The sequence below is a fragment of the Micromys minutus genome, assembly GCF_963924665.1.
Source record: "Micromys minutus genome assembly, chromosome: 2".
Taxonomy (NCBI): Eukaryota; Metazoa; Chordata; class Mammalia; order Rodentia; family Muridae; genus Micromys; species Micromys minutus.
The window spans coordinates 13,758,488-13,862,331 of NC_137971.1; the positions used below are offsets into that span (position 1 = coordinate 13,758,488).

Genomic DNA, 103,844 nt, shown 5'->3' on the forward strand with positions numbered 1-103,844 from the left:
AATAAGACAAAATGGTAACCAACAGATTGAGAAAAGATCTTTACCTATCTGATAGAGGGCTAATATTTAATATATACAAAGAACTCAAAAAATTAGACCCAAGAGAATCAAATAACCCCATTTAAAAGTGGGGGACAGAGCTAGACAAAGAATTCTCTACTGAAGAATATCGAATGGCTGAGAAGCACCTAAAGAAATGTTCAGCATCCTTAGTCATCAGGGAAATGCAAATCAAAACAACCCTGAGATTCCACCTCACACCAGTCAGAATGGCTAAGATCAAAAACTCAGATGACAGCAGATGCTGGTGAGGATGTAGAGAAAGAGGAACACCCCTCCACTGTTGGTGGGGTTGTAAACTGATACAACCACTCTGGAAATCAGTCTGGCGGTTCCTCAGAAAATTGGACATAATACTTCCTGAGGACCCAGCTATACCACTCCTGGGCATGTACCCAAAAGATGCACCAGCATATAACAGAGACACATGTTCCACCATGATCATAGCAGCCTTATTTATAATAGCCAGAAACTGGAAAGAACCCAGATGTCCTCCAACAGAGGAATAGATACAGAAAATGTGGTACATTTACACAATGGAGTACTACTCAGCTATTAAAAACACTGACTTTATGAAATTCTTAGGCAAATGAATGGAACTAGAAAATATCATCCTGAGTAAGGTAACCCAATTACAAACACACACAGTATGCACTCACTGTTAAGTGGATATTAGCCCAAAAGTTCGGATTACCCATGATACAATCCACAGACCACATGAAGCTCAAAAAGTTGGAAGACCAAAGAGTGGATGCTTTAGTCCTTCTTAAAGGGGTGAACAAAATATTCCCAGAGGAAATACAGAGACAAAGTTTGGAGCAGAGACTTAAGGAAAGGCAATCCAGAGACAACAGGGTTATAGCTGTCTCCTGAGAGGCTCTGCCAGATCCTGAGAAATACAGAGTCAGATGCTTTCAACCAACCATTAGACTGAAAATGGGATCTCCAATGGAGGAGTTAGTAAAAGGACTGAAGAAACTGAAGGGGGTTTCAACCCCACAGGAAGAACAACAATATCAACCAACCAGATCCCCCCCCAGAGCTCCCAGGGACTAAGCCACTATCCAGAAGAGTACACATGGAGGGGCCCATGGTTCCAGCAACGTATGTAGCAGAGGATGGCCTTATTAGGCATCAGGGAGAGGAGAGGCCCTTGTCCCTGTGGAGGCTCAGTGCCCCAGTGTAGAGGAATGCCAGGGTGGGGAGGTGGGAGGGAGTAGGGGAACACTCTCATAGAGGCAGGGGGGGGATGTGTTAGGAGGATTTCAGAGGGGAAACCAGGAAAGGGGATGACATATGAATTGTAAGTAAAGAAAATATCCAATAAAAAAGAAAAAGAAAAGAACAAAAGATAAAAGCTAATGATATATTTTCCAAGCATCTTCCAATGGCAAGTTAATACGTCCTCACAAAGTATTTAAAAGAAAATTTTTTCTAGTCATCGTTAAAAAGAAAAGATGGACTTTAAGGTTCTCCCTTGGGAGCTGGAGAGATGGCTGAGTAGTTAGAGTTCTTCCTGTTCTTTCTGAGGGCTAGAGTTTGTCTTCTAGGCTCAAATGTTGGGTGACTCAAAGTCACCAGGCTGGCCTCAAACACACAAAAATCCACCTGCCTCTGCCTCACAAGTGCTGGGATTAAAGGTGCGCATTACTGCCCCAGGCTTAAAAACACAGGTGCTCGATTGTTTGTTTGAATTTATAGCCATCCCCTTACCCCAAGATGTTATTGTCTCCTTAACTTGTGGTAGGCATACTTCTTGCCTTCTTCTTAGCTGAAATATTTCCCAGTAAATACATGTGGTCACAGTCATCTTTCTGCCATACACTGTGGGGTCCCAGCACCTCCACTGACCTGGAACCACCTCATCTTAGTCCAAGATAGACCTTGACCCAGCTGTTCCCAAACCATCCTCTTGGAGTGCTGTTCACTCTCTGCTAGAGAGTTCCGAGGCTAGAAAAAGGATGAGGGCCCTAAGGCCACCCCACCCTGCAGATTTGAATGCACAAGGGGGCTCATTACCCTCCAGAAAGTTCTCTTTGTGACTCCCAGGTTGTGAGCTAGGACATCTCTTTTTCTGACCACAACCAAACAGTTAACTAAGGTTAAAGGCATAGGTTAAAAGCTCCCAGCCTTTTCCCTGACCTTGTCCCACCAGGCAGTGATCTCAAGTCGGACACCCAGGCTTTTTGAGGTTACTCTGGAAAACGTGGTATGCATTGGGCCAGTTGGTAAAGATGTTTTCTCTGTAGGCTGACAACCTGAGTTTAGCCCCCAGAACCCACATTGGAAGGAGAGAACCAACTGCCCAAAGATATCCCATCATTTCTACATGCATGACATAGCATGAATTCAGAATTATTTTTAATTTTATGTGGGTGCATACTTTTGTATGTGTATATGTATGTTAGTTCTTTTAATGTGGCAGATGGTGCCCTGGGTTACATTAGAAGACAATTCCTCTGGTCTGGCTCCAAATACCAGCCCTTTGTTTAATGTTATTCTGGCTGGCCTCCAAGGCCCCACATGGACCTTTTCCCCAAAAGCTAATTCTGTCTCAGAGGGGCAGGAGCATCCTGTGCAAAATAACCACACCTAAGCATGGCAGTGCACTCCTGCGGTCCCAGCACTCAAGAGGTGAAGGGAGGGGGACTTCTATGGATTTCGGACCATCCTGGGCTACCAATGAAACCCAGTCTCAGAAAAGCAAAAACAGGCCCTGGAGAGATAATGACTCGGCAGCTAAGAGCACCTTGCAGAGGACCCAGGTTTGGTTGTCAGCACCCACACAGAAGCTCACAACTGTCTGTTAGTCCCATTCCAGAAGACCTGAACCTTCTTCAGGCCCCTTTACAAATACAAATATAGGCTAAACACCCATCACATTTCTAAAGCAATAATTTAAAAATGAGGCCCACATTTTCTTGGTTAATGTATAAATAGTTATTAAATTTACAGTGCATATTTGGACTTCTCTGTCTCAAACTTCAGGCTAAAATGACATCAGAATTCCTTTTGCAGATCTGTGTGATCCCTCACACAACAGGGCAGGGTGTCCAGGATGTTAGGAGAGAGCAATAGGAGGTATTAGCCCTGAGAGAGGGGAGGAGGGGGACAAGGAGGGAGAGGGGGGGAGGGGGGAGGGAAAGGGAGGGGGAGAGAGAGAGAAGACAAAGGAGGAGGAGGAGGAAGAAGAAGAAGAAGAGGAAGAGGAACAAGAACAAGAGAGAAACAGAGACACAGACAGAGAGAGACACACCCACACACAGAACAGTAGAGTTGGGGAGATGGAAGAAAAGAATAGGTAACAGAGACGAACAAGGGAGGAAGCAGAGATGGAGAGAAACTGAAGCAGGACCTACAACCTGCTCAGTGCTTCCAGATGAAGGTGAGTGAGTACCAGTCAGGCTTCAGGAAGAACAAAGCTAGAGATGAGCTAAAGGGGATCAGAGCATCGGTGTCATGAGAACAAGCTGTAGTTTCTCTTACTCTGTGCTCATCAGTAACACAGATGCTAACAGAAGCGCAGTGCAGCCCGGGTCCTGCTGCTGGGTGTGTGTTTGCCTGGTTGGGAGATCCACCCCACATCTAGCAAAGGCTACCAATAGGCAAAGGTGAGTCAGACATTGCAAGGGCTGGGTGGGAGGTAAGGCTCCGCAGGTCACCACAGTGGCTGGGACAGAGAGCCAAGTGTGAGCTCCCGGGAAAGCAGATGAGACAGAGGGGTAAGTGGACTCGGGGTGAAGGTGGTGTCAGTAGAGTGTAGAAGGTGGGCAGTCACTGGAAGTTAGGAGAGCCTTGAATACCAAGCTCAGAGGCTCTGAGGCATGGCCACACTAGAGCAGGATACTGTGGTGGTGGAAGGTGTGTTAGGCAGTCCTGGGTCACTCAGTAGCCAGACTTCCACAGCAACAGAATAAAATGGGGGAGGAGCTCACCCTGTCTGGCCATCTAGTTACTCTGTGCGGCCCTTTTAGCTTTTACTGTCAACACAGCCTAGAGCACTTGAGAATAGAGTCTCAACTGAGGAACTGTCCTGGTCATACTGGCCTGTGAGCACATTTGCGGGAGATTGTTTTGATGGTTAATTGTAAGAGAGCCCAGTCCACCATGGGTGGCACCATCACCTAGGCAGACGGTCCTGAGTTGTATAAGATAGTTAGTTCCACATAAACCTCTGCAAACCAAGAAAAGGTTTCCCTTCATGTTTTTTGCTGTACTTCTTTGACTTTGATGTGCATTTCTTGGTCAGAAGTAACACTGTGTGGAATTGCAAGCAGGCCTACCTTCAAGTCCTCTCTCTCTTGAGTTCCTACCCTGACTTTCCCTCAAGGATGGACTGTAACTTACTAGCTGAAATAAAACCTGTCTTTCCACATGATGCTATTGGACGGTGGTCTGTATCACAGCAACAGAATACAAACTAAAACATCATGTGCTATATCTTGTCTTTGCTTACACAGTACCCTCTGTTGAAAGGGCCTTCATCCCCACCCCCAGCCCTTCTGAAAGCAAACCCTGAGATGGGACTCCTGCTCTTCCTCAGCATCCCCTCTTTTAGGAGGCCTCTGAGTAGGAGTCGACACCCCTCCACCTTCCACATAGCCAGAAGCACACAAGAAATCTCCCAGGGCTGGGCTTTCAGGTTTTGGCTCCAGCAGAAAATACAATTTTGCTCCATCCCTGCTCTGTGTCACCACACCCAGAATTTGCCTGTCCCCAGGGAGACTCATCTACTGTCTACTCGAGTATACAAACCTTGAGACAGGCTGTAGAGAGAGTCAAGGGAACAACATAGTGCCCATTTGCCTAGAGATGCTTCGGTCTGGCTGGTCACAGAGCCGCACACCCCACAAAGGAAGGAGTGACAAGCACCTTTAGAGAAAGCCTGCCTCTGCCTTCAGTCTCCAGTGCACCTTAGAGGCTGGGTTGGAGGATGCGTGCTGCCTTTTCTTTTGTCCACTGTGGGTCTAAGAAGAGAGGTGCTCTCCTGTGAACCCCAGGCCCATCCTGGAGTGACCAAGCCTCAGTGTCCCACCCACAGCTGTGTGTCCACCATGGATAGGTTCCGGATGCTCTTCCAACACCTCCAGTCCAGCTCGGAGTCGGTGATGAACGGCATTTGCCTCCTGCTGGCTGCTGTCACAGTCAAGATGTACTCCTCCCTCGACTTCAACTGTCCCTGCCTAGAGCACTACAATGCCCTCTATGGTCTGGGTCTGCTGCTCACACCCCCTCTGGCCCTCTTCCTCTGTGGTCTCTTGGTCAATAGACAGTCTGTGTTGATGGTGGAGGAGTGGCGCCGGCCAGCAGGGCGCCGGAGGAAGGACCTGGGCATCATCAGGTAGGGTCTCACATACCTTTGTGCTACCTAGGACACTTGACACGATCAGATATACTCTTCTTTGCCCCAGCTGCTGACTGACAGCTAAAGATGTTCTCCAGTTCCCATCTGGAAACATGTTTCTGTGTGTGTAGAGGTCAGAGGACAAATTCCAGGAGTTGTCTCCTTCCACAAAATGGAGTCTGGGGACTGAACTCAGGCCATCAACCTTAGCAAATAGCCTTCTGTACCTACTGACCTATCTTGACAGCCCTGGAAAAATTATATTTTTTTGTTCCTATTAGTTTTTATCTTTTCATGGCCACTACTGTAACCATAAAAATGACTCAGTATTTCCAAGAATTACCCAGGTCACGCCAGTCCCACTGAATGCATAGTAGTTGTATGTTTGTTTGTTTGTTGCATGTAGCAAGAGGTAATCTTTATGTAAAGGCTGTGTTTCCTTTCTTGAAAGCTTCCAAAGACAAGCACCTTTTCTGCTGTAGCCCTGTGTCCTCAGAGTCTGGCACAAGTCGGCTGATAAAGCTCAGTCCTAACTGGTATTAATACCTACCTGGGAACAAGGTCCACTCTGCTGAGAGCTTTGTGAGTAAAGCATCTCTAGATTCGCTTTCCTCGGCCCTGGGTCTGCTCCTTCAGCAGACCTGCTTTCCAGAGTGATTCAGCTTTGACACCATTGAGAACTTCAGCCAAGCTCTGAGGACGCTGATCAGTTGGTGAAGTGTTTGGCTAGTACACATGGTGACCTGGGTTGGACCCCAGCACTGCGTCCTCCAGATGGGATGGCACACTCCTGTATCCCAGCACTCAGGAAGAGGAAGCAGGAGGATCAGAAGCTAAAGGTCATCCTCATCTACCACACAGAGAGCTAAAGGCCAAACTGGAATGTCTAAGGCCATGCTGGTGTGTGACCATGTGTGTGTACATGTGTATTACATGTGTGTATGTGTCTGTGTGTAAGTGTCTGTGTGTTTCTATGTGTGTCTGTGTATATGTCTGTCTATGTGTGGCTGTGTATGTTTCTGTCTGTCTCTGTGTGTGTTTCTCTCTGTGAGTGTGTATGTGTGTGTGTGTATCTGTGTGTTTCTATGTATGTCTGTGTATGTATCTGTCTCTGTGTGTGTGTATGTGTATTTCTATGTGTGTCTGTGTATGTCTCTATGTATATCTGTGTGTGTCTGTGTGTATGTCTGTCTTTGTGTGTCTGTCTGTCTTCTCTATGTGTGCGTCAGTCTGTATGTCTATCTCTGTGTCTGTCTGTCTCTGTGTGTCTGTATTCTGTGTGTGTGTATGTTTATATGTGTCTGTCTCTGTATGTATGTGTTCTGTGCATGCCTGTGCATGTCTCTGTGTGTATCTGTCTATGTGTCTGTTTGTGTCTGTCTGTCTCACTGTGTGTGCCTGTTTCTGTGCATTTTCTCTCTCTCTTTCTCTGTGTGTGTACGTTCGAGTGTGTGTGTGTGTGTCTGTGTGTGAGAGAGAGAAAGAGACAGAGAGACAGAGAGACAGAGACAGAAGAAATCCTGGCGAAGCTCCCTCAGCTAGGAGGTGGCCACAACACAAGCACAGTTCTCCCTGATGTAGCTGCTGAAGGTTGCCCCTTGACACCTCCTTTCTTTGCTTTTAGGTACATGTGTTCCTCTGTGCTACAGCGAGCTCTAGCAGCACCCCTGGTCTGGATCTTACTGGCTCTCCTTGACGGGAAGTGTTTTGTGTGTGCCTTCAGCAACTCTGTTGACCCTGAGAACTTTCTGGATTTTGCTAATATGACCCCCAGCCAGGTGCAGCTCTTCCTCGCCAAGGTGCCCTGCAAGGAGGATGAGCTGGTGAAAGACAACCCTGCTCGCAAGGCCGTGTCTCGGTACCTCCGATGCCTGTCACAGGTACGTGCCTCATAGATCCTGTGCTGCCTAGTTTCATGTCAGAAGCTAGAGTCATCTGAGAGGAGAGCGTCTTGATTAAGAAAATACCTCCAGAAAAATGGGGTTGTAGGCAAGCATGCCAGACATTTTTTAAGATTAATTAATTAATTAATTAATTTAATGTATGTAAGTGCTCTGTCTGCATGTATACCTGTACACCAGAAGAGGACATCAGATCCCATTACAGATGGTTGTGAGCCACCATGTGGTTGCTGGGAATTGAACACAGGACCTCTGGAAGGGCAGCCAGTGCTCTTAACCACTGAGCCATCTCTCCAGCCTATGTCAGGCATTTTCTTAATTAATGATTGATATGGGAAGGCACAGACCATTGTGGGTGGGACCATCTCTGGACTGGTGGTCCTGAGTTCTGTAAGAAAACAGGTTGAGCAAGCCATGAGGAGCAAGCCAGTAAGCAGCACCCCTCTATGGCATCTGCATCCACTCCTGCCTCCAGGTTCCTGTCCTGTTTGAGTTCCTGTCCTGGTTTTCTTCAATGCAGGACTACAACACAGAAGTATAAGCCAAATAATCTCTTTCCTCCCCACATTGCTTTGGTCATGGTGTTTCATCACAGCAATAGTAACCCTGGCTGAGGTTAACCAAGAGTAGTAGGTGTAAGGGGATTGGTACTGCTATCCTTGAGGGGTGAGCCCCGGGCTGTTGATACCAACTTACCCAGAACAGGTCCCAGGTGCCCACCCTCCTGAAAGTCCCCCGAGCTGGATGGCAGAAGAGTGGAGCTGGCAATGTAGTGCAACACCTGCCTCCCCCCACCCAGACACGGACCCTCTTGAATTTCATATAATTGCTGCTCACCGAATACTTCCACACCAGGTGCTGTGTTAAGCATTCTCTGTGCGACCCTTTGTTCAATTCTTGGACCAACTCTTTGAGACGGAGGCAGTTCTTAACATCCCATGTTTCAGATGGGGTAACGAGGCTCAGAGAGTTTTAGTTCACAAGGCCGAAGTCACACAACTGGTAACAGGCAAGGCAAGCTCTGGATACCCGTCTTTCTAACTACATCCTAATACTGGAGCATCCACAGCCCCTCTCCAGCCAGGCTCCCAATTCCACCACCACCAATGCCTGTGCCAGTCTGTGTCAATCACAGAGCTCATTACACACGGAGCATCTCCGGGGCTCCAGAGCCCTATACTCAGGTGTGAAGAACCTCAGGGAAACACTAATACTCAACTCGTTTGTTGAGGAGCCTGGGTGTGACCAAAAGGACAACTGTAAATGGTGGGAAACTCGCCTACATGTGATAAGGATTTTCACTGTTTGTGAGTCTGGGGAAAACCTGCATCTTTGGAAGACAGACAGGAGGAGTTGGGCAGGTGTGGGCTCCAGCATTAGAGAATGGCTCCCAGTCTCCCTCACAGCTGGCCTTTGTCCCTACTTTGTCCCCTTTGTCCCTACACTCAGCTTAGTAGCTCGAAAAACATAGCATCGTTGGAAGAATGGATGGGAAATGTAGGCAAGGATGGGGGAAGAGCTAAAATGAGGTGAGCAGGCCACAAGCAGAAGGAAGAATATGGATGTTACAGTAAGTTCAGCTACCTGGTCTGACTCCTGGTGGGTCTCACTCATGTGCACCAGGCAGGAGCCATCTGGATTCGCAAATGAAAGACACACACACACACACACACACACACACACACACACGACAGTTAATTTTAATATGTCTTGACCAGCTCAAAGGCTGGGCAGTGCTAATCCTCCACCTAGCTAGCATACATTTCCTGCTGATACTCCTGGCTCAATCAATACCTTTTAAATCTACGGTTTATCTTTGTTACCTACATTTCGGATGAATTTTTGCAGTTCTGATCCGTCTCCCTCCGAGACATGGCGATCTCTTCCTTTCTCTTCCAGTTCCTAGCCCGTGCAAATCTCCAAGTCCTGCCTCAGTCTACCTGTCCAGGCATTTGCTGTTGGCTCTTTATTGATCCATAAACTGGGGACAAGGACCTTTAGCATTTAAACAGGCAGATTCCCGATTTTCGGGGGGGAGATGGATTAATTCAAAACATTAGAACCAATTCCCAACATCTGGAGGCACGAATGGATGGGAAGATAGGTGGATGGCTGGAAGGAAGAAAAGCCGGTAGGTGGGAAAATGATGGACACACAGAGGAGATGAGGGACGATTGGATGAATGGAAGATGTGGGTAGACGGATGAATCTGGAGGATGCCTGGCGGGATGCTGACTGAATGTGAAATGTATGACTGTGGTAAAGGATGGGGAGAAAACAAAAAGAAGCACACAACGTGTGCAGCACCAGCACCAGAGCCCTACCGCATCTCGCTAAAGCCTTCTCATCCTCCAGGCCATCGGCTGGAGTATAACCTTGCTGGTGATAGTGGTGGCCTTCCTAGCCCGCTGTCTGAGGCCCTGCTTCGACCAGACCGTCTTCCTACAGCGCAGATACTGGAGCAACTATATGGACCTGGAACAGAAGCTCTTCGATGAGACATGCTGTGAGCATGCGCGGGACTTCGCACACCGCTGCGTGCTGCATTTCTTCGCAAGCATGCAGAGCGAGCTGCGCGCTCTGGGGTTGCATCGGGACCCAGCCGGTGGAATCCCAAAGTTACAGGATCCCCCAAAGCCCCCGGAGCCCCCGGAGTCCCCGGAGGATCCGGATAGTGGAAGCGGAAAGGCCCATCTGCGTGCAATCTCCAGTCGGGAGCAGGTGGATCACCTCCTAAGTACCTGGTACTCCAGGAAACCGCCGCTTGATCTCGCAGCATCCCCAAGGCTCTGGGGGCCTGGCCTCAGTCACCGTGCCCCTATAGCTGCTCCAGGCACCAAACTGTGCCACCAGGTCGATGTATAGGGATCTTGCAAGGCTCCAAGAGCAGCAGTTTTCCCGTGTCAAATTCCCATACTGGCACGGGTCTGGAAGCCAGCCTCCCCTGTTAGCCTCCATCCCAGAGAGCCCAGTGTCTATCCAGTTTCTGGGTATGTTCCCTGTGGACACCGTTCCCTCCGGGCCCTGATCAAATTCAGATTCTTATTCAGTGCATTCAGACAGAGTTCCTGAGTCTATCCTTTCCTTCCATTCCTTCTTCCTTCCTTCCTTCTCTCTCCTTTCCTTCCTTTTTCCCTTGCCCGTTCCTTCTCTCCTCACCCCGCCCCATCTCTTCTGAAGATGGGGCGTCTAGCTGAAGATGACCTTGAACTCCAGGCCTGAGATGCATGACTAGCATCCTGACGCGGGCTTCCTTAGTGTTAGGATTACAGGTATGAGCTCAGCTTCCAGACTGTCGTCTCTAACAAGCCCCGACATAATACCGGCTCTTCTAGTCAGTGGATCAAACTTTGAGTAGCCACAGTCTGAATAAATCTGTTGTAGATGTGGGTCATAGACATTGACTCCACATTTAAAAACAAAAAATTATCATAATAGAGTTACAGGCCTGATATTTATTCATTTGATCGTGTAGTCTAGTGAAGGGATGATTATTTGCACCCTCACTTTAAATTTGAATTATATTTTTATGTATTTCTTTATGTATTTAGTGGGGGAGTTGCGCGCATGCGCCACCACCCCTCCGCGCCCCCCCCCTCCGTGCGCTTGCATGCACATGCGCCTTGGTGTGTGTGTAGAGAATTAGAGGACAACTTGTAGGAGTCCTCTCTCTTGTTCTACTATGTCTGTCTCAGAGATGAAACTCAGGCCATCAGGCTTGGCAACAAGTGCTGTTACCTGCTGAGCCATCTCGCCGCCCTTTCGCCTGTGTTTAGGATTTATTATATTCTATGTGTACGGGGATGCTGCGGGTATGAGCACGTGACTGGCCACAGACACCAGAGGAGTGGGATTCCCTGGAGCTGGAGTTATAGGCAGTTGTGAGTTGCTTGCTGTGGGTGCTGGGAACCAAGCTTGGGTACTTTGCAAGAACAATATGGAGTCGTAACCACTGAACCATCTCTCCAGCCTCGCCCCCACCCCATTTGAAAACCTTACTCTGTAGCCTTAGCTGGCCTGGAGCTTGTAGTGATCCTCCTGGTTCAGCTTTGTGAGTCCTGGGGCCCAACTTTCTGTCTAGCTGAAGATGACCTTGGACTTCTGACCTCCCTGCCTGCACTTCCCCAGTTCTGGAATTACAGATGTGCCCCAGATGTACCTAGTTTCGGAGCACACACTAAGTAAGCCCTTTGTCACCTAAGTATCACATCATTGTTTGCAAAAGAAAACTAAACCAAAAGGGTGTTGACATTGCCCAAGGTCACCAGTGTAGGGGCTAGCTTTGAGTGTCAGGATACCTGGCTCTGGGTTCTGTTCTGAGCTATGATACCAGTTTACTCTCTAGACCTTTTTATTATCCTTCAATGCCCTTGTTGGGTTTCTTGCTTGCTTCTATCCAGGTTCTCATAGTAGGTTCTAGCAAGCTCTGCTTGGTAATTCCTCATGAAAACCTTGGGCACTAACTCACAATGTCCATTCCAGATAGTTTGTGTTTTCCAGATTGGAGAGATGGCTCAACTGGTAGGATGTTGGCCCAGCATGACTGAGGGTCCTTGTGGAAACTGGATGTGGTACACACTTGTATCCAGCACTCAGGATATGGAAGCAGGACCATCAGATGTTTGAGGTCATCTTCAGATGCAAAATGAATTCAAGGCCAGCCTGGGCTACATAAGACCACGTCTTAAAAATAAACAGATGGGGCTTGTGAGATAGCTCTGGGAGTAAAGGCACCAGCTGACAACCCTACAGACCCGACCTCAGTCCCCAGAACCCACTGGATAGCAGAGAAGCTATCCTTGCAAGTTGTCTGCGACTTTCCACACATGCCCCGGGCAGACACACACCACTCTCTCAACACACAGTAAATAACTATTAAAAAAAATCTCAAAAATAAATAAGAAAGAAGGTTGCTTAAAAATAGCTTATACGTTCCTGTGGAATACCAGTTTCCAGCAGTTCTGTTTGTGTCTGGCCAAAGCTAAGCCTGGCCCGCGGCTCATTTAAGCCAGTCATCTGCCCTCTGGCTGGCGGGGCTGCCTCTCTAGCTTTTCTACCACCATCTCTGCTGCCTGCTGCCTAAATTCCTAGTCAGTAGCATCCCCTTCTCAGGTGGCCTCTTCCCCACAGTTCTAGCTGTGCCCCCAGCTTGGTCAGGATGTCTCCAGGACCAGACAGGGGTGGGCAGCTTGGGGACAAAGCCTGAGAAACAGCACTGGTGGATCTTCTAGAAAAGCCATGACTTAGTCTCCAGCAGCGCAAACAGGAAGATCAAGCCCGCGGCTTCCTCTGACCTGCATGACTCATTTGTTCCCAGATGCAAAGCTGGGTTCTGCTTCCTCTGGGCCCTAGGCAGTATTGATGCCCCTGGATGACCCTCCTGGAACCTGGATCCCTCCTTGAAGCTATTTCTACACCCTGGGTTCTTGCTAAAGGGCCTGGTAAAACCAGAAAATCGCTGCAGCCCAGTTCCCCCCAACTTCCTGACTGTGGTCAAGCCATGCAAATGTCTGCAGTAGCATGGGGCACAGGACATGATTTAGGCAAATGGTTAGCGGCAACTGTGGCAGAGAGTGGAAAGAGAGCTTAATGTTGGGCCGCTTCCCGTGGGTGAGCTCGTACCCTGGGAAAGGAGGCTGGGGCATGGCCACCTTGGACTCTCTGCAGCAGCAACACAGACACTGTTAAAAAAAGCCACCAACCGTAAACACCACTCCTTCCTTCTTACTCAGAGCATTTATAGGACACCTCCTGCATAAGGCACTGTAACAGGAAATATAGAAGAGACGCTTCATAGGTGACGTCAAGCAGATCACTGTTGAGGGGGACAGAGATGGGTTTAGAAATGCTGATGATCTAAAGCAAACAGGGCAACATAACCTGGAAGCTTTGGGGGAACAACGAAGCTCTAGACTGAAGGACAGTGACGGTATCATGTGACTTGGTCTTAAAGGATGGGACGGTTTTTGACAATTGGAAAGCAAAACGAGGAGGAAACAGAAAAGGCACATCTATGGAGTCAGCAAAGGGCCCGCTGCATTTGCTCGTGAAGCAGATACAAGTGAGAGAGTGGGAGGTAGGGACAGGATGAATGAGGTCACAACCCAATGGAGGGGTGCGCGTGCAACCTGACACAAGGAAAGGAAATGTCAGAGCCTGAGAAGTTTGCCAGGTAATGGCCCCTGAGCCCAAGGACACCTTCTCTGGACCCTCTGGCCTCACCATGGGAGGTCCTGCACCCTCTTTAGGCCCCAGTTGGTAATGCTGCTGTGGTGGTTTGCATATGCTCAGCCCAGGGAGTAGCACTATTAGGAGGTGTGGCCCTGTTGGAGTAGGTATGTCACTGTGGGTGTGGCTTTAAGACCCTCATCCTAGCTGCCTGGAAGCCAGTCTTCTGCTAGCAGCCTTCTAATGAAGATGTAGAACTCTCCGCTCCTGCACCATGCCTGCCTGGATGCTGCTTTCTGCCTTGATCATAATGCATTGAATCTCTGAACCTGTAAGCCAGCCCCAATTAAATGTTGTTCTTATAAGACTTGCCTTGGTCATGGTGTCTCTTCACAGCAATGGAAACCCTAACTAAGACAGCTACACACCCCCAAACCTCTCTGCCATCATAACCCACACTACGTTTTGCTGACATAATTGCAAGCGTGAGATGCCTCCAGCTCCAGGTGTGCCCCCAACTAAGAGTGGGGGACACAGACTCCTCTGGCTCTTAAAGACCCTTCCTTTCAAAGAGAGTACTATCTTGGGGGCCCAGACACATTCTTCAAGTCTCAGCTAGTCCTGGATTGCGGCCCCCTGACTCTGTCCTATAAGGGAGATACAACATCCGACATGCAAGGTAGACATGTTCTAAAAAGCAGTGGCTCGGGCAATACATGTCTTTCTTATGCAACCTGGGCACTAGCAGACCCCACATCTACTCCAAGAAGGGGAAATATGAGAATCCACAGGGATCATTTTAATACCCTGTACTATATACAGGGGACTGAAGGAGCAAGCAAGTGGCTGATGACAAGATCAAGCAGGAAATGCTAGCTGGGATACGTCTAGGTGAAGTGATGCTGAAAGCTACAGGAATGGTTAGAGCTGTTGAGGAGAGAGAAAGAGAGAGAGAGAGAGAGAGAGAGAGAGAGAGAGAGAAGTTAGAGTGAGCATTTAGGGTATGGAAGAGGATCAGCTAAAGAGAGAAAGGAGCAACCAAGAAGCAGATAGTGCAAAGTAAGGGGGTGCCAAGGGGGAGTATGTAGGACCCATGTGGATGCTCAGGCAACTCTCCCTTCTAGAATTATAAAGGAAGGATAGAGGCTTCAATCCTGTTCCAGTCTCTGGTTCTGATGCAGGGATAACCATGCACTTGCCTGTGTGGGGAAGGTCTGGGACTGAGGACCACACGGGAAGCAGAGGGATCCTAACGGAGAGGCTCTTAGAAAAGGAAGGCTTTCTGATGTGCATCCAGCAGCATCTAACCTCCCTCCTTCCTTGATTCCTGATCTCTGTTGGCAGAGGTGAGAGTAGGGGTTGGGGGTCCTGTCCCAGAAAATCTAGGGAAAGCCAGTGGGAAATGGTCTGGAGTGACAGGCGGTGGCAGAACAGAAGTGACACTGGGCTGCCTGCCAGTAGCAGCTGCCTGGGCAGTTAGCTCTGCACACTCACTGGGCCCTAAGCCCTCCTCTTCTCACAGACCCTCACCAGGAAGGGAAACCTAGAACCATCAAGGCAAGTCTCCTGTTTGGATCTGAGTTCTCACCTCCCTCAAATTTATCCTTTCCTTTGATCTACATTTGGGTATTCACTTGGCACCTATTAACTGATCACCTATATTAAGTTCCAGGCATAGTATAGACTAGTGAATACTGAGGCTGGAATGATGGCTCAGCAGATTAGAGCACTGGCTATTCTTGTAGAGGACCTGGGTTTGGTTCCCAGCACCCACACAACAGCTTACAACTGTTTGTCGTCTGCAACTCCGGTTCCAGGCAGCCCACTGCCCTCTCCCGAGAGCACCAGGTACTGATGTGATGCACATATATATATATATATATTTATAAGCCTGAGCCCCAGACATTACATGAACAGCCTCTCAGCACAGCTATGTTTGAAATAAGGGTGCTGAGGAGACAGCTCAAGGGCTTGGAGAACTTGCTGGTCAAGTTTGAAAACCTGAGTTCAAATCCCCAGCACCTACATAAGAAGTCTCCCTTGGTTATTCATGCCAGGAACCAAGGAAGGCGGTGACAAGCAGATGCTGAGAGATCACTGGCCTGACAGACTCACATAGAAGGTGAGCTTTTGGGTCAGAAAGAGAATCTGTCTCCAGGCATGAGGAGAAAGACAAAGGAAGGAACCCAGTAACATCCTGCTCTGACCTCTACCTCTGCACGGTCATGCGAGGGTGCAGATTGACACAGAGACACAAAAGAGACACAGACACTGAGCTGAGCTGAGAGCTCAAATAGACCCTTCTAAAGAAAATATATATATATACATACATACACACACATATACATACACACATATATACACATATACATATATGCATACACACACACACACACACACACACACATATATATATATATATATATATATGTATATATATATATATATATATATGTTAGCATTCCTTCTAAGCTCCACCACAGTTACCTAGCAACAGCCAGGTGTGCCTGACTCAGTATAAAAGGGGCTATTTACCCCCTCCTCACTCTCTTACTCTCTTACCTTACCTTCCCTCTCTGTTCTTTCTCTCTCCATTCCCCTCTCCCCCCTCTCTCCACATGCTCATGGCTGGCCTCTACTCCTCTCTCTCTCTCTCTCTCTCTCTCTCTCTCTCTCTCTCTCTGCCTTTCTCTGTCTCTACTACCTCCTCAACTCCCCTCCCTATGCCCTAAATAGACTATTCCATACTATATCAATGGAATGGCTGGTACCTCTAAGGAAGGGAGGCCCCAGCATGGGTCCTGCAGAGGCACCCCCTTCCCCAACCCCACACCATACCTCTGGAAGACTACTGTGTCTATAAACACTGCAATGGAGATCCAGGGGCAGACAGACACCTCTTTTTCTGGACCTCCCTCACACTAGTTCCTTCTGACAACTGTCTTCTGGAGGAGTTCCTTAACAATAAGTCTTCCAGGGGCCACCAACCCTGGGACTCCAGTTGTCCCAGAGACACCTAGCCTCATGGCGGAGGGAAGGAATATTCTTCCCTGCCATATGCTATTTGTGACACAGTAGCCTTTCCACTCAATACACAAATTGATCCAGAAAAGAAGTTAAAACAAAAACCAAACAAACACGCCCCCTTACCCTCCCTTTCATCGTCTACTCCCACCCACAAGGGCTAGCCTAGGCTCAAATCCCCCTTCTCCACCTATGACCTGAGTGGCCTTTAGCTAACAGATGATTCTCTCTGAGCCTCAAGCCTCACTTCTGTAAAACGGTAAAGATCCCATCCCACAGGATTGTACAAGGGTTACACAATATACGTGAGGGGTACACAAGTCAGATGAGGCCATGACAGCTCTTGTGAAACATCCAAAGATGCAGTCAGACCACCACTAATGTGGTCACATGTACATTTCTGTACCCAGACAGCAGCCGCCCCAAGTGCATGCACGGTCAAAAACATAAGCTGTTCTTTCTGATGTTCTGCCTCAGTCTCTCCTTGCCCCAGACAAAGAATCATCCCATTGGATCTAGATCTGGTGTGCCTGTCTGAAGGCTACAGGATCAAAGGGAGCCTTCCCCTTGGAAGGATCATGGAACCCCATCACCCTGTGGGCCATGGGTGGGGGTAGAGAGGTAGAAGAAGAAGCCTGGCAAGAGCTTGCCACCCATAACTCACAAATACAGACCCGTCTTCAGATACGCAAACACAAAACAGGCTGAAACCCTAACTTAGGCAACGCGTCCCATCCAACTCTAATACCTGTGTGATGCCATAGCCTTAGCATCCTGGGGTCTCAGACAAGAAAATCAGGAGTTCAATCACCACTGCCTGCCTCAGCCTCTCCCACCCCCAGCATTTCCATATCATCGGATGATCATTGTCTCAACTGATGGAGTTGCTCCCTGGGGTCCCGGCTGAAAGCAGGAGAAGGATACAGAGAGACCACATGCTTCCCCAGAGCCCAGCAGCCTCTCAAATTCCAGCTTGTCTGCGCCTCCTCCTCCCTCCCACACCCAAAGAAAACTGGTCCTCATCTGGTGCAGCTCTGTGGTTCTCTAGGTGGCAGGCAGCTGGAGAGAAGGGGAGGGAAGCCAGAAGGAGGGACACGGTCCTAGCTGTTCCCACAGGATTGGTCACGCTGTGCCTTCTCCGCCAGTACCTGTTTAGAAGGCTCTTGAAAGAATGACCTCATCAAAATACCCTGAGCTTTGCTAGTCCAGCCAGGAGAGCCCAGTCATGAGGTGGGTGCCCGGTGGGCAGGGTGGCCTACTGGAGCTGTGTGAGAGGCCACAGTGAGAAGCGAAGAGGCTGAGGATCCCCACGGGACACAATGGACAAGTTTCGGATGATCTTCCAGTTCTTGCAGTCCAACCAAGAGTCCTTCATGAACGGTATCTGTGGCATCATGGCACTGGCCAGTGCCCAAATGTACTCTGCCTTTGACTTCAACTGCCCCTGCTTGCCAGGCTACAATGTGGTCTACAGCATGGGCATCCTCCTGACGCCTCCCCTGGTGCTCTTCCTGCTTGGCCTGGTCATGAACAACAACATATCCATGCTAGCTGAAGAGTGGAAACGCCCCCCGGGTCGCCGGGCCAAGGACCCAGCCGTGCTACGCTACATGTTCTGTTCCATGGCCCAGCGAGCTCTCATCGCCCCTGTCGTCTGGGTGGCTGTCACACTTTTGGACGGCAAATGCTTTCTCTGTGCTTTCTGCACAGCTGTGCCGGTGGCCACACTAGGCAACGGCAGCCTGGTGCCGGGCCTGCCCGCTCCAGAACTTGCTCGCCTGCTGGCTCGTGTACCCTGCCCCGAGATCTACGATGGGAACTGGCTGCTGGCCCGAGAGGTGGCTGTGCGGTATTTGCGTTGCATCTCTCAGGTGAGGGGGCTGGGTCTCCTCACAGGCCAGGGCCCTTGTGGAAAAGCCCCTTCTCAAAGTGGGGTTCCCCCTCAGATGGCTGTGGGTAGAGGCATGCATTCCCAGCCAAGACTCAAAGCAGAGCCCGGGTCTTCTTCAAACAGGGTCACCTGGAGAGCGTGGATGGTTCGCCTCCATCCTGAGCTCAGACCTGAGAGGCTAAGAGATTTGCATCCATTTCCTCTCCCAGCACAGGCCGTAGTGAGGCTGGTGGGTAGCTAAGCCATTTGGGTACATTTCCCTGGCAAATACTCCCAGCTGGTGCCTGCTTGGTTCAGGAATGAAACCTGACGGTCTGGGGATCTTGAACTGGGGGGCGGGGGGAGCACACGGGTGAGGGAGATGGGTGGTTGGGATGAGATTTAAAGGACCAGCTATCTGAGCACTGTGGGCTCTGGAGCAGGGAACTGTGTGGTATCGGGAGATGGGCAGGAGGCAGTGTCCGCTCCAGTGGGGCTAGAGAAGCAGGCACACCCTGCTCTGGCCAGTTAAGATGGCTGCCTCCCTTCTTGAGAGAGGAACTTCTGCATGCCCTCTGTCACCACCCAGACAGCCTGGAGGATCTCCCACTATGAGTGACAAAGCCACATTCTTTACTTCCTTTCTCATCTGGGGCCCAGGAGTATCTGTCACTCCGTTTGACCTTTAAACTATCATACAGTATGAGCAGGAAGTTCCTGCCCAGAGGCCATGGGCAACCTGATTTATAGACAGATCCTTTGTGACTGGCAGAAATGGAATTTCCAACTCACGTTAGAATTAATTGGCTTTATCTAGAAACCAAAAACTGTCAAAGGGAAAAATCAGATTTCCAGCTTCCCTTGGAACACAAGACAATCTAAGCCCTCTGTAACCACAGCAGCTTAGTGAGCAACATGGAAGGCAGGCCCGACTGGATCAGATGCTCTGTACTTTTCCACCCACCCCCATGGCAGCCTTTGGGTACCATTAACACCACACCCACCCACACCCCCTCCTCTCTGTGCAGAAAGGAGTCTGACCCTCAGACAGGGAGGGGTGCCCTGCTCTGTCTGAGTGTTTGAGTTTAAGGAGTGGAACTCCTTGAGAGTCTGTCTTTCTTTGATTTATTTATTAATTATATGTAGGTCTGTCTTTCTTTGATTTATTTATTAATTATATGTAGGTACACTGTGGCTGTCTTCAGACACACCTGAAGAGGGCATCAGGTCCCATGACAGATGGTTGTGAGCCACCATGTGGTTGCTGGGAATTGAACTCAGGACCTCCGGAAGAGCAGTCAGAGCTCTTAACTGCTGAACCATCTCTCCAGCCCTTGAGAGTCCATCTTAAATGGATGAAAGAAGTGCGGGTGTCAGTTCCAGAAGCTGAAGAAAAAGGCTCAGAGCTTGAAGGAAGAAGGAGATCAGGAAAGGCCTTCTGAAGAGGCACGGCCCCTGAGTGTTACCATTACCAGAGTCTAACAGAGAACGTTATATATGAGCTGCCTTATGGCCATTGCCCCCGTTTAGTGCTTATAAGATCCCTGTGTGGGAGGTGCTACTGCTAGTAGCCCCATCCTGGAGGTAGAGAAACAGACACAGAAAGATGAAGTAGAGAAGAGCCTCACTATGCGATGCAGTGTTAGCTCCTGTCCACTGAGTGCCCTGCCAAAGCTGCACTATGTTCCCAGGATCTGGTTCCTCTGAGGTGGAGTATATGGTTATTTTGATGGGGAGAATAGAGGCCAGGTGGTGGCGCGGCTTGGCCCATGGCTGGCTTCCGTTGGGGATATCTTTAGAGGGTCTAGACAGGTAGGTGTGCTGACAGCCTCCTCTCCCTACAGGCACTGGGCTGGTCCTTCGTGCTGCTGACCACGTTACTGGCTTTTGTGGTACGCTCCGTGAGGCCCTGCTTCACGCAGGTGGCCTTTCTCAAGAGCAAGTACTGGTCCCACTACATTGACATTGAGCGTAAGCTCTTCGATGAGACGTGCACAGAACATGCCAAAGCCTTCGCTAAGGTGTGTATCCAGCAGTTCTTCGAAGCTATGAACCATGACCTGGGACTGGGTCATACCCACGGAGTACTGGCCACGGCTTCAGCCAAAGCCACAGCCACAGAGGCTGCCCAAAGTTCCCCCGACGGGACAGAAGAAGAGAGGGAGAAGCTGAGAGGCATCACTGACCAAGGCACCATGAACCGGCTACTCACGAGCTGGCACAAATGCAAACCACCACTGAGGCTGGGCCAGGAGGCACCGCTGATGAGCAACGGCTGGGCTGGGAGTGAGCCCCAGCCTCCACGAAAGGAAGTGGCCACCTACTTCAGCAAAGTGTGAGCCGTGGCTGAGGCAGGAGGAGAGATCTGAACCTATAGCTTTTTGCCCTTCAAAGTGGACAGAACATTAATTCTGAGGCATAGCCACGGGTCCAGGCGTTCACCTGCCGGTGTGAAAAAGGGAAATTCAGAGCTGAGGGACCTTATGCTTGGCTTCCCTGGGTGGCCAGGAAGCAATGCCATCCTGTGCTTCATCTCTTGCTGTCTCAGTATTATACGTGTTCAGATCTGGCTTATGGGAGCAGAATGCGTGCCTGGTACCCAAGTCCCTTCTCGGGCCTCCTCCCGTTGCTGTTTGTCCCATCCCTGGCTTGCTGAGGCTTAGGCTTCCAAAGTCCATGCCCAGCATTTCCTCTTGCTCTAGACTTTTCTTACACTCAAGAAACTGAGGGCAACCGGCCCTCTCATGGTCATTGCCAGTTTCCTGGATAAAAGGGAATGAATGGGCTTCAGCTGGTGCGACACACCTAAGTGACCCCATGATAAGACCACAGGAGAGGCCAAGTTGTGTGACAACTGTTGAGCTAGACAGCCCCCATGTTTGCTCCCCACCAACCCTCTCACACATATTACGGAAAAGCAGACCATCCATGGGGCTTGAGAGCTGGAAACGGAAGCTGATGAACTCCTGTTTTCCCCAAGGCTCCCCTGGGAAGTCTGCCCTGAGGTGGGAAGATGAGGCTGGGAAGTAGTAAGCCATAAACTGGGATAAGGCTGGGTGAAATTCTGACTCTACTGTTTGCAAAGCATGTCCCTGGGCCTCAGTTTCCTCACTTTCGGAGGAGGGAGAAGGCTGTCTGTCTCACGGGCTCACCATGTGTGAAAACACGTGGCACATCGTGGACACTTGGGCCAGTGTGGTTACGATGTTTGTTCCTTTCTGAATTCATGGCTGCTTGTTCTCCCCTGACCCCAACCAAGGGATTGGACAGGAAGACTTGGCTGCTACCTTGTCCAAGAAAAGGAAATAGGGGTGCAGACAGTTCCTTGCCTCTCAGCCCCATCTTCCAGACCTCTGCCTGCCCATCTCAGAGCCCACGTTGACCTTCATAGGTTCATCGTCCCCCATCCACCCTCCCTCTACACTCAGCTGGGCCCCTGGTGCCAGGATGGCATCGAAGGGGAGGCTGAATTTGACCCCAGCCCCAAATGAAGGGACCAGATGAATACAGACCAAGTGTGCACTTGTGGGGGAAGGGTGGTGTAGGAAGGGGGGACAGGGTCATCCACAGGGGACAGGGTGTCAGAAAATGCTCGGAGGAACAAATGTGAGAGAAAGCTTGAGTGAGATGTAGGTTCTAACATTGGTGGGGAGCTAAGGCAAGTCCCCCAACCTGTAAAGTGCTTCACAGAAAAGCAGGGATATTGGTTTCTCTCTTCATTTATCTCCACTGCACAGACAAGCCATACTGGGGGGGGGGGGGGGGGGGGAGTTGGGGGGCGTGGCTTGTCACTCTGTGAGAATTCCACTGTCCCAGCCCTGGAGAGCTGATGGCCCTCCGGCCTATCTCTCCGGATCTTAGGAGCCACTGAGTTCATCTTGGTACTCTCCCTGTCAGTGGACCTGACTCATGACTTGCTTGTGAGCTCCCAGAGACAACTCCAGGGACAGGCAGTGCAGTTTAGGAAACCTGTTTCCCTTTAATTTCTACCTGTGACCAGCCTCTGCCCTAGGAGGTCCAGATGCCCAGATCCCTTGATTCAGTTGTCAGCTGCACAGAGAATGGGGACAGTACCTGGGAATTAGCTGAAATATTGTGGGAAGATCCTCTTCTGGGGATGGCGGGTACAGACAAAGGTAGGATACAGGAAGAGAGGGGGTATAGAAAACCAGGGTCTTGACCTTTTGCATTCTGGATCACCATCAATCCTGAACACCCACTTCTCCCCTGGCTCTGCTGGGGACTCCTCCAGAAGCTTCTGTCAGGTGGGTATCAAGTGCGGGGGATGTTTTTCAAACTGGCCTGGAGGGCAAGCCTAGGCAAGATCTGGAGGGCTCTGCCTGGCTCCTGCCTAGACCTTCCCAGATGGCCCCCGAGGGGTGCTCAGGGTAGAGTCGAGGCAGGGCCAGTAGGGCCAGCCACAGCGGGCCCAGAGGCGGGCTGGGACAGGACGCAGCATCTGAGACCGCTTCTCCACTTCCTCTGTTTCTGTCTTGCGCCGCCCTCAGCAGCCCTCCCTCCTCTGCTTGGCGCCAGGAGGCTGTTTTTCCATTCTCTGGCTAGAAAGTTCCACGCCACTGTTTCTTTCTCTCTTTTTCTGGAGTTAAATTTGTCGGCAGATGCCTGGACTTCAGCAGTAGACGCCTCCTCCAGTTAAGTTTGTAACTCGGCCCAAAGCTCTGCTGTTTTCAAACGCTGGGCCCGAGCCCCTGGTGCAAAAAAACAAAGCCAGCAGTGAGGCCACTTTGCCTTGCGGGTCAGGAGCACATTTCCAGTGTCTGCGGGAGAACACGCTGCTGTCGCTCCATCAGGAAACCAAGGCCATGGGTGCCTGCAACAAGCCCTAGGTAAGGAGGGGACCCTTCCTGGGGCGTGCAGCTGTTAAAGGAGCCAGCAGCCTCCAGGGACTATCTGGAAGAACCCGGGGATGAACATGGAAGTGTGTTGTTCCCACTCTACTCCCAGCTGCCTGTCTCCTGTCCTTGGAAAGAGCCCCCAGCATGATAATCTCAGAAGACTGGCTTGCTCCCACCTCTGCTCATTCCCTGTGCTATCTGCCAGGCAGGCACCACGTGTCCCACGTTTGGGTGGGTTTAGGTACCCCTGACCACTCCAAAGAGCCAATGAGTGACAAGCAGCCAAAAAGGGAGGAGGGGAGAAGATGGAGTTGCCTGTTAGCCTGTTTATCCCCAGCAACAGGACAGAGTCCTTTCCTTGTGGCATTGTTTAGGATCTCTGAGCTCTGAACTAGGGAGTCTGACATCCCTCCCTACTCCTAGGGCCCACATGGCTCTGCCTGTGCCATATGGCATCCTTGGCAGAGGCAGCACAGGAAAAAGAGAAGTGACTCTAAAACAGAAAGTGGCAGCACAGGCTTCCCTATCTCTCTTCAGAGCCTAACCTCGCTCCACTTCCAGAGTTGTATTTTTGGTTCCACCCCCGTTCTCCTGATGGGGATGGACATAGGGCCACACCCTGACTGTCTCTCTGGCTGTATGGGTGGAGCCTGGGAAAGGAATTGGGGCTAAACTTCCAAAGAGCCTGAGGCCATGGGCACATCTGGCATAGAGCCATCTCGGCTGAGGTCGTGACTCAGGGGAGGGCTGACAGGTAGAGTGGGTCTGAACCCCACTGAGGCTGCCTGTGGCTGCCAGGTATGGCAGCAGCCTAGGCTTCTTGGAGCAGAGATTCTGCATGCTGCTGGATAGGGAAAGCATGAAGGCAGCAAGGCTGGGGGTCAGGAACGGAAGGAGCTAGTAGCTAGTAGACACACTTTGTCGGCTCTCTAAGTATTCTCAAGTCATGGTCAAAATCTCGGCTGGCTCCTCCAGATTTGTCTGACCTCAAGCAAGACCACCCTCTCCCCTATCCCCTTGGTTTGCTAGTCTTTGGCATCAGGAGAATCATCCTCAGTAGAACTGATGGTGTAACACTATCTGACATCATTTATGACCCCTACCATCTCTAGGAAGAGGTCAGGATCACAGTGACTTATCCTTTTTGAGTGCAGAAGTCAGGAGAAAAGACATGAAGTGTGTTAAGAGCCTGAGGTCTCCAAAAATGAAAGGATTTTGTGCACCCAAGGATGCTGGCATCTTGTGCCAGGCTTGTCCCCTGACCTAGGTCCCCACCAGACCCCAGGGCTCCAGTCTATCCTTTGTCCATGAGGACAGCCCCTGCAGCTTTGACACCCATACCCTCCAAATTGTCCAACATCCTTAGCGTATTTGTACCACCTGGAATCCCAGAGGGAAACCATCCCATACGGCCTAACACCACCCGTCATTCTTAATCCTCCCAGGGAGAAGAAGGTAGCAAAAGGGTGTTAAAGTACTCAAAGCAGACAGACCTGGTCTTGAATCTGAGGTCTGTCATTTATTTATTCATGGCCCTGGCCAGGGCCTTACCCTCAGGAAGCTGCATCCTTCACTGCGCATGAGGTAAGGGGTGCACAAAGATGCCAGGGGGACACCAAGGCAACCATACAAAGACTCTCGAGGATGGGCAACATCGACTGAGAGTGTCTGGTACCCGGCAGGAACTCAGGCACCCGTGGCTGTCACCGTTTCTGTCAAGGCCCATGCTCCCCCCCCCCCCCGGGTCTGCTTGACCACAGCAGCACCCCTCAGCCTGTGTTCAGAGGCAAACACTTATCGCTCATCTGTGTTTCAGGAGGCACCAGTACAGCCACTGTAGGAGATAAAATGGCCTAATCATGCTCTGCCGTGGGATGTCCTCTTGCCTGTGTTCCTTGCCAGTCTCACCAGAAGCCATCAATCCTGCCATCTTCTGCCTCCTCCTACGCATCCCATCCCGGGCCAGCCAGTCACTATGGCGGCCTTGATTGCAGAGAACTTCCGCTTCCTGTCTCTCTTCTTCAAGAGCAAGGATGTGATGATTTTCAATGGGCTGGTGGCCCTGGGCACGGTGGGCAGTCAGGAGCTGTTCTCAGTGGTGGCCTTCCACTGTCCCTGTTCCCCTGCTCGGAACTACCTGTATGGGCTGACAGCAATTGGCGTGCCTGCGCTGGCCCTCTTTCTTATTGGAGTCATCCTCAACAACCACACTTGGAACCTAGTCGCTGAATGCCAGTACCGGAGGGCCAAGAACTGCTCCGCTGCCCCCAACTTCCTCCTCCTAAGCTCTATCCTGGGCCGTGCAGCTGTGGCCCCAGTCACCTGGTCTGTCATCTCCCTGCTTCGAGGGGAGGCCTACATCTGCGCCCTCAGTGAGTTTGTGGACCCCTCCTCGCTCACCTCTGGGGATGAAGGCTTCCCTCTCGCCCATGCCACCGAGATCCTAGCCAAGTTCCCTTGTGGAGAGGGCCCTGCCAACCTGTCAGGCTTCCGAGAGGAGGTCAGCCGCAGGCTCAAGTATGAGTCCCAGGTAAGGAGTCGTGTGAAGGGCAGCCTTCTTCCATCCTTCCCAAAGTGACCGCTGATGGGGTGGTGGCACTCAATAGGGTGGCCCAGTGTGAGAGTGAACACGTGTCCAAGGAAGTACTGAATTATCAGTGTCAGGCGTCAGCTGATTAGCCTGTTGGCTTAGTTATGGGAGGGCAAGGGTCAACTCATCACAAGTGTGTCTCCGATCTGCCTTTGGGTACTGAGGATTGAATCCTAGACCACATGAATGTCAAGCATGTCCCTTAGAGATGGTTTTGAGTATTAAGGGAACACCATCTAGAATCTCAGAGAAAACACCCCATAACACCTGGGACCATTTCCAGTCTACCTAGTGAGGTTATCTTTACCCTAGCTTGACTGGGCATGGTCTCTGCAAGCCACCTCACAAACACCTGCTGTGGGCTTTTGAGTTGATGGTGGAGCCTGGTTGACTCCAGGGATGAATACATCCCTGTTCTAGTAACTGAGTCAGCTTTACTCTTTGGGGCAGGCCAGGAAGGGGCAGGCTACTGTTGCTCGGCCTGGCTGCAGTCCTCTTTGCATCCTGTTTGGAGGTCAAGGGTCAAAAGAACAGTTAGAAGCAGCAATCTGAAAGTGAATTCAGAAGCAGAGGAAGGGAAGGCAAGAGGAAGTCCAAGATTCTCTAAAGGGACTCTTCCCTTGAAAGGAGATGGCCCCTGAAGCTGGGCTGCCCTTCACACGGCTCCTTACCTGGGGTCTGGAGAGAGGACTCCTGAGTTCGATTCCCAGCACTCACACAGTAGTGCACAACCATCTGTAACTCCAGTTCCAGGTGGGCGCTAAGCACACACAGTGTACAGACGTGTGTGCAGGCAAAACACTCATATACCTTAACAAAGAAAGAAAGGAAGAAAGAAGGGAGGGAGGAAGTCAGGGAGGGAAGAAGAAAGAAGAAAAGAACAGACTTAAGCTAGCTGCTGGATCCTACCTGTAACCCAGCTTTAGGGGAAGTAAAGGTGGGAGGGTCTGGGGTTCAGGGTTAGCTACACAGTACACTAAAGGCCAGTTTGGATGACTGTCTCATTGAAAAGACGTTAAGACTGAGAGTATTGCTCTCACAGAGGATCCAAGTTCAATTCCCAGCACCGTCAGGTGGCTCACAACTACTTGTTAACTCCAGCCCCAAGAATCCGACGCCCTTTTCTGGACTCTGTGCTCACATATACATTACTGCCCCCCGCCCCCAGGTGTAATACCCCCAACACATGTACAGCTCCCCAATGTATATAAATACCCCTAAAACAGGAAATCTAAACAGATTCTTCAAACAGCAACAACGTAAATGATAGAATTGAGGCTAAGACATAAATAACTCTGTAGAATATCTGCCTAGCACAAACCAGATCCTGAGTTTGAGCCCTAGGGCCGCATAAACTAGGTTCAGTGCTACTGTAAGCCTCGAACTCAGGAGGTGTAGACTAGAGAGTCAGAAACTCAAGACAACCTTTTGATATACAGAGTGTTTGTGGCCAACCTGGGCTACATGAGACCCTTTGGTGGGGTGTGGGGAGGCTGAGAAACAGGGTTGAAGGCAGCATCCAATGGAAGATGGGAAATGCAGAAATACTGATCACTGATTCATAGTTCTATTTACGAGCAATAGGCAGAGAGGGCCCCAAAGGCCCTTGCCCTCAGACTTAAATCCTCCCAATGTGAAACAAGGACACAGACCACCCAAACAGGCAGGGGTGATGCTGTGTAGGGTTGAGGCCTCCAAAGCTAAACGTGTGCCCTGTCACTGAGCTTCACTCCTAGCTCCTGAGCTGAGCTCGGTGGAGTCCAGTGATACTGTACCCGCAGAGCTGGAGAATGAAAAAGAAATGCAGTCTAAGCACAGGAGAGTGTGTGGGCTACAGAGGGTAAGAATAGAAAAAGAGGAAGTCATGCTTGCAGACAACCGCAGAAGCTGCTTCTTTTTCTACTGTTCCCATGGGTAGGCAGAGTCCAGGCAGCTTTCAGGGCCCCCACCCTGAGCCATGCTTTTTCTCTGACCAGCTCTTTGGATGGCTGCTCATTGGTGTGGTGGCCGTCCTGGTGTTCCTGACCAAGTGTTTCAAACATTACTGCTCGCCGCTCAGCTACCGGCAGGAGGCCTACTGGGCACAGTACCGGACCAACGAGGACCAGCTGTTCCAGCGCACAGCAGAGGTGCATTCGAGGGTGCTGGCCGCCAACAACGTGCGGCGTTTCTTTGGCTTTGTGGCTCTCAACAAGGATGATGAAGAGCTGGTCACCAAGTTCCCAGTGGAAGGCACACAACCACGGCCACAGTGGAACGCTATCACTGGGGTCTATCTGTACCGCGAGAACCAGGGCCTCCCACTCTATAGTCGCCTACACAAGTGGGCCCAGGGCCTGACCGGTAATGGCACAGCCCCTGACAATGTAGAGATGGCCCTGCTCACTGCCTAAGAGCCTGCTTCTACACTCTGTAAATGGAACTACTTAAGTCACAAACTAACCCCTCATGGCATGGTCACTCCAGCATCAGGTGACTTTTCTGGTAACTAGTGTCTTGGGCATAGACATAAAACAACTAGTAGTTTGTAAAGATCCTGTGGACCACATGGTTCACAGAAATTGAGGTGGGGTGGGGGTGGGGGTATAGTGTGGGGACTGACCTACCAAATTCATCTCTCCCATGGACACTAGCACACTGTTCACTGCTATCGGAAAAGACTTTCCTAGAGTTAGTTGGTCTGTAGTCTGACAGGGGTGATCTTTGGTGGACCTTGGAGTTGAGAACCATCAGCTGGTGAAGCCTGGTGGTAACCCACGGGGGGGGGGGGGGACCTCATCACCGTATAGTACACTTTGTGCAGTTAATTTGTGTCTAATTGCATAGGGACACCCAGCTCTTGGTGTACTGCTAGGTAACTGCCTCGATTGCATACCTCTGGCCTGACTTTATATATTTAAACTTTTTGTAAAGTTTTTCTTACTTTAAAGGCCTAGACTGGTGTCTGTGCAATTGATAAGGGCATTCAGCCCAATGCAAGAAGATGGCACTAAAGGAGACCACAAAGGGCCCCCTGCCCAAGGGCCGAGTCTCTTGACAATCTGTCTCAGTGACTTAACCTGAGCAGAGGCAGCCTGGCCTTCTGCAGGGGTCAGCTCATTGAAAACGTGTCTGCACCGTGGGCTTCAGCTCTTCCTCCGTCTTGGCATTGCATCGACTAGCTCCATACTCTAAAACCTCATGCTTCTCCTTGTCTGTCCTGGTTCCCGGCATCCAACATTTCCCATAGGAAACTTAAGAGAACATTTTAGGCTGTTAGAGAGAAAGCTTTTAATTTCCCTTAGACTCAAGCCAACAAACAAACATAAAACACACAAAACAAAGTAAAAACAAAAACCTACCAACAATTAGAAGGCTCTGTGCCGGCATCCCAGAAAGCTGGGTTGTGCCAGAGTTGAGTCTGGGGTGAGACCAGGCAGTTTAACCAATGCTTTCAGCTTTCCTTAGCAGCTTCGGTTTCCCATTTACTTTTTCTGGATTCTTCCTCTGTCCTCTTGTTTGAGTCCCCCAGCCTTCAGACAGGGCAGATGGTACAGGCTGGGCTGAGACAATGCTTGGACCCCAAGACCACATGGTGTAGTCTTTCCGGCTACCCACCTCAAGTGTAGACTGAGAGCTTGCCAAGGGACCAAGTGGGAACCTGACCATGAAATCCGCTGGCACATGCCTTTCTGTTTAGACTGCAGCAAACAAACTCTCTTGAAAGAGAAATGCTTATTGTTGTTGTTTCCTAGAAGCTTAAGAGCTTGCTGCCTAAAAACACTGAGCAGCCTCAGGAACAAAACAACAGCACTAGACCTCAAGGGCTAGGGTGTAGTTTAGTGGAAGAACACTTCTTAGCATGTGGAAGGCCTTGACTTAATCTATAGGACTCTAAATTAAAACACACACACACACACACACACACACACACACACACACACACACACACACACAGAGAGAGAGAGAGAGCAAGAAGTGATAGTTTGTGCCTTTAATCCCTTCCAAGTACAAGGCTGGCTGGGTCCACACAGGACCATAGTAAGAACCCTGTCTCAAAAGATTTTAAAACAATCTTTTGAGAGTTGTTTTAAAAAAAAAACTCTTAAAATTCTTTATTCTGACAAGACGAGGAACTGCCGTCACAGCCTATAGACATGCTGCAGAAAAAGCAGCCATTAAACAGTCCCAGGCAATGGCTCCCAGTGTCCAGACATCTGCTGCAGGCTGGGCCGCCGGGGTCCCTAGTCCTCCAGAGCCGAGCTCTTGGCCTCCACGTACTCCAGGGCCTTGGCCTTGACGGCCTGCACGTCCTTCTCGGTGCCGTGCTGCCTCTCATAGTCCAGGTAGCGCTTGAAGAAGAACTTCATCCTCTTAGGGGCCAGGCTCAGATGAATGACCCGCTCAAAGATGTCCCTGTGAGGAAGAGCAGGGAAGCAGTTCCCTTAGGGTCCCTACTACATGACTCCTGGCCAGCCCTCCCCAACTCGCTCTCAGGTACCAGGTCCCTCTAATATCCAGCACTCCAGTTTTCATTTTTATCAGTGTGAACCCCTAAGGACAAGGAGGGCAAACTCCTGAGATGGAACACACAAGGACAGAAGCAAACTCATGACCTGTAGGGATCCTGAGGAACAAAAGTGAGAGCAAGAGGCCGGCACAGAGTGAGCCATGTGGGACCCCAAGTCTCCTGGTTCCGGGTACAGACCAAAGGTGCAAAGGTGAAATCAAGTGGACTGGGGAGCCATGTCAGAGCTTTTTCTCAGTATCCAGTCAGACAGCTGGGAGCTACCAGGGTGTGGCTAAACATCAACATGGCCAAAGGCCCCTCCTACCCCACACTCCAACAGGAGCCGGCTCTGCTCCGTCCCCTCACCTGACTTCTTTCTGGCTGCCGTGCTTAATGGTCATGTCGATGTAGACGGACCAGACATCTGTGCGTTTTGGGTAGGTGCTCAGTGTGTTCTCAAAAATGGCTTTGGCCCGCTCCACATCCCCGAGCTGGAACTCTAGCTGGGCAAACTTGACAATCACATCCACATCTGTGGGGAAAGGACAAGTCAGAGCCAAGACAGTCCAATCACACAGCACAGCCACCAGCTTTTCTAAGTTAGAAGTGACTCCACCTCTTACTAGCTGCCAACCGCCACTCTAAGTGTCAGTCCTGAGTGTGGTTCAGGAACTGGGAAGAACACTCACGCTCCTTGGTGGGCAGGCACTCCAGGGCTCGCTGCAGCACGCGGTGACTGGCCCCAGCCTGACTCCTCCCCAAAACAAAGGCACCATATTTGATCCAGACAGTCTTCTCCTGCCGGAACCGTTTCAGCATCCGGTTGTACAGCTCACCGGCTTCCTGTGGGAAAGACACAGGAAGCTAAGGTGTGTGGCACTTCAGAGGGACAACAGACAGGCTATTTCATGGAAGGCAGACTTGGCTCACTGATCTAGGGGCCTGCGGAGACTGGAAAGATCTTCAGAAGAGCAGTGTAGTGAGAATACTCGGAGCTTCCCTAGTAACCTCCATAGATTCTCACCTCTGTCGGGAAGGGAAAGGGTCTATGAGGCTGAGATGTGATATGAGGAGCCCAGAAGACAGGGTTCTCACAGACGGCTGGCCCTGGCATGCTCAAGAGTCTAGCATCTGGGGCATCTAGGCACAGACTTAAAACCCTACCTTGAACTTCTCAGACTTGGTGTAGATGTCAGCCAGATGCAGGAAAACCTTGAGAGGTTCATTGTACTGCACAGCTCGCTCGAAGACTTTATCCAGGGACTCCTGAGAGCCGTACATGTTTTCCAGGTTCAGCAGTGCCACCCACACGTTCAGCTTTTCCTGCTCCTCTCTGGAGATGAAGTGGGTAGAATATGAGTTCCATCAACTCAGCGCTGGATGCCCATGAAGTATTTCTTTCTCCCAGGCAACAACTCTATCCTCAAGTCCACTTGTAAGTATAGATACTGAGACTCTGTCCCCGTCCTACTGTAAGGGGAACCTGTGCTCCCCTATCTCTTACTGCCAGGTCTGGGGCTCCCCAATCTCTCCCTCCACTCCTGGGAATAAAGCCTGCAGATTACACACTAGGCCTATGTTCAAGCTGAAACAGAATCTTGGGTCTGATTCGCTCCCTCAGTGAAGACAGCAAAGCAATAGACAGTCATTCCTCTACGCTAGGTTTCAGAAAGCTACCTCCGTTCTGCCAAAAACAGAGTAACCCAAGCAACACTGAGTTCTCCCCACTCTGCTTGTGCTACTGGGAATCTTGCTGGCACACAGAGACTAAATGTCGCCATAGCGATTTCATTGAAGAGGACCATAAAATATTAATGAGTGATCTGTTTTAGGTGGCTACACTTAACAAGACTGAGCCCGGAAGACCATGGGCTACTGCTACAGGTTTGAGCAGGAAGAAATAAGCCATGGTAGCTAACTCTGTAAAGAAAATAAAGTGGAAAAGTCTAAGCCCATACCTGAACGAGATGGTCTTCAGAGCCCTCTCAGCCACAGCCCGGGCCTTCTCAATCTCTGTGGCCTGCAGGTGGAAAGCCATGTACTGCAGCCAAAGAATGGAGCTGTTGGGGGAGCTCAGCACCAGCCGGTCAAAGTCATCTGCAGATTCTGGCTGTCTCCCAGGGTCCATGAGTGACTCCTCGATGCGCGACAGCTCCTTCTCTGCCTTCTGCTTCTCCAGCTCCCTTTCCTTCCTGCCCTTCCTCTTCGTCTGTATGGAAGAGGAAAGTGAGTCAGCTGCCCCTTCAAGCACAGAGGGATCTGAGGTATAAGCCATGGGTTCACAGGACAGTCCATGGACCCTACCCAGGAAGACACCTAAGCCAGAAGAGGGCATCAGAGTTGGGAATGAGAAGTCTCTGCAAGAGATGCAATGTCTTGGAAATACAGCACCTTGGCTTGGTGTGGCTGCTCATCCTCCTCGCTGTCTGAGCTCTCTCCTCGGAATGGCAGGGCTGGAGTCAGAGAGTCGAGCCCCACGTCCCAGATGAAGCCTGAAGAGAGCCGCAGCCGGGGCACCTCTGTGGGTTTTGACTGCCTTCCCTGCAGTATCAGAAAATTGAAGGAAGTGCACAGGTCAGGCTGTTTCCTGTGCCCACCTACCGCTACACCAGCAGCCGGCCTCCTTGGTCTCTGTCTGCTGAGGATACAACAGTGACTTGAAAACACTCTAACTCACTTAGACAATGACTTTATGAAATGTAAATACTTGTAAGCAAGCAAGCACATGTGTGCACATGCACACACAGAACAGAAATTCCGATGAGGGTGACAGGGGTTGGCAAAAGTAAAGAAGCCCTGCCCCATGGCTGAGACTTCCAGAGTCTTCTCCATGGCTCCCACTTATGAGGAGCGTGGGCTCATCCAGGCTGTGCCCTCTCTTTATCTGTGCACCTCTTTCATTTAGTTCTTGATAAACATGTTATTAGTGTTAACAGAACCAGTCCTCAAGGAGGTAGACTGGCTGAGGTAACCACGCTTCATCACCCACTGTTTTACAGAAAACTAGGCCAGGGCTGAGACAGCTCTGGGAAGACAAGGAGCTCCTCCCTGAAAGCCTTCCCTCCACTCAGCGGTGAGCCTTACCCTGGGAGGCACCTTCGGCTCCTCCACCTCATCCTCTCCTTCCCGGTAGTACACTTCCACGCCACTGTCATCTTCTTCTGGAGCCCCAGACTTCTTTGGCCTCTTGTTCACTAGTTCCTGAAATGGTAGGGGTGTAGGTGGAAAGTTTCTCCTCCCTCTCCCGGTGCCTACTCAGAGAAGTCTGGGTGGCTGCAGCTCACCTCTCAAATACTTCTTATGGGCGAGGTGAGGCGTGGGAGAGGGGGACTCACCTGCTCGCTCTCAGACTCCTGGCGCCACCGCTTGCCCTGCCCACCCCGCTGTGACTTCTGGGGCTCTTTCTTCTCCTGGCTGGATAACCCGGACTCTTCTTGCCTCTTCTGGTTCTCTTTCCTTTTCTGGCTTCTCTTCTCTTCTCCTTTCAGGCTCTCCTCAATCCCTCCTCTCCTCTCCTCCTGTTTTAGAAGAGGTGGTTCTGGGGAAGCAGAGAAGACATCCGGCTTCCCAGTGTCGCTGGGAAGGAGTGACAGCTCTATCAGGTTCTTCTCGGGGTTCACGCTGAGGCAGAAGAATAGAGGCAGAAAGTGAGGGCAGAGGTGACTGTGCACCACAGGTATACAGACCTTGCCCCGTCAGCACTTAGGCCTTCGTGCCTGTCAGTGAGGTCCCGGCCCTGGCCTGCCTGTCTTAGATGTCCAGTATTCTCAGAGACAGTTTACACATTTCACCTGCTCAGTGGAAAAAGCCAGGGAGCATCTAGAATGGACGTGTTTGATTGACAACAACAGAAACCATGTCTATTCCTAGACTAAGGCTGAGGTCAAAGGCTTCAATCAAAGGTTTCTTACTCATCTGAACACTACATACAAAATTACCCCATGCCTTTGTTCTGAGTTTACCTCAAAACCTCCTCCCAGGACAGGGCTCTCATAGAAATGGGTCTGATTCACAAAGAGAAGGGGACAGGGAGGACAGGGAGAGGAGACACCTACCATAGGATCCTGACAGTGACCAGCTTTCCCTCAGGGAGGCATCTGTTACAAAGCTCTTTCTCAGGTGGGATACACTGAGAGACGTGTGAATACTTGGCCAAACCCAGAACTGAAGGTCCAAGGCTGAAAAGAGACAGACAAGAGCCCCGTGGTATAAACAGAACACAGCCCCACCATACCTAGTGTCCCCACTTTCACAGGCCTCAAACATTGATAGGACATATGACACTAGCTCATGGCATCCAGGAGGATAAACTTGGTTTTGGAAACTGGAAACAAATCATTACACACAATGAAGGTATGAATTCAAATTTTATTTGAAGTACTGAAAATCCAACCAAGGCAAGCTAGGCAAGGGCCCCATCAGTGAACTCTCTAACCCTGGCTGGCCTGGAACTCAGAGACCCACCTGCCTCTGCCTGCAGTTGCTGGGACTAAAGCTATGTGTCTCCACACCCAGCTCCGAGCGCATTCTACCACCGTAATGTCCAGATCACAGACAGACAGAGGGAGGAGACAGGAGAGCAGGGGATGGCAATGCTGGGATTAGGAACACGATGTGTCTCATTAAGACTCGGGAAGCTGGGTGTGGTGGCACACTCAGGTCATATGACAGGTACAAGTGTGAGTTCGAGGCCAGCCTGATCTATTTAGTAAGTTACAGGACAGCCAGAGCTACATAACAAGACCCTGCTTTCAAAATAAATAATAGACAGATAAATAAACAACACAACAAAGAATCATGATCAAATACTAAAATCAGAAGAAATTCAGAATCAGAAACTAAAAATGGCATTCTTTTCCCAAAACACCAAACAGGAAATAATTCAAAACTTTAAAAAAAAAAAAAAGGAATTTAAAACTCTGGGGCTGGAGAGGTGGCTCCAAGCGTAAGAGCACTTGCTGCTCTTCAGGACCCAGGTCTGGCTCTCAGCACCCATATGGTGGCTCACTGGCATCTGGACCTCCAATTCCATGTGATCTGGTGCCCTCTTCAGCCCTCTGCACACACCAGAGCACCAGGAACACACCTGGTGCACATACACTCAAAACACTCAAAAGATAAAAATAAGTATTTAGAACTAAGAATTTTACCAACTGGTAGTACATAAGCTCTCCTCTATTCTTATCAGAGCTAACAGGAGGGCTGAAGGGGGGAGGGGGGCAGCAAGCCCAGGGCCGAGGAGGCAGCTCGGGAAAGCACCTGGCTCTCCGGACTCCATTACTCACCCTATGACCACAGCACTTGTCAGGATAGACTTCACATAGCCACGCAGGAGCTGCCCTTCTTTGACGTCCTCGATGGAGTTGACTTCTGGATCTTCTATTTTACTTTTTGTCTCTCTGTTTGTCCTAAAGGAATATAAGGCTTACAAACAAGGTCTTTAATCACTGCTGCTCCCCCCAGAACCCCTGCAATAATCGTGCTGTGTAAGACTTTGTCTCTGCACCTAGAGAATTGTAATCTGCAGAGTCCAGCCTGTTCATTCCTGTAGTCCTGCCAGGCCAGGGCTCTGTGTCTGACAGCTAGCTATGTAGAAACAAGACAGAGACCACACCCAGTGGAACTCGTCAACCCTTCTACTCCACACTCACCCCTGATCGTGAACCTTGGGACCAGACACCTGCCCCTCACCACTACCAGCTATTCAGTACCTTGAACCCACATTTAGGTAAGCAAACCATTCCCTTCAAGACAAGAGCCTGGATCTTCCAGGAACTCAAATACCCCCAACAACCCACCACATACACTTAAGTAAAAATAGGTTCTGTGTATAGACAGGCGGAGAAGGGAGGAAACTCAGAGTTCTATCACAGGCAAATGTACTACAGCCTAAGTCTTCTGAGTTGTTTCTTCTCCCTTTTCATCCAAACACTCACCTGGATGATCTTAGTGACAGAGCCAGCATGTGGTGTGCTGTGGACAGGACATAACACCTGGAACAGGCAGAAGAGGACACGTTCAACCGTCAATATTAGCAGTCACATGCATGACACTAAGTAAAACAGATCTTCAGTCATCCTACTCTTTAGTCAGGCAGGTGACAAACAGTTCTCTCACGATACGGGGCAGCAAGCTGAGCTCCAGTCAGCCACACGGCCGTGAGGTGAGAGAACGGTACTCTGCCCCGAACTGTGCTCCTACAGGGTTAGCTAGGATGAGGCTCTCAGTGCATTCTCAGCTTCTGCTGTCTTCATCGTAGGAATTTACTGGGACTGTCAGAAGCTGAGATCTGTACTTTGGCGATGAGACCGTCCTCACGGTAATTCTTAACCGTGATCTCCATAGAGACAGAAAAACCACAGAAAACATGACTCCCCTGAGTGGAGAGGAGCCAGACAGCAGCAAAAGACTTGGAAGAGGTAAAGCAGGATTGACTCTCACTAGGTTCCAAAGTAGCTCGGGTAAAACTAATTCATCGTCCTTTATCACTAAGTAGAAACAGAGAGAATTAGAGGAAAAAGACTAACCAACCAAACCTTCTACAGCTCCCAGGGACTAAACCACCCAATGACGACTATCCATGGCTCCAGGTGCCTATGTAGCAGAAGATAGCACTGTCTGGCATCAATGGGAGGAGAGGCCTTTGGTCCAGTGAAGGCTCATTCTCCCAGTGTAGGGGAACGCCAAGACACTGAGGTGGGAGAGGGAGGTTGGGAGAGGGAGCACCTTCATGGAGGCAAGGGTGGAGAATGAGAGTGGGGGAAAAGGAGATAACATTTGAAATGTAAAAAAAAAAAAAAAAGGGGGGGGGGGAGAGACCATGGACACAAGTCAATGCACACCATCCCACAGCAGGCATGTGCTCCTCCCAGGCACCAGAGCCCCTTGCACTGGAAGCAGGCTTCTGGTGCTACCTTGAGGCAAACAATTTCCTACCTACATCTGATAGAAGAAGGGAATTTTAATTGCATACTACCCACAGGTCTGGCTGTCATAAAAGAATTCAAAATGACTATGTTGCCAGATCCACACCCTCATTTTGTAAGCTTCCCGAGGCAAACCAGAGATGACCAATGTGTCTCTAGTACTGACTGAGGATTTGTCTTCTGCCGGGCTCTGGGTATCTTTGTGCTGTTTGATTTGGATAAATTAAATACTTGACAACTTAGGCGGATGTCAGGAGCTGGGATATTGGAGATGGGGTGGGGCCATGACTCTTCTCTAGTCTCTGTCTCCTGGAGGTATGCATTCTACTTGGTCTTGGCTGGTAGAAGGACACACACCATGAAATCTGGCTTTTCAAGGGTACTTTTCTCAGGCTACAAAAATGGTCTTAGAACCTAAGAGTGGGGCTTATGGTGTTAATTGTACTCCTAGAACCTGGAACTCTTAGATCCTCTAAGGAGAATCACAGTCTGAGGCCAGTCCAGACTCTAAGACCCTGTGTCTATGTGCAAAACCAACCAACCAACCACAGATAATTCTGACCCAGGTTTGTTTATGGGTACCTGAAACTGTTTATAAAGTCTGCACCCCCAAGGTTGATGATATCCTTTCACAAAAAAATGTACAAATTATTTTAATTAAAAATATAAATGCTGGGGGCTGCAGAGATGGCTCAGTGGTTAAGAGCACTGGCTGTTCTTCCAGAGGTCCTAAGTTCAATTCCCAGCAACCACATGGTGGCTCACAACCATCTGTGATGAGTCCAATGTCATTTTCTGGTGTGTCTCAAGAGAGCAAGTGTACCCACATATATTAAATAGATGAATGAATCTTTAAAAAAAAATCAAATAAATATGAGCAATTGACTTGGAAAATAAGAGCACAGGGAAAATATGAAGAAACAGTATAAGAAATGCAAATTAACAGGCTGGAGGCGGCTGTTCTTGCAGGGGACCCAGGTGTGGTTCTTAGCACCTAGAGAACAACTGTATAGCTCCAGTTCCAAATCCAATCCTCTTCTAGTCTCCACAGGCAATGCACTGCATGCACATGGTGCATTGACATATACATATAAAATAAATATTTTTAAAAGTCTAACTAAAAAATGAAAATTAAAATGAAAGATCAATTTTTGCCTACTCCATGACTAAAGTAAAAATTAAAAATATCCAGTCTAAGGCTGAAAAAAAAGCTCAGCAGTCAAGATTATTGGCTATCTTTTCAGAGAATTTGGGTTTGATTCCTAGTATTACATGGTGGAACTCCAGTTCTAGGGAATCCAATGTCCTCTTGTGGTTACTGTGGGCACTAGGCATCCACATGGTACACACACATACATATAAAACAAAACAAATTTAGTCTTACAATCCTAACAAGGAAGCAGATGGTGAAGGACAATATATTTTGCAACATATTAAACATGAATTGGTCCATTAAATTTACTTCTATAAATAAATGTATTTCAAAGTTGTACTATAATCCAAACATGCACAAAAGACAGGCATTTCAACATTACTGCCTCTCAATAAAACTGATCAAATAAAGTCATATAAAAGTGGTGAACACAAATAAACAGTAAGGAGAGAGAGTTCGACATGAGCACGTAAGTGTCATAGCTGCTCTGAGACAAAAGCAACTTGCAATATATAAAGTGAGGCTCTATTACTGAATGAAGGAGATTATGCCACATGTTTGTACAAGTCTGGAGAGATTAGAGGTCAAAGAATATGTGGCAAAAGCAGGCAGGAGAAGAAACAGAAACTTATACATATTTATATATTTGAGGTTTTCTTTCCAGTAAAAAAACAAAACAAAAAGCCACAAAACAGGTTTAAATTTAAGATGCTTATCAACAGGTGAATAAAGAAAATGTCACATACACAAAGAGTATAATCTTAATTATAAGGAATAAAATTATATCATTTATAGGAAAATGGGTGAAACTGGGGTTTATCATGATAAAACAGACTTAGAAAGACAGGGTTACACTTCCTCCGCACGCGCGCACGTGCGCGTGAACACACACACACACACACACACACACACACACACGAAATAGAGGGGGTGAGAAGAGGAAAATGATAAGATAGCCCAGTAATTATAAACACTGGCTGAGTAACTGGCTCAATTCCCAGAACCCACATGGCGGCTCTCAAGCACCCACTTACAGGGGATCTAATGTCTTCTCTGGGTACCAGGTATCCACGTGGCTCACAGAGTTACATGTGGGGAAAACACCCATACATATAAAATAAACAAAGTAAAACAAAAGAACAGACAGAAGGACAAAAGGTGGCAATGGGAGGTGGGCAGACGGACAAGGGGGTACACATTTCTATATGCAGAACCTAGATTTAACTGACCCCGTAACATGGAGGGAGAAAGGAGACTATTGGGTGGGGATGTGTCTCAGAACAGCCACGGAAGAGAGATGGAAAAGGTAATGGAAGAATGACTATCAGCAAGATACAATGACCTGATGTATGAAACACCATAATGATATCCATTATTTTGTATACTAACAAAAATCAGTACCACCCCTGGCTCTCGGGCTCCAGCTCAAGAAGAAGACAGGTCAGTACAGAGGATTCTAAGCCATGGTTCCTGAAAAGCTGACTGCTGACAAATTCACACAGGGTAAACTAGCCAGTGAGGACGCTTGCAAGAGTGCAGTGAGGAAAGTGCATCACAGAAACAAGGGCTGGCCACGTGAACTTAGCTGCAACTGAGTCCGCTTCATTTCTTTATTCAGCGGAAGCAAGTGAGACCCATCTGACTGGCTTCTTGCAAGACATCAGCTTGTACACTATCCACATAGAACTTGTGGTGTTTATATCAAAAGATACCCAGTTAGTACTCTATGCATGAAGAATGTGCTTCAGAATCAGCTCTGGGGGCCAGAGAGGTGACTCTGTGGTCTTAAGGGTACACAAGTGAAAGGACTGAGGCCCTAAGACCACAAGATGAGAAGTAGAGACCAATGCCACAAACGTCCTCTGACCCGCACATGTCCTGGATGGAAGCATTCCATCTTCAGTGTTTTCCTCTCTCGTCCTGCCATCAGTAGTTCTAAAGTTTGTGATATTTTCCCCTATGGAGTCAAAAGGTAACTAAGTATGTGACAGCAGAACAGGGTCAGAAATCAGGGATTAGCAGCTTTTCCATTTTCATCTGTGAAATTAATTTTATGTGTGAAATTAATAAACATAGGACGTTTCAGTGAAAAAGCTTTGGTAGTTCAAATTGGTAGCAATTTTAAGTATGTAAACCTGTTAATTTTTCAGGGTGGGGGAGGACTGAATGACACACACACACACACACACACATCACTCATCAATTAAAAGAAAATTCCACCAATTTCATACTTAGGCAATAGAATTCTGGCTTACCTGACAATCTTCTGGGGGCAGAAGTCTTTCAGGGGCTCCTCAGAGTAGGAGTCACTCACATGAAACACACTGACTCTTCCTTTCTTCCCGAAGGGGAAGGAGATGATCAGTCCCTTGTTGGGAATCACCGTTAACACTCTGCCCATGGCTACTTCACCTTCTTCAAGTTTGTAAGGACCTGGTGGGAAGAGGAGACAAGAGAGCAGCTGGTAGTTTGGCCTTCTATAGCCTGCCAACCCAGAGGACTCAGAGGCCACCCAGACTAGAGGAGCCTCATCATAGCTTATAGCCATGTACCCCATAGCCAGGAGACAGATAATCCCTTCCAAAGGACCAGAGATAACCAAGTTTAGAAAAAGGAGACCTGCGACAGAGGTGGAGTCACACAAGCTGGAGAACAAAGCCCAAGAGAACACCAAAACCAGACAAATCAACCCTCTCTTCTCAGAACGCTCTATTCTGGCTTTCTGGCACTGACGGGCTCTACCCTTGGTAACTGAAGCCTCCCCACTAGGCCCTCTCCACCCAGGTACCACTTCTTTACACACCTATGAGTGACAGACATAAGAAAGCCCTGGGAGTGTCTGGGCCGACAACGGTGCCCTTGATGGCCTGCCCAGTCTGGAACTTCTTGTCTGGGTGTTTCAGAACCTGAAAGAATTAAAAAAAACAAAAATGTTCTAATATTCCCATAAAGGTCTGTCATTTATCCAAAAACATAACATTTAATTAAGTCCCTGCCTCCCAAACCACCAAACCCCATACTTAAGCAGGTACCCCATATAACCCATGTAATCTCTTGAATCTTCTCTCCAGACACTGACCTTGAAGCTGAGGGAAGTGAGCAACAAGGGAATTCTCCCTCGGATGTCTGGTTCAACGTCCACTTCAAGCCACTTCTTTGTCACATTGTACTGTGGGGGGACAGGGAGATGTAAGAGCACCCATGGCTGGCCCAGCAATAAGTGTACTCTCTTAGGAACCTCATTTCCCCGAGGGACAGAAATCCATCCTGTGGCCCTGCCCACCTCCTCATCTCATGGGCTTCAACCAATCAATGTGTACACAAATAACTAGAGCTGCACACTAGGAAGTGCTGCTCACTACAGAGATACACTGGCTATCAGCAAGCACAGAAGGTGGGGGATGCTGACCTTCTCTTTAAAAGATTGATTTATTTATTTAATGTATATAAGCGGTTTATCTGCATGTACACTTGCATGCCAGAAGAGGGCATGAGATCTCAGTACAGACAGTTGTGAGCCACCATGTGGTTGCTAGGAAATGAACTCAAGACCTCTAGATGAGCAGATAGTGCTTTTAACTGCTGAGCCATTTCTCCAACCCCTAGATAATGAATCTTAAAAGGGTACTAGGCAGAAGGAAAATAAACAAATCAGGCATAGGAACCAGCATGATAGACAGAAAAAACAAAGATGGTTGTCATGGTAACTCAGATCATGAACAACCATATATGTCCCAGGCAGGGGGTGACAAGAGGGAGCAAACATCATTGACATGCCAGAAAGCTGATTATGGAAGAGACTCTGGGAATGAAAGACTTCATGCCAGGTATGGAGGCACATGCTTTTCTTACTTGCACTTGGGAGGCACAAGCAAGGAGATCTCTAAACTCAAGGCCAGCCTGGTCTCAAAAAAACCAAAACCAAACCAAAATACCCATTATCCGGAGAGGGCTATGAAGCTGAATGGACAGTATCTCAGCATTCCCTGTCTAGTACACAGCATCCACGTCAAAGGGAAACCTTGGAGTGGTTGTAATAATCAGACTTGATATCAAAGGGGAGCCAGCCTCTGAGACAGCTCCTCCTGCTCAGCTAAGGCCACACTTGCTCCATGGAGTAGTCCGGCCCTGCAGCAGCTCTCTGCTGAGGTCTAGCCCTACCATATCCTCGAACAACATGCCCACTTGGTTCTGGACAGTATCAGGTCTGGTGCTGCTCCGTCATGTCTTCCATTAGACAGCTCCAGCTGACCACTAGTGTCTCAACAGTGCTTTAATTTCTCCATCCAAGAGAGCAGAGATCCCCAGAGTCACATCACTCCCATTGACTTAACCACTCAGGCCTGTCTCTAACTCTCTGTATTACATTTTTGGTGTTCTCACTCAGCTGAAACGTTCAGATGAGCACAGGTATCGTCGAGGGTTGGAAAGACACAGCTCGATGGAGAGGGAGCAGAGCCAAGACAGGTACAGAAGGGGGACTAGTGGAGGCATGGCTCACTGCAGAAGGGGGACTAGTGGAGGCATGGCGCACTGGAGAAGGGGGACTAGTGGAGGCATGGCGCACTGGAGAAGGGGGACTAGTGGAGGCATGGCGCACTGGAGAAGGGGGACTAGTGGAGGCATGGCTCACTGCAGAAGGGGGACTAGTGGAGGCATGGCGCACTGCAGAAGGGGGACTAGTGGAGGCATGGCTCACTGCAGAAGGGGGACATGGCAGGAAGGACAGACTCCAGTTTTGCCCACTTTGCTCTAAAGGAAGATCAACCCCGCAATGAGGAGAGCAACGACTCACCTTCTTGAAGAAGCAAGTCACAGTCTGACCAGCCTGGTACTGCTTAATCTTCTCCATGGGGCTCACAGAGTGAGTATTAAGAGCCCTGTAGCCACCCTTCAACTCACTGAAAAAAAATCAAAAGAAGAGTAAGCCAACCGCTGGGTAGATTCTAACTTGAAAGACCTCCCTCAAGTTGGGGTGAGGGGCTCAGATATTTTTATTGTCATGGACAATTTTGCTCTTTAAAGAAAAACTTTTTAATATCAATCTGGGACTAATCATCTCTTTTCTGGGTCATTAATCTATGTATAAGCTAGGGGCAAACTAGTTCACGAGTCTTTCAAAAACATAGTAAATAGAATTATTTTGGCTGGGTGTGGTGGTGCATTGCCTTTAATCCCAGTACTTGAGAGGCAGAGGCAGGAGAAGTTCAAGGCCAGCCTGGCCAACAGAGCAAGTTTCAGGACAGCCAGGGCACAGAGAAACCTTGTTTCAAAAAAACCAAAAACAAACCAAGCAAACAAACAAAATATTATTTTCATTCTTTCCATAGTACTTTAGCTTGCAGAAATGCTCTTATAAACAATCTCGCTGAACTTGACTGTCTGCTGAAGTTAGAGCTTAACTCAAAGCCAGGCCTCTGGCCTCTGCTAAGCTGCCAATATCAACTCACTTTCAGACCTGCAAGAATATGTGATCTGAAAGTTATCAATCCACAAATGACTAAATACAAAAAAATCATACAAAGAAGACTTGCTAACCCAATTTACCCACTCAGATGGTTTCTAAAACAAGACAAGACTCATCCACACACTTGTACATTGGCGCTCTTAAAATTTTTAAATGTGGCTGTATGTACTAGTGAACATAGAAACTATTCTGACTCAGTAATTCCACTTAAGAAAAATGCTTGCACATGAGCACAGGGGAATGAGTTCAATGTTGTTGGCCGTGGCACTGTAAGAGATTTTCTACAATTTTTATGAAGATCAGAAACCAGCCAAATGTAACCCACCCTTTGAGAATGAGTGCAGTCTGGTACTTTCACAGGATTAAATTACTATCGTTTAAACTGACGCCGGTATCCCCCCCAGAACTTCTTTTCAGCAGTCCTAGGCCCTTGCATGCCCTCAGTAAGTAGTTTCCCACTGTGCCACAACCGTCCATTCAAAACATCTTTTTAAAGGCAGCAAACTTTATTTAGCCCAGTCCTGCCACACACAGAAAGCTTACACAGGGCAGAAGCACAGAATACATTAATAAAAGCCAATCTTAAACTAAAGGAAACAGAAAAGTATATTAAGCCAGGCACAACACCTTTAATCCCAGCACTTGGGAGGCAGAAGCAGGCAGATCTCTGAGTTCTTTGTTCAAGAACAGTCTGATCTACGCTGTGAGTTCTATGACAGCTAAAGCTACACAGAGAAACCCTATCTCAAAATACCAAAGGGGGAAAAGGAAGAAGAAAAGGCTGCTAACTAAGATATACCACGTCAAGGTGCAAAGGAAAAGATAGTGCACTAGAACCCCTGACATGAGATGCTGAGCTGGACCTTGTGGGCAAAAGCTCTGAGTCTACAGTCTCCAGAGAAGAAAAGGGCAGATTAGCAACTCCATGGAGACAAACTGAATGTGTCTGGGGAGAGAAATAAGGAGACTCAGACACAGAGAGGCAAAGAAGCCCTAACACAGTAAGCTCAAGAAGAACTCGGGGTTATTGGTTCCAAAGAGCAGTACTCTTTCCTTGAGACCACTGCTAGGTTTTCTCTCACCTTGGCCGAACACTCAGCTCCAGGATGGTCAGAACAAATCTGGGGTGACTTATTGGAAGAAACCTAGAGGGAAAGAATTCAAATCACTTCTAAGTGTTAACATAATGATCTCAGATTTCTTTCTTCTTTCCCACTATAACCCAAATTGATTACCACCCACCTCACACCAACACACTAGGCTGATGAAGGTCCACTGAGGGTCTTTAAGGACTATCGTATCAGGCATTGAGAAGACTTGACTTACTTTAATATGCCATCCATAGGTCAGATTTTGAACTCTTTCTTTTCTTGTTATAATAGGAAATCCAATATGATAACAAGACAAGATTTAGAGTAAGGGGCCATTAAGACAGCTTGTGTGCAAGCCTGCCCACCTAAGGTCAATCCTCAGATCACACAAGGTGGCAGGAGAGAAAAGTTGTCTTCTAACTGCCATGTATGGGTCAAAGCATGTGTGTGCCTGTGAATGCATGTGTGCACATGTGCACACACACAAATAATACAAATAAAAGGTGTGCCGTGAAGGGTGAGAACTGCTGATATGCATGAACAAGAGCACAAGGCAGCAGCCTACTATGCAGGTAGCATATACATTCACTTTGTCAGTTTCCCCATGGGCCTTCCAAGGTAGACTTTATTCTCACCTTACAAATTACAGAAATGACTCAGCAGTTAATCTGAAATTCAAAGCCAAGTCTAAGTTTAAATCCGCCCTTTAATTGCTATATAGCATTTAAAAACATAACCAGGCCAAAGGATTCTGACTGACTACCTTTTAGTTAACTAAGAGGAATTATTATTTACATGCAACACCTGCTTATGTCCCCATCCTTCCTGTGACTGCCAGTCCCCTCAAAGCCAGTCCCATCTCCCCAAACCTCATACTTAGATGTCTTCATATCTCGCCCACCGATCACTCTTGCAGTGACTTTCTTCCCAGCTTTCAGTGTGGTCGTAGGAGAGGTGCCCTCTGGAACATCATCTAGAATTCGGGATGCATGGATACAGCCAACGAAGCCATCATTTAGGGTCACAACAGCATGTGTGGCCTTCACAGACTTAATGGTCCCGGTGACTTTGTCCCCAATAGCCAGGCTATGCCTCTTCTTAGACTTCACAGTCAAGTCCTCCTCTTCCTCTTCCTCCTCCTCCTCCTCCTCCTCTTCCTCCCTTTTGTCATCAACTGTCTCTGAATCCCTCCGATCTAGCATCCTGGTCCTCTTAGAGGCTGGCCCTTCCACGGCCAAAATCAAACCAGTCACTCCTGGTTCTGTGGTCTTGAGGGTGAGGCAGACACCCTGCCCCACATGTAGCTTCTCAGAGTCAAAGTGGAAAGTATCGTTGAGGTGAGAGATCAGAGAGAAAGCCACAAGGTGGCCAGTCTCCACCAAGGAGGCCACAGCAAAGGACTCCTCCAGATGCTGCACGATTCCCTGGTGTCTGCTGCTTTTTCTCAGCTGGAAAAAGGAAAAGTCATATTCAGTCTCTCCACATAGTATGCTTTCCTATCTATGGACCCACATGACAGTATATGGAGAAGCTCCCTGATACCTAGGAAACTGGGCTGTAAGCAACTAGCTTAGCACCAGACACGGCTTTCCATCCCTGAACACTCTGTGCCCATCATCCCCAGAAGCCCCTTGCATTTGTTCTTTTTTTCAGACAGGGTTTTGCTATGTAATCCAGTGGTCTAGAACTCACAAGGTTCCTACCTCAGCCTTCCAAGAGCTGGGATTACAAAGGTATGCTAGCATGCCTGGCTTTGGTTGTTTTGAATTTAAATTCCTAGGTTCCATCCTAGAACTTTAGAGGTTATTCTGGTGAATCAGAGACTACAGCCCTGCACTGCTTGTTCCCCCACGGAGGCAGGAGACTTTACTGATAGCTCTCCATGGACAGCGCTCTGCTCTACTCGTCTCACGGGTCCACAGTGTTCAGACTGCTGTGCCTGAGTTTTACTGGGACGGTGAGGTGGGAGGCTTCCGCTGCAGAGAGCGAGCGAATGCTGACACTTCCTGTACTGCCAGCACCTGGGAGGATGAGGTAAGCAGCCGGAGAGTTCAGGACCACTGGATTTCTAAGCCAGCTTGGACTATGTTGTGAGAAACTGTCTCAAAAACAAAAACAACAACACTTGGGGGATAATGATCAAATGCAGACTAAGCATAACTAACTGAAGAAACTCAAAGCCCATGCTTTTGAGGTCACTGGTACATGAGACCAGGAGTTTTACATTTTTAGGCATTTCAGGTTTCAGATCTTTTGAATTAGGAATACTCAACCAGTAATGTCTGTGTAAATATTCCAAAATTCAAGAGGCTGAGGGTGGGCTGGAGAGATGGCTCACAGGTTAAGAGCACTGACTGCTCTCCCAGAGGTCCTCAATTCAATTCCCAGCAACCACATGGTGGCTCACAACTATCAGTAATGGGATCCAATGCCGTCTTCTGGTGTGTCTGAAGACAGCCACCGTGTACGTATATACATAAAGTAAATAAATCTTTAAAAAAAAAGTCTGAGGTTGCCTAGCATGCTGCTGGCATGCACTCAGGAAATGGAAGACAGCCAGAGTTACAGAAGGAAACTTGGTTCAAATAACAAAACAAATTCAGAAACAAAACCCAGAAATTTTAAAACACTTCGCATCCCAAGCATTTCACTTTAAATACGCAATAGAAATAAGAGAATATCTCTACAGATTTGAGATTTTCCTTAAACCTATCCTTTTTAAGACAGGGTTTCTGTGTGTAGCTGTCTGCCCTGGACCTCTGAGGACCAGGTCAGTCAAGAGATGTGTTTGCCTCTGCTGGGTTAAAGGAGTACACCACCATGCCCAACTCGTACAGAGGCGGCAGGACGGAGTGTGGCCATGCTGCCTGTACATCAGGATGCCCAGACCAGACTGATTGTTTCAGATTTGTTTTTAAAGTTAGTTTAAAACATTTTCAACATGTATTTCTAATAAAAATCTAAATTATGCCTCCTTATATTAAAAAAAAAAAAAAAAAGTACTTGAGAGGCTAAGGCAAGACCGAGTTAAAAGCCAACTTGTCTAGAAAAAAAACCAAAGAGTTAGGGAAGGGTTGGTATGGGGTGGATGACATCATACATTTACCAACATTAGACCCAGAGAGTCCTCTGATCCTCTGATAACAACTGGATGGAGCCAAACAGTCTGTGCCATGTGAGCAAGGCACACATTTGCCAGACTGTCTGGTTCTACCCTCTAACTCTCCCGACCTGTGGTCTTCTCACACATTACGGTGCCTAATTGGCCCTAAAAATAGCTGAATCATAAAATCTACCACCCTAACCAGCATGAAAATCTGTCCCTTTAGCTACACCAAGGCAAGAGTAAAACAGGAAAAACCCTGAACAGAACCAGGCACATGAACACGTTGTCGGTTCTCTGAGCCTGAGAGCAGTGTGGAGGTGGAGATAGAAAGCTTCAAGATGAAACTGGACGTGAGCTCACCTTTCTAGTTTTCCTATTCATCAAGTCCTGGTGAAGGGAAACATGGACCTCCAATTTTAACATGTCCACATGTAGAACCACGACCTTCTTCTTCTGCCCAGGCTCCACCTTCTGCCCTGCAGTGCAGAGCCAAGCACAGCAAATCAGCCTTGTAGAACAGGGGAAGGGAAGACCACCCTCCAGGACCCCTCAGTCCAAAAGGCAAAGACAGAATATGGCTATATCTACATGGCCCAGAGTTAGAGAGAGCAAGATGGTCTACCACACATAGCTAAGCCTGGGCTGGGCCTTAATTTATACATAAAATCCCAACATCACCCAACTAAAATAAAGGTTTTTCTATCTTAGTTTCTTGATACTATAATAAAATACTCGGACAAAAGCAGCTCCTGAGAGAAAGGTTAAGTCCATTGTGATGGGGAAGTCAAGTCAGCAGAAACTGGAAGCACTGATCAAACTGCATGCAGTCAAGAAGCAGAAGCAAAAAGCTCCCCTTCTTTACTTACACAGCCCAGGAGCACAGTCCATGCCATCCCACTGAAATTAACAAACCAAGATGGCCCCACTCCCTATGCACACCCAGGTAATTCTAGGTCCTAGTCAGCTGAGCAGTGATGCTAACCATCACAAGATCCACACACAACATTCACCCTGCTGTCAATGGTCTTGATTTTCATCCACACAAGGTAAGTATGCTCAACTGAACTAACTCATCTGCTACAGAATCTTAGAAATTCTGTATCCAGCAGAGGGAGAAGCACAGGGTCTCACCAACCATCCATGATGAGTAGACTCACCTGCCCGGTGGTATCTGCTGGCTCTCAGGATCAGGTCAGGCACAGCGCCCCCGCCGAACACCACTGAACCATCTTCCAACACCTCTCGTACCATGGCATCAAGGACCATCCCTGGGGTCATGTCAGCCAGCGTCTGGATCAATACAGAGTCTACCAAAGGCCCAAAGAGAGCAGGGAATTAGTGAGGGACACTCTCAGCAACCCTTTCCTCTGGAAATGTGCCAGCAGCATGGAACAGAGAACAATCAAATCACTGACACTGAAGAGTGGGCTCACTGCAGACAAACTATCCAGTGGCAGACCAGGTACAGTGGTGCATGAACTTGGAAGGCAGAGGTAATCAGATCTCTGTCAGCTTGAGGTCAGCCTGGCCTATGCACAGTGAGTTACAGCCACCCACGGCTTAGGAACAAACTGGACACACAAAGACTTCATCCCTCAAACAGTGTGAGCTGTATTAGATTATAGACAGCCCCATTCACCCTAACCACAGGTACAATGAAAGCACACACCGGTGGTGGACCTTAGCCTCTGCTTCCTGCCTCTTCTAAACATGCCCCACCTTGGTTGCTCATGAGGCTCCGAATGCCCTGCAGCTCTTCCAGGCACTGGCACAGGAGGAGGAAGCTGGTGCTGGACGAATCCCCCAGACTGCAGTCTGACAGCCGCAGAGACAGCAACATCCTTTGCTTCGACTCATCCACATTGGTCACCTTAGCAACGACTGTCTGACCCTCCACAAAGTGTTCACTTGGAGTGGTTACAAACTTGTCACTCATGATCTGAAAATGGGAGGGGAAAGTAATTGTCCATTAAGACAGGCAGGACTAAGGACAAAGGGGGCCTGTGTACTTTCCCCAGCTCTCTCTGAGCACAGTTTTATTCCCCTTTCACAAAAATGAGAGGCGCTGGCTGTGCAACCTAGCATTTAGAGATGACACCATCTAGAAGGCACATTACCGGCAAGCCAAAGGGGAGAACATGTTCTTGTCTCAACACCTGGGGCAACACTCTGTCCTTCCCCCTTTCACTGGCAGGGGTGCAATGAGACCCTCCCTTCCAAAATTTTAGAGAACCCGGCCAGAGAATCTGTCTGTTTCTTTAGACAAGTGACAAGTCTCACTAGGTAAGCCAGGCTGGCCTGTCAGAGCTGAGAGTAGGGGTGCACCAGTGTGCCTGGCTGAGGGTGTCTATGAGCCTGGGGCAGGGTCAGCCCTCAGCTGCTTGCTCAGTGTTGTCATACTTTATGTCCTGCACGACTCCACTAAAATATGTCCGGATCTTTTCCCATCTGAAAAGTTTGTAATTCAATGGCACAGAGGAGAGAAAATTCCAGGGATATACTGGTGTCTTCACACCTTTAAAACCACAGGAGGCTTTAAAAATTACATTGGACTATCCAGGAAAATTTACCCTGAACACTCTATAAACACAAGTTCAGTCCTTTTCACACTGGAAACAGTCATCAGTCAAAGCCACTGTCACCTAATACTACTGTGTGAGAGAGACAGAGGCCCCTCCAGGACAGAGCAGGTGGGAGGACCAACCCGCAGGCTGCACTCAGTCTTCCCCAGTGGCCTTCACACCTGGTTCCCTTTGACTCCTTAAAGCATTAAGTCCACTGCTGCTTCTCAGCAGGTCTAGGAACCTGAGATCTCGCCTCAAAGGCCCTTGTGCACAGAACTGAACTTACAGTTTTGGGGGACAGTCCACTAAGACCTGAAGGGAACTGGACAAACACTCCATAGTCCTTGATGCACTTCACAAAACCAATGAGCAGCATTCCAGGATGGATTTCTGAGAGGCTCTTGGGGTCCTGGCCACCTTCTACTGTGGAGACCAAAGCTGGCTTCCTGCAAAGAACCTAGAGGAACCTTATTAAGGAATGTCCCAGAAGACAAACAAAATGTCTATTGCTCCATTTCTTCTTTCTGTTCTACTGACTTGGAGATCACCATGGCTCTCTCCAGACAGAGAACCACAGCAGGAACAACACACTAGATGTTGGAGAGGCCACATTGTTAAGCATTACCTCATGTTTCCAGGGACTTTCTGGGACAGGCCATCAATGTGCTCTTATGGAAGCATTTTTAAGCTCAAGTAGTTGGATTTTTTCCCTCCTAGTTCTAGTCTAGAATTTCCCATCAAGTGCCCAAGTCCTCCCCCATCCCCAGATTCCAGTCAAGGATACAATGTGTCTCTCAGTCTGGCTCAGACACAGAACTCGGTGAAGGGTGTCACCTGTCTGGAGCCAGTGATGCAACAGCGGGCCATTGGCAACATGGTCGGACAAATGAGGCGTGGGAAGGAAAGCAGGGATGTTGTCAGGCAAGATGGCCACCTCCAGCCCAGTTTTGGTCTTCTCCAGAACCTTCACATCCACCAACTGCTCAGAATCAGAAAAGACACCCTTCCTGAGCAAAGAGCTCAGAGGTACCTGATCCCAGTATGCAGGCCACTAGGAGGCTAACAGCAAAGGAACGTTCCTCTAGACCCCACATCTCCACCCGTACCCCTCACCAGGACTCCTCTGCTGACTCCTGGGGGGAAAAGGCAACTGCAGGCTGGCCTTGGCAACCAGAGAAGAGACTGGCAAAGCTGTGCCATAACACTTTTCTCTCCTGCCAGCTGCCATCTGCTAAGGCAGGTAGAAAAAAGGGCCCAGGATCTCAGCCACTGTTCTTTTCTTCCACAGGTTCTAGTACCCCTCCAGTACCACTGTCACTGTAAGACATGAGCACTGTCCAGGTACCTGTCCAATGTTCACGGCTCTTCCTTTCTTCTTACTGTTCTCAACACTCTCATCCTTTGGCACCGAATCACTCAACAGTTTGAAGGACAGGAGCATCCTCTCTTTGGAAGGCTCACAGCTCAGCACTGCCACCTTTACCACCTGGTGAGAAAGCACATGTGTCTGGCATCGACTGCAGCAGCAGGCCTTCAGAACCCAGAGCAAAGTACTCTCCATGAGCTCTGCAGGGGCCTGGAAGATCCACCAAGACTTTGGGACAGATCAAAGGTAGGAAAAAGGTGATGGATAGAGACTATATTAAAAGCCCTATAAGCCAACCTTCTTTAATGAAGACATAACTAACTTCTGGTTATGAGCCTAAAGTTTTAAAAAGTTCTTAAGAGAAACACAAACTCACGGACCAGTACCACTTAACTGGTAGTGGGGCTCTGTCCACTAGATTCCAGAGTCTTTCTGGGTTAACACCCACCCTCTTTGAACTGGCTCGGGCCCACTTTATCTATGCTCCTCCCTCTTCTTCTTAAAAGCAGCTACATGCTTACTGCTCCTTTAAACCTGTGTTCACAGAGTTACTAAGGGCAGGAGGCCTGTACAAGGAAGGATTACCTGGCCAGCGTAAAAGACCTTCTCTGGGTCAGGGATATGCTGGGTACTAAGCTCATGCTTGGGTACTAGCCCCTGCACACCATTGTAGAACTTTATAATGCAGCCATAGTCCTTGACCCTTAGGATAACACCATGCGTCTGTAGGCCGGGTTTGGCATCTTCATAGCAGGTAATGGCAGGTAGTTTGGATGTAACAAGGGTTTTCTTCAGGGTCATTATTAGCTTCTTGGCTTCAGGGTCACACTGCAGAACCTAGGGGAAGGATAGAGGCTATCAACCAGTCAGTTTGTTACTAAGACAGTCACTGACTGGCCTGTTACCCCACAGACCCAAAGGCCAAGTACCCTTTACCTCTAATAATCGCAGCTGTAAATCTTTGTGTTTCCTGCAGGATGGCCATCTAAAGCACAGAAATCTCTCATTCTCTTCAACAGCACCTAGCCTGGAGTTTTGGAAACTTACAGTAGCACACCTCATGCCTAGTGGGTCACCTTATTACACCTATTACACCGTTAGTGCTACTGATTAGTTATAATCTAAGACTGACCAATCCAATTACCTGCTTTTAATTCCTCAACCTTACTACCCAGAAATTTGCACCAATGTGCAACTATGGGCCTTTATGAATCAATAATAATGACGTATAGTACACTAAGAAAGCCCAGCTCTAGCCAGTAGTATGTTTAAATGAAGCATGCTTAGCACACAGGAGGCCCTGAGTTCAACCATCAATACCAGGACAAAACAGAACCAGAAACTCCCTTGCCTGAGCTGTGGGCCCTCAGTATAGCATTGCGTCTTATAACAAGATCCTGAGAGGTTCAAGTGCTTGTTGGAAACCTCTTATGGTTTTATGGCATAATCTGGGCTGTTTTTTTTTTTTTTTAAATTAAATTAATTTATTGTGTGTGTCAAAAGTCTTATGTGTCATGGTACTTGCGTTTGTATGTAGGAGAGTTTGGGGCATGAACATGCCATGGTGCATGTATGTTTGTGGGGTTAGGAGAGGTATGCAGGTACCATGATATAAGTGTATAGAGGTCAGTAGGTGGTTGTCTTGCTTCGCTATGAGGGCTCTGGGAACCCAACTCAGGCTACAGCAAGCACCTTTACCCACTGAGCTGCCTCCCGGTGTCTGGGACACTTCTTAAAGGAGATTTTGATTGGTATACGTATTATATACAATAATAAGTTTTGCTATGACATTTCATGGCTTTTTCTGAGTCTGACATATCCCCCACTCTTCCACAACTTTCCCAACCTTGTCCATTTTTTGAGCTCCACCTTGGTCCAGAAGATATTATTATCACACTGGGCTACATCTGAGAGGTGGTACTGCCATTTACTAGCTGAGGAGCTCTACAGAGACTTAGCTTTTTCTTACCCTGGGAAACAGGAACAATATAGTTACTTCGTAAAGAGATTTTAAGACACAGAACATATAGCATATGGTAGTGATTACTGATAATGATTCTGTAGCTGATTCCTACCCTTCCCCTCTGAGCTCTGAGCATAGCATATAGCCTGTACCAAACCATGTGGCAAAAGGTCACATACCTAGCCTGCTCATTTTCCCTGTACGTCTCTCTTAACTCACAATTCTACTACACAGGCCGGGCCTCACTTTCCTCTTCCCAACGCTAGGTAAAGAACTGGCTACCCTGCAGAGGTTACACACTCATGTCACAGAAAAAGGTAGAAACTTCCACTGAGAACCCCTCTCTCCCCAAAACCCCAACACCAACTCGGTCAGGGACTCACCCTGCACTTGACCTCATCCCCACTGTTGTACTTCTTCTCCGGGTTCTTCATCATGATATCAGCCAGGTGCATGGAGGGTACCAGGCCTTTTATTTGACCACCCACCTTCACCAGAATCCCAAATGGCTTTATGGCCAGGACTGTGCCCTATGGAGTCCAAAGAAAAGACATCATGATTTCACAAGAACATATTTTCTCTTACTAGAGTTACTTAGAGTTGTCCTGTCTGTTTCTGTGCCCACCTTCACCATCTCACATGAATAAGCCACTCCGTGCCACCAACCCAGACTTAGCCAGGCTTATGTTTGAAGCCTTTTATGCTTTCTGCCTAAGTGTACACTCCCTGTCCTTTGTGAAGGAACTCTCTAGAAGGGACTAGATCTCTCAAGGCATGAACTCCACCTAAAAATGAACTGCTCAGTTACTGCTGCACTCGGAGGAGCGGTACCTGGAGTCGTTTCTGACTAACATTACACAACTAGCTTTCAATCTGCTCTAACAATTGCCACCAAATCCCAAACCCCAGGACTTGTTACCCATTGTCTCCATTAGGTGGGGCTAATAAGACTTTACTTTGAAATTAATTATAAGTCACCCAAGGGAAGAGCAGAGATTTCAGTTTTTAGACTGCAGGAACATGTCTTCACATGAAGGTGGAGAAGGACCCACGGAGTATTCAGTTCTTACCTTTATTACTGTTCCTGTTTTGATGTCTTGATATCTAAGAAACGGAGCTGTAATAATTGATCTAGAACAAAAGAAAAATATATGATTACAAAGTCTATGGAAGGGGTTACCTAAAATTCGGAACCTCCACAATCATGCCACCAAGAAAGGATACCCTCATCTAGGTCAGGAGAAAGTAGAAACACATATGCACATGTGTGCTAATGACACTCACTTCCGCAGAGAGAGCAAGGCCAGCTCATCCATTTGGCTGTAGTCAATGATTCTACACTTGTGAGTGCTCCCCGGTTTGAAGGCCTCAGCATTGAATGCTTTCTTAGAATCAGAGAGATGGCTGAGCTACAGAATACCAAATGAGTAAAGGTAAGTCAGAAACATAGCTCTGCACAGTTCAAAACACATTGAGATGACAATACATTTATCATCTACTATAAAGATAGTACTTTGTGAGATGAAGATGGCTCAGTGGTTAAAAGCACTGGCTGCACTTTTATGACCCAGATTTAACTCCCAGCACCCACATGGTGGCTCACGATCTGCACAGATAAAACTTGAAAATCCTTACCCTTTACTAACAGAATTACAGGAAGAAGCCCAGAGCATGAGTCAATAAACTACACTCATATGCCAGTGCCTACCTACTTTTATAAACAAGTCTTACTAGATGGTAACCGAGCCGCTTCAGTCACATGCTGCTGTGGCTGCTTTCATGCAGCATGGCTGAGCTGTTGGCACAAAATGCACAGCCTAAAGTATTCTCCATCTAGCCCTTTAACAAAAAGCTTTGCTCGCACTGGAGGGATGGCTGACTAGGAAAGCGTGTGTACTGCTTTTGCACAAGACCTGGGTCCAGTTCCCAGCACCCACGATGGGTGGCTTGCAACCTCCTTTAACTCTAGTTGCAGAGGATCTGACTTTCTGCTCTAGTCTCCATGGGCACTGTACTTAAATGTACAAGCCCACATATATACAATAATTTAAAAAAATTAGAATCTTAACAATAACAACAAAAAGGCTTTGCTGAGCCCTGGATTGGCTCTCTCATCCCTGTTCTTTCTTCCCACTGGCCAGGAATCACACAAGAAATTATTATCAAGGAATGAAGGAAGCAGAAAAGAACCCATCTTCCCTAAAGTCCTTCCAGTAATGAGATTCTTGACCTAAGAAGCCTCCTTACCCGGGCGTAGGCCAGTACCCCATCCTTCAGCCTGAAGACAGCCCCAGCCTTCTTGAAAAAACCCTGAATAGGAACATTATCCAGAACAGCCCCTAGTTGCTGGTAAGAGATTCGGGTGAGTGGACGCCCAGGATGCAGGAAGATGGGACGCAGGCTCAGTCGCACAACTCTCGTACGAGGATGGACGCAGAGGATGCAGGCTTTTACCTGGACAAAAGAGCAAAATGAGGAGATGGGCAGGAGGTGTCCATGTAATACAACAGACAACAGACCTTCTAAGGGTCTGGAGATCCACGCTAACCAGGTTAGTGTTACAATCTTCAGGAACCACCAATGTCCCAGACGGACTGACTGACGAAGTATCCATCAAAACACCTTGAATATCCATCTGATCAACAAGGTTAAAACATGCAGATTGTGTCAACTCTTTACACAAACATGACTACCATAATCTGCACTAGAAAGTTCACTATGAAATTAACAGCACTGGGCCAAACATGTTTCTCTTTAAGATATAGAAGTATATATGTGTTATTATTATTCTAAAAGTGAAATGGAATCATTGAAGAATTAAAAAATTCTAAGTAACATACATTTTTAAATACTTGTTTCATTGTAGAAAATTTTTGGCATTTAGGTATCTGTAGAAAACCCACCAGGATTACTACTAAATGCAACTATAAAATCAGTGTTTTAATCAAGTAGTTCTTTATTTTGGCATTTTTTAGAAGTAAGATCTAAGCTGGGTGAGATAGCTTGTGTCTATAATGCCAAAACTCTGGACAGAGAAACAGGAGCATCAGAAGCCCAAGGACATACCCAGCTACACAGCAAGTCAGAGACCAGCCTGAGCTAGAAGAGACTCTGCACCACAGACAGAGCCAGCAGTGTGCTTCAGTGGGCACAGGAGGGAACAGCATCTCTCTCCAAGCCTGACAACCTGAATCTGACCCCCAAAGCCTACATGGTGACTGAGAGCTGAGTCCCGCCAGGCTGTCCTTTGACCTCTACACGTGCACTTTTCTTCCCCAACAAACAAGTAAAATGCAATTAAAAAAAAAAACAAAAACTACATTTACAGAATCACAGGGGAAAAGGGGAGAGGGTAGGTCTGGAGAGCTAGTTCATCTGTTAAGAACGTGTACCACATTTGCAGAGGACCCAAGATCATTCCTGGCTCATAAGTGCCTGTAACATCAGCTTTCAGTAATCCAACCACACACATAAATAGTTTTTAAAAATGGAATACTGGAGTAGTGAGTGCTGGAAAACCAAAGCAAGGGCTTCGAGCATGCTAGGTAAGTACTCTAACATGAGTTCTAAGCAGCCTTCATAGATCTTTTTCTCAGCATCAGGGGTAAGGAGTATGTGAGGTGAAGAGCTGGGGAAGGTGGGATACGTGTGTGTGTGTGTGTTCTGACTCTCTTGAACTTGACCAGGCTGAGACCTCAAACCTAAGGTCTATCATCCTGCCTCTATCTCCTGAGTGCATTTAGCACTGTACCTGACCTCATAAACCATTTTAAACCACATTTTTCTACTTGAAAAAAACTGTGTTCTCCTGTACTAATGATTCATCCTTTAAAGTAAAAGCCAAAAGCTGCCTTCTGTGGCTGTTCCTTCTCTCATCTCAGTCCAGCCACTGGCCATTTCTTGCACCTTCCAAAGCACCTTTCCGCTTGTCTCCCTACAAACTATACACCTGCAGTCCTCAGACCTCCCCTGACTAGACAGGGCTAGGAACCAAGAAAAGAACGCTGGAACATTTCTTACTGTTTGCTTTGAAGAATAAGATCCCATTTTCTTGGGCTCCAGGTGCATGAAGTCAACCAGGCCCGTGAAGAACGTAAGGAAATTTAGCTGGAGTCCAAACTGAGTTACCTAGAAGTAAGCATAACAAATTATCTAAATAAATTCTATAGAGGGGCCTAGAATGTGAGAGATAATTCATAACAAACACTGGATTCCACAATGCCCACAATTATGCATGTCTCCTCCCATAGCTAGCCTTATTAATAGGAATCATTTAATTTTTATGAAAAAGCAAAGAGTCATTGATGAATAGACATTTCTCTAAAGAAGCTGCACAAACAGCCAGTGAGCAGCACCTCATTGAGAAGAGTCACTTACTGTTGGGAAAACGCTAATCAAACTCTCCATGAGATCCCACTCACATCCATTAGGAGGATGCTTCCCAAGAGGATAAACAAGTATAAGACACAGGCATGTTCATCCCCAACATCCAAATGAGAGACAGAAAGACCAACCATAACCAGGGCCAGCATGGGAGCATGGGCCTTTAATTTCAGCATTCTAAAGGCTGAGGTAAGTAGATCTTGGAGTTCAAGGCCAAGGGGTTCTACATAGTGAGCTCTAGAAGTCAGGCCCGTATCTTACCTCAAAAAATAAAAGAAAAAAGGACTGACCATGACTATAAAGCCAATCCCAGAGATATTAAGACAAAAGGATCAAGGCTTTGAGTCTAGCTTGATCTATACAGTATCCTGCATCAAACACACAAATTACAAATAACAACATATGTGTTCATAGTAGTATATATAAGCACATTAGTAACATTCCTAAAAGTCTGCATGCTACCAAGCCGTACAACCTTTGATCACTGGAAACTATATGGCTGAAGAGAAAAATCTAAATTCCACCATGGTACATGTGCTTACACACATTCACGCTCAATAGAGTTTTAAAAAAAAATTTTATTTTAGATTAACTTAGTTTATGTGTCTGAGTGCTTTGACTATAGTGTATGTACATGTGCATGTCTGGTGCCTGTGGAGGTCAGGAAGGGAGGTCAGATCACCTGGAAGTAGTACTACAGATAGCTGCAAGGAATCATATGGGCGCTAAAAACTGAGCCCAGGTCACTTGCAATAGCAACAAGCACTCTTAACAAGCATCTCTCTCTAGACCCGTAAATATAATCGCTTTAAAATTAGTAATTTTATTTAAAAAATTTTTGGTATAATAATAACTTATCTAGGGCATAGTGGCACTCTGTTTATCTCAGAACTTGGAAGAGACAGGCAGAAAGATCTGAGTTTGAGGCCAGCCTGGTGTCTAAATAGTAAGTTCCAGCCCTGCCAGAACTATGTGATCTTAAATAAATAAATAAATAACTTTGTCCAAAGTACTCTCATATCAACAATAGCAGCATTCCAAGTACTCAATGACCAGAAAGACAGTAGTTTTGTTATTATGCATATTAACATGTTGTTAAAAATTATACATTACAGGGGATTACATAGGTCAGTCAGTGGTCAAGAGTGCACCACTCTTCCAAAGATCAGAGGGTAGTTTCTAGAACCCACACAGGCAGCTCTCCACCACCTGTAACTTGAGCTCTAGGAAAATGCAGTAGCTCTGGTCACTACAAGCACTGTACAAACACACATACACCCTCACCCCATACACATAATTACAATAAAATACATCATTTTCCAAGACAGGGTTTCTCTGTGTAGCCCTAGCTGTCCTGGAATTCACTCTATAGACCAGGCTGGCCTCAAACTCAAAAAATCTGCCTGCCTCTGCTTCCCAAATACTGGGATTAGAGGTGTACACCACATGTCAAATAAATCTTTTTCTTTTCCAAATATTAGTAACAATGAACAGCTTACCTTCTGCACCTGGGCTTTGACCACCAGCCCTGGTAGTAAGTTATTCAGGTTCCAGCTTTGCTCCTCAGTTGCAAAGGCAGAAGAAACCTCTGAGTGCTCGATAGAGAGACCCACAACTCCTCCATTGCTTTTTACCTCCTCAACCAAACAGGTCAGATACTGGCCGACTTTGAACTTAGCACCTGTAAGCCCAGCCCAGCACCCAAAAGAAAATTATATTTTAATGAGAAGGCTCCTTAACCAAGCAAACATGGACAGAACCACAGCCCACCAATCCTTGAGCAACTGATACTCATAAGCCAGGAGAATGTTAACCTAACTGATGTAGAATTCAACCTTCTCAAAAAATATGAATAAGCCAGCAGTGCCAGTCATAGGTTCTGGGAGTCCAAGTTCAGTAAAATTTCGGAAATGAAAACTGAAGCCAGACCATACAACTTTGTCACTCTCTGGCCCTTCTTGTATCTTCTTACCTATCAGCTGGCATTACTTACTGATGTCCCCAAAACCAACTGGACTTCAGGGTCCCCAGTCTGTCTTTCTACTAATCAAAGGGGCATTGACATACAAACATTTACATATAATCCCATACGCCTGCGCTCACACCCACGCTCCAGCCACTCTCTCTGCCCGACCTCACCTTTGTTCTTTTGTCGAATGTATTCTTGCGCCTTCTGAAGTGACAGAAAAGCTCTGGTCCCACCAACACCAATGTCCACTAGGTAGCCATGGTCTTCCAGGCTTGACACTGTGCCTGTCAGCAGCTGGGGGAAGGGAAAACATCCCCAGAAGTTTCAGGTCAAAGGTCAACGGGGCACCCACAAATTCACTACCATACAAATGGGAATGTTACAAATGTACTGCTCACTAGTCACAACACTCAAGCCTGTGTTCACAGCTCCCTACCGGGGAAAAGAGAAGACATGGCTTTCTCATGGAGATTAAAGGGTTCATTTCCAGAGTGAGCAGTGTGATGTAGATACTTTTATATTATACAAAGAGCGATGGTTTCATGGCTCCAGAGTCACACCCTGAGCCAGGACGACCAGGAGCATCGAAACCATCTTAGCTTCCATTCCTGCTTTTCAACCACTTAAGAAAGAGCATCTTGCCGACATCTTGTCCATTTCAAGACAAGCAGTGCAGCTTTGACATCAGCTGCTCTCTATGAAGTCACTGGGATCTCAAATGGAGAAGGGAGACTGTCTACTGCCTCCCACGTTTGCTGTGAGAACTGAACCACAGTGACTAAAACCAGTCACAGAGCTTGTTAACTTGCTGCAACGTACTTTACTTTTACTCTCTCTGTAGCCACTAAATCCTATCAAACTTTCCAGGGCTTCCCCAAGCCCCATGGCTTCTAAGCAAACACCTCAAGATACATCTGACCCTTAATCAGCAAACACTTGAGTGCAGCTCCCTCTGTCATACCTAGTGGATGTGGGGGCTCTAGCCTGGAATAAGTCTACTTCAGTCTCCACAGAGTTGGGCATTAAGGCAGCTGGTAAGCTGACTGCTCGCTGCCCTTTTCCTGCATTTACTGGCATTTCACACAACAGGGTTCTGGAAAGACTGACTCTGTGAAGAACTGGTGAGTGAGCAGCAGGAGGAACTCTTCCACCACCTCCAAGCCTCCCATGAATGCTCCGTACAGACACTTGACTGTGCTACTAAAGAAACAGACTTTTCCTTCCTCCTTCCACAATAAGAAAATGAGGTTCAGGCTGGAGAGATGGCTCAGTGGTTAAGAGCACTGGCTGCTCTTCTATCGGTCCTGAGTTCAAATTCCAGCAACCACATGGTGCTCATAACCATCTGTAATGAGATCTGATCTCTCTTCTGGTGTGTCTGAAGATAGCTACAATGTATTTATATATAATTAATAAATAAATCTTTAAAAAGAAAATGAGGTTCAAGCCTACATTGTTCACTAAGTACCTAACAGACCACTGCTCCAGAAAGACCCACCTCCTAAACGGCTATTAAGCAGAAAGGAAAAAGGTGGCTCAAAATGCACCCACAGCAGACAGGGCATGACAAGCTCATCTTCCCAGTGGCATCCAGATACATACCATGCCAGGCCTCAGGGCCTCAGCATTCAGCACTTTGTTGACACGTTTCGGGTTCACAGAAAGCTTGACGCTCTTCTTGCCACTCTCTGTGACATCCAGGCTGCTCACCACACACCTCACCAGCATTCCAGGAGAGAAAAGCTCAGGCAAGCGGAGAAGGTCCTGCATAACCAGAGAGAGAGCTCTGATACATATTTCCTCTAAACCAAGAATCAATCCACTGCTCCGCTTCTCATGTTCAAACCCCCAAAGAACCCAAAAGGTAGATGGGGTAAGCATTTGAGAGGAAGCATCTACAGTTCGGTCAAAATTCTGAGCTTAGGCATATGGTCTTAAAATTATTCCATGGAATGGGTAGATGTCAATGACTGACCAAGTGTTGTCTGTATTTATTGTTTATTTCATCTCCTCTTTAGCATCCTATGAAATTCTTCCTCTCAATCTCCTTTACCTGCTAAAACAGTAAGCTCTATAACATTATCTCCAGTCTGGAGTCCTCTTATTTATTGGTCTGTGGACTGAATCCAAAGCTTCACGCATGCCATATAAACACATCTATAACCCTGAGTTAGGCCCCTCACTCACCCATATCAACAGTTAATGGTTTTCTTTTTTATCCTGCTGGCCCCTCCTGCTGATTCTGAGCATTCACTCTAGACTCTCTTTCAGTCTTCCCATTCTAAATCGACCCTTGTAAACACCTTCTTCCCTTCACAACTTCATCTCCACCTACACAAGGCCACACACTCATTTCCAACCAAACTTTCCTCAGACTCAGTAATCATCTGTCCCTGGATCTCTCAAGTGTGCCTCAAATTCAACACAGTAGCCAAAGAATAACCACCTCTCCCATCAAACCACACACAGTGGAAACCTTACAACTGGTCCCCAGTACCTCTCTGCCTCAATCCCCATGTCAAATCACCATCAGGCAATGGCTTTATCCCTTCAATCCTTGGTGAGTCCTGGCCCTAAGCTGCTATGACCCCAGTGCCCATGGTAACAGCAGGAGCCTCCTAACTGATCCAGGAAACTGCTCATGCCATTTTAGTTTACTTGCTTTGCTGCCTATGTTATCCACTCCAGTGAGAGCATTCCTTACAGCATCTGAGGCTAGTACAACTGGCTTCTACACTGTTTCCTCCTACATTGCTCTTCCTCTCACTCTTCCTATGCTAGCAACACTGCCTTCTCGGCTACTGCCTCATTTGTTTGCTCTCCCTTCTTTCTGTTTTTGCAAACATTCATGCTGCAGATCTCAGCTACAACTTAGGGAGGTGTTCTAAGTTCCCTAAGCTGAGTCAAAAATCCCTGTATTATTTTAAAACTGCACCCCTTAAACCAGCACAATGGTCCAGCAGGTAAAGATGCTTGCTGAACAAGCCTGAGAATCTCTGTTGGCTCCCAGGAATTCACATGGTGGAAGGAGAGATCTCAGTTTCACAAGTTGTCCACATGTCCATATGAGCTCCACATGTGTGCTGTGGCATGTGCACACCCGCACAAGATAAATGGGAAAGACTGAAAACCAATGTTCTCATGGCATGTGTTTTCCTTTCTTAGCACCTGGCAAAGTGAGTCTACATCAGTTTGGGTCTATTCTGACTCCAGGAGCCACTTACCTCCAGAGGTTCTTCTTGTGCCACCTGCTCGTTTAACTTCTGAGTGTAGGCGTCACAGATTTCAGTCACTTGCACAAACCCTTGGAGGCCATTGGGAAGACTGACCACCAGCTCCAGCTCATTTACCTCTTTCACACAACCCAAAATCCGCATCCCCTCACATAAGGACTAGGAAGGAAAATATACACAGTAAGGTAGACAGCCATGATGGGAGTTAGGGGCACTGTGGCTGTCTGGTCCCAACAGGGATGCTACAGGAACTTTGTAAAGAAAAGGAAAAGTTATGCACATGTATACATCCAGGCACATTAGCCATCTGGCAGATACCATAAAAGATCTTGGTGAGAAACAGCATACCAGGCTAGGCAGCTTACAGAGGATTCGCCTGCTGTGTCCTAGCAACCCGCATTTAGCACCTGGAAGACTGCATAGTGAATATACGGGCCACTGACCAGGACACAGCTCCTTGAGATCTCAGACACGGGGAAAATGCGCTTTCTGTTGTGGGTACTTTGATCTCACATTTTTACATGAAATCTCTAGTTTTCTAAAGTGCCACCAAGTCAAACAAATTTTTAAAACAAAATATCTCTGCAGGCAAATGAATCTTTACTGTCAGAATAATTTGGTTATTTTTCTATTTTAAAATGAACATATCTACAAAATATAAAAATTTAAGAACCATAAAAACCACACCATTTACCTGAGATCATTTCACATCTACAATAGTGAGATACATACTGAGATCCTGTCTCCAAAAACAATCAAAAAGGAAGGAAGGAAGGGCGGGCAGGAGGGAGGGGAAGGAGAGTGAGGGGGAGGGGGGGGAGAGAGAGAGAGAGAGAGAGAGAGAGAGAGAGGGAAGTAGGATTAGAATTACTGCTAAAGTTACTGTCAGCTGTAACTTCTACTAAAGCCAAGGAAAATCACATATATCTTTAACCATTTCCATGATTTGCTTTGTTCACTGAGATAGTCTTATGTATCTCAAACTCATCTGGAACTCATGGATGTCCTTAAGCTTCTGATCCTGCTAATGCCAGCTCCTAAGTGCTAGGACTGCAGGCATGCACCGCCACTTGTGGTTTATGTGATGCTGAAGTTCAAACTTGGGCAGACAGAGGGTTAGAGTAGGGGAAAACGGAGACAAACGGCTACACACAGCTCACACCTTTAATCCCTGTACTTGGAAGGTGGAGGTCTTCAGCTCCATAAAGAGCCTGGGCAGCAAAAGATCTTATGGGGGGGGACAGAAAAAAGACACCAGGCATTGGTCAACAATCAAAAGGTACCAAAGCTCATTCCTCACTATTTGCACGAGTCTCCATAGACACACACAGAAAACTTATCATTGTGTGTATGTATATACATGCAAAGAAGGAAGAAAGAGGAAAGAACACACACAAACCTAAGGAATATGTTTAGAGAAAAGCAAATGTTAACAAACCTCAAGACTAAGAATTTCAAACTTCTCTTTCATAGAGTTGCTGGATTTTCTCTTTTCAATTTTCAATTTTTTTGTTTTTGCTGGCCCTTTCTGGCTCTTTTTCCTTTTAGTGGAACCTTCTTCTGTGGAAATCTAAACGAGGAAAAAGATTCATAAAGATGCAAAGGAATGAGAAGCCGAAATCTAAGCCTTTATCACACATTTAAGAGCATGTTATTTTGTCCTGTATTTCTAAACTCCCCCAAGCCACTCCCCCAATTCTGTCATGTCTGCTGCACTCCCAAGCCCAGCACCCAGGCACCAGTGATTCCCTTGCCCATGATCTGAGAAGCCTCCTTCATCTTCCCAATGTCTCTTATGTCCTATGTCCTTCCTCTATTGAGCAGGGAAGACACCAGGGTTCCCCAGTTAAGAAGCCATGTGTCACAGTGCACAGAGCTCAAGTAAAAGGCAAAGCTCTCCCACTAGCAGCTTTGTGGTTTCAACTAAATACATTGTTTCCCTGAACCGCCATTCCACATGGAACCATGAAGAGATTCTGTGACACTAAGGCCACACACCCAAGTGGCAGTTTCGTCTCTCTAGCATCTAGACCACAAACTACTCTATGAGGCTGTTTATTTACTAGGATGCCTTTTAAATAAATGCACAAGGATTAAGACTGGAGCAGTGGAGCTCAGAAATAAAGTACTTGCCCAACATGCACAGCATCCTAGGTTTGATCCCCAGCACCAAAAAAAAGCAAAATTCATTCTAAAGTACCCCTCCCCCCATCCTTAACCAACCGGCACAGACTCCCTAAGGACAAGTTACAATAGCATCTTTAACGAGTTCAATTTCTAGAAGTGACATCAAAGAAAAACAAACTGGAAAATAACTTCTGTGAATGAAGCTCAGTCTTCCCCAAAGACACTAGAAAGTTCCTGCTGCAAATGAGGCTCAGTCCTCCCAAAGATGCTAGAAAGTTTCCAGTCTTGACAAAGCAGTATACCACTTACATCAAATAAGTTGTCTTGTTCAACTATCTGCTGGGAAAATTTCTCTGACTTGTGGGTCTTCTGTGTACCCCCTCGGGGGAAGCTTTCTTCCAGGTTTGCCATGTTTGGGTCTCCAGCAGCTGACGGAAAGACAATGGTGAGCTGTAACTGATGGCAGCTTCATAAAGCACATGATTAATGAGCAAGGGAACCTCTAGCAATGAACAAGACTCAAGAGCATGATTAAATAGCTGAAGTGCTGCTGAATGGTGGTGCTTTAATCCCAACACTAGGATGACAGAGGCAAATGGGTCTCTGAGTTCGAGGCCAGCCTGGTCTATAGAGTGAGTTCCAAGACAGCCAGGGATGCATAGAGAAACAATGTAGGGGGGGGGAATGACATGTCAGGCTCCTATTAATCCATTTTTTCCATCTTTCCAATATTGTCTACCATAAAACCATAAACTATACACTGTGCACGGTCTTCTGGAAAAATGGATTCAATGTAGTAAACGTTCATTTAGTATTACTGTAATTATGTCAGGTGAGTGCCTATATATATACACACACATTCTTATATTATTTAAAGACAAAATGGAAATAATTTAAAATACAAATCAGATTATAAAGCATAAACAAAAGAAGTGTCAGGGTTCAGTGAAGACGAACGATTCATAAGAATGATGGTTTTCAGCTGTACGTTAAATAAATAAGGAGCCAGGTCTGGTGGGTCATGCCTTTAACTCCAGCACTTGGGAGGCAGAGGCAGGCCTATCTCTGTGAGTTCTAGACCAACCAAAGCTACATAACAGCTCTCAAAAATAACTAATAATAACAGCAAGAGAAATATGATGGTAGACAATGTGGGAGGGAAAAAAAAAACAAAGAAAAGCTTACTTCTCAAAATATACCAGCCATTTGCCTGTCAGAAAGTTCTTCAAAGGATTTCTAAAAAGCTGAATTATTCAATTAAGCTACAGGGAAAATAAAGCATAACAACTTACATTTTAGAAAACAATCTGACTCTGTGGTGAAAGGTACTTAAAGAAAGAATAATAGTTTGTGTTTACGTGATATTTCAGAGCCTTGGGGAACATGACAAAATAATGGAGAACAACATTCTTCGGTCTACAGATTGGACATAAGAAGAAAAATGAAAGTAAGTGTAAGAATTTAAATGATGTACATCAGGGAAAACATGAGAACCAGGACTAGGTAAAAATGAAGATGCAAGGCAGTCTGTTTGGTTCTGGAATACTTAGGAAGAAAACTTTAGTAACGGAGTGAGATTGTGAAAGAGGCCACGACCGCGCAGAAATGTAAGGTATGTTCTGTATGGGTGCATGCCTCATAGAAACAGTATAGCTCACAAGATCTACTTTGCTGGGAATCCACCTCTTAATTCCCATTTTAGACTTGATAAGACTGAGGCACCAAACAGTCTGGCGATCACGTGCAGAGAGGGCACTTAAGGTACCTGAGTGGACATACATCCTGGCTGAAAGGAACTGCTAGCCCAGAGGGGATTGAAGGATCAGACCTCCCAACCCAACCCAACTGTGCTTAGCAGTAAACTCTGAGACCCAGGCCAGAAAACCGAGGTGACAGTCATGAGGTCTCCTCCCTCCTCGCCGAAGCTCCCGGGTCATCAGCCCCACTGCTCCCACCGCTGCATACCTCACGGGCTGCTTCAAAGCAATCGCACGCGCAGAACTGCGAGCCGACAGTCCCACGCGACTCTTCCACGAGCTCAGAGAAGACCAGCGTCTACTTCCGTTATGACGTCGGGTAAGAAGCCAGCTGAGACAGGAAGTAGAAGGGCGGGATTTGACATTATAGCCAATCCACGCAGAGGGCCGAGTCGCCGCGGCCAGTCGGTCGCGTGCGGGGAGGGGGTGTCTTCCGGTCGGGCCGAGCTAGTCTCTGGGTTTGTTGAAGGACATCGGCTGAGGAGTTTGTGATTCAGACGAGGTGGGTGAGAAAGTGTTCTCGGTTGCTTGGAATGGTAACTGACCTTTGTAGGGCCGACTGGAATCTGGCCGTTTTTCTTACCCCGGAACAGCGAGAGGTTTTCTTTTTGTGGGGAGAGGACGGTGGAAAATGGAAAAGGCTCTGGAGAAAATGAGGGTCGGGGCCCCGAGGCGCACCTAGGAAGCCTCAGCACGGCGAGTTATGTGCGCCCCAGGCCTCGCACGGTTAGCGGAGAGCCTTATATTCCACTTCCCAGTGTGGATTGGGGTTGAGACCCGTCGACAGGGGAGCTCCCCAAGGTCATCCAGTGATAAGAGTGTATGGAGAGAAATATTGGACCTTTGATCCCATCTGTGACTAAATTCATGTGTGTTGGCCTGTTTGGCCATAGCGATTTGGTCGCTCTGAGCTGCCCTCGGGAAACCAGGCCTCCCTTAACTGCGCGGTAGCCTTTTTTTAAAACCAGAGTAAACGTGGAGTGGCCTACGGCTCTCCAGGCCTGGGCGCTGAAAACGGATTAGATTTTTATATTCCAGCGGTTCTGAACCTGCGAGTCGTGACCCTTTGACAAACCTCTATCTCCAAAAATATTTACGTTACGATTCATAGCCGTAGCAGAATTACAGCTGTGAAGGAGCAACGAAATAATTTTATGGTATGGGAGGGGTCCCCACAACAGGAGGAACTGTTTGAAAAGGGTCACAGCATTAGGAAGGTTGAGGATCACTGCTGTATTTGATCAGTGGAATGGCTTCCATATGGTCCCTAAGAGCCTTTGACTTTCCTTTTTCTTATAGTAGTGATAGCACTACTCCAGTTAGGTGTCTATAAGACAAGAGAATAGCTGTATCCAGGAATCTTATTTCGTAGCAAGGGCAACTCCTCCCTCCAAGACTTTAATGAAATGCCCATTTCACGGGGAAAGACTGATTGTATTTAGTAGTAATTATTGGATTACTTAGAATTTTAGCAGGCTGCTGTTTAACAATATTACATTTCTAAAAAAATAGTAAATCACAGGCTTGCAATTATTAGTCTTAGGTGGTTTTTTTTTCGCCACTGTATGGCTCTAAACTTGCATGTGACTTCAAGAAGAGCACATTTCAGTTTATTTATTTCTATTGCCAGTTTCTAATGGTTCCTGCCTTTAGTCTCAACACTTTGCAGAAGATCTCTATGAGTTCAAGGCCATTTCTGTCTATGTAATGAGTACAGGCCATCTGGGGCTACAGATTGAAACCCTGTCTTTAAAAATACAATAAAAATTCCATAAGGTGCATTGTTAACAAAATTTAAGTGTTAAAAGGAAGGGATATTCCTGATCATTGTCCTAAAAACAATATGCAGTTTGATAGAAGATACTTTAGGCCTTAATATCACTTCCGTTTGCCATGTGGTGATGCCACACACCTTTACTCCCAGAACTCAAGAGGCAGAGGTTCAAGGCCATCCAGGTCTACAGAGTAAGTTAGTCCTGTCGTCATCATCATCATCATAATAATGATGATAATAATAATACCAGTGCTCACCTCACCACCAGCATCGCTGTCTGTCCATCTATGCTTCCACACCATTACAGTATCCTGTAGAATGACAGACACTTAAAGCATCTCAATATTGACCAATCATGTAACACTTCCTCCTAAAGGTATCAGGTTTAGGCAAATGATTGGGCAAAAACAAAAAGGGTTAGTTTTCTGTAAGGTTTCTCGAGAGAAACTTCATGCACTTAAAAAAATGTATTACAAAGTAAATGGAGAAGAATGCTCTGGTAGGTGTGGTGAAAGGAAACTTGAAGAACTATTGAAGGTTTTTGTTGTTGTCTTTTAATGGTGATTTTCCTGCTTTGGCTAGATTGGCCAGGATCTGTGAGAGAGATCCAGGGAAATTTAGATTTTCTTCATTGTTCCAGTAACCATTCTGAAAGTGTTCAGAATTAAGGTCTCAAATTTTGTTGCATGAATGCTTCTGAAGTCTTTGACTGGTTATTAGAGGGGTGACAGTTTCCATAGCAGCAATACCCTTGTGTTTTCTCCTACTCCCATTTAGAAGCCAGCCAGTCTACCAATCTTGCCTGGACCTTGACCAGCTAGTCCAAGTTGCTACTGGAATCTGGCTCGGTTGTGGTAGATGGGCCGTCATATACACAAAACTAAATAGTTTTGGATTCTGCCATGACTTTCTGAGTTTGTGTCTGCTGTTTCTTTTGAGTTAACAAACACAACATCATTTTACTGTAGTTTTCATCTTTTTCCCTCTGTCCACTCCACACTACTCCTTATGGTTCCCTACTTTCACCCAAATCCTCAGAATTAGTTCTACTTTTTTGACTTTACACAGGCATACATATATTTAAACCTAGGGTCTGTTCACAAGGAAACAGTGGATATTTGTTCTAAGTCTTATTTCATTGAAAGTAATGATTTCCTGTTGTATCTGTCCCCCTGCCTGCATCATTGTTCAGTTTTCCTTATGACTGAGTAAGGTTCCACTGAAATGTGTGTACCACGTATTCCTTGTCTACTGCTGATAGGCATCTGACATGTTCAATATTTTAGCTACTGTGACTAGCAGTAAGCATGGATATGCAGATATCTTTGTGGTCTGTTGGCTTAGTCTTTCAAGTATATTCCAAGTGGAGTAACTGGGTTGTGTGGTAGTTCTGTTTTTAACTTTTTTGAGAATCCACCACACTGACTTCATAGTGGCTGCCCCAGTTCACACTCCTACCAGCAGTAATGATTCCTCTTTCTCCATAGCTCACTAGAATGTTGTCACTCTTTTGGCGCAATTTCTTACATAAAAGAAATAAAGCCAGGTGGTGGTAGCACACCTTTAATCCCAGTCAGAGGCATCTCTGTGATTCCAAGAACAGCCTGGGCTACAGAATGAGTTCCAGAACACAGAGAAACCCTGTCTCAAAAAAAAATTTTTTTTAATTCTTCAAGGGTTTTCCCCATGTAATTATTGAGGATTAGTTTTTTTTTTTCTAATGTGTGCATATATTAAAATTATTTAGAGGCCTTTTAAGACAAATAACTAACTGGACCAGAGTTTCTAATTCAGTAGGGACCTGAGGATCTGCATTTCTGACAAGTTCCTATTGGTTTTATGCTGCTGGACTTTGAGAACCAGATATGCCCTGTAATTCCCAGACATAGAATTAATTGTTAATATCTAATGTCACTTGGGACTTTCTTCCATGGTGGTACTTATCTACATTAATGCCTTCCAATAGCAATTGTCATCTATTCGTCCCATGTTGGATTTCTAATTTTTCTACTTTTGTGAACAGTGTTCAGTGATGATTTGTGAACCATATATTTCTGCCTTGTGATAATTTCTGTAAAGGTAAATTGTTGAAGAAATGCCTCAGCTAGATAAAAGGGTATATTCATTATATGATATGATAGATACTGTAAATGCTTGCTGTCATTCCCATTTACACCACAGTGTGGCACAGCCTGTCAGCACTGCCAGTTGTAACATGTCTATGCAGGTGTGATAAGTGTTGGTTAGGTTTTTTGAGAATCAGAGTCTCCACTGTTATGCAGCTGGCCTGGAACTTGCCATGTAGAGCCGGCTGGCCTGAAACTAGTAGAAATCAGCCTGCCTCAGCCTCCCCATTGATGAGATTCAGGTCTGTGTCACACCAGGCTGACGATGTTTCTTTCTGGGGTTGACTCTTCTACTTCTTTCCCTTATGTTTCCCTTTCCAAAGACAAGGAAAATAACTTGTCAGTTTTTTGCCAGGAGTTTTTGGCTTACATTCAAAGTCTTTTATCTGTTTGAGTATAAGGAGTAAGGTTCCAGCTTCAGAGACCACCTTGACTGGTATCAATATCATCAGTAGACGATATGCATCCCATGGAATCTTAAGTGATTTACAGGAAGAAAATCTGAGAATATGTGTTTCTCTGTTCTGTTACTATTGAGAACGTTTGAAAAACATTACAAGCTCCAACATTTAGCTGGTCTTAAAAGTGATTTAATTCAGTGTTTACGATAACACAGTATTGATAGAGCCATAAATGAAAACATCAGGCTGTACTGAGACAGGAGAGTTAATGCCAACTCTTTTTCTCTTCCTATACTGAGTGCTTAACTGCTGTGGAATGTTGAGAAAGAGAATAACGGGTGGAGGTGCTACTAACAGTGCTTACCAGCTTTCCCACCAGCTTTCCCACCAGCTCCACTATTGTAATGGCAGCTGAACCACAGATACGAAGAGAGATTTTGAAACTGAACTTTATTTTCTTATAAACTGCACCCAAATCAATTTATTGTCTTATTGTTTTCTTTTTTAGATTGACATCATGGCTGGTCCAGAAAGTGATGCCCAATTCCAGTTCACTGGTATTAAAAAATACTTCAACTCTTATACCCTCACAGGTAGAATGAATGTAAGTATTAAATACATTTTTAAGCAGTTGTATCTTAGAATAACAGAGATATGACAGCTTTCATTTACATCTTCCTTTTGTTCTCAGTGTGTCCTGGCCACATACGGAGGCATTGCATTGTTGGTTTTATACTTCAAGTTAAGGCCTAAAAAAACCCCAGCAGTGAAAGCAACATAAATGGTAAGGAATTGCCACTTAACCATGTAACTCAGTCATTTTGATGGTAGGCTTTTTCTCGCCTTATAAAAAATAAATTGTTGGCACTCTTTGAAATTCATCGTATTCCTGAAAGAAGATATAATGTACACTTGTAAACACAACAGTGAGGGGGACAGAGGCAGAAGGATTCCAAGTTCAAGAACAGCTTGTGCTACATAGCAAGACTTAGTCTCAAAACAGTTGAGTGACCAAGGACCAGGTCGGTGTCTTCTACTGTAACCCCAGCAACATGGGGAGAGTGAAGAAGGAGACGCTGCTCTGACTCAGAACCAAAACAAAACCCAAAGAAAGGTATTATATCAAAATGGTTTTGAACTTGGAGTGTTTTCTCTAGGTTAAGTGCTTTCCCAAAGCTATGGAACACCTAGCTTTGTAAGAGGATATATCTTTAAAAAAGGAGAGAGGATACAAGGATATATTTTACCTCAGCCAGTGTAGACTGATTTTTGCTAAATTGGTGTGTTAAAAATTCTCTTGGGTATTATTGTTGAAATACTTTTTTCTCTTACCATTTGTATTTTTCTTAACACTATTGTGTATCTTTAACAATTAGATAACTTCAATAAAATGACTATGTATTTTTGGGAGCCTATGTCCTTGCACACTCACATGCCAGGACACTGACGTGGAAGCACGTGTACAATTTTGAAGAACTGGTTCTCTTTTCATCTTGTTGAGGCAGGGTCTTCCATGTCTTTCTGCTGTGATACTCCGACAGTGTATTTCCAGCTTGCTGACATGCACATTTACAAGCTGGTTTTCCCGTCCCTGGACATCTCTACATAAAGTACTGGAATTTCACAGATGTGCCACTGCATCTTTACTTCCCTCATAAATTTTTAGGGCCAAACTCAGATCTTCATGGTCTCTCCAGCCCAACTGTAAGCTTATTATGTAATGTAGTTTTGGTTGAGTCTTGTTTGTTTAGGTTGTTTTGAGAGTCTTGCTTATAACCCAACTGGCCTCACAGTTGTGGCAATTCCTTTTCCTCTACCTGCTGAGTTTTGAGATTGCAGGCTTGTACCACCATGCTTGGGGTAGGAGTGGGGATACTAGAGCCTGGAGAAATGGCTCCGGGGTTAAGATCAAGTACTGTACATACTGTAAGAACAGAGGACCCAAGTTCAGATCCCAGCACCCATGCCAGCTGTCTTACTACTGTTAACTTCAGCTCCAGGCAACCTAATGTCCTTTTCTGGACACTTACACATAAACACACAATTCAAAATAAAGTCTTTTAAAGAGAAAAGTGGAATTAGGAGCTTAAGTTGTGGTACTAGGGATCAAACCCAGGACCTTGGTAGATGCTAGACAATCTGCCTCAGTTACAGCCCCAACCCTAACCAACCTTTAGTATATAAAGTTGTAATATTTGCCGGGTTTTTGATAGCTCTACATTTTCATAGACTACTGGATTCTCCCCCTGAATAAGCAAACCCCTTTAAGATTTTCTTATAGTCCCCTTCAAGCCCTTTTATCTATCCAGAAGTCAGGAAATAAGGTGTTGGCAGCAGCTGTGCAGAAAGGCAGAAGACTGGAGAACTAATGCTTTTCTTCACTTCTTTTTGTTCTGCTCTTAGAAGCTTTACCATCTTGAATCATTTAACTTAGGGGGCTGTGAAGTCCTGCCTTATTCCTGGTAAACAGGCAGTACTTTACCAGATTTTTTTACATAAAGTTACTCTTAACTTTGGGAGGGTGGTAGTATCCTCATAAAACTTGTATCTTGAGAACTAAGTAGCAGACATGTAAGATACATTTATGCTATTTGAAAATGTTACAACTAGAAAGATAGCTCAGAGGTTGAGAGCAGCTGTTGCTCTTGTATAAGACTAGAATTCAATTCCTAGCACCTCTGCTGGCTCACAAACATTCAGGGGATCTGATTATCCTCTTCTAATGTCCAAAGGCACCAAGCACACAAGTAGTACATATACACGTGCAGGTGGAACACTCACACATAAAACTAACAAACATTTTAAGTGTTACTTTGTATACTTGATTTTTTTCCAGTAGCTTGCTTTTAAGGCTATACTGAATGGTTGGCAGTTTCAACAATTACTTACATAGTTAAAGCTGGACCAGTCAACTATATCAACTTGAAGGAGATGAGTATATACACAAAAATATATATGCCCTACTGACTCCTGAGAACCTAGTGAATGTATATCTTACTTTGTGGATTTGTGGTAATTATTGATTGTCATTAAAAAAGTAGAACACATTTGTGTCAAACTGTTTTTGCTTTGTTTATAGGATTTTGAAATGTCTGGCCTCATCTGTTAAGTCCCACGCCTGAAGAAGCTGATGTGAACTCATCATGTAATACTCAATTTGTACAATAAATTATGAACCTGGAAAAGCTGGTTGTCTTTATTTACAAGATATCAAAAATATAAAACTGTACAAAATGCAACAAAGGCAAAAACTGGCAGTGACTTGGTCTAAATCTTAGTTTTCCAAAGCAAGGCTCAGTACTGGAGGTAAGCAACTGAAATGTCTGTCTGACTTCAAGTGTACTAGGTCATGTGTAGCCACGTTAGCTGAAGTAGAGTATGGAATCTAACTCTCTAACCCTGTTTTGTAAGTGTTTGACTGCACTCCACACTTAAAAGGTAGGTAGGAATTGAGATGTTGGTGGATGGTTGTACATCTAGATCTTAGGAACTGTAGTCCCCTACCCAGTTACATACAGTCCACTAATCATGGGTGAAGGAAAGCATGTTAGTGGGTCATTTAACACACTGCTTGAGTGCCGTACAATAACTTCACTTACAGCAGACACACACATGCTCATAGAGCTCTTCAGCTACTCAAGATGGTACTATATTTCTTAACTTGAATCTTGAAGCAGAATGAATTGTTTAAATCAAATTGATTTTTTTTCTAAACATAATAAATTAAAATAGCATTTGAAAAAAAAATGCATAGTTTCCACACAATCCAAAGCACCATAAAATGTCCCCTCCACGAACATAATACCTCTTATTCAACTAACGGAAATTAGTTAAATGTGGTTGCTATAGAAACGTGGAACTGTCCTGTTCAGATTTTCCAAGCAGCATACTTCCAGATCCATGTAGACAAAAACATTCTTTGTAGCTTAAATACTAATCACTGAGGTATTTGCTTTTAGTCTCCCTTTTCCAAACAGTAGCTTCCAAAAGGTCTCTAATACCACTGGTTTACTGTGGACTGTAAGCTCCTGCAGCTAGAACCAAGTTTCTTCTTGTAAAGTGTAGGTGAACAACTGGTGTTGACTTGGTCATGTATGTGCCCAATAGTAACTCCTGGGAATTCTCAGGTAGATTTATATGCCCAGTGGCTGTAGTAAAGTCATCAGTCTCTAAGTCTTCAAATGCTTTAATGGCATCCCATAACCGGACTGTATTATCCATTGAACCTAAAAGGATGCAAAAGGAAGCCATTAGTGTACAGCTGTCACATCAAAAGTCTGACTTTTTCCCTATTTTCTATAGATACTTTGTGTTTATGAAGTTTTTTGAAGTTTTTGTTTTTTAACAAAGACAACCTTTACCCCAAAGCCATTAAATACTTTACCTGATGCCAAAATTTCACCATCTCTACTAAACCTAAGTGAACACACTGTATCAGTGTGGCCCTTTAACTCTCCAACCATCAAGCCATGTCCAATATCCCAAAGAAGTACTCTGCCATCTGTTGCTCCTGTAGCCAGGAATCTCCCATTGGGAGAAAATGTCAAGGAATGAATTGGTCCCTAGAAAAGAACAAAGTAGGGTTAAGTACATCTGATAAAACCAAAGTAGAATTTGTAGTTTAATAGTATGACTGTTAATCCTTAAAATGTTTATGCTATGGGTTAAATAATTCAACTTAGAAAGCATCTTAGTGTGCTGGAATGGTGGTGGAAAGTACCTTGTGTCCAGTGAAGATCCTTACACAGTTACCGTTAAGGACATCCCAGAGCCGCACAGTTCTGTCTGCAGAGCCTGTAGCAACATAGTTCGAATTTGGATGAAATCTGGTGCAATTCACATCAGCAAGATGGCCAGCAAATATCCTTAAAGGCTGATAGTGATCTGTAGCCCAAAGCCTGAAAATAAAAATATTAAATAATAAAATTTAATCCAAAATATAGGTATATCCAAGTAAGAGTCAATTCTAAATGGTTCTTCCCTGACATCTAACTAAAAGAAAGATAATAACTGGGACTAACGTTTTCTTTTTTGAGATAATGTCTTGTGTAGCCCAGCTGGCTTTGAACTCACTGTCCTGTCTTCATATCCCAGAGTGCTGGTAGGTTTGGGTTTGTTTTTTGTGTTTATTTTGTTTGAGACATGGTCTCACTTAGTAGCTGTCCTGGAATTCACTATGTAGATCTGTCTAGCCTTAAACTCAGAGATTCCCCCTACCTTACCCATCCAAATGCTAGAACTAAAGACACAGGCCAGCATGCTCAGTTCCTGAATGCTGGGATTACAGGCATGTAAATGAGGTTTGTTTTTGTTTTGTTTTGAAACAGGGTTTTTCTGTGTAGCCCTAGATATCCTGGAACTCACTATAAACCAAGCTGGACTTGAAATTCACAGAGATCTACCTGACTCTGCCTCCTAAGTACTGGGAATAAAGGTGTACACTGACAACTGCCTAGCTTAAATAATTTAGTTTTATTTTATACGCATTGGTGTTTTGCCTACACGCATGTCTGTGTAAGGGTGTCAGATCCCAAGGAACTAGAGTTACAGTCAATTTTGAGCTGCCATGTGTGTGCCAAGAATTAAACCTGGGTCCTCTGGAAGAACAGTTAGGACTCAACTGCTGAGCCACTTCCCCAGCCAGCATGTAAACTCTTTAATTCTTTTTTATCCACCTCCCCACTCCTAATGAACAGAAAACCATTTTCCTATAGTTTTGGAACCACAAAGTTTCTAGCTAAAATTACATTTAAAATAACAGAAGACAAAGGTATTCCTAGTGGAAGCAGGGCTCTTGGAGTAGACATGGGAGGGAAATAATACTCCCCCTCTCACATTTTCAAACTACAGCTGTGAATTATCTTCTTAAAAAGTTAATCCTGAATAGCATAAAAATAAAGCTTGCTGGACTTTGTATTCTCGACAAGGAATGGTTATTTATTTTCAGTGAGTAAACCCCATTAGATCATAGTGTTCTTACCGAGCTACTCGGTCATGGCCTCCTGACACAAAATAATATCCATATGGAGAAAACTGTGTGTCCCATACTGGATAGTTGTGCCCTTTATATCCAACCAAGCAAGTGAAAGTCTGAAGGCTCCAGAGTCTAACAGTTCCATCCTCTGAAGAGGAGAGCAGGTAGTTCCTGAGGAGAAGAGATGTTTGATTCTCAGTACAATCTAGTTACCTGTCCAAGTTTCTCCCAACATCGCATTTTAACAAATGATATGTGCCTATATTATATTAGTGTGTGTGCATGCACATGCTCACAGGAGTGGGCACATAATGCTGAGGACCCAACCTAGGGCCTTGCACATGGCAGGCAGACATTTTACCACTGAACTACACATCCTCAGCTCCCTCACCTATGTATGTGGAATGCAGTATAGGTGGACATATTCAGGCATCTTTGGATCAATCTTCCAGATGTACTGAGAGCTTGTCAGCTTTCTCCAGAGACCCCCAGCTCCAAATCCAGAATACTAGATTACAGGAGGGCTGCCAAGCCAGCAATTACATGGGTGCTGGAGACCCAAAATCTGATTTTCATACTTGTATAACAAGCACTTTACCCACTGAGCCATCTCATCCCCACCTCTTTATTCTTAGAATTCACAGTAGATAACAAGAGCTAAAAGTATTAAACTAATGTTAAATGAAATCTTTTTGTATAAAGCTAATTATGAAACAAAAAACCAAACCAACCCCCCCACCCCAAAAAAAAAAAAACTAAAGACTATGGGAAGGGGTCTCGGTACTTTAGAAAAAAAAATAATAATGTGATGACCCGTAATCTCAGAATAGTGTAATCTCAGGATTTGGGCGATTGAGGCAGAAGGCTTGCTGTAAGTTCAAGGCTAGTCTGGACTACTGTTATGAGACCCTAGGTTCAAAACACTAAGAAACTAATATTGAGGCTAATAAGCAGTATGGTCACCTACATAGTCTAGAAATGAGGTGCATCAATGTGGATATGTTGTTTGCTATCTGCATGGGCTATATCTAAGACAGCAAAGGAATCGAATATAGTTCAACAGCAGAGTGCATGCTAGTATGAGCGGAGGGAGGCCCCATAGTCAACCAGGACTCCACCCCCACAGAATACTAATGTTCTACCTTTTACAGGGATAAATACAAAAGCCAACAGTTTTCAATGAAATCAGACATTCTCTTCAAGTAAAATGTACCATCTGGCTAAATCCTATTAAGTACTGGTCTTGTTTTATTTTTTAATTCTCGGGATCTCACAAGCACAATGAAAACTGGTGATCAAAAGCTACTAAGTAGAATACACAAAATAATAAGAGTGAAAACACCCTTTCCCAGCCATTTTCGCAGGAAGTTAGAGATGAAAATCAAGAAATACCTAAAACACACATGGTGCTATTTTAAAACCACAATTCTCCTGCCTTAGCTGTGATGGCAGGCACCAAGACACCCAGCTTTCTTCTGTCTTTCCATTACAGAGACCTAAATGCTTCAGCTGATAGCTTTTAATGCCATTAGTATGAGGAATTTCTCTTAAATTTTATGAAGTACCGTAAGAATAATCCACTAATTCGATCAATTCAACCTCTATCAGAGGGTTATTCAAAGATAAAGCTAAATTTTGAAACCAGTGAAGCCATAAATGTATATCTTGATTTTGTAAATTCATTATATAGTTAGTTGCTATTTTATATTCTAGTACCCCAAAATAAATTAGCAAGTGGTAAGATTCTAATTCTAAAATATATTGAACTATAGGCAACCCATGTTTGACATTTGCATTTTATCTCCAGCAGTTAACTTTTAAATCTCAGCACTATTCATCAGCATTTAATTGTATTTGGATTTTACCTATCCGGACTGAAGCTTGCTCCATAGACAGGCCCACTGTGACCATACAAAATCTTCAACTCACTTGCAGTTTTCTCATCCATGATTCTCTCTAAGACATCATCTGATTCTTTGTCTATAAGACTAAGATCTAAAAAGGTCCAGAAATATTATTTTAGATACATTATTTAAGCCAATCTGTCATAATTCAAAACCAACATTTCAACATTTCTTCCTCTGTACCAACAACACTATGCTAAAGCTAACATAAGTGATACATCCCCTAATAGAGAAGAAAATGAGTCTTCCAAACAGTTAACAGTTAATAATCTGCGAGACCACACAGTTACTCAGTATGAAAACCAAGACTGATTCTTTAGTCTATCCACCATGCTACAGTTCATAAAAATGAAGCTATACAAATCCTAAAACAATGTAAACATTTTGCTTAGGAAAAATAGCTATCAAAAAGCATTTAAAATCCTGACCTTATTGGTGGTTTTGGTTTTTTGTTTTGCCTTGTTTTTATTAATTTTGTATGTACCAGTGTTTTACCTGCATGCATATAGAGGTACCACATGTATGTGTCAGATCCCCTGGACTAGAATGATGGCTGGTGGTAGGAATCTTACCCAGGTCCTTCCCAACAATGGTCAGTGCTCTCAACCCTGGAGTCCTCTATATAGCCCCTTGTTTTGATTTTTGAAACAGAGTCCTCACTGTGTAGCTTGGGCTACTTTGAACTTGCAGTGATCCTCTTGCTTCAGCCCTTGTCAGAGAACAACCTGTAGGGTCAGTTCTCTTCAACTATGTGAGTTGTGGATAGTGAACTCAAGTTTGCAGGTCTGGTGACAAGCCCTTGCCTTTACTGGCTGAGTTACTAAGGTTTAGTAAGGCCCTGTCAGCCAGAATTAATGTTTTCTTAAAATTTATAGGCAAATAACTTTAAAGAGTTGTCTGACCTAATCCCTTCATTCTGTACATGAGGAAACTGGGGGCCAGTGGAATAATCATTGCCAGCCCTAAGGCTCTTTCATTTCTTGGAAATGTTATCTTGGTTTGGTGTCTGTTTTGGTTTGAGACAGTTCTTCTAAGGTTTGTAGGCTGGCCTTGAATTCACTCTAGGCAAGTCCTTGAACTCTCTTTTTAAAAACTGTTTAGTGTCTGTGTCTATGTAGATGTACACATGCCTAGTGCATGTAGGGAGGTCAGAAGACAACTTTTGGGAGGTGGTTCTCTCCCATACGTGGGTCCGAAGGAATTGAACTGAGGTCATCAGGCTTGGCAACAATGAGCCATCTCAACCTGTCCTTGAATTCTCAATCCTCCTGTCTCATCCTCCTAAGATGTTTGTTATCACAGGCCTAAAGCACCAGGTACAGCCCAGACTGTAACCCTGGAATTCAAGTGAGATCACTTCTGCAAAGATCACAATTTCCTGTCTAAATTCTATGAAATAAAATTGGTGTAGACTAATTTCAAGTTTATACCAATAGGTCTTCTAAGTTACCTGATGCTTGTTTGACACTACGAAGCTTTTTAGGGGTCACAGACCACACTCTGACAGTTGAATCAGCAAAACCTCCAGCAATCAGACTAGAATCATCAGTGACATCCACTGCAGTGAGGCCCTGACAGTATTTAAAAAAAAAAAAAAAAAAGTATTACAGGTATTAGATAACATTGTGGTGGGAAAATAAATTCCAGTCATACATGAAAAATGTATGCTAGACAATGGTGGCACACACCTTTAATCACAGCACTTAGGAGGCAGAGGCAGGCAGATTTCTGAGTTTGAGGTAAGCCTGATCTACAGAGCAAGTTCCAGGACATCCAGAGCTACAAAAGAGAAACCCTGTCTCAAAAAGAAAAAAAAAATCATAATGGGTATTTTTCCCATATGAAAGATCATTTGACAACTCTGAACACATGAGCAAAGTTAAATGCATACATATATATATAACTATGCATATATGTACAGACATATAATAATAAGAGATCATAATATGGGGAACACAGGGATTGTTGAGTAGAGGCAGGAGTAATGTTCATGCAATGCTCATGTATGAAGTCTTAAGTCTTCAAAAAAAAAAAAAAAAAAGCAAGTAGAACCAAGGTAAGATTATCTGATCTGAATTACATTATCAAATAAAATGAACTGTCTGAAGGCATCTTATTACCTGCTTTTTCACCCTTCGTACTTGGAGTACATAATAAAAAGTAAGTGTTAATCATTTTTGTAATTACTAAATACATCTTAGTATCCTATTATAAGACGTCAATAGTCATTAAGAATTAAAAACACTGGAGCTGGAGAGATGGCTCAGTGGTTAAGAGCACTGACTGCTCTTCCAGAGGTCCTGAGTTCAATTCCCAGCAACCACATGGTGGCTCACAACCATCTGTAATGAGATCCGATGCCCTCTTCTGCTATGTCTGAAACAGTGTACTCACATACATTAAAGAAAGAATTAAAAAAACCAAATTTATATTATTAGTTAAACCAAGTTCAAGAAATGAACCAAATGAACACTTAGTATTCTCAAAGTTAGAGGAACAGAACTCCAATCAACCAATCAAGGGTCAAGTATGAGCAGGATTCTTACACTTACAAGTTGATAAAAAGACTTTTAAATTCAGCATCTATTTATTCTGGCCAGTGTATGTCCTCCCTCCTTCCCTGCCTGCCCACCACCTCTATGAAGTCCTGGCTGTCCTGAACTCACTCTGTAGAGCAGGCTGCCCTCAAGCTCAGAGACCTGCCTGCCTCTGCCCAGACTGCTGGTATTAAAGGTGTGCTCCACCACACTGCTTCCCTTTGCTCTTAAGTTAAATAAAGCCGAGAGCGTAGACGGGAAAATTCGATTTGACTTTCTCTCAGTGGTAAAGCATCATTTTATCTGACTCTTCTGGAAGAAACCGAAATTTATTTTACTAACCTGGTAAGCATTAAGGAATGTATAGAAACAAATGGAGGGTAAACAGTCTGGCCCAAGGCGCACACGTTTGGTAGTTTCTTTCATATTCATTATTTTGTCCAGTTTGTCTGAATCTTTCAACTCAGGAAGAGGGATTCTATAAGAGAAAACAGACTAAGAATCACTCTTTGAATATTAACTAACTTCAACCTGCTGTGACACACCTCTTACGTAGATTTCTTCCCCACCTGTTTTGAGGTGGGGCATTAGGATCTTGTTTTTTGCTTTTAGAGCCAATACTATCCTTTTTAGGCTTCTTCTTTTTAGGTTTTCCTTCTTCGTTTTCTCCTTCTTCATCCTCGTCATCCAAAGGCACCTCAATTTCTGGTTCTTTTAATAAACCAAAAAATACCTACAAGTCAAAAGAATCAACAGTTTTTAAATTAACTTGCGTTCAATGTGTTTGGTTAGTTCATTTCTCTTTTCAGGCTCTCTTGCAGCTACAAATAACCATATAACATAATTCTAACCCACAGATATATGCAGAGAACACCACATATTGCTTTAATTAAAAATAAAAAGCCAAACAAGCAAACCCACCTGCTGTCCTGGTTTTAAGGAGACACAGCAGACCTTTTGTTGTGCCTACTCTTCCCTGGATTCAGCTGCATCACTATAGCAGCCACTTGAGGGTGTGTGCACACACACTCACCACATTCTAAAGATAGTGAGCCACTTTGGAACTATTAATGCAAGTCCCAGAAGAAATGCAAAACCAAAAACCCTTGCTTGTTTTAGCTGCTGCAGTTAAGGCTCTGTTTCGTGAAACCATTCCCAAATCCTCACATACACCACTAATCCACAGAACAACACATTTTAAATGCAGTGTTAGATTATTCCCAAGGTAGCTAGAAGAATGTATACATAATTTCCATTACATAATGGTAACTCTACAATTTTCCATCTATATCATGTAGTTCCAGGTTTGCTCCCATACCTTTGATTTGTTTGCTTCTCGTTTAGCCTCTCCTGCCAAACTTCCCACCATGGCATCTATCTGCTGCTTACTGCGAGGCATCCCATCAAAGATGTCAATGTAGAGGTGCTCCTGAACTATGTTCCATATCTGATTGTTCTGTTTCTCCTGAAGATGCCGCTTCAAGAGTTGGTACGAGTCACGGGAAATCCGAAGAACAAATTTACTTGTCCGAAAGTCCAGCATGGTCTCATTCCCTTTCATGTGCTCCTTTTTGGTAAGACTAGATAATACTCGTAGGTCATCCTGGTAATAACATTCCTGATCTCCATGGAACCTGTTTTAGTGATTTTAAAAAGTCATTTTTCAGTATGTCATTAAGGTCATCTGTTTCTCCCTCATACATTCATAAACCATCCCAGAATCATCTGTAGTTAATATTATAAAATATAATAATGTAATTATATAAATAACCCTGACTAGGCTATAGGATCAATAGTCATGTATTTCAAAATAATTATAAGTCAGTTTCTAAAATCATGCTTAAAGTGACCAATTTATTTAATGAAATGTATCATAAACATTTCAGGAGAAAGTTCTCAAATAAAGCCGTGAATGAGACTCCTGAACAGACAGAAGACTCACTACCAGTGTGTCATCTTTGACCCATGGTGACATATGCCTTTAATCCCAACCCTCAGGAGGCAGTGCCTGAGCCTGGATCTCTGAGTTTGAGGCCAGTTGGTCTACAAAGTAAGTTCCAGGACAGCCAGGACAACACAGAGAAACTCTGCCTCGGAAATTTAAAAAAAAAAAAAAAATGGTGATACATAAAAGTGTCAGAATCCTTGCTTTACGGAATTTTGAGCTTTCTCAAATCCTCTTTACAACTTTTTATTAAAAACATTTCAAACACAGAAGTAGAAAATAGTGTGCCTTCAGTATACTTATGACAATGTCAATGATACTCGGGACATGGATTCTTATAAGCCTATACATTTTAATTACTTATGTTAAGACATTAAGTATCAATATTTTAATAATGGTAAACTAAAGAACAAATATTGGTACTAAACAATGAGCACTTTCATATTTTCACTATTACCAAGGCAATTAAATAAAGCCTCCAGTCTTGGTTATACCTTATAGTTTAAATGTACTCTTGATTTTACAAGTCTTGGCTTATTTTGCCTTCATTTGGGCATGGGGTCCTAGCAGACTATCTGTATTGGGAACAGAGAGCCCTTTATGACAGCCCATCTTCCTACACGGAACGGTGGCTATCCCAGGAGATCGAAAGAGAAGACTGATGACAATACTACAAAAGAAATTAGCCTCTAAGCAGGGCAGTGTGGCACATGTCTTTAGTCCCAGCACTCAATAGGCAGAGTGAGTTCCAAACCAGCCTGGTCTGCAGAGCAAGTTCCAGGACAGCCAGGACTATGACACAGAGAAACCCTCTCTCAAAAAAAAAAAAAAAAAAATGCTTCCAGTGTAAAAGTGTTACTATCAGGGAAGGGGCTGAGTTAGAGTTTGCTTTCTGTACGTTCAGTTAGGAGTCCGAGTGTAACAAGTGGATAATGGCTTTTAGGAGTTCTGTCCTCCCCTATCACCATCATTGTTATCGCCGTAAAGAGCTCTTATCAGTCAACCCAGCCCTGTGCGGGGCACCTGTAACAGTGCTGTCCCGGATCTCTCCCATGTCTCCACCTTTCCCTTTTCTGCATCCTGTACCTGTTAAATGTTGGCACCAGGTGCCCTTCTCTCAGCTGCTACATCGGGATGGGATTACAGTGCAAATGAAGAGGGACCGTTGGCAGACCAGCCTTGGAGGTATTGGGGTTTTTTGTTTGGTTTGGTTTTGAGTTTTGTTTTGAGGACAGGGTTTCTCTGTGTGGAAGTCACACTGTAGACCATGATGACCTCAAACTCCGAGGCCCACCTGCCTCTGCCTCCCGAGTGACAGGATTATGGTTCTGCACCACCATGCTGCACATGGTTCTTAATGGGCTCTGCAACTAGTGAAAAGCACATTTGAATTGGAGCTAAAGATTAGCACCCCTACTTGATACATGTCCTCTTCTAGGGATTCCTGTCAGCAAGGTTGGCCTTCTCCAGAGGACACACCAGAAACCTAGATTATCAATGGTGTCTCACCTCCATATCCACCTAGCACATGTGGAGTCAGTCTACTTTTTACTTCATCAGACTCTTGTTTCTCCACAGCGATGCTACTGATACACTGGGCAGGACAATCCTCTGCTAAGCAGACTATCTATATGTCCCATAACAGTTATTATTCCCTCCTCCCCAACAGCTATTATGACAAACAACTATGCCTCGACATATTTCTAAGTGTCTGTGGGAAAGAGAACTATCATCACTATTAATAATAGTCAATAACACTATTAATAACAGTTAATAATAGTCATCCAATAGTCCTGTCCCTCACCCTCTGTTTGCCTCTTTGCATAAAGGCCTTTTAAAATGCGTACTCGGGCCCTGGTTGGGGGGACCATGCCTATAATCCTAGCATTCATAAGGGAGAAGCCAACAGATCTCTGCAAGTTTGAGGCCAGCCTGGTGTACACAGTTAAGTTCCAGGCCAGGCAGGACTACACACTAAGATCCTGTCTTAGGAAAAGGACAAAGGAGACTGCAATTAGCGAAATGATCCTCTAATGACATCTATAGCAGAGATGCCTCACTGTCCCCAAATGCTCATTTTAACTTCCTTCCTCCCTCCATAACAAAACATCTATTAGCTGGGGACAGACACCTCAGGGAAGATCACATTTCCTACAGTTGTAGCTAGGGATGGTCACTGATGAAAGTTTGAAAAGGAAGTATGAGCATCTTCCAGGAATGTGTGCCTTTCTTGCTGACTAGAACAGTGTTGGGACATCTTTCCAACAGAGGACCAGCTTGGGCCACTTAGTGGACGCGTCATGGTAAGAATGATAAACTAGTGAAGGCCACATTCCTCATGATCAAGGACTGACCTATCAGCCCTAAACTTCCTACCTTTATGAGAAAATCAAAATTGTTGTTTGGGTTGTTAGTCATCTTCTAATCTAATTCTAGGGCAGTTTCCTACGGCTCTTGACGTTATTCATGATCATTGAGTTTTCAGTGACTCTCAATCAAATCTAATCGTCCAATACAAATCCCTGTTATTGCTATGACAGAGATCCTCAGCACAGTCCAAGCACCTGCCTGCTGTTCCCAGCCGAATGCTGTAGCACGGCCCTGCACCATTCCCTGCCGCAGCTGCTAGAGCTTCTTGTAGCCTGTAACTACTCCTTATAACTACCACGATCTTCCCCCACAGACCATTCCAGGTACGCTCCCCTCTGCCCTAGTTAACTCCTAGTCCTTCTTCAGATCTCATTTCAAGTCAGTTTCCTCTGGAGGGTCAATCCTCCTGCCCCTGTGTCATGTTCACATTGCCCAGGCACCTATCCTTCACAAATACCTTGATTTACAAGCTGACATTTGTGTGGTTACAGATGTGTGTTTATACATACATGTATAGATAAATATGTTAAGATTCACATACTTCTCAAAGAATGATTTTGCTTCATTTTCATGTTGATTATAAACTAGCTCCAAGTACATATGTACAAACAGAGGATAAAAGAGTTGGGATAATTCTGCTCGATGGCAGTCCAGAGAACATTCAATGAAGTGTTTCAGTCCACTGTAATACTCTTCATACATTGCAGGGTCTCCTTGTTGGTTGTAGGCCGACAAGACAGCACTGACGTCTGGCTGGTCTTCCACAGCTACACTTGCAACTGTTTAAAAAATGAATGACAACTTTTAAGAAAATTATCTAAAATACACCAAGCAGATGTGTTTTTTTCCTAAGGCCCCAAGGACAGCTGTTTCTCAGAATTGATCCTTTCCTCTCTACTTCTCTTCCCCAACATAACCAAGCATCTTTTTCTTTTTTAAGTTTGTGTTACATTTGCTTACTTTGTGTATATGTGTGGCTGTGTATGACAGAAGTGGGCAGACAAGCTATAAAAGTTATATGGAGATCAGAGGACAAATTCAGTAGACAGTTCTCTCCTTCCATAATGGAGGTTTCAGGGACCTATCTCAGTTTGTCAGGCTTGGTGGCAAGTACCTTTACCTGCTAGCTTACAGTCATAAAACTTTTTAATTAGATTCAGGGTGTTTTTGAGTCATCTGAGCCTAAAGCCCTTCAGTTTGACTGTTTCTTACATTTTCAAATCAATAAGAACAGTAGTCAACATTCTTCCTGGAACTTATTCTAAAACCAAAGTATGCATACAGGACTGAGAATGTGCTAAGTAGCTAAGACTTGTCTAGCACGCCCTGGGTTGAACTCCCAACACCACCAAATAAATAAACAAATGGATGTGCACAGCTAACAATTATGTTAGTCTTCTCTCAAGGCTCAGCGCAAACAGCATACACCACACTCAAGTACCTTGGATATCACTCCTGTGATGTCAATCCTGATACCCTCACAGTCAAACATCAATCACCTCAGATAAAAAAATATCAGCATTTCAAGAAAAAAGGGGTACATTTGTTAGGACTGTAGAATATATAAAAGACTACAACTCAACTTCATATACTTAAAGCAATTTCTATAACCAATCATTGCAAGATAGAAAGCCTGCGTGTGTTTGTAATATAGCAATACAAAACAATAATGCTTTTTTTTAAAAATCAAATTAGAGTTTGGATGTTGAAAGTTTTGGCAAAATTCCCCTTTATATTTTTTAAAAGTTGATTATAATACTCTTTACTGAAAAAATTATAATTAAAGTTGTAATTTTGTAGTCATTCTCATGGTCTCTTTTTCTCCTTGGTTTCTTGAGTATGATCTAAAAAAATAATCAAGTTTCTTGACAGATGAGAGATTTTAGAAAAAAATATAAATTATTTATAAAATAAAGATCCACCTTCTCAGTCACATCTTCCACATATTTTTACTTATCACTCCCTTCCCCCATAATTATATTTAGCTGAGGTTGGCTTTGATCTCACAGTAATTCTCCTGCCTCAGCAGCCCAAGTGCTGGCATTATAAATATGACACATTTCTATTTATGGATCACAGTACCATGTGTTCAAACTTCCTGTCTAGCAATGCTCTCACTGAAAATAGATTAACATGTCTAAACCACTAACCTGGATAATTTAATTCAATATTTACTGATCTCCTTTGAGAACTTCTAAGTATGAGTTTAAAATTTTAAGTTCGGTGTATATTAAAGACAACTTTCAGGTGGCTGGGTCTCTTCTGTTTTGAGGCATGGCAGCAGGTGTCTTCAACCTGAAACGTGTTTTACTATATGGATTTGTGACAACAGTTTCTGGGAGAAACATGGACATGAGTTTGTCAGTAACTGGACTCAGGAACTAAACTTTCACATTACACATTACATCTTAGACTCACAATAACTCACTTAGTAAAAATCAAAAAGAAAACTAGAAGAAAAACGCCTTTAACTGACATCACACAGGAAAAGCAACAGAGACAAAAAGGTCTGTCCCCGATACCTGTAAAGTTAAGAGTTTTCAAAAACTTAGAAGCCCTACGGCAGATTCCCAGACTCTGCCCCTGCAGAATTTAAGCCTGAAGTGATGCTCGGAAATTTGCATCCTCTAAAACACTTAACACCGGTGGTCTCAGCCCACAGTCTAAGAAACACTGACTACCACCACTCTGGTTGTGTGGTCCAAAGCAAGCTTTGCTCAAAAAGTCCGTTTTCTTGTCTCAAAGAAAGGAAGAGATGAGAACTATACGATTGTGAAAAAAAATTCACAGAAAAGTACTTGCAGTACAATCGTAGTATGGGAATGGAACAGTACTATAATCGTGTTCACGCGAAACTAATCCTAAACCCAAGTAAGAACAGAAACACCGAAACCATAAGGTTCCCCTCTTCTGTCAATCCCCGGTCCCCGGCACCTCCCTCCCACCTTCGGCTCCACAGCTCTGCTCAGCCTCTGGCTGGAACTGACAGCTCAGAAGAGGGTTTGACTGCGCAGCCGGCGCAGTAGAGAAAGGGGCGGGCATGTGGCCCTAGAGGCGGGCCCAGGAAATTCAAAACAAGCCCGCAGAGGTGCAGGCCTGCCAGCCCTCGCCTTGCCGGCTAGCTCCCCTTCAAGCCGGCAGTCCTTACCCGGGACCCCGAGACTCACCCTTTCCTGGAGCCGCAGGACCTGAAGCTGAACCAGAGAACACTGAGGTCACCGAAGCGCCGGCTCCCGGAGGGTCGGGGGCCGCAGAGCCAGGAACTGAAGCGGTGACCCGGCTGAGAAGCGCGCTAGCCGCCTCCGCGCCAGCCCCGTCCAACTCTCCCGGAGCTCCGGAGCCCGCCACCGCCTCCTCCAACAGCCGGGCCTCACGGCGCAGTGCCTCTTCGGCCTCGCGGAGGTTGCTCTGGCGTAGGAACTGCAGCACAGCCAGAAGAGTCTGTCGGTCGTGGGGAGCCCCGGCCTCCGCGGGAGCGGCGGGCACCGGGGCCGCCCCCGCCGGGGCAGCGGCAGAGACAGCCACCACAGGCTTGGGGGTCCCGCCGTCCCCGCCGGCCGCCGCCGCCACCGCCACATTCCCGCCGCCGCCGCCGTTGGGGCCGTTGTTAGGAGTGCCACCGCTACCCTCGCCTGCGCCGTCGCCAGCCTGCGGAGGTAGCAGCGTCGGCGGTCCCTCAGGCTCTAGCTTGACCGCCACCTCCGTCTGCTCCTCCGCCAGCGCCGCCATCTTGCGGCTGAGCCACCTCGCGCCGTCAAGCGTGACTGCGATTTCGCCACATGGAGGGCGGGGTAGGGCGTTTCACGACAGCTGGAGCAGGCCATTTACGGCAGTAGGAGGAGCTAGCGAGGAGAAAAGGCATGAGAAAGAGCTACTTTCAAAACCGAGTGAAAGGCAGGCAGGCAGGAAGTGGAAGTTGGTTGCCGTCTCTATTGCATTTGCCTGATAATTACCTTTTATTACAGGCGGGCTACATTCAGGCTTTGACATAGCCGATTTACACTATACGAGCTCTTTTAATTCAACAATTTTAGAAGGTCCTAATCCCTGGAGTCTTTACAGATGGCTTAACAGGAACCCAAAGAGTTCTATCTAAATATCGTGCTAAAATCACACACGAAGAAAAAGATTCATGGCCAGGTATTTACTCCAAAAGCACATACCATTTATCAGAAAGAGACCTCCTACTTACTGGTCAGGCTCTCTAATGCTGTGAACTGAGCTATGGTTACTTTCTTTTTTAGTTTTCATTCCTGTAAAAATATAGTTTTGTGAACTTTACAGTTTATGTTATAATGTTTAAAAGAAAAAGCCTCTAAACTGGATGTAGTTTTTAAAAATAAATTTAAGCCGAAGATAGTCACAGGGTCACCTCAGCAAATTATAGATCAATCAGGGCTACACAGGAAGACCTGTCTCCAACAAGAACAACAAAACCAAACCCACCAACAAAATCAATTATAAATTTAAAAAGAAGTTAATTTGTTAATTTCTTTTCATTCCTTGTTACCAAATAAACCATTTCTGTTTTTACAATGTTTTTTTCTTCTTTCTTCTTCCTTCTTCTTCTTCTTCTTCTTCTTCTTCTTCTTCTTCTTCTTCTTCTTCTTCTTCTTCTTCTTCTTCTTCTTCTTCTTCTTCTTCATCTTTTTCATCTTTTTCTTTGTATAGGGATCTAGCTAAAAAGGTTTTATGTAGAAGTTTCTCTTTTTTTTTTTTTTTTTTTTTTTGACTGAAATGTTTCTATTGTTACCCATTGTTACCGCTTTGTTGTTGTTTGGGGGCAGTACTGATGGTGAACCTCTTCCTACCTCTTGAATACTAGGCAAGTGTTCTGCTGCTGAGCTACAGTAGCAGCCCTTCATTGGGAGATCAGAAAAACGGTGTCTGACTCAGGGAAGTCTGGCCACCTTTGTTCTCTCTGTGCCGGTCTCTGAAATTCCAGCGTCTGGAATGTGCTTTGGCTTAGGTTAATGACTTCAAGTACAGTGATTCCTGTTCCACCAAAAGTAATAAGCTCAACTGGATGCCTAGGAGACCCCTTTTGTTATCTTGTTTCTGTCTTCCTCCTTTCTGATCCCTGCTCCCAGCGTCCTCCTCCTCATTCAGAGTCTGTTGTAGTTGTAGTCTGGGTCTTTGTAGATCACCCAGTCCTTCTCTCTAGCTATTGCCCTTCCTTCTGATTTTCTTTCAGGGTTTACTGCTCCAGCCTGACATTTTTTTTTCCTTGTAGGTCTTCATACTGAGTAAGCATGTCTACAAAAACTACTTTTCTCCTATCCCCCTTCTGGGAAAGTGTCAATGGATAGTTCTGTCTTTGAGGTCAGTTGGCAGTTCCCAATTGCTTAGAGAGTTCCTCCACCAGTTTTCCCCCTCTACCTGATTTTTTTTTCAGTAATACATTCAATATTCAGTGCAGTAATGCATAGCCTACCTCTATATTGCTACAGTTATTGGGTTTATTTTCTTCGACTGTTCTTTCTTTCATAGTACTTTTATTTGATTCTTTGTTGTTATTTATTTTTCCTGCCTCCTGTAACCCAACTAAGTGATTTTATTCTCTGTAGATATTTGATAGTGAGTGCAACATTTTTCAAAGATGTTTTTGGTGTCTAGAATTCGGGAATGCTGTTAGACTTACTAAAAAGCACAGGACAACACTTTCTCAAAAAACAGGGTTTTTTTTTCATAGCCTAAAATTATTCAATCCAAACTGTTAGTGTTGCCAAGGTAGCAAGACCCTGATGTAACATGAACAGCTTTGGTGTTTTGTTTTGTGGTTTTTTTTTCTTTCTTTTTTTAGCAGCCTAAGCTGGTCTATGTTTGACCATCTTCCTACTCACCTCACTAGTGCTCAGAACTATTACATATAAAAGTGGCCACTCCTAGCCAATATGAACTGTTCTCTTTAATATGGGTTTGGGGCAAGAGAGGTGGCTCAGTGGTTAAGAGCACTAGCTACAATTCCCAGCACCCATATGGCAGCTCACAACTGTCTGTAACTCTAATTTGAGGAGGTATGACACCCTCAGAGACGTACATAGAGGCAAAATACTGATGCACATGAAATAAATCTTAAAAAAATAAATATCGGTTTGGAGCCCACTGCCACCGTGTGTGGCCCAGCCCTTATCAGGAGAGGGACAAGGAGGAGAGATGAGAGAGAAAGAAGTAGAATGGATTGAGCACTATGAAGAGAGGAGGAACTGGAGAGAAATAGCCTGAAAGTAGCCCACCCTGACACCCTGGCCATGCTGTCACTGAGGGGCCATGTCCGGGATCCATCCATGGCCATGAAGTAGCAGGGTGGAGGGGTTCTGCGTGGATGTCTGTGGGTCATCTTACCACCAAAAGGCCATGCAGATGACTTTGTCTGGGATGCTGCCGGGGACAGTGTTGATGTTCTAGGGCTGTGTAGAGCTGTCCCTGCCACTCACTGACAGGGCACATGGGAGAGCTGGCCCGGCTCCTCTCCTACTGTACCATGCCTGGGTAACTCAGTAGAGTTGACCCTTAGGGGTGAGGGGGCATAGATGATTCAGCACAAGGGGCATGAATGCAAGAGAGCTGGCCCGAACACTCTGCTGTGAGGTGGTAGGAGCAATTGCTTTTACACACACACACACACACACACACACACACACACACCTCACACCTCACCACCTGGGGCAGGTGGGAGAGCTGGTCCTGAGGTCATAACAGCTGGAGAGCTGGCCCCACCTCTTGCCAGCTGTGGCACTGGGTAAGCTAGCAGGGAAGAGCTAGAGAGCAAACCCTAGTGGTTGAAGGTTCAGGAAAGCTGTTGGGTTGACCAACTCAGCTGCCACCAGGGATTTTAGTTGGCCTACCCCAACCTCTACCCCATCTATGAACTTCTGGAGTATGTGAAGGATCTGGTCCTGCAGATCCAAAGCCAGAGGGTCTTCATGACACAGGGCAACAACAGGATATCCAAGGAGAGTCCCAGTGAGGATCCAATGTTGATAGTGTAGCTGAAGCCTCAAACTAGTCCAATGACTCATTGCAATGAACATTGCAAGTAAAGATGTGTGGACACAGTGTGGCACTAGAACTTCCACAATGAGACTTGGTTTCCTGGGTTTTTTGTTGTTGTTTGTTTGTTTTTTATTTTCTTTTGTGAGAGGAATTTGCAAGAGAAGAAAAAACAAGAGAGGAGTGGGGGTGGGGTGCTTGATGTGAAATTCACAGAGTGAAAAGTTTTAAAAGTTAACCAAGAATAATGGTTTGGCACTCAGGAGGCAGGCAAATCTCTGAGCTTGATCCAATCAAGCCTGGTCTACAGAATGAGTTCCAGAATAGCCAGGGCTACACGGAGAAACCCTGTCTTTAAAACAAACAAGGAGTATGTTGGGGGCTGGAGAGATGACTCAGCTGCCCTTCCAGAGGCCTTGGATTCAGTTTCCAGCACCCTCAAGTTAGCTCACAGCTGGTGGCAATTCCAGTTCCAGGGGATCCAGCAGATACACGTGCAGGCAAAACACCAGTGCACATAAGAGTTTGTTGTAAGGTGTCTCCAATACAACGTCTATTTATTAGCTGACTCACAACTAGACTGGGCGTTCAGAATCCCAGTGTAGCAGCAGTTCTTTCTCAGAATGAACTTTTAAGGCCACACACACACACACAGAGAGAGAGAGAGAGAGAGAGAATCGAGTATCCTAGGCTGATATATTTCAGTTCCCAAGAACAGTTAGCCAGAAGGTGAACTACTTGAAGTCAAAATACAAGATTGGTACATTTGGACTTTCCCAGAACTATAGATTTTGATCAATTAGGTCTTTGTTTTCATTTTGGCAGGTAGTACTGTCTACATGCTGAGTTTCATGAGGACCTGTTACAAGTTATCTTATTAATTTTTTTATCTGATGAATTTATTTGGTCGCATCTTGTGAAATTTTTGGTTTCATTAAAAACACAGAAATATTATAAGAAAGTGTTTTTGTTTTAACTCCAGGTGTGAGATATGGGGTTGCTTCCGATTGTCCACAACATTAGACTGTGATTTACCTTGTGCTCTAGTAGGGGTGTGATTGTATGATGTTTGGAATTCTAGGAACTCTTCATAGGATCTATAAAAGCTAGGGCCTAGAGAGGCCGTGTTACTGTTGGTGGGTTGGGGATTGCTGGTTGTTGTCGTTTGGGATTTGTTAAGAAACCATGCTTTAAAAAAAAAAAAGGATTTATTTATTACATACAAATACACTGTGGCTGTCTTCAGACACACCAGAAGAGGGCATCAAATCTCATTACAGATGGTTGTGAGCCACCATGTGGTTGCTGGGAAATGAACTCAGGACCTCTGGAAGAGCAGTCAGTGCTCATAACCACTGAGCCATTTCTCCAGCCCAAGTAGTCATGCTTGAAGAAGAAGAAGAAGGAGAAGAAGAAGAAGAAAGAAGGAGAAAAAGGAGAAGAAGGAGAAGAAGGAGGAGGAGGAGGAGGAGGAGGAGGAGGAGGAGGAGGAGAAGAAGAAGAAGAAGAAGAAGAAGAAGAAGAAGAAGAAGAAGAAGAAGAAGAAGAAGAAAGAAGGAGAAGAAGAAGAAATTAGATATCCTGACAGCAAAGATCAAACTTGCCTCAAGGAACTTGAAGCACCTAATCAGCAGAAAGTCTAAGGAAAATGATACCCCCTTTCCCCTCTATCCTTTTTTCTCTCCTATCTAGTGTTGGGGTTGAAAGGGTAGAAGAAAAGGGTAGAGAAGGGTAGAAAAAGAAAAAAGAACCCACAAAGTAGTCAACAGTCTGGCCTCAGCATCTAGTTCAGTCAGAGTTGACCTTCTATCCATATTTCATTATATTTCTCCATGGATTTCCAGTTTCTTTGGATAATTCTCTGGGTCCTATGACCTCAGTTGCCTGCTCCCCATGCACACACAGGCATACCCGCACTGGAACCTGTACATAAATGAAGATATTGTGTAATCCAGAAAACCTTCCCGAAAAGTTGTCTCTAGACATCTTCCCAGAAGAAGATGGGACAGGGAGGAAAGTTTTCCTCCAGCACTTCACGGCCTCCTTGGAGCCACAGCTCTGTCAATTTGAGCAGCTGTCTCACACACACAAGAGAACACGCGGGATGTTGCTGTTGTTACATTTCTGCCTATTTCTTACCCTCTACAGATGTGAGAGTGGCACAGACAGTCCCCACACATGGTTACTATGATATTTGTTTCCAACTACATTGTAACTTTTGCTGAGCACCTACTCCATTTAAAACCACCCTTACCTTTCTAGGCAGTAAAAACTGGGGACCAAGGTGCAAAATCTGAGAGAAGCCAGAACAGCTCCAGGAACGGTAAACTGTCGAAACAAACAAACAAACAAACCTGGCAATTATTGTTACTCTGCCTTATTGTCCGCCAGAACTCAAGGTAAAATCCTATCACTGAAGACTCCACCTGCCTTAGTTACAGGACATTGAGTGATCAAGCTAGAACTGCTGTGGCGGCTTCCACCTCACTCCTTAGTCCTCAGCTCAAGAAGGGGCTATGAAGACTGCTAGGCATGACATGGGTACTCTACTCTTGAATCGCAGCAACTATGATAGCCATGGGAGGTAGGTATATGGGGGTGGGAGATCATTATCCCCACTTCCCTGAGGACTTGTATGCAGTTAACAGTTCATGGTTATTGGGGTATTTACGTGTTTTGCCTGAACATACGTCTGATACCTTTGGAGCCCAAACTTGATCACCTGAACCTGGAGTTATGAGCCTCTCTATGTGGGTTCTGGGAACAGAACCAGGGTACTAAAGAAGAGTAACAAGTGCTTTTAACTTCTGGGTTCTTTTTGTCTACCATGCCATACAGTCTAGGCCTTCACTTGTTTTGAGTTCAGGCCCAGGAGAACCAAAGGGGAAACTCGGTAATGCTTGAATAAGTCAGACCCTGAGCTCCTGAGTTGGCATGGTGGCACATTCCTGAAATCTCAGCAAAGTGGAGAAAGAACCTCAAGATTATCCTGAGCTACATAAGGAGTCAGAGGCCATCCTGGGATATCCGAGACTCTGGCTCAAACAATTATAACAAGACAAGAAACAAAAAAAAAAAACTATGAATTCTAGCCAGATGTGGTGACACATAGTTTTCATCTCAGTACTTGGGAAGCAGATGGAACTCTATGAGTTTGAGGCCAGCCTTGCACTACAGAGCAAGTTCCAGGACAACCAGAGCTGTATGGTAAGAGGCTGTCTCAAAAGTAAAACTGAAAAGAAAAAAGCTATGAGGTCTAGCATCCCCTGTCAGCTGACTGTTACTATTTACATCCCAGAGACCTCAGATGTCATTGTGGTTCTCAAGTTTTTACCTGGACTCCACTGTAAAAACAGGATGAGATGTTTTACTGTTTTAACCACAACTCTATCTTGGTGTCTTTTCATTTAATTTTTAAGTTACATTTGTTTGCTAGTGTGTGTGTGTGTGTGTGTGTGTGTGTGTGTGTGTGTGTGTAAATACATGGATACTCCAGCACTTATCTGAAGGTTAGAGGACAATCTGGGGACACCATTTCTCTCCTTCTACTGTGTGGGTCCTGGGGATCAAACTTGAGATTATAAGCATTAACAGCATGCATTTTTCTTCACCCAGTAAGACATTACATCAGCCACTCAGTATCCATCCTAATTTACATTTTTCTTGTGGTTAGAGAATTGGAACATCTTTTCAAATTTTCAGAGAGTTCCTTTTCATATTACTCTTTATCTCCAGTTTTGAGTGATATAATGTAGTGAGAATTTTGAAATTTTGGTTCTTTCTAAAAAATGCAAAAATATAGGAATTTTTTTTCAGAACATTTATTACCATTAATTGGTGATGTGATAAGGCAGTGTCCTCGTGGCTTGAAAGTTGTTCACAGTCACAGCAAAGCTTACTCCAGCCTAGCACATTACAAGGGAACATAGAAACCAGGGAGATGTGTTCAGGTACGTGTCAGGATGTATAAAAGTGATGCCACGCATTTATACAGCTTCAAAAAATATAGGGCCAACCAATGCCACTTTGCTTGAGTCAACTCTCACTTCGCTGTATGACAAGCATCTTTTAAGCTGTCATAGACTTACGACAACTAGGCAGTGACATGAAAGATTGGGAGCTGCCATCTAGTCTGCAGCACTTCTAACGGGAAGCAAGCAATAAGGAAGCAAAATAAATTTGGCTTTAACAAGCACCCCAGAAGGAACATTCATGCTTTAGGTAATGACTTTATGTAATACTTTGTGAAGAGAGCAACATACTGTTATGAAGAACATCTGGTAATTAATCATCCTATTTTCTTTGGGGGCATCGAGAACTACATAAGTACGACCACCAAAACCTCACTTCAGGGAGTCAAACGTTACTTGGTCTTAAACATTATGTGTTCAAGATTAGGAAAGTCTTTGTTCCTTGTCCCATTCATTCAGAATACTTAGTGAAGTTTAATATAAAACTGCATCATTCTAAGTTAGTCCTCTAAAAGGATGTTTTTTTTTTTTTTTTAATTTTAATCCCAGATGTGGGATATGGGGCTGCTTCAGAATGTCCACTTCAGGTAACTATGATTTGCCTGGTTTTCTAGCAGAGGTGTGATTTTTCCAGCTGCAGATAGTTTCCGCAACTGTGTGATGTTTGGAATTCTCTAATACTTTTTAGAGGGTATATAAATGCTAGGGCCATAAGAGGCGGTGAATTGGAGGTTGTAGGTGGTAGGTTGTGGGTGCGTTGTTGTTATTGTTGTTGGTCAAGGTTTGTTAAATAGTCTGTGCAAAGAAGAAACAACAAGAAATTAGATATCCTGATATTGAAGATCAAACTTGCTCCAATGAATTTGATGGCCCTAAGCACCAGAAAGTAGTCCAACAATAATGTTGCTCCCTTCCCTACCCCTGGCTTTTTTCAGAGATCTGTATCCTTTCTTTTCCATCCTCTTTTCCCTTCTCTTATCTAGTGTTAGGGCTTTGAAAGGGTGGAAGACATGGAGAGACCCGTGGCTCCAGTTGCAAGTACAGCAGAGGATAGCAGTGTCTGGCATCAATGGGAGAAAAGGCCTTTGGTCCAGTGAAGGCTTATTTTTCCAGTGTGGGGAACGCCAAGGTGCTGAGGTGGAGAGGGTGGTTAAGAGAGGGAGCACCTTCATGGAAGCAAGGAGAGGGGGAGAGGGGAATGGGAACAGGGTGGGGTTCGGGAGGGAAGGGGATAAATTTGAAATGTAAATACAGAGAGTATCCAATAAAATAATTTTTAAAAAAGAAAATAAATTAGAGCCAACATTGGGACCCCAAGAAAGGAAAAAGTTATTGAAGTTATGGAATAAGTTTTGCACAATATTTGAGAATGGTTCCTGGATAAGAAAGTATAGAATGGATGAAATTATACACTAGTAAAACTAAGTCAAAATACTGGGATTCTTAGGAGAGTCATTGTGTGCAATGTACAGGAACAGAAAGCTGGAGGAACTACTGAGTTAAGAGTTGACTTGATTCTCTCTGGCCACTGCCTGGCAGATTCGCCCATGTCGTTTATCATTAGAGCTTCACAGGAAAATGCAAATAGCTGACCTCGGAGCTCTGAGCTCTGAAGTATAATAAGTTAAAAGTTAAAGTTTAAATAATGAGAAGTTTGCAATTATTATTATTTTGGCCACAGGCCTGGGAATAGGGGACTCTTGAAACTTTGGGGAACAATTGTAATTCTTAATTCTTTGTGGGATGTGGTTATTCTTTTGAATTTGATTTGGCAATGATTATACAGTGTCTTTTTTTTCTACCTGCTTTTGGAGTATCAATAAAAGACTGGGACAAAAAAAAAAAGGTGAGAGAGCATGAGAAGAGCACGTGAGGAGTGAGTGAAGAGAGAACGTGAGGTGTGTGTGGAGAGTGTGCGTGTGAGGGAGAGTGCATGTGGGGTATGTGAGCTATGTGTGAGGTGTGCATAAAGAGTGTGCGTGAGAGTGAAAGGGGAGAAAAGAATAAAAAAAGGTGAACGAAGGAGGAACCCACAAAGTAGCAGAGACAAGCTACCATGTAGTCATGAGTAGCTCAGTAGTACAGTGCTCTTCCAGTGTGCATGGAGCTCTGAGTTGATCTCTAATACTACAAACAAACAAACAAAATGGCCCTGTCTGTTCCTGTAAGAGTCAATCTGAAAGGCCTGTCAATCACTTGGACCAAACAAACAAACAAACAAACAAATAAAAAGTCGCTGGGAGCTAGAGAGATGTCTCTCATCAGTTGAGGACATTTATTGCTCTTTCAGAGGACCAATGTTGGGCAGCTCACAAGTGTCTGTAACTATAGCCCCTCTTTTCTATGTTGTTAAGAAGGAACTCTTCCATATTTTCTTCTACGGCCTGGATTCTTTTTTCTCTAGTTCACTAGTCAGTTTAGATTTAATCTCGTATATGGTATAAGCTGTGCATATAAATGTCTTCTGCAAAAGTTTTTCAGGATTTGGGGATGTGATTAGGTGAGGGAGCAATCACTTGGCATTTGTAAGGCCTCATTCAGTTTTCAGCGTTGCCAGTATTGTCAGGAGGGGAGGGATCTAATCGAAATTATTTTAAGGCTTTCTTCTTTGGGGAATCATCAAACAGGGGAGGGAAGTGTCTTAGGGGATGAACTTCTAATCAAGGCCTGTGTTGAGGCTGCAGGTCTCATGGAGGCAAAGTTGAAGACAGGAGGGAAAGCTGGGCTGCCTGGTCAAGAACATGAAAATTAAGATGAGCATGAAGGAGCTGGAAAGCTGGCTCAGTGGTTAGGAGCACTTACTGTTCTTTCCGAGGTTCTGAGTTCAATTCCCAGAAACCACATGGTGGCTCACAACCATCTGTAATGGGATCTGATGCCCTCATGCCCTCTTCTGGTGTGTTTGAAGGTGGCAACAGTGTACTGACATACATGAAATAAATAAAAATACATATTTTTCTTTTTATTTTTTTATAATAAATATATCTTTTAAAAAGATTAATATGGAGGAGATCCACATGTTCTCCCTACCCCTCGGGTTACTGACTTTCCCCCTAAAGGATGAGTTCTAAAGATCACACCAATATAAAGCAGACCTGGGTTGGCACGTAACCAGGTTCAAGGCTTCGTCCCCATTAGAGACTACAATGGTCATGTCGCTCTTGGTGCTAAATGACCTCTGTCATCTGAGGGACCACATTGGCCAAGCTTTCCAGTTCCTGTTGGGAGAGGCTACTGGGGGGAGCAAGATTGGCAAGCCCCACACTGTTCCTTGCCAGATGACAGGGCCCTGTAGCTTTATGTTGGTGTATTCCATCCATGCCCCAAGAGGCACTGGCATCCACCTCTCCAAGACCCACAAGTACCTGACCCCCGCCTCTGGAAAGAGACCTGTGTTCATCAAATCTCTTCATCAGGAATTCACTGATTATCTTGTGAAAACCCACAGCAGAGTCTCATCTCTGGCTACCACATGGGGTGGTTTATACAAGAAAAATAAAGTGAATTAAGTCTGGTTTTTGTTTTAACTATTTAAGGGGCCCAGCAAGATGGCTCAAGTAGATAAATCTGCTCTGCCACCCACCAGATAAAAGCCTGATGGTCTGAGTTTGAGCCTTGGTGTCCACATGGAGGAGGAAGAAGAGAACACACTCTGTGGTAAATGTACCTACACACACTCACACACATCATGCACACATGCACACACAAATATGATGATGATAAAAAGAGTATTTCATAATCCCCTCCCCCCCAAAGCCTGGTAATCCTCTGAAAATACATCCAAGATTTAGTAGCAGGTCCAGGTCAGTTATAGTGAACTCCTTTAATACCTTCGCTTGAGCAGCGGATACGGATGAAATCACTGAGTTTGAGGCCAGCCTGGTCTATGTAGTAAATTCTGGGCCAGCCAAGGGTGAATAGCAAGTCCCGGTCTCAAAAATAAAACAAAAGAAACCCAAAACCAAGAATATGCACACAAACAAATTACAATAAATAACTCAACAGACAAACACTAAAAACCAAACCATGGCTCTCTTGCTACATAGTCAGCCACAACTATGTCTCAAAAGTCAGTTCTCCAACAATGAAACCACACACACACACACACACACACACACACACACGAGTCATAAATCCTGCCGTTTGTACAAAGCAGTGTGACAAACTGGCACAGCATGGTTCATTGCCCCGGGTACACACACTGGAACCGTCAATCATTGACAGAAAATAAACACTAATGACCACAGTTCCAGGGGTTGACCAAGGGTCAATCATGGCTCTCGATTTCCTTGAAGATAGAAAAGAACAAGCAGCTTCCCCTGTTGTTTTAACATCTCCCTGGATGACTAGCCATTTTCCCTCAGCACGTTTTGTGAAAAGCCTGTGTTCACATTAGTGCTTTGAGATACCAATCTTACCAGACCCCAGGGCCCATATACACTCTCATTTCTTTCTGGATTTTCTCTCCTGTTTTGGGCTTGCTCAAACAACGGGTTATACAGATGTCAGGTAGAAAGGTTTATGGAATGTTCGATGATCAGTGAAGGGTATCTGTCAGTATCATTTTTTTTCTTTACGGTGTTTATCAGTATAAAAGAAGTATATATTTTTTTATTTCTCCAGTCTGTATTTTCTTTTGTCATTTGACATTTTAGAGACATGAGTGGCAAGGCAGTTTATGCCTGTGATCCTAACATTTGAGAAGCTGAGGCAGGGGGATTACTGGGTTCAGTGCCACACAGTGACTTCCGGGTTAGCCTAGGCTGCAGAGGAAGACCTTGCCTCGGAAAAACAGAATGGCATTGGGTATGGTGGCACCTGACTTTAATCCCAGCATTCAGAGGCAGGCGGGTCTCTGAATCTGATGTTACCCTGGTCTACAGAGCAAGTTCCAGGATAGCCATGGCTACACAGAGAAACCCTGCCTCAAACAAACAACACACAAACAAACCGAAACTTAAAATATAAAACAGTGTTAGTGATATAGCTCAAAATATAAAGGCATTGCTATTAGGCCTGATAACCTGAGGTCCATCCCTGAAACCCAACTGGGGAACGAGAGAACCAACTCAATCATGCCCTTTACCTTCCTGATACTCACATACAAGCATAGTTATCAATAAATGTCATAAAAACTGAAAAGGAAGAGGACTTCTTTCCTTCTTTGAATTTTCTTGGGACCCTTTTCAAGGGTCATGTGACTTAAATGTGAGGGTTTTTTTTTTCTTTTCTTTTTGACTTCTCAGTTTTATTCCAATTAATCTATGTGGCAATTTTGGTGTTTTATTAATTTTTTTGTTTTCTTTTTAAGAGGAAGAAAAGATTTACTTTGGCTGATGTCCTCAAAAGACTTCTATTGTGTATGTTGGGGCGTCTCTGTAGTGCCAGGAGTTTGAGCCATAAGTCTTCCTGAGTCATTAGAATGAGGAAGCAGAGAGCTTAGCCCAGGACCAGCAGTGAATATCTTTCAAAGCTGCCTGCAGTTATTAGCACCTTTGGCCTCACAAGCCAGAGGTTTCATAACTCCCAAACAACACCACCAGTTGGGGACCGAGTGTGCAAACACAAACATGTGGAGGGACATTCCATATCCAAACCATAGCATGTCCCCCTTGGTCCCCATGGGTTCCTGGGTTATCCATAATGAAAAAAAATGTACCAGTCTAACTTTCAAGAGCCACTACATCTTTTTTTTTTTTTTTAATTTACTCATTTATTATGTATAAGTATACTGTCACTGTCTTCAGACACACCAAAAGAGGGCATCAGATCTTATTACAGATGGTTGTGAGCCACCATGTGGTTGCTGGGATTTGAACTCAGGAAGAACAGTCAGTGCTCTTAACCGCTGAGCCATCTCTCCAGCCCCTCTCTATAACTTTTGTTTGTTTTATTCTTTTCAAGACAGGGTTTCTCTCTTAGGGCCTGGATATCCTGGAACTCACTCTGTAGACCAGGCTGGCCTAGAACTCAGAGATTTGCCTGCCTCTGCCTCAGAGTGCTGGGATTAAAGGCCTGTGCCTTCACCCATTTGCTCCACTTAAATATTTTCTTTATTTTTACTTTTCATCTTTATGTGTAGGCATGCTTTGCTTACATATATGTATGTCTGTCAAGTGCATTCCTGGTGCCCAGAGAGAACAAAAGAGGGTATCAGATCTTATTACTCTGTCTGGAACTAGAGTTACAGACAATTGTGAGCAGCCATTTGGGTGCTTGGAAGAGGGGTTCCTTCAGGACCTTCTCTGCAAGAGCAGCATTGTGCTCTTAACTGTTGGAGTCGTCTTTCCAGCCCCAAACACCTCCACATTTACTGGTCCTAATAGTGTTCAAAAGTCCAAAGTTAGTGAGTAGCACACACCCTTCAGTGGGTAAAGTCTTGAGACAGTCACTTTTCATTTTTGGAGACAGGGCTGTTGTAATGCTGCCCAGGCGGGTGTTT

General features: G+C 45.5%; 6 protein-coding genes across 6 annotated transcripts; 4 read left to right on the forward strand and 2 right to left on the reverse strand.

Annotated features, from left to right (window-relative positions):
• Positions 1 to 5,114: 5,114 nt before the first annotated feature.
• Positions 5,115 to 10,170, forward strand: CALHM3 (calcium homeostasis modulator 3; the record flags this gene model as incomplete). The annotated part of the gene is made up of 3 exons (XM_080912082.1): positions 5,115 to 5,401; positions 7,029 to 7,284; positions 9,661 to 10,170. The coding sequence occupies 3 exons, from the start codon at positions 5,115 to 5,117 to the stop codon at positions 10,168 to 10,170; spliced, it is 1,053 nt and encodes a 350-aa protein (XP_080768208.1).
• Positions 10,171 to 17,816: 7,646 nt separating this feature from the next.
• Positions 17,817 to 20,706, forward strand: CALHM1 (calcium homeostasis modulator 1; the record flags this gene model as incomplete). Its single annotated transcript, XM_080911294.1, has 2 exons — positions 17,817 to 18,368; positions 20,212 to 20,706. The coding sequence occupies 2 exons, from the start codon at positions 17,817 to 17,819 to the stop codon at positions 20,704 to 20,706; spliced, it is 1,047 nt and encodes a 348-aa protein (XP_080767420.1).
• Positions 20,707 to 25,198: 4,492 nt separating this feature from the next.
• Positions 25,199 to 28,278, forward strand: CALHM2 (calcium homeostasis modulator family member 2; the record flags this gene model as incomplete). The annotated part of the gene is made up of 2 exons (XM_080911686.1): positions 25,199 to 25,753; positions 27,790 to 28,278. The coding sequence occupies 2 exons, from the start codon at positions 25,199 to 25,201 to the stop codon at positions 28,204 to 28,206; spliced, it is 972 nt and encodes a 323-aa protein (XP_080767812.1). The 3' UTR covers positions 28,207 to 28,278.
• Positions 28,279 to 29,812: 1,534 nt separating this feature from the next.
• Positions 29,813 to 67,707, reverse strand: PDCD11 (programmed cell death 11). The gene is made up of 36 exons (XM_080911614.1): positions 67,616 to 67,707; positions 65,960 to 66,078; positions 64,962 to 65,093; positions 63,515 to 63,682; positions 61,893 to 62,054; positions 60,461 to 60,584; positions 59,821 to 60,002; positions 57,959 to 58,066; positions 56,186 to 56,392; positions 55,223 to 55,347; positions 55,009 to 55,069; positions 54,322 to 54,468; positions 52,561 to 52,812; positions 51,955 to 52,095; positions 51,394 to 51,588; positions 50,896 to 51,066; positions 49,765 to 49,984; positions 49,203 to 49,352; positions 48,406 to 48,521; positions 45,816 to 46,387; positions 44,931 to 44,993; positions 43,177 to 43,282; positions 41,461 to 41,550; positions 41,185 to 41,287; positions 40,637 to 40,814; positions 36,239 to 36,295; positions 35,588 to 35,710; positions 34,358 to 34,480; positions 33,638 to 33,923; positions 33,387 to 33,503; positions 32,694 to 32,843; positions 32,261 to 32,511; positions 31,467 to 31,635; positions 30,992 to 31,145; positions 30,669 to 30,834; positions 29,813 to 30,208 (listed from the first exon to the last, which is right to left on the reverse strand). The coding sequence occupies exons 2-36, from the start codon at positions 66,059 to 66,061 to the stop codon at positions 30,037 to 30,039; spliced, it is 5,643 nt and encodes a 1,880-aa protein (XP_080767740.1). The 5' UTR covers positions 66,062 to 66,078; positions 67,616 to 67,707; the 3' UTR covers positions 29,813 to 30,036.
• A 78-nt stretch (positions 67,708 to 67,785) lies between these two features.
• On the forward strand, positions 67,786 to 74,893 carry ATP5MK (ATP synthase membrane subunit k). Its single transcript, XM_080911365.1, has 4 exons — positions 67,786 to 67,909; positions 72,217 to 72,312; positions 72,400 to 72,492; positions 74,788 to 74,893. Exons 2-3 carry the CDS (start codon positions 72,226 to 72,228, stop codon positions 72,487 to 72,489), a joined length of 177 nt encoding a protein of 58 aa, XP_080767491.1. The 5' UTR covers positions 67,786 to 67,909; positions 72,217 to 72,225; the 3' UTR covers positions 72,490 to 72,492; positions 74,788 to 74,893.
• Positions 74,894 to 75,022: 129 nt separating this feature from the next.
• On the reverse strand, positions 75,023 to 90,351 carry TAF5 (TATA-box binding protein associated factor 5). Its single transcript, XM_080911366.1, has 11 exons — positions 89,606 to 90,351; positions 86,980 to 87,217; positions 83,442 to 83,757; positions 82,693 to 82,856; positions 82,466 to 82,601; positions 81,037 to 81,157; positions 79,548 to 79,677; positions 77,689 to 77,853; positions 76,429 to 76,606; positions 76,093 to 76,270; positions 75,023 to 75,934 (listed from the first exon to the last, which is right to left on the reverse strand). The coding sequence occupies exons 1-11, from the start codon at positions 90,165 to 90,167 to the stop codon at positions 75,717 to 75,719; spliced, it is 2,406 nt and encodes an 801-aa protein (XP_080767492.1). The 5' UTR covers positions 90,168 to 90,351; the 3' UTR covers positions 75,023 to 75,716.
• Between the last annotated feature and the right edge of the window lie 13,493 nt (positions 90,352 to 103,844).

What these genes read in the sequence shown, in the direction of transcription:
- PDCD11 (XM_080911614.1), bottom strand. Translation starts at nt 66,061, where the DNA reads ATGGCAAACCTGGAAGAAAGCTTCCCCCGAGGGGGTACACAGAAGACC. An exon ending in AACAAGACAACTTATTTGAT is followed by an intron (nt 65,094 to 65,959) that starts GTAAGTGGTATA and finishes TTCCTCGTTTAG; the next exon opens with ATTTCCACAGAAGAAGGTTC. An exon ending in CGAGATATGAAGACATCTAA is followed by an intron (nt 44,994 to 45,815) that starts GTATGAGGTTTG and finishes CTTTCCCTCTAG; the next exon opens with GTTTCTTCCAATAAGTCACC.
- ATP5MK (XM_080911365.1), top strand. Translation starts at nt 72,226, where the DNA reads ATGGCTGGTCCAGAAAGTGATGCCCAATTCCAGTTCACTGGTATTAAA. An exon ending in CCCTCACAGGTAGAATGAAT is followed by an intron (nt 72,313 to 72,399) that starts GTAAGTATTAAA and finishes TTTTGTTCTCAG; the next exon opens with TGTGTCCTGGCCACATACGG.
- TAF5 (XM_080911366.1), bottom strand. Translation starts at nt 90,167, where the DNA reads ATGGCGGCGCTGGCGGAGGAGCAGACGGAGGTGGCGGTCAAGCTAGAG. An exon ending in AATGCCCCACCTCAAAACAG is followed by an intron (nt 82,602 to 82,692) that starts GTGGGGAAGAAA and finishes TTTCTCTTATAG; the next exon opens with AATCCCTCTTCCTGAGTTGA. An exon ending in GGATCTTCACTGGACACAAG is followed by an intron (nt 76,271 to 76,428) that starts GTACTTTCCACC and finishes GTTCTTTTCTAG; the next exon opens with GGACCAATTCATTCCTTGAC.